General features: G+C 32.6%; 7 protein-coding genes and 1 long non-coding RNA gene across 8 annotated transcripts; 3 read left to right on the top strand and 5 right to left on the bottom strand.

The window, feature by feature from the left end:
- Nucleotides 1-53,815: 53,815 nt before the first annotated feature.
- Nucleotides 53,816-54,640, bottom strand: LOC126891325 (uncharacterized). Its single transcript, XM_050660502.1, has one exon. It carries the CDS (start codon nucleotides 54,638-54,640, stop codon nucleotides 53,816-53,818), a length of 825 nt encoding a protein of 274 aa, XP_050516459.1.
- Nucleotides 54,641-56,661: 2,021 nt separating this feature from the next.
- Nucleotides 56,662-57,261, bottom strand: LOC126891324 (uncharacterized). The gene has a single exon (XM_050660501.1). It carries the CDS (start codon nucleotides 57,259-57,261, stop codon nucleotides 56,662-56,664), a length of 600 nt encoding a protein of 199 aa, XP_050516458.1.
- A 30,701-nt stretch (nucleotides 57,262-87,962) lies between these two features.
- Nucleotides 87,963-91,199, top strand: LOC126891323 (uncharacterized). The gene is made up of 4 exons (XM_050660500.1): nucleotides 87,963-88,152; nucleotides 88,217-88,409; nucleotides 88,463-88,800; nucleotides 90,697-91,199. Exons 1-4 carry the CDS (start codon nucleotides 87,963-87,965, stop codon nucleotides 91,179-91,181), a joined length of 1,206 nt encoding a protein of 401 aa, XP_050516457.1. The 3' UTR covers nucleotides 91,182-91,199.
- An 11,477-nt stretch (nucleotides 91,200-102,676) lies between these two features.
- Nucleotides 102,677-103,930, bottom strand: LOC126891322 (uncharacterized). Its single transcript, XM_050660499.1, has one exon. It carries the CDS (start codon nucleotides 103,928-103,930, stop codon nucleotides 102,677-102,679), a length of 1,254 nt encoding a protein of 417 aa, XP_050516456.1.
- A 2,585-nt stretch (nucleotides 103,931-106,515) lies between these two features.
- LOC126892672 (uncharacterized) lies at nucleotides 106,516-120,453 on the top strand. The gene is made up of 2 exons (XM_050662310.1): nucleotides 106,516-106,748; nucleotides 118,562-120,453. Exon 2 carries the CDS (start codon nucleotides 118,827-118,829, stop codon nucleotides 119,820-119,822), a length of 996 nt encoding a protein of 331 aa, XP_050518267.1. The 5' UTR covers nucleotides 106,516-106,748; nucleotides 118,562-118,826; the 3' UTR covers nucleotides 119,823-120,453.
- Nucleotides 120,454-122,715: 2,262 nt separating this feature from the next.
- LOC126891321 (matrix metalloproteinase-18-like) lies at nucleotides 122,716-124,263 on the top strand. Its single transcript, XM_050660498.1, has one exon. It carries the CDS (start codon nucleotides 122,716-122,718, stop codon nucleotides 124,261-124,263), a length of 1,548 nt encoding a protein of 515 aa, XP_050516455.1.
- Nucleotides 124,264-125,301: 1,038 nt separating this feature from the next.
- Nucleotides 125,302-126,921, bottom strand: LOC126891320 (uncharacterized). The gene has a single exon (XM_050660497.1). It carries the CDS (start codon nucleotides 126,919-126,921, stop codon nucleotides 125,302-125,304), a length of 1,620 nt encoding a protein of 539 aa, XP_050516454.1.
- Nucleotides 126,922-128,395: 1,474 nt separating this feature from the next.
- Nucleotides 128,396-133,706, bottom strand: LOC126892680 (uncharacterized). The gene is made up of 3 exons (XR_007700965.1): nucleotides 132,626-133,706; nucleotides 132,371-132,503; nucleotides 128,396-132,057 (listed from the first exon to the last, which is right to left on the bottom strand). It is a non-coding gene; the product is annotated as an uncharacterized LOC126892680 (long non-coding RNA).
- Between the last annotated feature and the right edge of the window lie 10,473 nt (nucleotides 133,707-144,179).

Genomic DNA, 144,179 nt, shown 5'->3' with positions numbered 1-144,179 from the left:
ATGTTAAGTTATGTAAGGTGACTAATTGACTAAACCACTAATTGATTACGTGGCTAAGTTACTAAATGGGTATGTGACGGAATCTAAAATAAAGTTTATCAAATTTAATTACAGTATCTATTAGAATCTGTGTACCAGTACAGCAGTTCACTGAACTGGAACCAAAACAAAAATTAAACACTAGGTTAGGTATGTGTCATGTCATAATTTATGAAGTTACTTCAGTGTAGACATGACAGACTTGCGCGAAGCATGAACATGCGCAGAGTGCAGAAGACTGTATAATACTTGTGGAAATTTTTTATATAAAAAAACAAGGCAAAAAGCCTAATGGTAGCACATGAAATAAATTGAAATTTAAATTTAACAATAAAAACCTATGACCCTGACTGACTGTTCCTTTGCAAATGGGAATGAATATCATTATTATAATATGAATTATATATAAATTTATGTGGTAAATTAAGCTAACGAAATACTTAACTACAATGATGCATTGAATATTACAAGGAAGAAATGAGAGATATAATATAAATGCATTATGTACTTACTGAAACGAGCGGACACGCCGCGCTGCCGTCAAATATAATTCTTTTATATGAATACGTCTCCAGATATATTTAAGTTTGTTTGATTAGTTTTCCCACATGTATTCGGCTGATGTTCGATTTCTTTTTAGTTAGATTTCATTTTGTTTCAATTCCGTCACAAACAATGAGAATAAATTCTCCGACGTGCCGCTGCGAATTTACTGACCAGACTAAAGTCCTCCGCTTACGATTTTCGCGTAGCGCAAAGCAAGTCCGAGTAGCGACCTCTCTGTTGGTTGCACAGTCGCCATAGGCGGGCGAAGCCAAATTCTTGAAGGTCAACGGGTAACCGTTACAATAGAATATAAGAAGGGAAGTTCAATTTCCAATGCAGATTCCCTTTCCCGTTTACCTTGTAAGGATAGTACTAAAGTGTCCGGTGAAATATTTTCATTTAACATGTTAAGTGAAGTCCCTTTAGACTTTGAAGATGTAGCAAAAGCAGCCAAGCAGGATAATTTATTGTCCAAAGTAGTTGAGTTTCGGACGAGTTGAGACAAAGATTGTTCGGACTACAGGACAATATCACTAATAAGCCATACCCTCAAAATATTTCTAAAGGTGATTCATGGAAGATTATACAGAAAGCTAGAATATGATATGGATGATACCCAATTTGGGTTCCGCAAAGGACTTGGAACAAGAGAGGCATTGTTTGCGTTTAATGTCCTCTCTCAAAGATGCTTAGATATGAACCTGGATATTTACTCCTGTTTCATCGACTTCGAAAAAGCGTTCGACAGGGTCCGACATGAAAAACTAATAGAATTATTGAAAAACAGAGATATAGACAGACGAGATTTACGAATTATCATCAATCTGTATTGGAATCAAAAGGCCAATATAAAGATAGAAGAACAGGAGTCCGAGAATATTGATATAAAGAGAGGAGTAAGACAGGGTTGTGTTCTGTCGCCGCTACTGTTTAACCTGTACAGTGAAGCCATATTTCAGGCAGCGATAGCGGAGCTAAGTGATGGAATCTCTATAAACGGAACAATAGTAAATAACATAAGATTCGCTGATGACACCGTTATAATGGCAGACACCCTGGAATCACTACAAGAATTGCTAAATAGAATTAACGATTATTGCATTCGATACGGACTAAAAATAAACAAGAAAAAAACTAAATTTATGATTGTCTCAAAAACAGAACATGGAAATGAAAGGTTAATGATAGAGCAAATCCAAATAGAAAAAGTTAAGACATACAAATATCTGGGAACCTGGGTTGATGACAAAAATGACCAAAGCAAAGAAATTAAAGTCCGAATTGAAACTGCAAGGCAAGCATTTATAAAAATGAAGACACTGCTTACAAACAAAGACCTTCCGTTGCCTCTCAGATTGAGGGCTCTAAGATGCTACATATTTTCTATATTGCTATACGGAATGGAAGCTTGGACATTGAAGAGACAACACATAAGAAGAATAGAAGCGTTCGAAATGTGGTGTTACAGAAGAATATTGAAAATTCAGTGGGTTCAAAGGATTACCAATGTTGAAGTGCTACGACGTTTAAATAAGGAGTTAGAAATTATGAAAAGTATAAAAACTAGAAAACTGGAATATTTGGGTCACATTACCAGAGGAGAAAAATATGAGTTGCTGAGAATTATTATGCAAGGAAGGATCCAAGGAAGAAGAGGCATAGGAAGAAGACGCATCTCCTGGCTGAGGAACCATAGAGAATGGTTTAACTGTAGTTCATTACAACTATTCAGAGCAGCAGCCAACAAAGTGACCATAGCCATTATGATATCCAACCTCCGATAGGAGAGGGAACTTTAAGAAGAAGAAGTTGAGTTAACCCTATCTGGTTAGCCAAACTATGTACAGGGAGATGATTTAAAACCATATTTTAAACTAAGAAATAACTTTTCGGTTGAACGAGATTGTTTGGTTTTAGGTACTAAAGTAGTAATTCCATTCTCACTCAGGGTTAGAGTACTTAATTTGTTCCATGAACAACATACAGGCATAGTAAGACTAAAAATGTTAATGCGATTCTATTGCTGGTGGCCTGGAATGAATGAAAGTATTGAGAAGTTTGTTCAATCATGTACTACATGTTTGTCAGTCTACTCAAAATTTTCCTAATAGGTCAAATGGCATACCATGGGAATTAGCACCCCATAATTTCTATAGGGTAAATGTTGATTTTTTCCAAAAGCAAAATTTTACCTTCCTTATTTTATTGGATAATAAGTCTAAATGGATAGAAGTCAGGTTAATGGAAAATGGTTCAGTAGCTAGGGAGGTCATAATGGTACTAAGGGATGTTTTCGCCATTTTTGGATAACCAGTAGAGCTAGTTTCTGATAATGGGCCTCCATTCAATTCAGCAGTTTGTTTCCTTCTGTCAGAGTAATTGTATAAAACCAATTACATCCTCACCATATCATCCACAATCAAATAGACTAGCAGAGAGAGGGGTCCAAACAGTAAAGAAAGCATTAGAGCGCAATTTATTTTCATGTTCAGAAAATATAACATTAACTGTTCTGAAAATTAAGTCAACTAATTTCCTCTACCTACCGCAATACTCCTTCTACTACAACAGGCATTTCTCCAGCCCAGTGTATGTTTAAAATCAAACCTCGAGCCAGGTATGATTTAATGAGACTATCTGAAAATGGTAATTTTGTAAACTCTGATCAACCAGTTCGAAATATTAAATTGTATAATACAAATGACCAAGTATATGTCAAAAGTACTCGTACAAATGTATGGGACTTGGGAAATGTAGTTAAAGGTTTAAGTTATTGTACTTATCTTGTGAATGTTAATAATGTTATAAAATTTGTGCATGCTGACAGCATACGTCTAGCTAAAGAAAAACCTAGAAGTGAAATGAGTGAGAGTGCAGTGATTCAAAAAGCGCCTTTAAATGTTGATGAAAGCACATCTGCACCCCACCCGCCTACCTAATATTGATGTAAGTGATGGCATGGACTTTCAGGTGGAGGAAAATAATACTGCAATTCCAAATTCTAGTCATAATGACACTGTTACTAGTAGTTCACCTAGGCATAGTCAAACTGATACGACATCTAGAAGCCCTGTTTCCCCTCTTCTAGAATCTGAGCAGACACCTTTGCCAGTGGTTACCAGATATGGGAGAGCTGTGAAACCACGCAATAAGCTTTCTTTATAGAAGGGGAGAAATAACGGAACCCACCTCGCCAATCGTGACAGATGACAGATGTCGAGGATGAAAGGCGCACTTAGTTTTTAGGTAAAGAACCACGTATCTCTTGGATCTCTTGTGATGTAAAATAAAGTCAATTTCATCATAGTAAGCTATTTAATTCAATACATATCACCATGTAAACTAGCATTATCCCACATACCAATTTCATGTTCTTAGTAGATTCATAGAACATACTTTTCAGAAAAAGTATATGCTGAGAATATGCGTAATTACCATTACGAATGTGCAGAGCAGATGCTGAGTATTTACTACATTACAGTACTTAAACGTTCTATGTATATACTTAGAATGTACTACCGAACTTCTTTTCAGTATATACCAAGAATGTACTTTTTAGAACATTCCAAGAAAGTGCTATAAACCTTCTATTTATATACTTAGAACGTACTACCGCACATCTTTTTAGTTTATACCAGGAACGTACTTTTTAGAATATTCCAAGGGAGTGCTATAAACCTTCTATTTATATACTTAGATTATACTACTGTACATCTTTTTAGTATGTGGGAAGAATATACTTTTAAGATTATTCCAAGCAAATGCTATATTGCTCAGAAGTATGTTTTCAGCATCACCTAATCTCACCCTAGGTTCCACCAACTATCATATTTACATATTCAAATTGCATACGAGAATGTAATTAGTCCATTTTACAATATTACTTAAAAAGTAAGTAGGTACATATAAATTTTAGTTAGGTACTTATATAAATATTATATAGGTAAGTATATAATATCGTCGGCTTACTGCCAAAACCCACTAACTCCATTTTTAAAATTTTGAGAGATCTACTTTTTAAACTTTAATTTGAAATTGAAGATCGACTGAATTTAAAAAAATTATTTAAGAACTGAAAAATATGACAAAAATATTTTTCAGTTCTTAAATAATTTTTTTAAATTCAGTCGATCTTCAATTTCAAATTAAAGTTTAAAAAGTAGATCTCTCAAAATTTTAAAAATGGAGTTAGTGGGTTTTGGCAGTAAGCCGACGATATATACTTACTTAAATTATATTTAAGTATTATGTGCATATCAAAATAAACATGCTGAATTTATAAATGTAATGCCTAAATATAAAAATTATATAATATTTAGTGAAACTCAACTATAAAATTTATATATTTTGTACCTACCTACCATTTAAGTAATATTGAGTTACCAAAATGAATTTAATATTTTCAAGCACCACAAACAAAATAAAGATATTATGTATGTTCCTAGTCCTATAGTTCCTAGTATACTTTGTCGTTCGTCTTCCTCCTAACAGCATCAAGCATAGATTGGATACAAATACAAATAATGCCTGTGCCCTGTGTCTGTTTAATGTTTGTGTTTTCATTTTCATAAAACCTTTGTTAATTCCTACGCAGGTAGAATGAGAAGGGTCATTTCCGTTTGCATTATTTCGATCTTTTACGATCTGGTTATGGTGTATTCTTTCCAAACTTTAAATTCCATCTATGTAAAAATACTCATGGTAAAATCAAAATGAAAACGATTTTTTTTTCTTTAATACAAATTAATTTTTAAACTTTTTTATCATACCTACAAGTAAACCAATTTTGAGAAATGAATTCGTCTGGGATACCTATGTACAGCTGGTTCCAAAAAAAACTGATACGACTCTTATTTGTATTTTGTAGAAAATTGAGCAGTGTATCTTGAAGGATAAATACTTATTATTTACATACTGTCACTGTCACTGCCAAAACTTAAAATTTGTCAGATAACTTATTTTGTTCAACCTCAAAAAATGTTTCCACATGCTAGCAAAGAGCTAAAAGCAAGAATTGTAACGAAATTAGAAGATGGTTGGTCACTATCTGCTGTAGCGAACCATTTTAACGTAAGCAGAACAACAGTTTTTAATATTAATAAAAGATGGAGAGAACAAGAAACTCTCGAAAGAAAGCAAGTTTCTGGAAGACCAAAAATATCTACCGTTCATGAAGATCGTACGCTTTTTGAGAGATTAGAAGAGAATCATTTTAATATAATATTTGTGATGTTAATATTTATATTATTTTAATATATATGAATTAACATATGTACTCCGTTGTTTGTTGTTTGTTTGTTTATTTTATTATTTTTCTGTCATAATAAATATAATATACATAATGTCAGACCAATCAAATACACTGCTCAAAATAATCAAATCTTACTAAGAGTCGTATCAGTTTTTTTGCAACCAGCTGTACATACATAAATTTTATTAATTATTATAAAAATAATAAGTTGATAATCTATAAGGCTAACATTATTCTTCCTATACATACATATTTTTTTAAGAAACTTTAAAAGTGCATATTATGTACAAGTATGTGTTAAGCACATACTTTTAAAGTATATTCGATGAAGGTATATTCCAAGAATGTACTTTTACGAATATTCTGAGATACTACGTACACGAATGTGCTCAGTATATTCGGTACGAGAATATTCTTTAAAGTATATGCAAAGAACATGAAATTTAGAATGTTTTTTATGGTACATGCTACGCTTGTTTTTGCCAACTACGCTTGCCAACATCATTGTTATGTGGGATAAAGTTTAGAGATTAGGACAGTATGATTAACTCTATCGAATGCCTTCGAAAAGTCAGTATAAATAACATCAACCTGGTCATTCCCTTCAAGAGCATCCAACAAAAATTCTTATAAAACTAAAAGATTGGTAGTAGTAGAACGTCCTGGAATAAAACTATGTTGATCGGTCAGTAAAGTAGGATTCAATAATGGACCAAGTTTTGCAGCTACAACCCCTTCAAAAGATTTAGCAAAAACTAAAATTTTAGATATAGCTCGGTGGTTTTCAATTTTTTCTCTATTACCACCCTTATGGACTGGGGTAATATAACGTCTCTTCCATATCTCTGGAAAGACATCTGAGCCCAATGACAAACTAAATATTTTTTGTAAAATATAACTCAGAATAAATCTACAATTAAATATGAACAGAGGGGATATATTATCAGGTCCAGAACTTGCTTTTAGATCAATCTTAGATATAAATTCAAATACATCGAATACAGTAACATCACAAATTTCAACACAAAGACTATTATCACAGTTTATAGCTAGATAATCTGTATTACTAGTAACTTAGGTTGAATTAAAAAATTTATTAAACAAATTTGCTATATTTTGGGAATTATCAGAAGTTATATTCTCATATTTCATTGTGTTTGGCAATCAAAATATTTTCTTTTATTATTTACATAATTCCAAAAATCTTTTTTATCATACATAGCAGTTTGTAAATTATTTATGTGAATCTGATGACATGTTTTGTAACAATCCCTAAATTCTTGACGCAAATTAGAAAAAAGATCATAATCCTTCTTAGATCCTGTCATTTTGTATTTTGCATGAGCAATCTTCTTTTGAAATAATATATGTTTTAAATGAAGAGTTTACCATTTCGGAAATTTTGAGTTTTGCATCTAGTTTTTATTACAAATAGATTAATACAATAAACTCTCTCTTAACGGACACCTCTCTTCGCCGGACATCTCCTCTATACGGACGATTTTTAAAACAAAAATTATTCGGCCATATATGAACCTGTACCCTTTAACTCCCTTCGACGGACACTCTTAACAACGGACGCGGACAGTAAATGATGTGTAAATGCGGACAGCAAAACAAAATTAAAATTTTTTTCCAAATATTTTACAATATAAAACTTCAGTATAATAATACATTTATTATTTTAAATCAATACAGATATCCACAAAATGATATTTGATACTGCTCACGTTATCAACACTACATAAGTAAAAAAAATTAATGTTTTTGTTAGTCGGTGAACGAAATGCGACACCAGGAAATTGTTAATTGTGTTTTGACTGGAACAAGGATTTAAGAATGTCTGATTAAGCATATTATGCAATAGATGTCGTTGTATTTTTGTGAGTTTTCCTTAAAAAATATTTTTGGATTAAATTTTATAATAAATTTTGTGTCTCTTAGATTTTTTTAAGTTTGAAAGAAAAAGTCGATGTGGTTCATTATGGAGAGAAGCATAATAAGTTAAATGTTAGACAGTTAGCTGAACAATTTGAAATTGAAAAAACCTCAAGCCAGTGAAATTTTGAAACATAAAAGTGATTTAATCAATCAGTTTTCTGATAACGGTCATCCGGAAGAGAAAAGAAAATTTTTGAAAACCGATGGTTTTGCATTAGACCTATAAATAATAATTGTTTTCGATTGGTTTTGTGAAGTGCGGTCTAAAAATATTCCTCTTTCTGGTAAAATTATTCAAGAAAAGGCATTAGAAGTTGCAAGGGAACTAAGCGTTGAGTTTTGTTCCAACACAACGAAGAACCATCATGTAACGATCACGATACTATAAAATAATACGTTCCATGCATTCTGTGTCTGTATATAGTGCGTTCCATGGGTTATTTTGTTCACTGCGCAGGACGGTGATCGTTAAATGGACGGTTTTCGTTGTGTTAGAACAAAACCATTATTAACGCAGATGAAACGGGACTATTTTTTAGAGTTTAGAGCATTACCCAAGAACACTTATCCCCTGAAAGGAGAAAGGGGCATTGGAGGCAAGGCTTCTAAAGATAGGATCACAATTATATTTTGTACCAATATAATATTTTAGAGAGAAAATCGAAAACTTCAATATTAAATCTTTATAGACAATGCTGCGTGGTCATCCACAACTTGTGTTATGTAATATTAAACCTAGTATCCCTTTTTATATATACATACATACATTCATTTATAAAAATAAACATGTATACCATTTTTATTCAGTTGCAATGCGAAGCCAAAACTGTCTTAACTTTTACTTAGATCAGAGAGTGCAGCCAGCACTCTTATCGACGATTTCACCTCTTGTTAGAGGTTCATCAGAGACTGCATAGGCTGCTTTCTCTGGTCCAGGTAAAAATTTTCGACATATTAATCCCCCATTGCAACTGACGAGAAGGTAGTAGGTGCGTAGCGGCATCTGCTAAATAAAAGACCAAGTTTTTCAACCTAATAAAAATATTTGTAAATTAAATATTTTTAAAAGATTTTTAATTGAAAAACTTATTGGCCAATTTTCCTGGTGACACCTCCAAGGCTTCTACAATATGCAAGCCAAATGGATGCTGCAGTGAAGACAAAGGGAAGGAATTCTACACTATGCAATTCACAAACCCCGTCTGCAGAGTGGTAAAGTTCCAACGGAAAATGGACCTAGTTACTCTATAGGAGTAATACTAATATAAAATTAAAAATAAAAATGTATACCATTTTTATTCAGTTGCAATGCGAACCCAAAACTGTCTTAACTTTTACTTAGATCAGGGAGTGCAGCCAGCACCCTTATCGACTATTTTACCTCCTGTTAGAGGTTCATCAGAGACTTCATAGGCTGCTTTCTCTGGTCCAGGTAAAAAGTTTTTCAATTAAAAATCTTTTAAAAATATTTAATTTACAAATATTTTTATTAGGTTGAAAAACTCAGTCTTTTATTTAGCAGATGCCGCTACACACCTACTACCTTCTCGTCAGCTGCAATGGGGGATTATTATGTCGAAAATTTTTACCTGGACCAGAGAAAGCAGCCTATGCAGTCTCTGATGAACTTCTAACAAGAGGTGAAATCGTCGATAAGAGTGCTGGCTGCACTCTCTGATCTAAGTAAAAGTTAGACAGTTTTGGCTTCGCATTGCAACTGAATAAAATTGGTATACATTTTTATTTTTATTTTTATATTAGTATTACTCCTATAGAGTTACTAGGTCCATTTTCCGTTGGAACTTTACCACGCTGCAGACGGGGCTTGTGAATTGCATCGTGTAGAATTCCTTTCCTTTTGTCTTCACTGCAACATCCATTTGGCTTGCATATTGTAGAAGCCTTGGAGGTGTCACCAGGAAAATGGGCCAATAAGTTTTTCAATTAAAAATCTTTTAAAAATATTTAATTTACAAATATTTTTATTAGGTTGAAAAACTTAATATTTTATTTAGCAGATGCCGCTACGCACCTACTACCTTTTCGTCAGTTGCAATGGGGGATTATTATGTCGAAATTTTTTACCTGGACCAGAGAAAGCAGCCTATGCAGTCTCTGATGAACCTCTAACAAGAGGTGAAATCGTCAATAAGAGTGCTGGCTGCACTCTCTGGTCTAAGTAAAAGTTAAGACAGTTTTGGCTTCGCATTGCAACTGTATGAAAATGGTACACATTTTTATTTTTATATTAGTATTACTCCTACAGAGTAACTAGGTCCATTTTCCGTTGGAACTTTACCACGCTGCAGACGGGGGTTGTGAATTGCATTGTAGAATTCCTTCCCTTTTGTCTTCACTGCAGCATCCATTTGGCTTGCATATTGTAGAAGCCTTGGAGGTGTCACCAGGAAAATGGGCCAATAAGTTTTTCAATTAAAAATCTTTTAAAAATATGTAATTTACAAATATTTTTTATAGGTTGAAAAACTTAGTCTTTTACATTCATTTATTTTTAAAACATTCAAGTTAACATATTTTTTCTCTTCAACGGACACCTCCTTTAAACGGACACTTTATGAGGAACGACTACTGTCCGTTCGAGGCAGAGTTTACTGTACAGGAATCTAACACTTCATAAAATTTATCAACGCTATTATTTACATCTGTCTAATGTAGTGTTTAGTATTTAAGTTGAGATTAGTATTAAGTGTTATAAGTTAAGGGTAGGATAACCTTCTTTGTAACATTTAATTATTAAAAAAAGGGAGATGTGCTATTAGGCGTAAAAGGTATGCAACTAGTATAGCAGAGGGAGAACAGCTGTTCACTCGAGGTAGAGCTTATCGGCGAGAGCCACGAGACACGGGGAGGTTATGTTTCGTTAACTTAATAAACAAGTTATAAAAACATCCAGTGTATTATTTCAGACAATAATACCACAGAATGGATATATGGCTTGGTTTTATTAGGGTCAAGAAGGATCAACTTAGGTTTATCGGATGTATTGTGTCCAGGGCGTATATCGTCCCATTTAGTAAATACAAAATTATCCCTTATGTCGTATCCATTGACATATTAAGCGTAGACGCGGCATACTCACCACAAAAGCGTAACGCGAAAACAGTCGATCGGTGGTCTATCTACCTCTTTTAACCAAACGAGCCCGCGCATGTGACTGACAAAGATGACTAAACCACTCAATCCTATGTCGACGTTACATCCCGATGCATTGAGTGGCATATCCCTAGCCAAGTCTATCTTTTTACATGTCTCTGGTTGTATCTCCTCTTGTTACTCTTCGCCGATGTTACCAGTTTTTATTGAAGGTATGCGAAGGTAAATAACTACTTTTATTTTCTAACAAACAAAGGAAAAAAATAATAATAAGAAATCAAAAAAATCGGAGAATCACAAACTATTTATTTTTATTAACCAAAACTATAAAATTCATATTAATGTCAATTGAAAATATAAAAAAAACCCAAAAGAAAGAAGGAAAAAGCTTAAATAAAGTTTATGTTTGCCTCTAAGAATATTCTTTTCAGCGTACATCCATATTAAAATTCTTAAAACTCTGTAATATTATATTTAGGTACTATTTACAAGAAAAAAAACAAAACCAAGATATTTGTCAGACTGCTGTATGGTGTGGTGGCTTAGACAGGCAAAAACAACGTTCTTTTAAGAAAATAATTGGTTTGATCCTACCTTATGTCTTTTTTTGATGTTATACACGTGGACGATGTCGTACGGCATTTATATACTTGGATACTTCACAGTTATACAGGTTATATATGTATATATCGACCCTGGACAAGGGTGTTTCAAAAAAACTCACATCAAAATGAATTGGAGAGAAAGAAAAATTGTTGGCCTTAAAGATAGCGTGTGGCCAAAAAGAAAGGTCTTAAGGACCTAAATATCCAGAAATTTCATATCCTCGCTAAGCAAGACAATCTTCAACTTCATAACATTGAATATTTCTCAATTAGTTATCTGGATGACTTTTGATTAAACATCCTCCAGGAGTTTCATAGGACAACACTTGTCCTCATGAAGTGTAAATCAAAAGTGAACAAGATATGACACTAAGCACATAAAGACAAAGAGATGACACTTACTAGACAGGTAGCAATTTTATACCTAAAGCCTACTTTATGCGTGATTTTCCTATATGATTTCGGACTTAAAAATGGCTTGATAGCAGCTAATATTCAAGACAATATAGAAGCTTGATTGTTATAATTATTTAGGCCAGTACTTGTGACAATAAACCAAAATTTATGACAATCTGATTTATACGAATCGTTTCTAGTTGCTTAGCGACTTTTAACCCGTAACAACCCCACCCTTACTAGCAAAAAGTTTCAAAGAAACTTTTAAGTCGTAACAGTACAAAACAAGAAAACAAAAATAAAAAAAACAAAAATAAAATAAACAAAACCAAAAAAATAAAACAAAATCTTGTAAGGATAACATAAAACTTTACAATAAAATTTTCAACACATTGTAACTCTATACTTCCACATCAAGAGGTTTAGACTTAATATCTTTAACCTCATTGTCCTCAGTAACCGGTTTCAAATCTTTTGCATTCCAGGTTCCTGCATGAGAGCCATTTTCATCAACAAGTTCATAACTCCATGGGGAGACCACTTTATTAATACTAAATGGTCCTACAAACTTTTGGGCCAATTTTGCGCTGAAATATCTTGTAGCATCAGACTGAACGAAATTTCTTCTCCAAACCATGTCCCCCACTTTATATGTTTCTGTCCTTCTTCGCAGATTATATGGAACTTTACTTTTCTCATACGCTGACTTAAGTTTCTTCCGAATATCAGAAAACAGTTTATCCAGAGATTCCTTCCTTGTTCCGATATTATACTGACCATGTTCAGACTCATGTCTATTTTTATTGCCATTCACATTGATTTCCCTAACAAAATTAATAAGGTTCGGTGACACTCCAGTGACTTCATGAACCGAACATCGCAAGGCACATGTAATCTTCGGCAAAAGAAGATCCCAGTGTCTTTGATTTTGAGAGACATAGGCCGTCAACATAGTTTTTAATTACTCTATGAACTCTTTCCACGGGATTAGCTTGTGGATGGTATAGTGCTGTAAACTTTAATTCAATACCATAGTTTGAGACAAGTTGTTGGAATGTGTGGCCACGAAATTGTGCTCCATTATCTAACAAAATTCTCTCTGGTACACCATAGACTAGAAACACCTCATTTTCTAGTAACTTAACTATGTTGGCTGATGTCGCTGCTCTAATCGGGAAAGCTAAAATAAATATGGAAAAGCAATCTAACACGGTGAAAATATACGAAAATCCTGAAGTGGTCCTAGGTAAAGGTCCAACTAAGTCTATACTGATGAGAGTCCATGGATGACTGGCAGTCGGCTGCTGAGATAACAATTGACCTCTAGGACGTTGCTGTTCTGGTTTTATCCGTTGACATGTTGTACAGTTCTTTATATAGCGTCCTATATCTGATCGCATTTTTGGCCAATAATATTTTTGACTAAGTCTTCCAAATGTTTTTGAAACGCCAAGGTGTCCATAAGTTGGAGGATCATGATGATCTCTTATAAGGTTTAGTCTTTGTTCCCTTGGAACTACCGTTACCCACTCTGATGAAGCTAGTTCAGGGTATCGCGGTTTTATATTCTTCAAAAGTTTTCCTCCCTCTACCCTCCAAAGTGGATAGTTTCTAGGAAATTTGTTGACCTTGGAAATCATACCCAAGTACCATCGGTCTAAACTGACCTCTGTAGAAGTAGAACATCCAAAGCATTTACGCAAGGAACTGCACGAGATAGTGCGTCGGGCACTAGATGATCTTTTCCTTTCCGGTGTATGACTTCAAAGTCATATGCCTGCAAACGCAGAGCCCAACGAGCAATTCTGCCTATGGGGTCTTTAATGCAAAACAACCACTTTAACCTAAAATGGTCTGTAATAACTACAAATTTAGTAGCTTCTAAGTATGGCCTTAGTTTCTCTACAGCAAATAGAACGGCGAGACATTCTTTTTCTGTAGTAGAATACTTCCTCTCGGTTTTTGTCAGTGATCGACTCAAGTAAGCTATAACGTGTTCTTCATCGCCCTGTTTTTGAGAAAGAACAGCCCCCAATCCATAGTCACTTGCATCTGTCTCTACTATAAATGGTAAAGAAAAATCTGGACACGCCAAAATGGGTGCCGAAACCAAATATTCTTTAACCTTATTCAGGGCGTCCTCGCATGTCTTACTCCAAACGAATTGTACATTTTTTCGAGTAAGTTGAGTGAGCGGTGAGACAACAGTACTAAATGATGGAATAAATCTCCTATACCATGATGCCATACCTACAATCCGACGAACATCCTGAACAGTTCTCGGTCTCGGTATTCCCAGTATTGCTTCTACCTTTTCTGGATCGACAAGTAATCTAGATTTATTTACTACGTAGCCTAAATACTTCAATTCTGAACGACATATTAAACACTTCTCCCTATTAAGAGTAACACCAGCGTCTGTTAAACGCTGAAATACTGTCTCTAAAACTTTTAAATGCTGCTCAAACGTTGATGTACAAATAATTATATCATCAAGATACGTCTTTGAGAATGTACTTGTGGTTGTATCGTGCTATCATGTTGATTTTCTTCAAAAACCTGCCTTAAGAATGAAACTCTATTGCCTGAAGTTGGTGAACTATTAGTAGCTCCAAACAGTGCAGCTTCAATAGGATGCTCTTCAGCTAAGGATTCTGAATTTACCAAACCACATTCATGAGACCCGGAATGAACAATTTCAGGAAATAATGGAACTGAAGTATCCAAAAGTGAGATGTGCTCTACTTGATTATCTTTCCCAAAGCTCTCATAAATCCTTTTGTGCCAATCTAATAGCTGATTCCTTTGAGCTTCCTGTTTTTCGTTGCATTGAAGTCTGTTAAGTCTAAGTTTAACATGTGTTAGACGAGAACTAATTCTTTTAAATTCATTAGTTCTATTCTGTTCATTAAAATGTTCTATACCTTCTTCCAGATCGCTAAGTTTCCCTGAGCACAACGAAAACTCAAAAGATGGGTCTATTTTAACCACCTTAGGAGAATCTCTTTGTCCCTCTCTTTCTGCTTTAAGAGCTTCTCTCAACGTAGCCCTTTTCGTGTGTACATTTGCATCAATTGGTAAACTTCCTATTGATAACTCATAACTGAGTTCATCACTCAAAAGTCTATTAACCTCCATGTTAAGTAAACCGAAAAATAATAAAATAAAACTCTATCTCGGTTAGAGATAAAAAAATAAGACAAAATAAGAGATGAAGTATAAAGTAAAGACAAAAAAAATCTCAACAATATATTATAGTATCCTATTCTTAAATATTTTTGCGTAAAGTAGCAACACGCAACCCTCACCCAATGTTACAAAAACAAACAAAAAAAAAATAACTTCAACTACTACTTTAAGTTATACAAGCTAGTAGTAAGTCAATACACAACTATTGGGTTAAATCCGGACACCGATAAAATACTATGCAATATATATTTTATGATGTACAAAAATTTTGACTGTATATTGGAAATAAAGGAATAAAATTAACTATTTATTTGCAAGAAATCTAGAAAGTGTCCACAAAACACAAAAATCAAAAATATTATGTCTAATAATATTTATGTACAGCAGTGTATATCAAAATATCTGTGAAATATGTAATAATAATTAATATTATGCCACTATGCTATATCAAAAATCAAAAATTGTATGCCTAATAATAGTTATGTACAGCAGTGTATATCAAAATATCTGTTAAATATGTAATAATACTCAATGCTTTATAAAATAAAGAAATAATAACAAAAAATTTTACGTTGGAGCGCCAAATGTTACTCTTCGCCGATGTTACCAGTTTTTATTGAAGGTATGCGAAGGTAAATAACTACTTTTATTTTCTAACAAACACAGGAAAAAAATAATAATAAGAAATAAAAAAAATCGGAGAATCACAAACTATTTATTTTTATTAACCAAAACTATAAAAGACATATTAATCTCAATTGAGAATATAAAAAAACCCAAAACAAAGAAGGAAAACGCTTAAATAAAGTTTATGTTTGCCTTTAAGAATATTCTTTTCAGCGTACATCCATATTAAAATTCTTAAAACTCTGTAATATTATATTTAGGTACTATTTACAAGAAAAAAAAACAAAACCAAGATATTTGTCAGACTGCTGTATGGTGTGGTGGCTTAGACAGGCAAAAACAATGTTCTTTTAAGAAAATAATTGGTTTGATCCTACCTTATGTCTTTTTTTGATGTTATACACGTGGACGATGTCGTACGGCATTTATATACTTGGATACTTCACAGTTACACAGGTTATATATGTATATATCGACCCTGGACAAGGGTGTTTCAAAAAAACTCACATCAAAATGAATTGGAGAGAAAGAAAAATTGTTGGCCTTAAAGATAGCGTGTGGCCAAAAAGAAAGGTCTTAAGGACCTAAATATCCAGAAATTTCATATCCTCGCTAAGCAAGACAATCTTCAACTTCATAACATTGAATATTTCTCAATTAGTTATCTGGATGACTTTTGATTAAACATCCTCCAGGAGTTTCATAGGACAACACTTGTCCTCATGAAGTGTAAATCAAAAGTAAACAAGATATGACACTAAGCACATAAAGACAAAGAGATGACACTTACTAGACAGGTAGCAATTTTATACCTAAAGCCTACTTCATGCGTGATTTTCCTATATGATTTCGGACTTAAAAATGGCTTGATAGCAGCTAATATTCAAGACAATATAGAAGCTTGATTGTTATAATTATTTAGGCCAGTACTTGTGACAATAAACCAAAATTTATGACAATCTGATTTATACAAATCGTTTCTAGTTGCTTAGCGACTTTTAACCCGTAACACTCTCTCCCATATCACTGTATTAACTGTATCACAGCCACCTTTACTTTACATTAAGTAAACGTGGCTATGGCTGTATGTTAAATAAATTTTAGTAGAAAGCAAAATTAGGCTGTTAGGGGAGTGCATATAGATTTTCACTTCGGAAAAAATCAAACAAGATAGAACTTTTTGTAATTTAATTAAGAAATCTTTAATAAACAACATATCAAAAAGTTCTACTCGAGAAGTGGGTGCTTCATTTTTTATTAAACAAATGAACTACGAAATTAGATGTTTTTTTAAATAACTCCGAAAATAAAAATTTTAGAAAAAAACTGACTTGACCATTGAAAAATTCAGAAAATTTTACGAAAAAAACCTTATATAAAGAATTCTCTAAAATTAAATCTGTATCTTCTATATTTTTTATTTATACCGCTAAAGTCACCCTTCTCACAAACATTGGCACACTGTAAACTAACGTACGGCGAAGTGCACGGTTGAGTTATTTTAATGTAATTCTTTAACTAATAGATCAAATGGAATTTTACAAATTGAACATGAAAGAAGAATAATTAAGCTATCTTATGGTTATAATAGAAAGAAATAAAATGTATGGGCATAAGTACGGCGTGGGCGGAAACTGAGCCTTACATGAATTTTGTTTAAAAATGATTTAAAAATGTGTAACTAATAAAATTTTTCTTATAAAACTGTCAATATTACACAACTTACCTTTCAAGCATCTTACTAAATGATGTTTCATTCAAAAAAAATCTCAAAAATTTAATTCAAATGATATGACGTCTCAGAAAATGTAATTTTTGAAATCTTCGTAGTTTTATAGAATTACCACCACTTTAAGACGGTATTACCCAAGTTTGAACGATGTTTTTTTAAAGCTTAGGATGTAATCTTTAAAATGCACTAAATTATTTTACTTTAGAAATGAAATAAACTATTTCTATTTTATGAAAATTGAGAAAGATAACAAAAATGTAATACAAAAATCGAAAATTACCAGCTAAAAAAATGTTTATACAAAGTGATCAAAACTTTTTTCTGTAAAACTTACCTAAAATACATTTAATAATAAGCTTCAACAATAATAAATGTTCAGCAAAAAAACTCTTTTTTAGCTCTTATACAGTATGTCTGCGTAACTTGGAACCTATTGATAACTTTTTTATTATCAACTTTACGAAAAAAAGATATCCTTTATAAAATACTCTGCATCGTATATAATCTAAGATGCAATCATCAAATATCAAATTTAATTAATGTTATACGAGGTATGTCAAAAAATATGAATTTCACTCAAGAGTAAAGTACCTTTACATTTTACAATATCGAAAATTATTATTAAGAAAAGTTGTTTGGAATTAAAATCATTGGTTTAGTGTTCAATTACATCCTTCTAATTGAATTATTGTGAATAATAAAGGCACTTAACTCTTAAGAAAAAATTCATTTTTTTTATATACCTCGTATAAAATTAAAAAAGTTTGATATCTGATAGTTGTATTTTAGATTTTAGACCAGGGAGAGCATTTTATGAAGAATAACTTTTTTCGTAAAAGTGATAATAAAATAGTTATCATAATTGTAATAGATGATGAGTATCCGTAATTTGAGAAAAAATTGAATTTTTTTTTCGATTAGAATGATGTACTTGTATATTTAGACATAGTTTCTAATTTCAAACAACTTTTTATAATAGCATTTTCTTGATATTCTGGAATATACAGGTACTTTACTCTTTAACGAAATTATATTTTTGACATAACTCGTATAAAATTGATAACATTTGATATCTGATGGTTGAGTTTTAGATTTTTGACTATCCAGAGCATTTGATTAAGAATAACTTTTTTCGTAAAATTGATAATAAAAAAGTTTTCCATGTGGTTCCTAGCTACGAAGACACACTGTATAAGAGCTTCTGTATAAGAATTTTCAAATTGCAATGCCATATTCGGATTCAGCATAATAAAAAACAAAATAGAAACATATTTGATCAAAGTAAAATGATGAATTTAACGATATTTTTAAAATTATTTATACAAAACAATTTTTATTGTTTAAACAATTAATAAACAATTAGCGGGCAAATCTGCTAGTAAAACTTTTTACTTTAACATGTATATAAACTAACAAAAAAAGTTTTAGAAAAATATAAGCTTGTTTGAATTTTTCCGAAACAATGCATGTTTTCGTTCCTATTGCACTCCCCTATGTAGCAACCAGTGGCAACACTGTCGCGTACAGTGCCCGCGACGCAGGCGTACCACCCTACCACCGGAACCGAAACGGAAATAGAATCCATGACATGACCCGTCACTCGTCATCGTCATTCAGGGTTACCAGGTCTACTAATTTTTCAGTAGACCTACTAATTTGAACTCCAATTTACTGACCTACTGAAAACTGTATAAAACCTACTGATTTGAACTCCAATTTACCGATCTACTGAAAAATCTAAAAAAATTCAAAATCCAACGTCCAACAATGTGTTAATCTTCTTCCGTTTCACTTTACTCAAATTTCTATAAATAGTCGGTACCTATTATGGGATGTTTAGAATTTTCATGGTACTTAATAATGATGTCAAGTGGCTACCCTAAGAAAACAAGGGACTCTTGGGTTGAGAGGTAATTGCTTTGTTTTCAATAGACATATGTGTCATGTGTTTCCAATTTAGCAATATTGATACAACCAAACCACAGTATAAAGAGGTTCCACAGTAGAACCACTCTCTGAAAAATTGGAAGTAAGATCTTTCAACGCGCAGGGCGACTGCGCATATTTCCTGGTCGCCCGAGAACCATTCTTCCATTGCTAGTCGAGTAGGAACGTATGGGTTAACAGTGCCGTATTTTGCTTAAATTGAGTTAGTTTTGTGAATAATTGTTAATATTGTGAAGTTGAACATGAGCAAAATTCGAACTGGTATTAGTCGGTGCTCAGCGAAAATGTGCACGAACAATTCAAAAAATTGTAACTACAGTTTTTTCCGATTTCCCATGGAAGCTGATAGGTACGTATATAATTTTTAATTTGCTTATTTAACCACCTTAACAGAATAGCATCATTATTATTGAAAATAGTAAAATGTTACCTGTAGTTTTTAAATACTTAAGATACAATAATTATGATTACAAAGAGGAAATATTTTCTAAAGATTTTTTGATATATATTATATGTTTATATATATAAATTCGGGTTCAAAACGTCCTCCGACGCTGTCCGATGCCTTGTTGCCAATATCTTCTATCATTGCAATTTTCATCTTATAATCTTCGTACATTCATTGATTATCTTACTCCTTGTATATCCACGTCGCTCTTGGCCTTCTTATTTTCCTGTTTTCTGTAGGTATCCATTTCATAATTTTCTTTAGCAGTCTCTCCTCCGCCATTCTCTGAACATGTCCGTACCACGTTAATTGTTTCATCTCAATGCATCTATGACCGTTTCCTGTAAATTCGTTATTTGTTTTACTTTCTCATTCCTAACCCGGTCCAATCTCGATGTTCTACTTGCTCTTCTTAGGGCGTCCATCTCGGTAGCTTCTATTTTACTTTTTTGGTGTTCCTTTACTCTCCATGTTTCGGATCCCTATACCAATGTGCTCTTAATCATGGTGTTGTATATTCTCATTTTTCTTTGTTTCCCTATCTTGGTACTCCACAAAACTCCGTTCAATGATTTAATTATATCTCTAATTATCGTTCTTTCTTTATTGACTCTGCTCTTAATTTCTACATCGTCCGTATCTTCTTTGCTGAAATTAATTCCCAAATACTTATATTTACCACAACTAGTTATTTTCTGATTATATCGTCCAATATCATATCAGTTGAATCTTCACCTAGACATAAATATTGTGTTTTTTCTACATTCATCTGCATATTATATTATATATTTATGAAAGTTAATAATAGCCGGAAAATTTAGTGTTGTCTAAATAGTAAGTAAATTTATTTTATTTTCAGAGCACGAAATTGGGCAATGTTGTGCCAGAGAGAAGATTTGTTAAAGAAAACAAACTTAAATTTTTGAAAATACTATGTTTTCAAATAAAACTCGGAACAGGTTATGTAAAAACGCAGTACCACGTTTATTTCCTTCAATAGAACACAGTCCAAACCAACATTCAAATGTTGATCGAGGTGAGTTTATATGTTTGAAAGCTGAAATTTCCGTGTAAACCTAAGAATGTTCTGCTATTTATATTGTTGACGTATAAATTTGTTGCATTGTAGTATTGCAATAAATTATAGCTTGTTTACTATGTAAACAACTTTACTATTTGTTATTAAAAACATATCAAACTTATTTTGAAACTATTTTTTGTGTCATGTTATATTTTATTAGTTTTTGGTGTAATAAACCACAACTTATGAAATTCAATATTATCAACATCAAAATCGGAATTAATTGTGTGACCACATTATTCCTTCATTCAACTCATTTTTATTCCCCTCGAAATTAAAGGTAATTTTTGATCTGGAAATACCAAGCTGCCCCTTGCAATCTATCTGCTCTGTACAAAAATATTTAAGCGGAATTTTGACGTGGAAATACCACAGTATATTGAGGTAAATTCCATATATATACTGTGGAAATACCATATATTGTCGAAATAAAAAACGGTATGCAACTTTCTAAGGAATTATAATCCATTTTCTGCTATTCTCTTCGCTATTTCTATTGTTGGAATACAACTTTGTTGGATTTGCATTTGTTGAATATTTTTGATTTCAAAATAACAAAAGGCTTCCTTGTACTTTAAAAAAATAATTCAGCTTGGTAATAAAAAACTAAATGTTGTAGATTGTAGATATTTTATGTGCAATATGACACTTTCTTCACATACGGCAACCTATAAACTTCTGTTGTAGATGATGAAAACAGTTTTCATCCAGTAAATGAGGAAGATGAGGAACAACGAAAAGAATTAGCTACCGTACCGCTAGGTGGAGAGGACGACAGAGAACTTGTTCTACAAAAAAATCAACAAACTCAAACTTTGGAAAGTGTATCGACCTATAGCCCTAAAAAAAACAAGCTAAGAAAGACTATAAAGCAATTGCAAAACAAGAATTTTCGATTAAAAAAAAATTGCAAAAACTACAAGATTCTGGAAAACCCGATTATCTTAAAAACGTTACATTAGAAAATTATAAATCACTAACGGATAAATTTTGTTCTGCCAATATAAATTTGGCTAATTTTATTAATATTCAAATTGAACAAAATCTGAAAAAAGAACGGCCGGAGATATTCAAACGAATACAAAAACTTTTGTTTACAATTATATTTTAACGGTCCAAAACTGTATAGGAAAAAATTAGTTAAAGAATTTTGCTTGCCCAGTGTTACAACATTACACAAATTTATCACACATATATCTGTCAAACCTGGAATAGATGATTTTATTTTTGATATACTTAAAAAAATGAATAATGTTTCTGATCTCGATAAATTATGTATCCTTTGTTTTGAAGAAATGAGTATTAAGGCACATTTATTTTATAGTATTAAAAAAGATAGGATAATAGGCTTTGAAGACTTTGGTGATGAAAATACTAGTTTTAAACCAGCATTATCCGCAACAGTAATAATGATAAGAGGCGTAAAAACCAACTGGAAGCAACCAATAGCTTAACTACCTTGTTAATTCAACTTGCCCTGCGGAAAAGCTACAAAATATAATTTTACATATTATTACAAAATTACAAAATATTTCTTTAAAAGTGGTAGGAGTAGTATGTGATATGGGCTCTAATAATCTTAAACTTTCAAATTTGTTAAATATATCTACCGATAGACCATATTTTTATCATGAAAATAATAAAATTGTCTTTTCTTTTGATACACCTCATTTATTAAAAGCACTCCGCAACAACTTCCTAAGAAACAAATTTATTATTGATGATATTATCGCTTCTTGGGAATTCATTAAAAAATTTTACGAACATGATAAACAATATCCTATACGTGCAGCGCCAAAATTGACCGAATCACATATATCTCCTAACAATTTTGAAAAAATGAAAGTGAAATATGCTTCTTAGATATTTAGTAACACTGTTGCTGCCGGTCTGTATCTGTATATTAGATTTAATGTATTCGTCGAGGAAGCAACAACAACCGAAACATTTATTAGGAACATTAATAATTTATTTGATATGCTCAATTCTTCTTCATTAAGAGGAGCAACTGAGTACCAAAGACCGTATAGAGGAACCGATACTTAGCAAGAATTTCTTAATATGTGTTTCCGATTGTTTAATAATTTACAGGTAATTAATTTTAAAGGTGAAAATGTAACACCAAGAATAAAATATGTTAATGGTTGGAAAATAACCATTAATGGAGTGATTCATTTGTGGAATCTACTACAGTCACATGGAATGGATTATTTTTTAACAAGGCGGATGAATCAAGATTGTCTAGAAAACTTTTTTGGTTCAATCAGGCACCAAGGTGGAAATTGTGTTAACCCTACTCCGGTACAATTTACCGCAGCATTCAAAAGATATTTTTGTTTAGACATGATGAATTCCGGTACAGAAAATTGCGAAAGAGATGCTGGCGATATTTTGTTAAATTTAACCGATATATGTAACGACGAATCACTGCCCGAAACCCCTGCTTTGGTTCCTGAAAACACTTTGGATGACCAAGAATATCAAACATCAGATAAATTACAGAAAAACTTCACAAGATATATATGCGGTTATTTAATAAAAAAGTGTCTTAGGAAACATGTTTGTCAAATCTGTGAAGCATATGGGAGAGAGTACGATGAACTAGACGATTCATCTCTGTTTTGTTACGTTAAAGCCTACAGTGGTAATGAAACAAACGTATTTGGCAAGCTCTATATGCCGAGCCAAAATTTTGTGCAGTATGTTACAGATTTGGAAATTATTTTTCAAAAAAATTTTCAAAATTTTAGTCATCAACCGAAAATCTTACAAAACTACGTTAGCTTATTCGAAAAAATACCATATACGCATCCTTGCAGCAGTTTTCCAAAAGATTATCTCATTAGATTATATGCTAGAATAAGAATATATCACACATTAAAAACAATTAATTGAAATTTTAAAGTATCTAAGACAAAAGGACATAGGAAATTAATAATTTGGAAACATAATTAGCTTTAAAACTTGTTGTTTGTTTGGGTTTATATGACTGCGGACACTAAATTCATTCGCAAATTTTAATTTTTTTTACTTATTAGTCATGTTTCGTATACAATTTTATCCGTAAACTAATACTAACATTAATTTCTAATAAATAATCCTTTTTATATTTTTTTGATAATTTAGTTAGAAGTAATTCATAATTTAGTTTTATAATGTATTTTTTTGATAATTACTTCTATAATATTATACAATAAATTTTTCTGCCGCTCTATACTTAATTCAAGAGCTATTTTACTATATATTGTTCAAGTTTCTCATTATTTTAGGGAGAGAATAGGAATCACCCGGTACTCTCTCCAACTATCTGAAATATCTTCTGATATCCATATTTGAATAAAAAAATTTAATAGTGTTTTTTTTTGCTATTTTGATATAAATTTGCCAACATAATATAAGGTATATTCCTATTCCTGGCGAAGTATTTTTCGTATTCTTAAGACTTATTTCTAATTCATACAAACTAAACGACACTGAAAGTGGATAATATTGTGTAGTGGATAACACTGGACATAATTTTCTTAAAGACGCATCAACCCATTCTCCTTTGGTCACTGGATTTACTTGTGGTTTAAAAATGGATTTGACTAGACTATGTCCCGCAGACATCCTGACAATGCAGATGCTTTGTTGATCTGACTCCTCAAGTCCTTTACTGGGCCACAATCTAACTTCAAAAAATAATTTTATTAACGTTTCGACTTCCAATTCGGACGTCGTTGTCAAAATACAAAATATTAATTTATTTTTGTATTTTGACAACGGCGTCTGAATTGGAAGTCGAAACGTTAATAAAATTATTTTTTCAAGTTAAATTGTGGCTTATTTCCCAATTAGAATAGTTAATATTCGTTTAATTTATTAAAAAATTGTTAAACTTGTTAAAAATAAGAAAGATGAAGAGAAATTTTTTTTATTTAAATTTGTGGCTAAAAATCACCATAAATTATAAAAGGCTTCTGGAGACAATTAAAAAACTTTTTCCTTTCATTTACTGCGATTTTAAGATTTGGTTTTACTGTAAAACCATGTAAAACTTTTACCTAATATATAGAATAAATGGTTAACTTTTTAGCAGTTTGAATTTTAATTGATATACTCTTGCACATTACGCGATTGATTTGATGAAAAATAGGACTATTGCAAAATTTAATTAATTTTTTGCAGACTACAACTGAAACTAAACGAATAATGCAGAAACACACAAAAAATCGCCGATATAACCAAATTAACCTATGAAATGTCAATAGTGACAAAATTTCATAAATGTCAATATTGTGAAAATTTCATAACAGTGGAGTAAACTTGCCTGCCGTTGGACGAATTACAAACAAGCGTTACGACGCGGTAAATTTAAATTACTCCTCCTGGTTTAAAAACAGAGTATAGTAATGCCGTGAGAGCTTCGAGATTAACCTCCTTTTTATTTGACGTTTATATGACGTGTACAATATATTAAAAACCATTGAGATTTAAAACTTGCGCAATACCGTTGATACTTTAAATACCCTTGAAATATAAACATTGAATTGTAATATTGTTTTTCATTTATTATACCCTTTAGTTTTGTGATATTAACATTTAGTAAGAACATCTGGACAGTTAAATATGGGAAGCCGCATTTTTTATTTTAATAAATAATAGTAGTAGGCCCAGAAAGATTTAGTACGGCTCTGTAAGGTTAACCAAAGGAGCGTGCGGCCTCCGCCAGCATCCACCACTGGTGAATTACCGATTTCGTACTTTGCCGGTTTACTTCCAAAGATCAAAGCGCCGACCGACGAGTGGTTTTAATGTGAAACCTCTTTATACTGTGACCAAACCATCGGGTATTGTGACGCCTCGGATAAGATTTATGAGTATCTGATGAATAGGTAGGTACAGTTACGGTCAGTGGCTTTACAGGTGGTTTTTAGTGGTTTACAGGCTGGCTTAAGAGCCGATTTTTTAAAATTTTTACCTCGTTTAAAATGCACCTTACGCGTCAAAGTGACGTTGCCAGTGGTGTACCTAGTATAGGTTGATTAAAATTAAAAAATCAAAATAATAAAAATATATTTTACAAAATTTAACAAACTGGAAAATATAGAAAGAAGACTTTTAGAAATAAAATATATTGTGGTCTTAATATGATGTATTTTATTATTTTATTTTTCAACACTCGCGAAATTTTTGAAAAGCATTGACTTTTTGAGATTTTTTGACTTTCGACATTTATCAAATCCGTACGACACTGCAATTTTACAGTATTACAATATAAAAATTAAAGTGTAAACTATTCAGTGATCGTAACTACTTTATTTTTTGGTAAAAGAAATGGGTAGGTAATTTTTGTCTTTAGTAAATACTTAGTATTTCTTAGTATTGCTTATTACTAAGCAAAAAGTGTAAACATAAAATTTATGTATATTTAATATAAAGTTTATATGTACCTACCTAATGTTTATATACCTAATTAAAGTGCTTTTGAAAATGGCAAGTAGCCGAAACGGCAAGCAATAATAATGTGTTTTATTTATAACAGATCGACAAACCCAGGAATTGAAAAAGTTTTTATTTATAAATTCGTGGTCAGCTAATAACAAACAATATACAGTGAGCACGTAAAGGTTGGAATAAATTCATTTTATCGTAATGGGCGATTTTGAAAAAAATTCCCAAACAGGTCGATTTTCATTTTAAAATTATGATGTTTTGGCATATATATCATGCTACTGACGTCATCTATCTGGGCCTGATGACGTCATTGATAATTTTTTTAATGAGAATGGTGGTCGTATTCTATAGTTAATTTTTTAACCAAGAGGAGTAAACTAAAATGACAGATTCACACCCAAGAACGTTACTAGAAATGTCACTAAATTCCTCTTCTTTTTTCGTTGATCATTTCATCTTTCGATGATAATCCATATATATCATATTATACTAACACATCGCTAAAGTGTTCTAAAAACAACTGTTTTTATATAAAAGTAGACTAAAAATCTAAAAATTAAAGGAATAATGCAGGAAACACAAAAAATCGTCGATATACTTAATTAACCTATAAAATGACAGAAGTGCCAAAATTTCATAAATGTCATAAGTGTCAAAATTTAATAACAGTGGAGTAAACTTGCCTGCGGTTGGACCAATTAGAAACAAGCATTACGGGGTAAATTTGAATCACTCCTCTTGCTTAAAAAACAAACAATATCTTATTTGAAAAGTTATTCAATTATCTATTCAGTAATATAAACATCTTCTTCTTCCTTCTTGTATGTAGGCTTTAAAGCCTGTTTCTTCTTCAATATTAGCCTTATTTAAGGCTATTTAATTAAATTTAATTTTAATAAATTAAACCTTAATTAGGCTTATTTAAGTTATCGCACCATCTTTTTCTTGGCCTGCCAATACTTCTTCGTCCATTTGGTAACTTATCTCGTGCTATTCGTACTATCCTATCCTCTGCCATTCTACTAATGAATATAAACATTACTACAATTATTTATACAGGGTGTCCAAAAAAATAAATAAATTTATTGACACAATGAAGAATGTATGAAATTTAATTCAAAATACATTTTACTGCTCTGAGAAAAGAGAAAAAATGTTTATTTGATAAATAAACATTACTTTTCGCTTAAATTAAATGTTCAAACTTCTAAGAGGTAGGTGGGTGGAAGCTTTAACATTGAATTTAAGCGAAAAACAATATTTATTTAGCAAATAAATATTTTTTGATGTTTTCTGGCAACAGTAAAGTGATGTATTTTAAATTAAGTAAATTACATACCTACATTCTCCTTTTTGTGTCAATTAATTTAATTCAATAATTTTTTTGTACCCTTTATAAAAAATTATTTTAATGTTTGAAGCAATAAATGTTTATTACACTGAATAGAGAATTGAACAACCTTTCAAATAAGCGAGCATACGATCCTATTCTTATTTAAAAAAAATCATCGCTATATACGCCAAAAAAGCATAATCTAAAAATTAAAAATGACCCATTTCGGGAGTTTTCTCCAAAGTCACCCATTCACAAAAAAATTATTTTATTTTAACTTTTACGCGCTCACTATATAGGGTGAGGCAGATAATTGGCCTATTAGAAATATCTCGAGAACTAAAGGCAACAGAATCATGAAAATTGGAATGAAGGGGTTTTGAAGGGTGATCTATTAAATGAAAATATTTTCATCTCTTTGCAACTTTCGGTTATACCGGAAGTTGCTTATAACTTCGTTTTTTTAAATGGAACACCCTGTATATTTTTACATTTTTGGATTCTCTTCGATGTCTTCTTTCTTGAAATATGAGGTTTTGTAATATTATACAGGGTATTTTAAAAGATAATTACGTTTTTTTATTAATTTCGTAGCAACATTCACACCCTGTAGAATTGTAGTAGTTTGACATCTAAAACTGTACTTACGTTCAAATGATTTTTAATATACTCTACTATTGTTAAGAATCATTAGTATAGCTAAATTTTTAATTTTAGTATACAGGGTTGGTCGAAACTCGGAATGAGTATTTTCTGAGTTTTCTTAAATGGAACACCCTGTATTTTTGTATTGTAATGAATTGATATTTTATGGTACTTTTTTATTTCTTAAGCATTTCCTATACCTAACTGCTTTAATTTGTGAGTTATTGGTGATTCAAGCTAAACATTAATTGCAACAGAAAATACGTAAAATTTTATTAGGTTGGCCGTGAAAATACTCAATCCCAAATAATTGTTCAGAAATAAATACATATTAATCCAGACTGGTCCTTAAAATTACGAATAATGGTTTAGCTATCAAAATACCTTCGTAGTTAAGATTGTTGGTGCGATTAACAATTAAGCACAAATTAAAGCAGTTAGGTATAGGGAATCCTTAAGAAATAAAAAAGTACCATCAAATATCATTTCATTACAATACTAAAATACAGGGTGTTCCATTTAAGAAAACTCAGAAAATACTCATTCCGAGTTTCGACCAACCCTGTATACTAAAATTAAAAATTTAGCTATACTAATGATTCTTAACAATAGTAGAGTATATTAAAAATTATTTGAACGTAAGTAGAGTTTTAGATGTCAAACTACTACAATTCTACAGGGTGTTAATTTTGCTACGAAATTAATAAAAAAACTTAATTATCTTTTAAAATACCCTGTATAATATTACAAAATCTCATATTTTAAGAAAGAAGACATCGAAGAGAATCCAAAAATGTGAAAATATACAGGGTGTCCCATTTAAAATAACGAAGTTATAAGTAACTTCCGGTACAACCGGAAGTTGCAAAGAGATGAAAATATTTTCATTTAATAGATCATCCTTCAAAACCCTATTATTCCAATTTTCATGATTCTGTTGCCATGGCCCCCGTAAGGGTTACTGGCGCCTGTGTGCAAAAATTGATTTTGGCGCCCCTTAAGGCATTTTGGATCATGTTTTTCTATTTATTTTTTTGAAGGTAAGTAGCTGAAATAAAGTAAAAAACTGAACTTAACTCATATTTATAGTCCAATCACTCGAGGTAAAATACTGCAAAACTTCCGAATTTTAAAGAACCGCGGTTAACCGTTTGGATTGGTACACACATAGCTAACACGTCAAATAAAAAGTGGTATTGTGCCGATGTGTATTTTTGCCCTGAATGTGAGTTTCAACTCTTCTCGGGGGTGCAAAAACATACAATCAAAAAAGGAATTGGATAAAATGACTAATTTTAAGTAACTTTTCTTCTACGGAATTTTTTCAGTAAGTCAATACTTTTCGGGGTATTTGCAAGTAAATGTTTATTTTTCAACAAAAGGTTTTTGGACAGTTTCTCACAAATAACTCAAAACTGAAATTTTTTTATTGAAAAAAATATTATTAGCAAAATATAGCTTATAAAAAGTGAAAAGACAAATGGTGTATAATATGAAGTCTGTAGATTCAGTAGAAGTAGAGTTGTAGGTAATGAAGAGTAGGTTCTTATTCGTCAAATTCCAAATCGAATATTTTAATATAAAATAATGCTCAAAATAATGACGTCCTTTTTTTTTGGTAAAAAAACTTGGAAATCACCCCATAATTAACATCCCAAATGAAATGAATCGTTTCCACTTCACCACAATTTACTTCACTTATGTATTGTTATATGATCTGAAGTTTCATCGGTTCAAAGTGCTTATTTTTGAAAAGGCTATAGTTAAAAGGGCTTGAACAAGTCACTAATCACGAGTGTTTGTAAATTTTGAACAGCCATGGGTATATTATTATTTTTGTCTTAAAGGAAAACAAAATATCCAAAATATCCAGAAAAGAAAAAGCTACATTTTTTTACTGCTTAATATTTTTGGTATTACTAATCATATTTAAGTTATTAAAGAATAAAAATCAAGCAAAAACTAAATATCTAACCAACGAATCTCTAGATATAAATGAAAATATAACTCTGGTAAACAATAATACTTATAGAAAAAGTTGAGTCGTATTATACTTGGGACAAAAAATAGAACTGTCAAAGCTTAACCTAAAGGCTGATTTAAATAGAAGATGTACCTTAACATGGGCAGCATTTGGTCGATTACAAACAGTATTTATGTAAATCAAACTTGCCAAACATTTTAAAGGCAAAAAGGTTCGATCAGTACGTGTTGCCAGTTCTGACATACGGAACCGAAAGTTGGGCTTTTAACAACAGCATAGTCCAAAAACTTCAAAGTGACTCAGAGAGCTATGGAACGGAAAATGCTCAACATTAAGCTCAGTGATCGCAAGTCCAATGAAGAGATAAGAAGGCAATCAAAAGTAACAGATGTGATCCAGAAGGTTGCCATGTTAAAATGGAATTGGGCAGGACACACAGGAAGAATGGAAGACAACCGCTGAACAAAGCGAATTCTAGAGTAGCGACCAAGGGCAAGCAAATGAAGTAGAGGCGGACCTCAAACAAGATGGACTGATGACATCAAGCGAATGGCTGGTCACGAATGGATGCAAAAGACAACTAACAGAATTCAATGGACATACCTAAGGGAGGCTTACATCCGATGATGGATGGAATAGCTGTTAATAGGTTTGTTCCAACATGAACTTTTGGACGGTCCAGAAACCGTCACGAAACTACTTGTACCGTTTGTTGTGCGCATGTTCGTAATTGTATCGCCCAGTTATCGTTCCATGACGGTAATCATATATTTGTCATTTTTATTGGTGACAGCTTGTGTGCTTTTAGTCGATCAAAGGCTCAAAAACTTTAAAGAATTAAGTCCTAGTGCGCAAGTCAGTCCAACCAGCACATTATGCATTTGCCCGATTACTGAAATGATCATCACGAAACCGTCACCGAAAGATCACAATTCTTGTTGGAACAGTGGGAAGGACGATCCGATGACGATCATATTTTTGTTGGAACGGATTTTGTTTACTGCGCAGGAGCATTACCGTTTCGTGACGGTTCTCGGTCGTGTTGGAACAAACCTATTGATGACGATGAATCATTTTTAAGTTATTTTGAAAAAAATGGATTTTTGTCAAGATAAAAAATTTTATTTTAAAACTTTCAAAAATGAGAATTTTGAACGGATGAATCTTACAGATTATATAAATAATACATAAAGTAAATGGTAAAGCGGCAATGATTAATTTCATTTGGGATGCTAATTAGGGGTGATTTTTACGATTTTTTTTTTACCAAAAAAATAGGGGCAACTTTATTTTGAGCTAAACTTACTTATTTTTGATGCTAGAAACTTTTTTAAAAAACAAAAATAAAGTTTTTTTTTATTGTAGTGAGTTTTTCCCTAAAAGTGTTTCTTTTTTTGATGATTTCACGTTGAAATATTCGATTTTGAATTTGACAAATAAGAACCTACCTTCAGTAGCGTCTTCTTTCTGCTTCTACTGGGTATATACAGACTGGGTATATTCAGACTTCAGGCAACCGTGAGTAAATGGACTATTTTTGTAGACCAAAATATCAAAATGAAACAAACAGAATAAAATCATAACAAAATAAATTAAAACGCCTGACTTCTAACATATTCTCGCACATAGGAATCGTCAGTAACTGGATGACATACTAATAAAATTTCGTGTGTATTAAGTACATATACCTTCATCTTCTTTACGTGCCGTGTCGGTATTCAGACGTTGGCCATCATCGTATCGTTTACAAGTTCCTAACACCTTTCTCTATCGGCTTCTACGAGAAATAATTCTTGTACTGTGGTTCCACACCATTGTCTAATATGTATTTCGCAACCATTGAAAGTTTCTTTCGACCAATCCATCTCTTTCCCTCCACTTTTCCTTGTATTATAAGGCGAAGTAAATGGTATTAAGGTCCTCTGATTATATGGCCGAAGCATTCTGTTTTTCTGCTATTTTTCTTCGGTTTATAACTACTCCAATTTAATTTCTCAACTTTTAGTTTAAAATTAATTATTGTTTGTTTTTTTTAATTTTTGCAATTTTTGACCCCGTGTTTTGGCGCCCCTAAAGGATGGCGCCCGTGTGCATTGCACACTTTGCACATGTGGTAACGGGGGCCCTGTCTGTTGCCTTTAGTTCTCGAGATATTTCTAATAGGCCCTTTATTTGCCTCACCATGTATATTATATAAAAGAGCAAATAAATAAATAGTACCTATCTATGTACATTTCTATGAAGGCTTTAAAAATATGAGATTACTTGGTTACTTGGCCGCGTCCGTAATATAGAGGTGACCGTAGATACCAGTTCATAAATATAAGGGAATCTACATAATTTAATTAGTTTGGAGAATTTTAAACTGGCCGTTATTTAGAAACTGGCCGTTATTTAAGAACTGGCCGTTAGTAGAAGTGGCCGATTTTAACAGGTGGCCGTTAACACAGGTTTTACTGCATTATAAATGGCTTAAAAAATCTACTGATGGCTACTGATCTTTTTATAGCAAAACTACCGACGACATCAAAACTGACCTGGCAACGCTGTCGGCTGTCGTCATTGGTCATTGGTCATTGTGTCATTGTGCGCCTGCGAAGTCTGCGTCATTTTGTCTTCCGTCTTCCGTCATTCCTTATTCCTTAAATTCCTTCAATTCATCGAGGTTAAAACGATGAAAATAGAAAGAAATAAATACTAAATTATTACATTAAATTGTCGCTTTTGTCTTGGCATGGTGATCGGTGGGGTGTGTAGTGTATTACGAAGTGAAGACCATGTTTTGAAGGCATATTCCGCCGAAAAAATGGTTCTATTATCAAACTACATAATGAATATGGTGACAACACATTAATGTAAGTACCCTATTTAATCCATAACTACTCATTAATCTTGTTATTTTTTCGCTATATGTATTTTGTTTTAACTATACATTTCCATAATAGGTATAATAAATCAAATTCAGGCCGATTAAGCTTTCCATACGATACACAGTATCAAACATCTAAGCTGGCTTGTAGGAATAAATCAATGGCTCCTAGGGGCCATTTTTGTTTTAACTGTAAGACGGTTTCATTTATGGCCCGTGAAGGCTATATTATTTTTTGTTAAAATAACTTTAATGTAATTAAAGCGTTTTGGTAAAATTGTGAGTTATGGATTAAGCTGTCTCCACCAAAGCAACATATTTCAACTTTTGTGCTTTACAATGTTGAAGTAGGGCGAATTACTTAGTTTCACATTTTTGTAACAAAGTGTCTTCACCCAAGCAACTTTGTTGTATAGTCGGTTCGCTAAACTCAGACGCAACTGGCTAGATATTTTAGTCGATAATTTTTTTGTTTTTTGCCAATTTTGCAAAAATTTGCAAAATTACTAACTATTTAGTGATTATTAACTATTTAGTAATTATTTTTTGCCAATTTTACTAAAATTGGCAAAATTACAGACTAAAATATCTAGAAAGTTGCGTCTGAGTTTAGCGAACAGACTATACTTATGTTTTGTTGTATGTATTTGCGACTAGATGCATTATCATGTAACAGTTGTTTATTATGTGTAACCGAAAGGCATCTGCTTCAGATTTAATCCTCTCTCTGTAGAACTGTGCTTACAAATTTCTTATTTTTCGTTTTGCCTCTTCTATATTTTCACAGTGTATACTGCTACAAATCTTGATCAGACATCAGTTTAGCTTCTCTGTATTTATAATTTTTGTCAGTTGCAGTGTTCCCAAACGAAAAAAAAATAAAATCGGTAAAATGCTGTCAAAAATTCGTTAGATTGTGGAGCCAAATCGTTAAGGCTGTATGACACTATGCATTTTCTTGTATCATTTCTAATATCGTTTCTGATATCGTTTCTTGTATACATTTTCTTGTATCATTTCTTGTACGTACATTTGTGCCCTGTATGACACTATGCAAGTTCTTGTATCGAAAATTGTATGAAATTCGGCACGTGATTGGTCGATATTTTGTTTGTCACCCCGTGTCACGTTATGGTATTCTAGTACTGCATCTACAGCTGGTTTTAAGGATTTTATAAAATTTATAAACTTTAAATTAACATTTTAATGTTAACCAGAATTTTACATTGACTGTTTGAGGTTGATTATTTGTGTTTTTATTTTGTTTTGATATTTGTGCTAAAATATTTGCATTCGAATTATCTTCAATTTGATTCAAATTAGGAGCTATTGTATTTTGTAAAAAATTATGCACCATGAAACCTAAATTTATAGTTTGAACTTTACTAGGAGCTAAATATATGGTTATTTGGTTATTAGTAGAACAGTAGTCCATACCAAACGGTATATTAAGTATCAATATAAGATTTATAAATAATACCTACAAAAACACAAATAAATTCATCAATACATGATCCCATTTTCATTTCAGCCGCCATTATGAGTAAGTAATTATGACATTTTAGATGCTTTACCAGCAGGTTTTACGTTTTTGCTCTTTGCGCAGAAATTGGCGCAATTCTTGTACAAGAATCTGTGTCTGACTCAAATTCTTGTATCGTTTCTGATATCGTTTCTTGTATCTGTGTATGACACTATGCATTTTTTTGACATATCAGAAACGATATTAGAAATGATACAAGAAAATGTATAGTGTCATACAGCCTTTAGATTTGATTATTAGCTTTGTTCGCACAGTCCATGACTGGTTTTTGACTCATGCGCATGCGCTTCAGTCAGAAACCAATCATGGACTGTCTCCACGAACTTAAGTTGGCATTGCTGGCTTGTTGACAACTTGAGAAGTAACAGTAATGAAGTGGGAAAATACAAGATTACTCTGTTGCCAGATTTTCTTTTAGTGCATATTCGTTTTGTCATGTTCATTTCACGCTAGTAAAAATTGTTTGTGTCTTATTTCTTCTCAGATTTAGGAATAAGTAAAAATTTTTATCTGCATATAAAATTTGTTAGAATTTCAGTCCATTTTGTTAGATCGGTAGAAAAGGGGCGAAATCGTTAGATCTAACGAATTTTCGTTAGGTTTGGGAACACTGGTCAGTTGCATTCCAAAGACATATATGTTTCTAATTGTCTATTAAATTAATGCAGGCTTCTACAGTCTATTTAAATACCATTTTTATAACCAAATTCAGAATGGTAGGGGAGCAAAGTATGCTAAATGTGCAGTCACTCGAGCGCTTTGGGGACCTATTGGGTTGTGAAGAGTAGGTCCTAAAACCAAAAAAAGTTAAGTAAAGTTTTCCATTTTAGTGGGCGCTTGCTATTTTTTAATTTAATTTTCCATTTCCAACAATCGTTTTTTCCGATTATAACGCCATCTATCCATAATTCGAAAAAATGTTTCGAATAAAAGTTACTTATTTTTACGTAAGGAATCCAAATCTGCAATAAAAAATGAGGGCTCCTATTTAAGATTTTAAAGTAACCCCCCACCACACCTCCGTGGACGGTCGTGTTTGGTGCCATTCGATAGATTTTTCAAAAATATTGAATAAGTGTATTTTACAGTTTTTCGATCTGATGTTCATTTCGCGAAATATCGCGGGATTCGTATTAAAACTATTAAATTTACCCCCACCCCTCTCTGAGGGAAGTCGTGTTTGGTATCATTCGATAGATTTTAAAAAAATATTGAGCACATATTTTTTAGTTTTTCGATCTGTCATTCATTTCGCGAAATATTCGCTTTTTTCTTGTGAAACTTTGGGACTCGCTCATTTTCTTACACCCGGCTCAAATCGTCAGATTTTTGAAATATACACTCTTTTGAATGTACTTAATTTACCTTATCTTAATCTGACAATTTCGAGTTTTTTTAAGGATAGATTTTTTTTTCGGGCCCCCCTTAACGAACTCCCCTGTGTTAAGAGCCAATATATGGTAGAGGTACATTTGCAGGGTACCAGGTTTCTCCCCATATGATAATCTGACGCGCTCGAGTAACTGCAAAAATCCCCGCTTGGGCTCCCCTACCAGAAAACAAAACAAACAGTTCAAACCCTTCAACATCTAGCAACTACCACTGACTACAAGCGGTCCACACTGATGTTAACATTTGTTGCTGTAGCACAATGTTCAAGATTTCCTTTTATCTTACTGCCGAAGATGGAACCATATAACATAGCTTAAGATGCAAAAGATCACAATTCACAAATAAGTTTTTCCACAGGAGAACAAAAAACATTCTCTGCAGGCGAAAAACGCCAAACCTGTATAGAGAATTACTTATTCAATATCAAGGTATTAAATATACCTTGATATTAAATCAATAATTCTTCATTTAGGTCTAACGTCTTTTGCATGGAAAGTATGTTGTTTTACTCTTCAAAAGTCAAAGTCAAAAGTCAAAATTTTATTTACGCATATAGCATTTACAGAGTAAGTACAGTAGGAAAAATGAAAGAATACCCATGAATGAACATATAAAACACGCTGTATTTTCCTGTCACCGTGTCACACAAAAAATTGGCCAGCGCAAGTACATGTAATAATTATTGTTACATGTACTTGCACTGGACAATTTTCTTTGTGACACGGTGACAGGAAAATACAGCGTGTTTTATATGTTCGTTCATGGGTATTCTTTCATTTTTCCGACTGTAGGTATAAAACAACAATAATTATAAAAGTACAAAGGATAGTTATAAGTATAACCTATATAGTCTTACAAAGTTAAATCATTAGAATATACATACAAGTCAAAATATATTAAAAGATTACTATAACAATAACAAGATGTCGTTGTGACTAGATTTTTTTTTCAATAATTATAAAAACACTGAAACATATACAGTATGTCCCTGTAAGTTGTATCCATATGGAAAACTTTTTTATTATTAATTTTACGAAAAAAAGTTATTCTTTATAAAAAGCTCTGCATGGTCCAAAACCTAAGATTTAACCATCAAATATCAAATTTTTTGAATATTATACGAGGTATGTCAAAAAGTTTGAATTTCACTCAATAGTAAAGTAGCTTTATTTTTCACAATATTGAAAATTGCTATTATGAAAAGTTGTTTGGAATTAAAAACTGTATTCTAGTATACAATTACATCCTTCTAATTAAAATTTTTTTTTTGAAAAATATGGATAACTATCATTATTTTCATTTTAATTCAGATAACTCTTTTATTATTAATTTTACGAAAAAAAGTGATTCTTAATAAAAAGTTCTGCATGGTCTAAAACCTAAATTACAACCATCTTTTGTCAAATTTTATCAATTTTATACGAGGTATGTCAAAAAATATGAATCTCGCTCAAGAGTAAAATATGTTTATTTTTCACAATATCGAAACTTGTTATTATGAAAAGTTATTTAGAATTAAAAACTATGTTTCAATATGTAATTACATCCTTCTAATTGAAATATTCTGAACTATAAAGGTACTTTACTTTTGATCTAAATTTATCTTTTTTGACATACCTCGTATAAAATTGATAAAATTTAATATAAGATGGTTGTATTTTAAGTTTTAGACTATCCAGAACTTTTTATTAAGAATCACTTTTTTTCGTAAAATTAATAATAAAAGAGTTATCAGAATTGAAATAACTGAAAAAATAATGATAGTTATCCATAATTTCTCAAAAAAAATTTTTTTCAATTAGAAGGATGTAATTGCATATTAGAATATAGTTTTTAATTCCAAACAACTTTTCATAATAGCAATTTCCAATATTACGAAAAATAAAGCTACTTTACTCTTGAGTGAAATTCAAACTTTTTGACATACCTCGTATAATATTCAAAAAATGTGATATTTTATGATTAAATCTTAGGTTTTGGACCATGCAGAGCTTTTTATAAAGAATAACTTTTTTTCGTAAAATGATTAATAAAAAAGTTTTCCATATGGATACAACTTACAGGGACATACTGTATATAACAAAAAGTTTGGAGGTAACAAATTTGAAATCAGATTACATATTTAATAAATAAGACACATTTTACCATAATAATTTTAACTTTAATTTGATAGAAACTTTTTTATTTTACCACTAAATTTATTAAAACCATCATTAAATAAATCCAAATCACACTTTTGTAACATTTCATTTGTTAATTTGCTCATTCGACAAATAGGTGAGTTAATGCCATAATTGGTTCTATGAAACTCAATGTTAAGTAGTTGGTTATTTCTGGAATTAATAGATGGAACACGCAGGCCAACAGCTGCCAGGAGATCTGGGTCATCAATAATATTATTTATGATTTTATATATTGTACAAATATTTAAATAGTTCCTTCTGGTTTCCAAAGGGGTTAAATTCAAAAGCCTCATGATGTCATTAACATCTATCTCTTCATAAGGTATCTTTAGTTTGTGACCTATTCGTCTCAAAAACTTTCTCTGAACTCGTTCAAGTTTTTCTTTGTGCACAGTGTAATATGGATGCCATATAGGTGCTGAATATTCTAGAATTGATCGCACTAAGGAACAGTAAACTTCCTTTAAAACAAATATATTGCCAAAACATTTTAATGTTCTAAAAACAAACCCTAACAACCTCATTGCTTTATTTGTAATCAGATCAATATGGTTTGAGAAATTTAATTCACTATCAAAAATCCATTCTTCTCCACTCTTCTGCACAAAAACCCATTTGTGGGTTACAAGCTTTTGCATCTTAAGCCACAATAACATACTGCATCTGTGACATAAACATACTGCAACACAGTGTAACATACTGCAGTGCTTAGCAAAAACGTAATACAGTAGAACCCCGGTTAACCGAAATAGAGGGGGGAGAGCCTTTTTGGATAACCAATTTTTCGGTTTAGCCGTCATATGCTAAAAATAGCCTAATAACACAGCGTATAGGAAAAATGAATTTACACACAATGTGTATATATACTGTAGTATGTACAGTACAGTAATATAGTATTTTATTACAACTATACAAAATATTTAAAATACAATAATGGATTGGTAAATACATACATAGTAGGCTACTAGAGTATGTAATGTATAAACTGAACAACTTAAGTTACTATAGCATTGTAATTGTACATTAATTAACGACGTTCTACACCTTCGGCAAAGAATTAGGGATTTGCATGAAATTTTAGTATGTTATAGTTTACTTTAAAAAACTAAGACTTGATTTTTTAAAAATTGTTTTACCGTGCCGTTTAATTACTATTAAGGGTAAAGTTAAGTTTTAACATGGGCTCTTATGGGAATTTTTAAAAAGTTAATAACTTGACCCAAATTTACGATTTTTAATTATTTGTGCTTACATTAAAGGTTTTTTTGTAAGGAATAACATAATAGTAGTGTTCGCGCAGTACAAATCGAGTATACCCAGAGTAAGTTCGGGATTAGTTTCCAATGCGCAGGCGTCAACGTAAACTTATCCTGGACATGCTCAGGATTTTTCGCTCCGCGAACAATTTTCGGATTCGCAATGTAATGACGGGTTGCATATATTAAGGTTAGAGAAGGAAGCCTTTTGTTGTCTCTTTCTTATTTCCAAATAAATGTCAAAAAATGCAAATGCAACAAATTTGTATGTCAACAAAGAGAAAGAGAAAAGAGAATAAAAGCAACAGGCAAAGGATTAACTTTCTATTCAATAATTCAATGCCTTTCTTAGAAGGTAGAAATTTGATTAGAGTCTTTCTTTATTATTTCCACAATATAATGTGGTTATTTCCACTCGAAAATCCAGCTTACATTTTTGTAGAGAGTAAAAGATTGTTGATATTTAGATATAAAAATTACCTTTAACTTCCTGGGGGTTGAACATTATCTGAAGGAAGGAATAATTTAGTAAAACAATCATTTCCAATTTTGATATCTATGTATTGAATTTTATGGGTTGTGGCATTGTGTTGTAGTTTATTACACCACAAAAATAATGAAATATAACAAGACACAAGAAATAGTTTCAGAATAAGTTTGATGTATTGTTTATGTTTCATTATATTCAATAAGAGACTAATTTAACTCATAAATTAAACTGAAAAATAAACCACAAGAATATGTAGGTACTTATAAGCTCATTTAGATAGAAGAAGTTAAGTAAAAACAGAGTACAATTTATTGTAATACATACTACCGTAATAGATAATTATGAATATCGAATGAAAATAATACTAGAAAAGGTACCTACTTATTTATAAACATACGAAATGGAAAACATTGACAAAAACAACTAAAAAAGCTTTAATATAAAAAATATTAAAATTTGTTTGAAGAATATTTAAATGACACAACACTTTACATAATTTCAAAACTTTAAAAACCACAATCTACATCTACAAGTTGTTTAACAAAACAATATTTTAGGTTAAGAATTGGAAGGAGTAAGAACAGAATGTCAAGAAATTCTTCCCAAATATTTTGTGCGCCTGTGCGAACTTAAAATCCGAAACAAAATCCTCGAACGTCGAGAGCATATCCCGGACATGTTCAGGATCTTTTTTCTGTACTGCGCGAACACCGAATTAAAAATCCGGAGGGTGTTCAGAGGGAAAGATTTGGACTCCGCGAACGCCCAATTTTGTAATGCGCAGGCGTTCTCCCTCTGGGTATACCCAGGACGTACTGCGCGATCAAAGCTATTAAAAATGGGGATTGTTTACTGTACCATTTATTTTTAATTTATATATTATAATTAATTCCGTAATTTATTATAATTTATTTTTATAAAATATTCAATACTGAAACATATGATTTGAGTATTCTGCTATAAATGCATTGTTACCAACTTTCGCTTGCATATAAGTTTCCCCCCTTTCCTCTGAAAGGCATACCCTGCAACGAAGGTGTAGAACGTCGTTAATACAGAAGTCAGTAATTTTTGTTTGTTTTTTCGTAAGTCCTTCACATCGTTTTTCGAGCGGCGATGTTCCGCCATCTTTTAATTAGAAGGATGTCAGTAGGAGTATTACAAACACTTTTAAATATTTACGTTCCGGTTGACCCGGGTTCCGGTTAACCTGATTTCGGTTGACCGGGGTTCTACTGTATCTGCAAAAATCTGAAAAAATGAAATTTTTACTTCTTTCTAACCCAAATGTGCATATCTATATTATTTGCTTACTAAAAATGATGTAAGTTAAGCCAAAACACATTAAACACACCGCATCTTATGCCGTATCCTGTGTAAATGTATACGAATTCTTAAACTAAAATCGATTTTACTCGAATGTGATGTCTCTGCAGATACGGCGTTTTGCTAAGCACAGCAGCATAGTACAACAGCCAACTTTTATATTGTTGTTGCAGTATGTTGCTTTAGTAGAGACAAAGTCTTAGGCCACTATTGCTCTGATAGTCTCATATTTAAATTCATAAAATAATTATCTTCTATGATTAAATCTGCAACAATAATTTATGCACACTCTTTTTATACTGAGTTAATTTTGGTCAGTCTTTATTAACCCATCAACAGCTGAGACAATAAACAAAGAGAAATTTGATAATTGATAAAACCAATTGTTTTTCTTATGAGAGGAAAAACAGATGAATGTGTACACACTGTGAAATACACACCTTTGGCCGAATACAGGTACAATTTTTAATAAAGGAACATAATATATTGTACGTTAAATCTAAATTAAGTTTTAAGATGAAAATTTTTGAAACGTTCGGGGTGTAGATGCACTATATACTATTTACGTTAATAAATAGTATTACTTTTGTACATCTGATATTTTTTTCTTACGCTATTATCATCACATTTTATAATGTGGCCAATATTATCTAATCTAGTTTTATCTGGTAAAGCAAATTTTCTGTATTTACTGTACTATCCACTGTCCATGCACCGAGTTTGACACTGACGTAGCAGTTTTACTATTCTCTGCATGTCCACTATATTTTAGTAAGTTACGAACCAATCTTGAATGAAAATTCAGTTGGGAAATTTTGGAATTATTCGCAACTTTAAAAATTATCCATCTATTTTGGCTCATGCTTTCTCTAATATGCACTTCTTAATTCTCATCCTTCAACCAATGTATATTCACTTTAGGCAAAGTGTGATAACCAGATAATGTTCATATTCCAATAATTTTATTTAAATCCGTCATTCATTTTAAAATCCTGATGGTTATTCTTCAATGCAACAATATTTGTAAAATATCGAATGCTCTCAACTACTTCTCTATCAAAAAAGAATGAAAAAACTTCATTAATAGGTGTCTGGCCTGCATGATTGGTTTTTATATTTCCTAAATATCGATCAGACTGATGTTAAATTTCTGCCGAGTACGAAGCAGTACCTGGTTTTACCCAACTTTGGACAAATTTGGATTTATTATTTTTGCCTGGTTCTTTCTGTGAACGTTTTGATCTGTAGTTCAGAGGCATTCATAATAAGATCAGTTAAAATTTCCATTCATTTCCGTAAAATATTTCTTTGTGTTTAACAATCGTTATTCCCATTTTGGAAATATGTGTTAAGAATATAGCAGAGAAGCATACCTTCTAACGCGTAACTAAACCTCACATAATTCAGTACACGGAGGCTTATGACAAGCAAATGATTTTCAAGGCATGACAAGAGTTTGTGAAAAATTCAGATACTAACAGTGGTTCATAGTTTAAGAAATAGTTAATTAACATTATGTGCCACTATACACCTCCTGGAATATAAATTTCTGTTTGTGTTGTTGAGTTACCCTGTATGCTATTAATTATTAATCATACTGTTTTAGTTTTGTTATCAGATTGATTTATGTTTTGTTTAAATAACTAATGACAAATGATATCAACTTGTCTCTTTGTAAATATAGCTCCATTTTCTTGGCCCCTTTTAATCTCCTGAGAATCAGGAGTCAGTAATTTGGATTCAGGAATTGGGATTTTAAAAATAAAGAAAAAAAGAAATTGTTTTTTTAAATTCTTTATTTTTTCAATTTCAACTCAATAAGCAAAAATTTGTAAAGGGCCTAGCAGGGTAAGATGATGAAAAATGCCATCGAATTCCATATAGGTCACTGTTTAGCACATACAGAGAAACTCACTTTCTGTAATTTTTAGTCCCCTAGGTGGTCATGTTCATGTTACCCACCTAGGGGACTTTCCACCTTTTTTATTTTTTCATTCTCCAGTTTTGCAGTAACCATCCTGTGCTCTGTAGCCAGTTCTGGTTCCTTTTCAGTTAAGACGTTATGTATTTTATCTTCTAGGTTTCTCGTATAAACTATGTAATCTATCAAACTATTCGCTCTTCTCTCTTCCGCCACGAACATATATTTGTCTTCCATGTTTTGGTTTGTAAATGTGTTTCCTATTAGTAGGTCATTTGCTTGGCAGAAATCTAGCATTTTGACACCATTCCTGTTCAAACATTCCTCTCCGTATTTTCCAATGCATCCTAATCCTTTGTTGACATCCTTGCCCACTCTTGAATTCCAATCTCCTAAAATTATGATTTTCTCTCTCAATTCTCTTAATTTGTCTAGTGCTCTTTGGAGTTCACTGTAGAATTCTGTCATCGTTTCTTCATCTCTGCCTTCAGTTGGTCCATATAATTGTATGAATCCTATTTTGTTTTTTAGGTCAATTTGGATTGCTATAATTCTAGACGATGATATTTCATACTGTGTGTGTTTCTTGGTTCTAGTCTCTTATTTACTAACTCCTTCCTTTGCTCTTTGTCCCTGCGGTACTCCTGAATAATAAAGACTATATTCCTCATTTAGATTTATGTGCCCACCTCCTACCTTTTTTGTTTCGCTTATTCCCATTATTTGGATACCCAATTTTTCCATTTCTTCAGTTATTTCTATTTCCTTTCCATTTAGAGAGGTCACATTCCATGTTGCTATTCCTATTTGTTCTGATTCATCATTTACAAAATTAGTATTTGAATTTTCATTATTGTTATTACTACTACTACTACTATTTGTACTACCTATACTACCAATATTTCCACCACCCATCCTATATCTATTATTATGTTTATTTGAAAAAACATATATAACTTGCATTTTGCATATTTTACCCTGAATTTTTTCAGATTTTTAAAATTGGTGAAACATACTTTTAAAAATAAAAACTGCATTTTTTAACTTTTTTTTTTTTCGCTTTTTAATACACTTTTATACAGGTCGTTTCAAAAAAGGTAACACCATCACTAGGATATGTAAAAAACTGAAAAATAATTGGAGTTTGCTTAATAAAAAATTTTTGTACCTAATGCCATAAATTTTCAAGATGTGTGTTGAAAAAAACAAAATTTTACACATTTTTTCCGATTTTGCCGAAACTACTGGCAACATTGTAATACAATTTGGCGAGTTGAGATAGTTATTGTGCATTTTTTGACATACAATTAACCCTCCGTTAGTCGCTATCAGTGTCATACACCGAAGACAGAATTATTCATTCGGGATTTACAAAATAACTGTTTTTTTCTATTGCCACTTTATGTACCTCTTCCTATCAACTAACCGCGTGTTAGTGTACATTCTTACCTACTTGGGTACAGTTGTGCGAGTTTTATAGCTATTTTCGTTGCAAGACTCCGTAGCGACTAACAGTGTGGTTATTACTTTATTGGCATAACTTGCAGTTCAGGCAAAGATTTAGCATCTTATTATTGCATTTTATCGGTAAGTTTTGGTCAAGTCTTATTTATAGATTTCCCTTGAAGACGAACAAAAACGTTGGAATGGAATTATGGGAAATGGTTCCTAGCGACGATGAAAATTATTTTGACAATGAGGGAAGTGAAAATGAAAGCGGTTTTTCACTTTATATCTGTTGTTTTTCAATAAAACATTTAAAAAATATTTTTCAGTCATTCCTATACACAGTATAAAATATTTGTAAGAATTTTATAACAATAACTATTTTTTTTTAAATTGTCGGTCTCTGACACTGTAGCGACTCTTGATGCTCCGTTTATCCTAGCGACTAACGGAGGGTTAAGAATTTTATATTAATCATGGGCGCGCATACGGGTAATGGTCTGAACTTTTTAAAGAAAAAAGATAGCGATGGCTTATTGTGAAAACCTCGTATCTCATTTTTTTTCAAAAATGACATTTTGGAGGTTTTAGCTTGAAAACCTTGTATCTCACCATTTACAACTGTTAGAAAAAATCCAAATACACTAGACTATTTTCTACAGCCGAACAAAGAAACAACTTATATCAATTGCTCTCTTGATTTAGTTTGAATACCACGTATATTTATAACCAAGAATTTGATACTTAATTTGGAGTGTTTGTTTAAGATATTCGACTTGCAGAAATGTTTTTTGTGAACAACAAAAGGTATGCTTTTTCTCACGAGGATCTTTCAGTGCATCACAGTTTTTTGATTTCTTTCTAACGCATTAAATTGTATGTGACAGAAAAAAACGCACGTCGGTGATTACATTTCGTCGGTGACATTTATAACATTTATTCTAGTTGAAAAAAAAATTATTTACTATGTATATAGTATATAATATATGTACGAATATAATCTGTACAATTTATAAGACTATACAAATCAAAGAAAATACCATTTTATAAATGCAATAAACACAATTGATTTGTTCAAATTGCAAATAAAGTGTGACAACTGTCAGATTTAACTAAAATGTCATGTTAGAATAAATGTCATAAATGTGTATTATCACGGACTTACCTTTTTTTCTATCATTTGTGACGCATTGAAAAATGCTCATGAAAAGAAGCATAGTCCGGCATATAGAAAAATTTTATGAACCTTAAATCAAAAGATTTGTATTGTATCGACCTAGTATTTGGAGGTGTGCAATAAGCTATGAAAAATGAAAACCTCATAAATAATAATAAACACAACCTCATTTGAGATGAAAAACACATATATCAAGATATACTGCATAAAAAGGCTCTATATACTGCAAGGATATTTACGTGTTTTTCATAGTAAATATTATTTGTATTTCCAATTTAATAGCAACATTTAACACTTTTAGCTCTGTGCCAATATCAGATATTTGTCTTAATGTGCTTGAATTAAAAATATGTAACATAATTTTTGTTTTTAGGTTATATTATGCAGAAGATCAGTTTTTTTGCCTCTCCTGTAAAATTGTAATTTAATGAGATACGAGGTTTTCACACAAGCCATCGATAGTATGCCACTGAGATATTTCAAATTAACAATCATTTTTGAATTCCTCGTTGAATTTGTGACAAAAAATGTATCTTCACGTTTTTCATAGGAGTCTCCATTTTTATGCAAAAAATAAAAAATCTTAACCCTTACAAAGTATTCCAACTTTTATGTAAGTTTCTATACATCTACAACATAATAAAATTATACTCGTACATCCATATAAAAATTTAATTCGAATACTTTGGAAGAGTTAAGATAATACACTAAGCATTAAAATTAACGCACCACCTTAAAAATGGGACATTTTTGATGTCTCGTATTTCCTCAACCTGTTGTCCGATTTGAGTGATTTTTTTAGTATACATATAGCTTTGTTCTTCAAGAATATCGATGTAATAATATTCTTGCTAAGGAGGTAAGTGTCATTGTATACCAGCTGTAACAATGATAGTTTGTTTTTTACTCCAAGTTTGGAACACCCTGTGGAATATTCTAGCATATATAAAATATTTAAATTAAAACTCAACTGAAGCCTTGGGCTTTCTTAACATTTTGCTTTTTAATTCATTTGCTTATGTTCGATAATAAAAAAGTTAGGTACTTTAACAACTAGCAATGTTATTCATCAATACAGGGTGTTTCTATATAAGTGCGACAAACTTTAAGAGGTAATTCTGCATGAAAAATAATGACAGTTTGCATTATAAACATATGTCCACAAAGGCTTTATTTTCAAGATACGGGATTTTAAATTTTTTTTACAAATTGACAATTTATTTATTGCTCTAAAACTGGTTGAGATATGCAAATGAAATTTGGTAGGATTTAAGAGGTAGTTATTGCGCATTTTTTAACATACAATTAAGAATTTTATATTCACCTTTGGCGTGAATACGGGTATGACCGTACGCACGTCAATGGTGACTATAAAATTCTTAATTTAATGCGCAATAACTACCTCTTAAAACCTACCGAATTTCATTTGCATATTTCAACCGGTTTTAAAGCAATACATAAATCATTAGTTTGTAAGAAAAAATTCAACATTCTGTATCTCGGAAACGAAGCATTTGTGCACATTATGTTTATAAAACAAACGGTAATTATTTTTTCATGCAGAATTAGCCCTTAAAGTTTGTCGCACTTATTTAGAAACACCCTGTATTGATTAATAACATGGCTAGTTGGTAAAGTACCTAACTTTTTTATTATCCCACATAAGCGAATTAATCAAAAAGCAAAATGTTAAAAAGGCCTAAGGCTACAGTTGAGTTTTAATTTCAATATTTTATATACGCTAGAATATTCCACAGGGTGTTCCACACTTTGAGGAAAAAACACACTATCATTGTTACACCCGGTACACAATGACACTTACCTCTTTAGCAATAATATTATTACATCAATATTCTTGAATAAAGCTATAATAGATTATAAAAGTCACTAAAATCGGACAACAGGTTTAGGAAATACGAGACATCAAAAATGTCCCATTTTTAAGATGGTGCGTTAATTTTGATGCTTAGTGTATGTATTATTTTTTGCAACATAACGGCGTGTTGTATGAAAAAAGGAAAGATAGATTTTTTGTCAGAAAATTGGACGAGGAATTCGAAAATAATTGTTAATTTGAAATAGGTCAGTGGCATACTGTCTTTTCTTCTTTAAAAAATTCAGACCATTACCCGTATGCGCGCCAATGATGAATATAAAATTCTTAATTGTATGTCAAAAAATACACCAAAACTACCTCTTAAAACCCGCCAAATTTTGTTTTCTTTAACGCCCTGTATCTTTAAGATGGATGGCATTACAAACATTTTTTATGAAGCAAACAATTATTTTTCATTTTTTTACCTATCCTAGTGAAGGTGTTACCTTTTTGAAACACCCTGTATAAAATTGCATCAAAAAGCGAAAAAAGCATAAAAATGCGGTTTTTTATTTTTAAAAGAACGTTTTACCATTTTAAAATGTATATGAAAAACTACAGAATGAAATATTATGCAAAAATACATGTTATATATTTTTTTTCGTGAGAACGAATGTCTTAGTTATTTTTTTATACTCATTTAAAATTGTAAAATGGTTCTCAAATTTAAATTTTCCGCCAAAAATTAAAAAAAAAATTAATTTACCCGGACAGAACTTTTTGAAACCTACCACTTTTTTATTTAAAGTTTTTCGCTAGCTCTCGATGCGGCGTAGATAAAAAATAAAAACAGAAAAAGCCTAATTAGGCTCTAGGTGGGTCACGTGACCACCTAGGATGCTAAAAATTTCAGAAAGTGAGTTTCTCTATATGTACTAAATCGTGACATATGAAATTCGAATCGAGTTGTGGGCATTTTTCAACATCTTACCCGGCTAGGCCCTTTGATTTGAACACACTGTCTGCCATAATGTTTAAACATGGGTCTTTTTTCTTTTTGAGAACGATTTTTGGAGTAGAAATCAAAACGCCAAAACAGTAGTCAATTAAAAATGTAATTAATTTTCATTACACCAATAATGGTGGCTAAATCACATATAAACATAATACTTAACTTACATTTTTTGTTTCGTTTTTTTAAATAATTTTTTTTTCTTTTTCATGTGTACCAATTTTTAATTTCTCTTCGAAGTTGTAATTATTGTACGCTCCCCGTAGTAGTACTACTGACTTCTATTAATGGCACTACCCTATGGTCTTTACCACTTTAAAATCCGCCTAACCTAAAGAACAGCACAGAGAATGTGGACGAGAATTTCCGGGAACTTTTTGGGGCTAGGTTAGGCTACCTTTGTTTGCGCCTTCGGTAATGGTTGTCCCGAGCTGCATCTCGGGATAGCCAATTGTATCTTTTAGGATCCTGACTACAAATTCTGAAAAAACTAAAAGTGCGAATTTTGTCATGAAATTTGGTACGTGGAGTTAGAATAATATTTGGAACAACTTTTCCATTCCAAATAACTTTTTCCGATATCTCTAACGTAAAGCAAAATATCGAAAATTCGCCCTGTAGATTCGCAGTAGATAGCATTTAAAATTTAAATTTAAGTTGACTATGAGTATCTTAAAAAATGTGAACCATCACACTTGCTTGACTGCAAAATTGTATCTGTATTTATTTTGATAGCCGCAATATAGGGGTGTCTTCATATTAAATGCGACACACTGTGTTGTGTGTATATAGGTATACGAGTATATAATATGTAGAGTATAGTAGAGTATAGAGTATATATAAAGGTATATGTGTCGCCTACCCGCATACTGAGGTCACGAGCCGCCACTGTTGGGTGTTTTGATTTGAAGCTGAGGGATAATCCAAAATCGTTTTGGAAGTTTATTAACGATAAAAGATCAAATTACAGTCTTCCGAGTTCTCTGTCTTATGGAAACAGGACTGCCTCTGATGGGCAAGGGAGTTTTTTCAGACTGTGTATGTTAATAATCAGGATTCAACTTTTTCATTTGACCCAGTTGTGGAACATGTTGCTAGCAGGGATATTAACTGTTGCGAGATCATAATTAACGATATCTTTGATGCTATACTATACTATAAGTAGGCTCCCAAAGAAGCTTTCAAAAGGACCCGATGGAATACCAGATTACTTGCTGAAATAATGTGTTTGCACAATAGTCTTACCTCTATATATACTTGTTAATATAATAAATCTTTACAAACATCTGTATTTCCCGGCGCTTGAAAGGTGAGTTATGCTGTCCCTGTTTTTAAAAATGGTCAAAAAAATCAAGTAGAAAACTATCGTAGTGTTTGTATACTATACAATCTTCAATACCGAAACTGTTTGATTCCCTAGTCAGCAAGTAGTTGAGTTGGCTATGCAAAGGTTTAATATCCGATCAACAACATGGTTTTTGCCAAAATAAATCAACTTTAACAAATCTACTCTATTATCAAACTGACATTTTGCAAAAAATGTAACAGTTTAAGCAGATAGATTCCATTTACACAGACTTCTCGAAAGCATTTGATTGGGTGGATCATCGGATCCTTTTGCAAAAGTTGTAAAAGTTCGGGTTCCATCATCAGATTGTCTTGTGGTTTCAAAGTTCACTAATTGGCTGGGTTCAGTATGTTAAAATTGGTGGCGACCTGTCTGAAACTATATTCGCTACTTCTGGTGTTCCTCAAGAGGGACACTGTTCTCCTTTACTGCTCAATGTTTTAGTTAATGATATCGTTAATTGTTTTAAACATAGTCACTGTTTAATGTTTGCAGATGATTTAAAACTTTGGAGGATTGTTGAGGGCCCAGACGATCAGTTGCTTTTACAGAATGATTTAGACCAATTACACAGTTGGTGTCGGGTTAATAAGCCGGATCTCAATGTTAAAAAATGTTGTTTTATTAGTTTTACCCGTAAAATAATCAAATACCAGTCTTCATATGATAATCAACCACTTAAATATGTTACTACTGTCAAATACTTAGGAATCATATTTGATGAGATATTAACTTTTATAAATCATATTAATTCAATACAGTAGAACGTCAATAATCCGGATTAATGTGGACCGGACTTACCTCAAAAAAGGCCAGTCTACACATTAAAGTACAACAAACGTTTTAAAATTTTATGTTTTCTCTTGTACAGTAAAGTGTCTAGAGGTGAAATGAATCAAAACATTTTTTTATGTTTATTGTAATTAATTTATAATAGCAGCATGTGTATAGTAAAACATCAGACACTATTTGGGCTTTTAAAAAAATATGTAAAATATTTTTGAACTGCGGTAGAGGTTCGTTTTTCGCAGTTAAGTTTTTAATTTATTTTAAAAGAATCAGATATTTTTGCTGGATACAAATCCGAATTATTGACGGTCCGGATTTTTGACGTCCGGATTATCGACGTTCTACTGTAGCTGTAAAGAGTAGTAAAATGCTTGGTTTTGTGCTAAGAAATTGCCAATACTTTTCAGTTCATACTGTCAGGGTTGTTTATTGTTCTTTGGTCAGATCAATTTTGGAATACTGTTTAATAATTTGGTCTCCTTATTTTCAAAATCACATGATTTATTTGGAAAGAGTTCAACATAGATTCTTAAGAGTGTGTGCTTTTAAATGTGGACTTACTATAGCTAATCATAATTACATGGAGATTGAGCAACACATTTCATTAACTCCACTAAGCATCCGTAGAGATAGATTTTCACTATTATTCTTATTTAAATTGGTTAATGGTCTGTTAGTGGGGTGGCGATTACGCGAATGCTGGTTTATTACGCAATCAAATTTAAAATGGACTGTAGGGAAATAATAACAAACAAATCTTACCTTATTTTAACTGGTAGGTCGAGAAGTCTTCAGTTATTAGTAAGGTGAAGGAAGGAGGGAGAAAGGGTTAATTTATTTTTTACTATAACTGAAACCGGCGTTTCTTGGCGACACTGGATAACTATGCGAAACGACTTAACGATTGAATTTGTTCTTACTTACTGAGGCTACTACCAGTTACTACTAACGAAAGGTAATTAAAGAGAAAACAAAAAATTTAGTACAATATCTGGGCAAGAAGATAGGCCAGGTACTTCGAATGAAATAAATTTAATGAGGCCAAAACATCCTGCCCCCCGAGTTTATTTTTAAAATAAAAGAAAAATAACGAAAAATCAACGAAAACTAATTTAATTTTAATATGCTAAGTCTGCACATGAACCCATCGCCCTAAACTAAAATTTTAACTACCAAATAAAATAAAAAAAAATTCCTCTCTAGTTTATTGACTGGGTAGAGGACACAGTTTAACGACTGGGCGCATGTAACTACCGTACTTGGTTCGCACTTTTACGATTCGAACAATCCCATCTTTTCCAGGATACAGAGTCTCTATGACTGCCAGAGGCCACTGTAAAGGTGGGATAGTTTCATTTTTTTTAGTATAACTACCATTCCCTCTTTGGGAGGATTCGAGTTAGTGTTCCATTTTAAACGAGACTGCGTAGAAGACAAATATTCTGAATGCCATCTTTTCCAATAATGTTGAACAATGCAATCTAGTAATTTATATCTTTTCAAAGTACTCATATTTTTATCAAGATCAATATCCATTGAGGGTAATGACACTAAAGGTTCTGCACATAAAAAATGCGATGGAGTCAGCGCGACTGGATTTTCAGGGTCGTTACTTTGAACATAAAGAGGACGCGAATTCAAAAGACACTCGATTTGTGTCAGAACAGTTAAAAATTCTTCGTAAGTAAGGATCTGATTCCCCACAACTCTACTTAAATGAAGTTTTACACTTTTTATATTGCTTTCCCAAATACCACCGAAGTGACTGCCATAAGGTACGTTCATTTTCCAAGAAATTTTGGTATTATTAAGTTCCTGTTGGAATGCCTCTTTATCAGTTCTTTGAAGTAGTTAATTGATATATTTCATCGAGGACTCTTTTGGCACCCAAAAAATTTGTGCCATTATCAATATAAAACCTTACAATTTCCACGACGAGATAAAAATCTTTTGAAAGCGGCTAAGAAACAATCTGTAGAGAGCGAGGAGGCTAATTCAAGATGTATGGCTTTCGTACTTAGACAAACAAACAAACATACGTAAGCCTTTTGAGTTTTTACGCCACGATATTTTCCTATAGTAATGGAAAACGCACCAGTATAATCTACACCAGTGTGTAAAACGGCTTTTGCCCGATTGACTCTTACGGCGGGTAAGTCAGCCATTATAGGATAGGTAGGTTTAGGATTAAGACGAAAACAACGATTACATCTCCAAATTCTATTTCTGATGGCCTGACGACTAGATAGTATCCAATAATTTGTTCTCAGAAGATTTTGCAACAAATACGCTCCAGCATGTAAATGCAATTTATGGAAATAATCTATTAACAAAATGGTTAAAGGATCGGCTTTGGGCAACAAAATCGGATGTTTTTGTTAAAACTACATTGGGAGTTGGACAAACGTCCACCTACTCTAATTATTCCATTTTCAATAAATGGATTGAAACGACGTATGGAAGATTTTACAACTAGATTTTCAGAAAGGGCTTTATATTCTTCAGAAAAATGTTTTTGCTGGACAGCTCGCATTAATTCAATTTCTGCAATTTTTAAATCAAATAGAGATATCCGTTTATTTAAAGGCAATTTTCTAAGAAATCTCAATACGTATACTGTGGAATTTAAAAGTTTCGACCAACTGGAAAAATATTCAATAAGAGTATACAGCTAAGAAATTACACGAGTGACATTACCAAAGAAGGTTTGTGATCTATATTCAGAATCAAAATCATAATTTCCTGTCCGTTGACGGACTGAATAGGCCAATATTCTGGCTTCAACAGTAACCAATTTGGACCAGTAAACCATGTGGGATGGTTGACTAACGAAGAAGGAAACAAACCTCGAGAGGCGCAATCAACAACATTTTCCTTTCCAGGAACAAAAAAACCAATACTGTGACGGAACCATCTTATGAATTGTAACAACTCTATTTTGAACAAATAATTTGAGATTTTTCTCTGAGGACTTTATCCAGTTTTAAGACAATCATGGAATCACTTAAGGCAAAAATTTTATCAATATTATGTCTAGGAGAATAAGTTTCAATAGCATGTGAATGAAGCTTTGAGAGAAGAAGCGCTCCACAAAGCTCTAATCGAGGAAGAGTTATTTTAGACATTGGAGATACTTTAGATTGAGAGTACAGTAAAGTAACTTTAACTTGACCTGTACAATTAACAACCCTGGAATAAACAATGGCTGCATATCCAGCAGCACTTGCATCTGAAAATCCTACAAAAGACAACGACGAATTAGGTGTAACTGCTATATGGCGTGGAATTTGTATTTTGTATAGGACATGAAATTCATTTTGAAGCTTTTCCCATGCTATTTCGATTTCTTTTGGTACGGTACTATCCCAATCTACCTTTAGAGTCCAAAGTTTTTTTATCCAAATTTTAAGCAAGAGGGTTATAGGAGATAGGAATCCCAAGGGATCAAACATACGAGCAACAAGTGAGAGCATGTTTCTTTTTGTACAACGGGTCGATGAGGGTATTTCTAACCCAAAACTAAAATTGTCACATTTTTCTTTCCATTGCAATCCTAACACTTTGGAGACTGACTTATCAAATTGTTTGGTTTTGACCATTTGAAGGGGTTCGGGGATTGTCGATAGTAGATCTTTCGAGTTCGACATCCATTTGGTTAATTTAAAACCACCTTTTTGAAACAAATTAACTAACTGAGTGTGTGTAACTATAGCTTCAGAAACATTTGGAAAACTGCTAATAAAATCGTCTACATACATATCTCTTAAAATTGGGATGATAGCATCAGGAAAATTTTTAGATTCGTCATTACATAATTGTTTTATTACCCTGAGACTAAGATATGGTGAGGATTTTACTCCAAAAGTTAAAGTATTTAATTGGAAAATAGAAATAGGATCATTGGTATCAAATCTCCACAAAACTCTTTGAAACGAACAATGAGATTCAACCACTTTAACCTGCCTATACATTTGTTTCAAATCAGCAACAATTGCGATTGGAAAAATACGAAAATTCAGCAATATTGTGGTAGGATTATTTTGTAATTTTGGACCTTTATAAAGAATTTCATTTAATGACGGTCCTTTACTAGTTTTCATAGAGGCATCAAAGACTATTCTACAAGGAGTGGAAGGGCTATCTGGTTTAAAAACACAATGATGGGGAATATAATACGACAACGAATCAATGGTTTGAATGGGAACTAAACTCATGTGCTTTTGGTCTAAATAGTCTTGAAAGATATCACAGTAAAGCTTTCTAAGTTCTGGGTTTGGTGCGAGGCGATTTTCTAAGGACAATAATCTATTTTTAGCAAGAACAAAAGAATCACCCAGTACATTAGGATCATTTTGGAACGGCAACGAAACTGTGTATCTACCATCTGCATCTCTACATACATTTTCTAAAAATAAATTTTCACAAATTTCATCTTTTGATGAACTATTAGTAACAGTGGGCAAATCCTCTAATTCATACATTCTTTCGACCAAGGAATCTAAATTCAACAAAGGGTTACAGACGAAAGACAAATATGTGTGGATTTTTTCAAAATTTGGTGCAGCTGAGCCCATGACTACATAACCTAAACTAGTCTCAATAGCTGATAGAGAATCTTCGCATGACACTCTATTACAACCAATGATATTTGAAAAGACAGATAAGCCTAAAATACCATCTATCTTGCCAGGAAAAAAGAAATTCGGGTCAGCTAATTTCAAGTGTTCTATACTGTTAATACAGTCTTTGTCAACTGGTTGATCTGGCAACTTATTAGAGATTGTGTCTATAAGCAACACTTCTATAGGATATTGTATTTTTTTTATCAAAATGGGAAAAGATAACAATGTTGGTTTTACCTACTATCGGGGTGGTTGATCCTCCTATACCAGAGACTGTCAAATTTAATTTCGAATAACTTAGGCCTAATTTTCGGGAACAATCAAAAGTAAGAAAATTAGCAGAAGGACCACTATCTAACAAAAATCTAACCTTGTGAGCACTACCCCATTTATCAACAACTTTAACCATTATTGTCCCAAACAGACTAACAGAACTCGATTCTGATTCATTTGGGATATTTTTAGAATGGCGGACATGTAAACTAGAAGGATTATCAGAAGAACCAGAGGTAGGCTCAGTACTAGTGGAGGGAAATGGAACATTTTCATTAGGCCGAGTAGTATTTGGCTTATGCAACTTGGAATGGTACCTAGCTTTGCACACAACACAAGAAAATTTTGACGGACAATTGGATACTCGATGCTTTGACGAAAAACAATTTAAACATAAATTATTTTCCTTCACTAATTTAAATCTGGATTCAAATGGTAGCCCTAAAAAGTGGTTACAGTCTTTGATTAAATGTGGGCCTTTTTTACAAACAACACAATCTATAGAGGAATACTTATTCTGTTCTTGCAAATAAAACGATTTGTTCGGTTTTTGAAACGAAGAATTATTTTTGGAATTCCTTGATCTATCATTTTTAATAAGAGCTTTACTACGTTGGCGTAAAAATTTCAATAACTCATCATAAGCGGGTAAATCATTATTATTTCTTATTAAATCAAATGAATCTATGGTATCTTGTGGTAATTTTAACATAGCTAAATAAGTTAAAATATGATCATCTAAATTATCGAGATTTAATCGTTTTAGTGCAGAAACATTAGTATCAAATTTTTCCAAAAATATTTCCAAATAGGATGCATTATTAGATTGCAAACCGCGAAAATTAACAATTCGATCCATATAGAGATTAAACAAATAATTTTTATCATCTTTCAACAAGCATATTCCAAATAATATCATAATTATTAGGAATGGGTTCTATTGAGCTACAGCTTTTCAAGGCTTTCCCGGAAATACAACTCAACAAATACTGCAGCTTATCGGACTTGGGATATTCTATTTTGTTATGAACAAATTCTTTGAAATTTTCATAGAAAACAGGCCACAGAGATATATCTTCACCATCAAACTTAACTAATTCAAATTTAGGCATTTTAATATTATAATTATTAGTAATATTGGGATTATTACTCAAAACAACAGGTTTATTTATTAATAATGAAGCTAAATATTCAATATTGGAGTAGAGAACATAAAATGCATCTAAATGCGTATGGTAAGCAACGCCAGCATCTGGCTCCATCTCTTGTTTTAATATAACGATATCTTGAACAATTTCCTCATATTCTGATAGAGTTTTTTCGAAAGTACTATATCTAACTGCAAAGTTACGCATTTTTGAGGCATTTTCTGGATCTTTTTCTAAGGCCGACCCGGCATCGTAACATAATTGAGCCCTACGAAAGATAGTTTCACGTTTAGAGCATAATCGCTCCAATTTTAGTTCGTTTTGACTTTTAGGCATGTTTAATAATAAATATTGAAATTCTTTCAAAAAATTATCAATGATGAAGAAATAAAATGGAACAAAAACCAAAATATGTCAAGAATAGTAGTTAGGTGTATATATTTTTTCAACAATTACTAAAATTTTATTAAACTAAATCCAAACAAATTATTTTTAGGTTTGCAAAATATCCAAATCAAATACACGGTTCCCGGGAAGGGGGGTTATCGTGGGAGGTCTTGTCACTGGGAATTTTCCGGCGTCAACTTATTTCTTAATGATTCTTTAGCCAAAATTCACTGAGAGCGAAATCGCAGCACGTTCTTTTTTTAACTAAACGCGAAATGAATTTTTTCTGCACAAAGCTCTACTATTCCGTAAGCATTTTACATCGTTTGAAATTCATATTGTATTACCAATATTTTTTTTCTTTCAAAATCTCTCAGAAGTAGTTTTGGTGACATTAATACATTAGCCTGAATTTTTTCAGATTTTTCTGACTACTCTAAGACCACTTTTTGAGGCTTTGAAAATGATTTTTTCACTTTTTTAACAGTTTTAAACGCTTTTAAAGATAGTGCTCTTTGTCCGGGTGTGAATATATAAATATACTTTATTCAATTTAATGATATTATTAGTATATTTATATAAAGACAAAATACAAGCTTAAATTATGCGCCAATTTAAAAAATTAACTATAAGAGAGGTATGTATTTTTGCATTACAGATGTTACAGGTAGAAATTCAATAACCATGCCGAATTCGACAAAAAATTAATGCCGTACAAAGGTATAATGGAACGCATATTTAAAATGGCATTATGTCATAATAATATTATTATTTAAAAAAAATGTTTTCTTTTTCAGTACAAAAAATGTTGTAACACTTTGCCAATTTATTATACATCTAATATCTCTAATATTTGTTAATATTTTGCGGTCAACATATATCTGCATATTTATTTATATAATAAATAAATAATATAATATAATTATGTATGTTATCGAATTTCTACCTGTAACATCTATAGTGCAAAAATACGTATCTCACTTATATACTCTCGGACAAAAATATTGCATATGCATGTGGAATGAAATTTTTTGTGCTGCTATCCTTAGCCCTCCTGTATCATAGGAATAGGATTTATTTTCCGAATGCCATTTTTTAAAGTATCACATAAATACTATAATCGGATTTAAATCTGATCTGATCTCTATATACTGGCCAATATAATTTTTAAATTGAATCTCTTCAAGATAAGTATTCACTATGCTAACGACAAGAAGTGCATTAGCACCAATATGTCATATCCAATATGGCAAAACATGATCTTCTACAATGTACATATCAGTTGGCATTCGCCTAATCACCTTCACGTGTTCGGTATGTCCTTTCAAAGCAATACCGCTCCATAGAACTATGTCGCCAGCACCAAAACTAACGTTCTGTATGAAGTTACAACTGACATACTGTTCGCCAACTCTTCTGTAGACGAAGTCTTGTAAATCTTGCTTCCATATGGTGAACGGTATGCCAGATGTAACCACATACAGAGGGTTAATTTTGGTGGTGGCGGCATAGTGCTATGGAGTGGTATTTCTTGGTAAGGAGATACTGAACTTGTGGAGGTGATTGGGTGAATGACAGCTGATATGTACATTAAAACATTTTAGAAGATCATGTTTTGCCATTTACCAGCCATATTCTATAACAAATTTGTGTACCATGACGCAGGTCTTAATGTCGGTAGAATAGTGAATACTTACCTTGATGAGATTCAATTTAAAAATTATATTGGCCACCATATAGCCCACATTAAATTTAAATCCGATTATACCATTTATATGAAACATTAAAACATCGGATTCTGAAAAGAAATCCTATTTCTATGACACTGAGGGCAGCACAATTTTTTTTATTTCACACGTTAATTTCAAAATATGCAAAATTTTTGTCAGTGAGTGTATATTAGTTTATTTTTCAAATTGGCGCCTAATTTAAGCTTGTATTTTGTGTTTATATATATACTAATAATATCATTAAATTTAATCAAGTATATTTATATACTTACACCCTGAAAAAGAGCACTATCTCAAAAGCGTTTAAAAGAGTCAAAAAAGTGAAAAAATCATTTTCAAAGCCTCAAAAAGTGGTCTTAGAGCAGTCAGAAAAATCTGAAAAAAATTCAAGCTAATGTATTAATGTCCCCAAAACTACTTCTGATAGATTGGGAAAGAAAAAAAATATTGGAAATACAATATGAATTTCAAACGATGTAAAATACTTACGGAATAGTAGAGCTTTGTGCAGAAAAAATGCATTTCGCGCTTAGTTAAAAAAAGAACGTGCTGCGATTTCGCTCTCAGTGAATTTTGACTAAAGAATCATTAAGAAATAAGTTGACGCCGGAAAATTTCCAGTGACAAGACCTCCCACGATAACCCCCCTTCCCGGGAACCGTGAATATATTTACTTAATCAAAATCGATTTCACTAAGCGATGGGTTCAGAAGCAAAAACACGAATTCAATGTTCTAACTATAGTCGACCGAAGAACAAGGTTTTTCTATACACGACAAAAAAGGATACCTACACGACGATTTAATTAGATTTTAACACGACAAAATATAATATACCGATTGCAATTATAATCTTAAATAAATTAATCCAATGCGAAAAATACGATAGATCTTGAACCGGCAAAACAACAACGAAATTGATTCAATAGGATCCGGCTCGAAGGACCAAAAACTTATGGGGTGGCGATTACGCGAATGCTGGTTTATTACGCAATCAAATTTAAAATGGACTGTAGGGAAATAATAACAAACAAATCTTACCTTATTTTAACTGGTAGGTCGAGAAGTCTTCAGTTATTAGTAAGGTGAAGGAAGGAGGGAGAAAGGGTTAATTTATTTTTACTATAACTGAAACCGGCGTTTTTTGGCGACACTGGATAACTATGCGAAACGACTTAACGATTGAATTTGTTCTTACTTACTGAGGCTACTACTAGTTACTACTAACGAAAGGTAATTAAACAGAAAACAAAAAATTTAGTACAATATATGGGCAAGAAAATAGGCCAGGTACTTCGAATGAAATAAATTTAATGTGGCCAAAACAGTTAGATTGTCCTAATATCTTAGAATATGTTACTTTCCACATACCACGTCGTGATCTAAGGCAACAACCAACTTTTCGAATTCCCTTTCATAGAACAACTTGTGGTGTGAATAATCCTCTTGACAGATGCATGTCTTTGGCCAATAATCTGCAGATTGACTTATTTAAATACTTTGAACCAACTAAAGAGGTACATACCTATCTTGTATTACATAGTATTAAGTTTGTTTAAAATGTTTTTGTTTTAATAGTTTAAAATGTTTTTGTTTTAATAGTTTAAAATTACTATTTTTTTAATAGTCTATGTACTAGTTATCTCAATGATCTGGCTAGGTTCATTAAGTCTGATACCATTATAATTACTTTTTTTTAACTTGGATATACCTAGTTATAAGATCTAACCTGTTTTAAAATTTAACTTATGTTTTTGTACTGTTAATGGGGGTATCCCGTATATAAATAAATATGTAAATAAAAAAATAAATAAAATCGCATATTCAAGGTTTAAATTTTTCATTTTTTATCATCTTCAGTCTTTTTTGCTTAATATTTATTTCTACAGTTGCTCAGACAATTATATGATCACTTGCGACCGAAAATTGATTTTCGACTTACATCTTTAACATCTGTTTTTTGTTCGTGATGGTAGTTATACAGTGAGGACGTTTGAGTTGGAATAAATTCATTATCTTGAGAATGGGTGAATTTGGAGAGAAATCCTGAGGCAGTGCGATTTTTATTTTTAAATTATGACTTTTTGGCATATATATATATATATATATATATATATATATATATATATATATATATATATATATATATCATACTAGTGACGTCATCCATCTGGGCGTGATGACGAAATCGATGATTTTTTTAAATGAGAGTATGGGTTGTCTGATAGCTCATTTGAAAGGGTATTTAAGTCTCTATTCAGTATTCAGTATTAACGTTAACATAATTATTTATACAGGGTGTACAAAAAAAAAATTTTTTATTAAATTAATTTACACAAAAAGAAGAATACAAGCAATTTATTTAACCCTTAAACGCCCAACCTTTTTTAGGTTCCATGTACGTCCAAGGGTGGGTAAAAAATGTCCACCTCTAAAATACCTAATATATTTATTGAGAGTTGTTGGACATAGATTAAACTTAAGAATCTTATGCTTAATAAACACAGCATCTTCTAAAACATTCATATAAACAATTTACAAACCTTACAACAAAATTACAATGTATATCAAAATTAAAATACCAGTAAAAGCCAGTAATTCAGATTTGTCGATTTTCTCCACATTCTTCCTTTCAGCCTCCTCATTGACGGATAATTATGTGGATTATGTAATTATTCGTCGATAATTATATGGATTATGTTACTACCAACGAGAAATTATATAGAAACCTTTAGTATCAAGTTTTACCAAGGGTGTACTTTTTATGCCCACCCATATTTAACTCAAGATATTACTTTTATTTTCAAAAATATCTGTAAAACCAAATTAACATTCGATAAAGGGCTGTTTTTTAACAATAAATTATTTTTAAAATTTTTTTGAACACGTAATAAATATGTTACAAGGGAATACGCATTATAGTGCGGCAGATTCGTGCAAATATTATAAGAATTGCACATTTAATGATACAAGCGTATAATTTGGTTCACATATACTGCACATATAAAGGTTCAAATTTAGATATGAGGCCATCTCAGTTTTTGCCTTTTACAAAAATGGCGGTCATTCAAAATGGGCGACTATACATATATGACTAATATCACGATATCTTTTGAATGAAAAGTTCGATTTCAACCAAATTTGGTACGTAGGTTCGCTTTGTGATTTACAAGATCGATGTCGTGAACTGGAAGAATCGGTTTACCAGAAGTTGTGTTTTTCCTGGTTTTTTATGTAAAACTATTTTATATTATGTAAATAATTTATTTTCAATTTTTTCACCCTGTAATATATTAATTTTTCAAAATGGTAATACGACTATTGAAAAGAGCGCAAGAATATGTTTTAGGAAATATTTTGAACTTTTTAGTAATGTTAATTATAATTACCATTTAATAAATGCATAACGTATCTTCACATGTACCTATGTGTGGCAGATTCGTGCAAATATTATAAGAATTATTGTAAATTTAATAGTAGAGTCATATAATTTGGAACATATACTACACATACAAAAGTTCAAATTTAGATATGAGGGTATCTGAGATTTTGCCTTTTACAAAACTGGCAAGCATTCAAAATGGCGGCTATACATATGTGAATAATAGCACGATAACTTTTGAACGAAAAGTCCGAATTTAGCAAAATTTGGTATCAAGTTTCTTTTTTTGATGAATAAGATCGAGTCTTGAACCGGAAGAATCGGTTTACCAGTAGTTGTGTTTTTACTGTTTTTTATGTAAAAATATGTTGTTGTTTTTTCAATTCTTTCACCCTGTATATATCAATTTTTCAAAAAGGTAATACCGCCAATGAAAATAGTGTAAAAATATTTTTTAGAAACGATTTTGAACTTTTTAGTTATGTTAATTACCATTTAATAAATGCATAACGTATCTTCACATGTACCTATGTGCGGTAGATTCATTTTGAATGCCCGCCATTTTTGTAAAAGTCAAAATCTGAGATGGCCTCATATCTAAGTTTGAATCTTTGAATGTTTAGTGTGTGTGGTCCAAATTATATGCTTTTACCATTAAATGTACAATAATTCTTATATTATTTGCACGAATGCGCCGCACATAGGTTCATAGGTACATGTTAAGATACGTTATGCATTTATTAATCGGTAATTAACATAACTAAAGAGTTCAAAATATTTCCTAAAAAATATTTTACGCTCTTTTCAACGTCGGTATTAACTTTTTGAAAAATTAATATATACGGGGTGAAATAATTGTTAAAAACAACATGTTTTTACATAAAAGTCAGGAAAAACACAACTTCTGGTAAATCGATTCTTCCATTTCAAAACCTTGGTCGTACAGATCAAAAAAATAATCTATATACCAAATTTGGTTGAAATCGGACTTTTCGTTCAAAAGTTATCGTGCTATTAGTCACATATGTATAGTCGCCATTTTGCATGCCCTCCATTTTTGTAAAAGGTAAAATCTGAGATGGCCTTATATCTAAATTTGAACCTAGATGTGTGTAGTATATGTGGTCCAAATTATATGCTTCTACCATTAAATGCACAATAATTCTTATAATGTTTGCACGAATTTGCCACACATAGGTAAATGTGAAGATACGTTATGCATTTATTAAATGGTAATTAACATAACTAAAAAGTTCGAAATATTTTCTACAAAATATTTTTAAGCTCTTTTCAATTGCGGTATTACATTTTTGAAAAATTAATATATACAGAGGGAAAAAATTGAAAAAAAAACATATTTTTACATAAACAACCAGTAAAAACATAACTTCTGGTAAACCGATTCTTCCGGTTCTTCAGGTTCTGGTAAGTCTTCACATACATCTTGTAAATAAAAAAACCTATATACCAAATTTGGTTGAGATCGGACTTTTCGTTCAAAAGTTATGGTACTATTAAACACATAAGTATAGCCGCCATTTTGAACGCCCGCCATTTTTGTAAAAGGCAAAATCTGAGATGGCCTCATATCTAAATTTGAACCTTTATATGTGTAGTATATGTGGTCCAAATTATATGCTTGTATCATTAAATGTGCAATTGTTTCACATATCGGCCTCACTATTAGGTGGACATTTTTTACCTATCCTTGGGCGTTTAAGGGTTAATTCAAAATACATTTTACTGCTGTCAGAAAAACAGGCAATAATGTTTAAATCACAAATAAACATTGTTGTTCGCTTAACTTCAATGTTCAAACTGCTAAGAGACAGGTGGGCGGCAGTTTTAACATTGAATTTAAGCGAAAAACAGTGTTTATTTGTCAAATAAACATTTCTATTTGTTTTTTGACAGAACTCAAATGTATTTTGAAATAAATGAATTACATACATTCTTATTTTTGTCTCAATTAATTTTAATAACCTTCATTCAATTCATTAACATCGTTGTTTCTCCTGATTCTCCATGTGCAGTCTTTCTCTTGCAGCAGGTCATATAATTTTAGCAGTATTTTGCTCTAGAATGTTCTGAGTAGGGCTTCATCACTTTTCGTCATTACCCAGGTTTAACAACCATAGGTTACTACAAGTTATATAAATTGTTTTCCAATAGGAAATTTAAGACTATTTCGCCTCTTATGTTTCTACCAGGTGTGCCAAAATTTACAAGAGCATTTCAGCTGGATTGGTCTTTACTTCTCATCTTCTTCTGTTGGCATCATAACCCTGGATGGGTCTTTGTCTGGCTATGACCTTCCATTCAGATCTCTTTTGTGCCCTTCTTCTCCATTGTCTAATGTTCATGGTTTTCTGGTTGTGTTCTATGTCATCCAACCATGTCGTTCTGAACCTTCATTTTTTTCGCCTTCGTTTTTTATGTCGAATAATTTTGATGTTATCAATCTTTTATTAGCATAGTATGTACGATTCCCGCTGGAAATACGGGTATCCACGTGTTCAATTGTATAGTTGTCTGTTGTGATATCATTTTCATTGTCACCTGTTTTTTGATAGTCATGTACTTCGTTTATTTTAATCCCTCTTTTTCATGAATCAGGATCAATTTCTTTAAATGCTTTCATTAGTAGTGGCTTGTTCCTACTAATGATAGCTACATCGTCTGCTGCAGTAATTTGTTCTGTTTTAGTGTTCATATGACAGGTTACATTGGAGATAGGTTGATAGTGTTTCTATGTCTCACTCCGATATTGATGTCAAACAGGGGGTCAGTTCTCCATCTACTCTGACTGCGGCTTTTGAACACTGCGACGTCATTTTTATGAGGCTGATATGTTTCTTAGGTATACCCAGATTATGAAGGTCTTCCAGCATTATGTCCCTTTTCACACTATCAAAAGCTTGTTTAAAGTCTATATGAGTACCCACATAATATTATATAGTTTATAGTTCTATGTCATATTCCTAAGCTTTTTCTTATATTATTCTTAGTATGAATATATTATCTGTAGTGGCTCTATTTAGTCTGATTCCATTTTGGTAAACACCAATTATATTTTCGGACTATTCTAACAATCGATTGTAGATTATACCAGAAAGAATTTTTTATATTACATTTAGCAATGTAATTGGCCTATAATTCTGGCATTCTCTTCTCCTTTTTTATATATTGGCTGTATAAGGTCAACTGTCTGTTCCTAATAATCTAGGTATACCTAGATTATGAAGGTTTTCCAGCATTACGTCTCTTTTCACACTATCAAAAGCTTATTTAAAGTCTATATGAGTACCCACATAATATTATATAGTTTATAGTTCTATGTCGTATTCCTAAGCTTTTTCTTATATTATTCTTAGTATGAATATATTATCTGTAGTGGCTCTATTTAGTCTGATTCCATTTTGATAAACACCAATTATATTTTCGGACTATTCTAACAATCGATAGTAGATTATACCAGAAAGAATTTTGTATATTACATTTAGCAATGTAATTGGCCTATAATTCTGGCATTCTCTTTTATCTCCTTTTTTATATATTGGCTGTATAAGGTCAACTGTCCGTTCCTAATAATCTAGGTATACCTAGATTATGAAGGTCTTCCAGCATTATGTCTCTTTTCACACTATCAAAAGCTTGTTTAAAGTCTAAGTACCCACATAATATTATATAGTTTATAGTTCTATGTCGTATTCCTAAACTTTTTCTTATATCGTTCTTAGTATGAATATATTATCTATAGTGGCTCTATTGAGTCTGATTCCATTTTGATAAAGACCAATTATATTTTCGAACTATTCTAACAATCAATTGTAGATTATACCAGAAAGAATTTTGTATATTACATTTAGCAATGTAATTGGCCTATAATTCTGGCCTTCTCTTTTATCTCCTTTTTATATATTGGTTGTATAAGGTAAACTGTCCGTTCCTTTGGCATTTGTTCCTAGGTCCATATTAATGTTATTAGTTAATGAATTCTTCCCCAGAGTTCAGATCCTCCATGTTTCAGTAATTCTGCTGAAATTCTGCCAGTTCCTGGCGCGTTGTTGATTTTTTGTTTATATTATTTGAACCACTTCATAACTCGGATTTTCAATGTGCTGCTCTGCGGTATAATATATTGTCTAGTTTTGATCATTTGCGTTGTCTGTATTTAGATTTTCTTCGAAGCATTCTTTCCATTTCATTATAATAATTTTTTGCTTCTCTGTTAGTGGTTCTCCGTCCTTGTCTTTGCATATTGTCAATTTTGGTCTAAATGATTTCTATTGAATTTCTAGTGAGCGGCCGTAGCGTAACGGCATAATCGCTGGCCTCATACGCCAGTGCACGTGGGTTCGAGCCCTGCCAAAGACAAACAATTTTTCATTTCTAAAAATGATACGCGTCGTCTCACCGTGCCTTGAGCACGTTAAGCCGTCGGTCCACCTGGGCTAGTGTACATCGACACTAGTTACTTGAAACAGGGTTAAAGATGTAAATGGCGCCGGAACAATCCGAAAGGATCTCCCCGGCAAAAATTCCATAAGATATTATTGAATTTCTAATGAATTTCTAAATGCTTTGTGTGCTTTCTTTTATAGAATTTGCTTCTTATCTGTTGTTATGCTCTAGGATTCCTTTTACTTGTTTTTTTCAAAGCCTCTCTTTTTTTTCTTCTACAGATTCTAGTCGCTTGTATTCTCTTTTCGTTGTAAATCTCCCTGGTTTAGCCTAGCTTGCCTTTTTCTCCTCTATTGCTTTATGCATACCCATTTCGGGCTTTACTCCTATTTTGGCATTAAAATCACCACATTGTAAAATGTTCGTCTTCTGTAACAGCTGTGTACAAGTGGTCATAAAACTGTTTGTTCTATTTCTTCGTCGGCGTGATCCAATGTTTATGCAGACTTTTGCCAACATAACTTTTATGGATACTACTTTTACGGATGGATATATTCTCAGCTAATTTTTTATTAATAAAGAACCCTATACCTCCATTTCCATCGTTCTCTCTATGATAAGAAATGTGACGGAATTTTAAAGTGATTAGGCTTTCTCTTTTCCTTCTAATCTCTGCGACTCACAACTATGTATGGCTTGTTCAGTTTAGTTTCCATTTCAATAAAAATTGTTTTTAAATATGTCAGATTTTTGTCCTTCCCGGAATTCACGGAACTACTGATGCTTTGTCAGTGTGAGATTCTAAATTTTTAATTCTACTCGCCTGGGGTAACAGACCTGGATCCCGCGTACGAAAAAAAGTTAATTAATAGCAAGCTGAAAATTTGTTAATAGCTTAACAGTGTCTAGTCGGACAAACTTTGATGTATGGGAACACTGGAACAGGGGAAGTTTTAATTGTGGAACAGGTTAAAAATTTGGAACGTCAGACTACGAAACCGTTCCATGTATTATGTCAGACAGAACTTCCAATTGATTTGTTACCATTTTATTAAACTCTCATGCAAAAAACAGACTGGTGTTTATCACCAACTGGGCATTTTAATGAGTGAAACACGAAGAACTTGTCAAATGACAGGAATCAGATTGGTTAGCAATAAGAATCTCAAATCAACAATCTCAGATAAACAAATTAATTTTGGATGTTCTGTCCGACAAAATACATGGGACGTTTTTGTAATCTGATGTTCCAAACTTTTAAACTGTTCCACAATTAACACTTCCTCTCTTCCAGTGTTCCGTTAGACCAAAGTTTGTCTGACTAGACACCGTTAAGCTATTAACAAATTTTCAGCTTGCTATTAATCAACTTTTTTTTGGTAAGCGGGATCCTGCCTATAAATCCGTTTTCGTTTTCAAATGGGACATAATAAATCCCATTAATTCAATTAATGGGTTTATTATATCAAGACTATGTAAGTCAATTCACATTAAGGAGAATAAATATCCTTAATTTTTTATTCTACTGATGTCAAGGATCTACCCTTAACATCAAACTCATAAAGTTTCTTTCGGACCTTTATAAGACTCCTGCTTTATATTGGCTTGAGATTGGCAATGATCTTGGAAATGACTCATGCTTCTCTTGTAGCGGTTGGCAAACTTAAAGGGTTATTAAAATTACGAAACGTCTTAAAAACACCAAGGAATATCTTCAGATAAATCAACATTTTGTTAGATCATGTTTATAGTAATCTTTATTATTTTTAATTATTTTGAAACATACAGATGCTGATTTACTCATAATTCTGTTTTTTCAGGTTATGAGCAGAAGCCGTGCTATGACAGTGTCAGGATACATATAAATGGATTGTTGGTTAGTAAGGAGTGCAGGCCTAATGTAGTTTGGTTTTCTGCTTGCCACAAAAGATTTTCTGCCGAAGATGCAATTTTCAGTTTAGTCTTTTTTATGGATTCATAGCAATAACATGCTGGTGTATCGGATTGATACTGATGAATATACAATATAAGACACCATTACAGGATTAAAATTAAAAAGCAGAAACAGCCTCATGTGTGTAGAAAAAAGAGACAGTGGCGAATAATATTCAAAATCTTGATCCAATGTATAAATGTACATTTAATTATAATAAATATTACTTATTGTGTTGTTTTTTATATCCAGTTCCAGGTTTATCAAGTTTTGTTGAAAAGGTTCAAGGAGTAGAGATGTTACAAGTTTATTTTTAAAATCATTCCATCAGTATCGGCTTTGAAAAATAGATCAACATCAAGGATTTTCAACACCAAGGACGACTTCCTCTGCATATATATTTATTTATAATAATCATTACGTTAGTGTTGACTTCAAATTTGAAAAGTCAATTTATGATTATTGTAAAACGAGAAGCAGACATTTTTTTTTCAACAAAAATATCTCACACAATTCTGAAGTGATTTGCCTTCGTCATCAGTCTATACAATGGATATTTCATGTTTATTCAATGAGATGTATGTAAAGAGTGGCTTATTATTATGATCTCTGCGAAAAACTTTCTGGTGCATTTGTTCCAGTTTTTTAACACATTGCTTCTTGCCCCTGTTTATGCGACCGAGAAAAAGTTAATTTATGATTATTATAAAACGAGAAATTTGAATAATATGAATAAGACAAGACTACAAGCAAATAAAAAGCACGTTGTCATGTACATCAGAGATGCCAAGGACGAAAGTTATTTAATATGTCAGACAGTGTCAAGGATTGGTTATAATTCGACAGTAAAGTTTCTATAGGGTTGCTCATTGGTTTTTTTTTTCTGTGAAATACTCATCTGATGGATTATTATCGCAACTATTTCTACTTAACATGCGTCACTCACTTCAAAATTGTCAATTTATGATTATTATATACCGAAAAATTTGAATAGTATGAGTAAGAAGAGTCTACAAGCAAAAAATAAAGCATTGTGTCATGTACATTAGAGATTCAAAGGACGAAAGTTATCTAAGTGTCAAGGATTGGGTATAATTTAACAGAATAGTTTCTACAGTGCTGCTCATTCTGGAATTAAAAGTGAAGGGTTTTAAGTGGCTTAGTAGAAAGTACTTAAATAACCTCATAAAAAATTGGTAAAAAAAATTAAAACAAGATTTTTTATTAACCCGGGAGTAGTCGCGCTCACTTCTGTAATGTGAATAGTCGCGTGTTAGATTCTATCTCAAAATACGAATTACAACAAATTTTTATTTTATAGTATTTTTCTTTACTTGTTATGTTAGAAATATTAAAACAATTATTAAAACTAATTGGCTCTCCCTAAAGCCATAAATTCCACAAAAAGAAGAAGAAAAAAAATCCTACGCATTACTACACCCTTCCTCGAGGCACTTACGAAATTTATTCAAAATTGCAAAATTTTTCATCAAGTTATCGCGAAAAAGGATAAAATGTGAGATTCTATCTAACGGCGCGACTACTCGCGGGTTAAGTAAAATATGACAGTATAAAAATTATTTGCAATGTTGAGATTTTAATTTATACTATCTCTTCATCCTCTAAATCACTAACAGATGATGGTTCGGCTGCATTGTCCATTACTAAGGTTGAAGTTGGTAGACTCACACCAACAGTCAAGAGCAGGAGGTACAATATTTTTTTACAAAGTTTCACAAAGTCGTTTTTATTGGTTCAAAAATTTGTACAATTTAGGAATGGTTAGAATTTTTGAAACGTCCTCTTTAACGTTTCTCTTACTAAGGGTTCGTTTAAAATTGACATGTATACTTTTATACTCGATACTCATCTGCAAAATTATATTTATATTGAATAACGTTGGACAACTGTTTTTGATACCAAAAACATTTCACGTTTAACCAATTAACAATATTTCCTTCAAAGTGTTTGTTTTTATTTATTATCATCATCTAGCCAGTTTGTTCAAATCCAAAGATTCCTTATATTCACTTTCTCTTGTTTTGTAAGTAGATTTATCACCTTTTCTGTTTTTTTGTCATTCTAAAGATATTCTCGTATTCATGTACACTAAACATATCTATTTTTTGTTTGGCGGTTTCCATGTAGGAATGCCCACTATCCATAAACTTCTGTTCAATGACATCAAGGGTTGGATGGCATTGAACTGGCTATTTGAATATTTCGATTTTGGCCTCTAAACGTATAAGAGAAGATAGTTAAATGCATCACATTTTTTCTATTCTGTTAATGATTGTATATAAAGTGACAAACAGGTGCCAATTTCACAGCTACCTCTTTTTCCATTTACTTCTGCCCAAAAATGACAAAATGCGTCATTGGGTGGAGCAGCTTCATAAATTATAAAATTGTATAAGTTTAGTTTCCGTAAATAATAAAGCTATCTAATTTCATACGTTATAATTTGTAACATTTTTCATGTCACAGGAAATGGATATAAAACCATTGTCATCAGTTGCTCTCTGTTTGTCGGCTTCTTTTTCTTTCACTTATGCATATTTTCTTTCTAAATCCATCTGATACTTTTGTTCCAGCTTTGTCCTTTCCTCTGGAGCGGCCTATTCATATTCGCTGCAAGTCATACATTGATTTTTCTTTGGTTTGAAAAATGAAAAATCGTATTTCTTACAGAAGATTCGTCTGTAATAGTACATCGCCCTTTTTGGAAGATGATTACAAAAGTCTTAAAAATGGTCTTAACTGCTTCGTTTGAATGAGTCTACCACTTTCTGAAAATTTTCAGAGTGCAGGTTGGACACGTTTTCGCGTCATTAAGTACAGTTACGTCTTTGAAGATTTGTTTATTTTGGCAGAGAAAGTTAGTCTATTTCATTTTTTGTCACCCCATTTGGGGAGACCCATGTCCATTTTCGGTTTGACTTCTGATCAAAAAAACTTTAACTTTGCTTTATTTATAAAAATTATTATCATCATATAAGATACCAATTAATCTGGTACAGACTGAGACAGTCTCACTGTGTACCCAATGTGGTGTCTCACTGTAAATCTATGAAGTGACTTTGGTTAAAATTTTGCGAGGTTAGAGCCAGCAGCAATAATATTTCGAATTAAAATTATCGTATTAAAATACCTGCTGTTAATTATTACTTCAATTATATATGAGGCCATGAGAGCCAGAGTGGCCTAACTGATTTTAACATTACTTTACATAATCAAAGAAACTGATCAGAGCTAACAATGTCCGATTGTTTTAGTAGTTTATGTTGACCAAGAATCATTATTGGTCAACATACAATTACTAAAACAATCGGACACTGATACCTTCTGATCATTTTCTTTGATTGTGTAAAGTAGGGTAAAGGCGGGTAATAGCGGACGCTTAAAGTATTTTACTTATAAAAATATCAATTATTACTTCATGATATTTAAAACATGTGCAAATTAAATAATAAAGACTATTTATTCATTCTTTATTTAAAAAACAGCATAAACAACGATAAAACTAATGTAATAAATATTTAACAACAATACAGTTGTGTCCGGTTTTAGCCATGCTTGTCGGGTAATGGCGTCAGAGGGCCGCTATTAGCCATATCCCAATTTTATTGCCAAAAGTCACACACAAATATTTACAAATATTTTTTTTGTGCATCAGTACATGCTTTAGGAGCCCGAAGTGCACATAATGTACATCTCATCCATACCTCGTTGTTTTTTCCAAATTCTCCTCAGACTAAGCAAATATCTTCATTAATATCTTTGTCTTCTTCACTGTCCCAAAAAATTTTTTCCTGATCAGTTTCGTCCGCATAGTTCACTTTACCTTTGTTTCTCAGACTTTTCTTGCTTCTCGGATTGTTTTTCTTCCACAATTCTTCTTTTCTCAATAATTCGTTTTGAAGAGTCAACTTTTTTAGACATTTTCTTCTATTTATGCTTTAAATGGTGTTGAAGTAAAAATTTTAGAGTGTTGTTTTTTGCTGTTTCGAGTCTTCTATTTTTTTCCGATGTACAAGGCAATGCTAATTATTCTGCAAAAGTGGTTCCTACAGCATCGTTTTCTGTCTTATTTACTTCAGCTGACGCTTTGTTCTCATTGTTAGTTGAAGTCGAAGGAATGGGAGATTTCTCAGTTGTTGAACGACATTTGACTTCAGTTGATGATTTTTCAGAAGTTGTTTCATTCTCCTTTTGAACAAGTGTAATATTTAAATTATTTTCGGTCTCTTCACTTGGTCTGCTAACATTCAGAGTCGCTGCAGGTAAGAAAGGGGGTCAGTCCGCAATTACCCGCTTGTCCGCCATTAACCAAAATCATGTGCCCGGTATTAGCCGAAATGCGTGTTCAAAAATATTAGGTTATAACGGCGATCTCATAAGGATTTAATGAAAATAATTATGTTCAAATGCTCACTAAAGAATCACATTCAAATACCTGCACTGGAGAGGCAAATATTGCAATACTTAAAAATATTTACCTACCTTTAAAAAACACAGTTTGTTGTAATGCACACTCAAGAAATCATTTTTCGTTTGAGAAATTTACAAGCGTAGCACTACTCAATTCAAAAGTTGTCAGACGACTGACCTGTGTATTGCTACACTTAGCGCGGCAAAGTAAATATTAGAGAGTTAGTCTGGCCAAAATATAATGTGTCCGGATTTAGCCGCGTGTCTGCCATTACCCGACTTTACCCTAATGTCAAAATCAGTTAGGCCACTCATGGCCTCATATATATTGTCGGTTTATAACAGCGGCGGCTCGTGGTCTAAAAAAGTGGTGAAGATGAGGAAAGCCTGCCGGAGCCGAAAATAGTTTCGGTACCTTCGCCCAAATCTCATTAAAAAATCGTTAAAAAAAGATTAGAGATTAGGGCTCTAATAACTTAAAAAGGAGAACACTTATACTAGAGCCGATTCGTTCTACTTGCCTGCGGTATTTTAGTTATGAACCTTGACATTTCATTGAAGGTTTTTTGACGATTAAAATACCACGCCTGCCAAAACAAGTTGGTTAGTTTCGATTTAGCCGTCCAATCAGGAGCGAGTATTAGATAGATTAATAAAAAAATCAGTATTAGATAGATTGATAGTACTGAATTAGGTACTTAGTTTTTATAAATTAAGTCGATACTTCGGGGAGGCAAATCTATCAATAATATCGTAGAAAGGATGCTTCTGCATCAGTTTATTCAATAATTTTTTAAAAAGTTGCGATAACCGTTAACACATTCACTGCCTACTACTATAGTAAAGTCGCAATAGCGGTGCCGGTTAGAATATAATCGAAAAAATGTTGTTTAACTACTATAAAAACACTTTATTATTATACTTTATTAAAAAAATGTAAGTTTTCGTTATATAAGAAAAATCACCTATAGGTGTAGACGGTTCCTCTAATGAAAATTTCATTGCCAGTGCCAATTACACCTATAGGTGATTTTGAATTTATACGAACATGTATTATTCTTTATGAAAAATAAAAAAAACATTCAACGCAAATTCCTGGTGAACCATCACAGGCATTACACATGTACATAGTTGCTGTTCTCTTCTTTTGAGTTCTACAAACTTTACACTCTTTTCGTGCTACTCTTTTCATCTTCTTCAATGTTTGATCAGATGCTTTATATTCTTCCTCGGTAATTTTATCAATTTTTTGTAATTCGTGTAGGTTTGCAATAGCCTTGGGGTCAACTTTTGGTGGTAAGAGTGATTCTAAAAAGGCTAATCTAAAATCCTACATGTTCTTCTTTGTTTATCCTGAGTACTTGATGAACAGAATTGCCGAATTTATTACACTCATTTGTAATATATGGACAAATATTTTTTTATACCAGCGCAATGTTTTTCATATACATGGATAGTATGACTGCATTTGATCATGCTGGTCAATGCCTGACATGTATTTATTATAATTAATAATTGCGAGTGGTTTCAATGTTACCTGGTCTCTTTTATTTCGAGATTCAGCCATTTCGTTTCCGTATTCACTCGTTATATACATCACATCGCGTTTGGATCTCCATTTACCAATGTGCACGCCATTACGAAATAAGGACTTTTCTCCTGGTTTTAGTTTTGCTTGCTGAATGACTCGTGGATTACTTTTTCTTTTTTTATTTAAGGTCCCAGTGCAGTAAGTATCTTTTTGTAAAAGGTCTGAAGCTAACTCATAGCTATTATAATAACGATCCATATAAACCGAATGTCCCCGGTGTAGCCTTTCTTGTAACAAATATTTCACTACTTTTGAGGTATGCCCAGTTCCGCCCAATGCATCCTTTGACCCACTATAAATTGTAAATTTTTGGACTAATACGTTGGGTTCTGTCAGCATGTAAAGTTTCACCCCATATTTATGTTTCTTATTCTTAATCTACTGGCGGAAAATTAAACGTCCTCGCCATAACACCATGGACTCATCAAGAGAAAGTTCCTTTCCAGGGTTGTAAATAGCCTGCATTTTATTATTGAAGTGGTTCATGATGGGGCGTACTCTTGCTAAACGATATTCGTTATTTTCTCCAACAGGTGAGAAGTGCAAACATCTCAATATCAGTAAAAATCTATTTTTGGACATGTACTCGCCAAAACAACTTCTGTAGAATCAATGTGTCTTCCAGTAGTCGGTTAATCTAGAATATTGAACTGTCCCTGTAAGCAGCAGCAAGCCAATAAATGTCCTCAATTCATCAACTGTCAGATGTTTCCAGTATGTAATACGGGATTGTTCACGTGTCTGTTCTCCAAAAAAAGATTGACGGCATACTCGTTAGTTTGCTCTACAATTAAATTCATTATTTCTAGATCAAAAAATAAATTAAAAAATTCAACAGGATGTTTTCCAATCATATTTGGAACAAATGATTGAGTTCCCGCAAACTTAGTTTTCTTTAGAGCTCCTTCATCACTCCATGTCGTGTTTTGATCATTGGACGTATTTGTTGCTGTAATTGCGTTCTGTATGTCATCAATTCCATGCTCGTCATTAGTATCACTCGCACTGTCTGTTGTATGTCCTTCATAACTGTGTACAGAAAATTTATCATCACTTTCATCGTCTTCTGACTCTAAAATATGTCGCATCTTTTCTACCGTTAGTGGATGAGTCATCTCCCTATTTGTTAATTTCCTTTTAATGCCAGAAGGTTCCGGTTGACTTTCCATTTTAAAATGACCACTATTTAACAATAAAACACAACAAACTTGTCAAAAATAACAGAATAATCGTTTACCTGACGTTTATCTAATGAAATATAACCAAATATCTATAAACACTGCCAAAATTACGTCACCTGCATTCAATCATTCAAAGTCGAAATTCCATGACTTGCTGCAAGCAACCAACATTACACATCAAATATAGGTTTCAGTCAACATGCCTTATAGCTATTAAAATGTTTACTTAAAGTGCCAGTCGCACAAGAGTGAGATTGAATTGAATGTATATTAATCACTAGAGTTCGGATTTAAAAGCATAAAAAAGCGCTTAAAAAGCATAACAATTTTACGAAAAAAAGCATTTTATTATACAAAAAAAGCATAAAAATAGACATAAATTTTAACAAACCATTTTTTTTAAGAAAATATATATATAATTATCTCTAGGCTTAGCTTAAGAACTAGTAAAGACCTATTTTAAATTTAATAATAAAATAGAATAAACAAAAATAGATAACTGAAACAAAAGTGCTTTAATTTAATTTTTATCGACACGTTTTAGATGAAGGAAAATATATCATTTTTGTTTAAAGCATGAAATAACTAATTACTCATTTAAATGTTCCATCGTAAAGTTTCGGCACCTATCACTCAAAACATTTTTGTATATCTAAAAGCTTTTTTCAACGTCCACATTGGTTATCGGTGCATACTTATACTTTGCCACTACTGCCGAATCCATGTTTATATCTTCAACGTGTTCTCAATGTAAAACTGAAAATATTTTCTTCATCTTTTAAAATCCTTAGTTTTTTGTTAATACTATCTTACCCATTTTTCCAGGGATACCTTCCATCTTTTTTTCAAAACTGTTTATTTTTTGGATCGACTCAACTAATGACATTTGCTGTTTCTCCCAATATTTTATTGTTTCACTCACAGAACAAAAGTTGCTATTTTATCGATTTGCTAGCAGTCTCTTCAAGTTCCAATACGAAGTTTTTAAAATTTTCGAAATATTCGGCGTAATATAAAGGTGCATCTAACAATTTAACCCACCGAGTTAACACTGGTTCCGGTGGTAATGGAATGTTAGGGAATCTGTCTAAAAAGTTACACCCTTAAAGGAGCTTTATTGAAATTTTTTTCCATTTTTTATCAACTCATTAATAAGTGGAAATTGCAGCCGTATAGTCTCAGCAACGCGATTCAGGCCGTGTGCTAGACACGTACAGTGATTTAGATTTGGAAAAAACATTTTAAGATTTGATGCCGTTTTGATCATATTGATATTTGACGCGTCGAAAAGCATTAATACTATTTTGTTAGTAGGCACAGCCTCGGGAAGAAAAAAATTTGCTAAAGCGTCATTTACCAATCTTGGAACTGTATTGTTATTTATTGCTTCTAGTTCTTTTGAGCACACTAAATAACCCTTCGTCAAGATTTCTTCGTGAAGTACGCCTATGAAGTAATTAGCGAAGTATCTTCCACAAATATATGTAGCCTCGTCCACAGCAAACCAAATGTAATTGTTTCCCACCAGTGTTTTTACTTTTTTTCTGGTTTTATTTTAAATGCAATTAACATATTTTTTCGCAGAGTATTTTCATCCGGCACATGTCTTCAATGTCTTTTCCAAAAATGATTTAAAACTTTCATTTTGCAATTTATTTAAAGGGAGATCAGAGTTCAAAATTGCACTACATAGATCAAAATTAAATTTCTTTTGTTCGCAAATGCAAAAAATGATAATAGTATATAAAAAGCACCAAATAAGCACAATAATTCAAAAAAAGCATAATAATTTAAAAAAAGCATAAAAAGGGCTGTCAAAATGACTTATTTTTGCATATTTCGTTCATATTTAAAAAGAAAATAGTCCTGCTTGTATTATTTACCATAAGCATTATGCTTAGAAATCCGGACTCTATTAATCACCTATAGGTGTAGCCGGCGCCTCTATTGACACCACGGAATACACCTATAGGTGTAATCTGCAATGAATGTGTTAAACTAGATAGTCTATCTTGTGAAATGGTGTTTCTTGTAAAAGTTTTTAACCTTCTCAAGCACGAAGAACTTCTTTCTACGGATACGCTTGTTGATGGAATTGTCAGAATTAAACAAAACGTATTATAAGCTTCTGCAACAATGTCTTTAATTCGTTGTAATTTTATAACCAATTCTTGCAAATTAACATTTCTGTAATTTTCGTCGGCATACATAGCCCAGTAAATACCGATACATTACTCCCATTACCGATACAGCCCAATTACACGGTAGGCGATACCGTGTAATTTTCAGGTGCAACTCCGAATTTCATGAAAGTTTGAATTTACTTTCTACTTACCCTCCACTTCAAAGTTGAAATTGTGCCATTGGTTGCTTTTACTTGGGGGGTGACAGTCACCCCTTCTCGGGGGTGAAAAACAACGTTCAACATAAAACTGAAAATGGATAAATTGACTGATTTTAAGCAACTTTTGTTCTATGGAGTTTTTATATAAGTCAATAGTTTTCGAGTTATTTGCGATTGAAAATGTTTATTTTTCGACAAAAAAACTACGTTTTCAGACGGTTTTTCGCAAATAACTCAAAAAGTAAATATTTGATCGAAAAAAATATCCTTAGCAAAAGTGTAGCTTATACAAAACCGAAAAAAAAATGGTGTATCAGTAAAGTCTATCAATCGAGCAAAAACAAAGTTGTAGCTCATGAAAAATACGTTCTTATTCGTCTAATTCCAAATCGAATATTTCAAGGTGAAATCACCGAAAAAATAAGCACTTTTTTGGAAAAAGCCATTCAAACCTTTTTAGTGTTTATAAAAAGCTTTATTTTAATTGTTTATAAAAGTTTCTAGCATTAAAAATAAGCGGGCGACACTCAAAATAAAGTTGGCCCTCTTTGTTTTGGTAAAAAAATCATTAAAATCTCCCCGTGTTTAGCTCCCCAAATGAAATTAATCGCTACCGCCTTACAAACAATTTACTTACTTATCTATTTTTTATATGATCTGTCAGTCTCACCGGTTTAAAGTGCTTATTTTTGAAAGAGTTATAGTTGAAAAATATTGATCGAGTCACTAATCACGAGTGTATGCAAATTTTGAACAGCCATATCTTAACCAATTTTTTTCTTACGGAAAAACAAAATGAAACTAGCATATTCATAATAGCAAAATCTACATTTTTTTACTCTTTAAGGTTTTTCTTATCACTAATACTTTTTAAGTTATTTTGAAAAAAGGAAATTTTTTTTTACTATAAAACCAAATTTTTTCAAGAATATGCACTTCAAACCAATTAAACTTACAGAGCATATAAACAATACACATAGAGTTAAAATAAATGATAAAACGGTAACGATTAATTTTATTTAGGGTGCTAAATAGAGGGAGGTTTTCACGTTTTTTTTTCAGTGTAACTCGTTTATTTTTGATATTAGAAACTTTTGTAAAAAACAAGTATAAACCTTTTATTAGATACTTTAAAAATGTTAATAAGCTTTTCCCGAAAAGTGCTTAATTTTTCGGTGATTTCGCGTTGAATTATTCGATTTGGAATTAGACGAATAAGAACGTAGATTTGATGAGCTACAACTTTGCTTTTACTCAATGTATAGACTTTACTGATACATCATTTTTTTCGTTTTGTTATAAGCTACACTTTTGCTAAGAATATTTTTTTCGATAAAATATTTACTTTGAGTTATTTGCGAAAAACGGTCTGAAAACGTAGTTTTTTATCGAAAAATCACATTTTCAATCGCGAATAACTCGAAAACTGTTGACTTCGTAAAAAACTTCATAGAACGAAAGTTGCTTATAATCTGCATATTTATCCATTTCCGGGCTTATTTTAAACACGCGTTTTCCACCCCCCGAGAAGGGGTGACTGCCACCCCCCAAGTAAAAACAACCAACGGCACAAATTCAACTTTGAAGTGGAGAGTAAGTAGAACCTGAATCCAAATTTTCATGCAATTCGGAGTTGCCCCTGAAAATTACACTCCAAAACGGTCATTTATTGGGCTAACAGGAGGCACAGTTCACTTTTAAGTCTTTGATGTTTGGTAAATTTTGTGCCATAAAACTCAAAAACATTTTGAAAGGCGTCGGAAGGAAAGGTCGCACTGTATGACACAAACTTTGTTGTATCTGCTAAACTGACGAATTTTAATTTATCGCAATCCTGAAAACGAACATCGATTTCCATTAAAATATGATCATATATTTCAAAAAATAATGTTCTGTATTGGGTAGTGATTACATTCTTGCTCATTCCATCATCACACTTAACCTTTTGGAAGTATTAATGGTTGTTGTTGCGCTTCCTTTATAGCCCGATCAATGAATGCAAAACTTTTCGAAAGCCTCCAAAAAAATAAAGGATGAAAATTTGGGAATAGGTAGTTGAAATTGTCTATTATTATATAAGAAAAAGTTTACAATTCTAAATCCCCTCCATTTTAGAAAAATTGGGCAATACGGAGTGAAAAAACATATGTTCAAAATAAGGAATTGGATAAAGTGACTAATTCTAAGCAACTTTTGTTCTATAGAGTTTTTTCACTAAGTCAATACTTTTCGAGTTATTTGCGAGCGAATATGTTGATTTTTAACAAAAATAAAACACGTTTTTGGACGGTTTTTCGCAGATAACTCAAAAAGTATTTTAGCGAAAAAAATATTCTTAGCAAAAATATAGCTTATAAAAACATGAAAAAAATGGTGTATGCATGAAGACTCCAGACTCAGTAGAAGCAGAGTTGTAGCTAATGAAAAGTAGGTTCTTATTCGCCAAATTCTAAATCGAATATTTCAACGTGAAAACACCAAGAAACGGAGCACTTTTCGGGGAAAACTCATTACAACTTTTTTAAAGTGTTAAAAAAAGGTGTATTCTTGTTTTAAAAAAAAAATTCTAACATTAAAAGTAAGTGAGTTACGCTCAAAATATTGTTGGTCCCTTTTATTTTTTGATCAAAAAATCGCGAAAATCGTCTTCTAATTAGCCTTCCAAATAAAATTAACTGTTACCGCTTTACAAGTTACTTTACTTACGTATTATTTATGTGATCTATGTTTCATTGGTTCAAAGTGCTCATTTTTGAAAAACATTGGATTTAAAATAAAACATTTTTTTTTTAATTTTGAAAAAAAAATTCCAATTTTTTTCAAGTTAACTTAAACATTGTTAGTAATACCAAAAATTTCAAAGAGTACCTAATAAAGTGTACGTTTTGATTTTCTGAATTTTGGATTTTTTGTTTTTTTCTTAGACAAAAATTGGTTGTGCTACGGCTGTTCAAAATGTGCCTGTCCTCGTCGTTGATTAGTTACTCGTTGAAGCCATTTTAACTACAGCCTTTTCAAAAATAAGCACTTTAAACCGATGAAACTTACAGATCATATAGATAATACATAAAATCAAAGTAAATTGTGAAGCGATATCGATTAAATTTATTTGGGGTGTTAATTAGGGGGTGATTTTCGTGATTCTTTTTACCAAAAAATAAGAGGGACCAAAAATATTTTGAGCGTAACTCACTTACTTTTAATGTTAGAACTTTTTTGAAAAACAAAAATAAACCGTTTTTCAAACACTTTAAAATAGCTGTAATGCATTTTCCTCGAAAAGTCCTTTGTTTTTTGGTTATGTCACATTGAAATATTCGATTTGGAATTTGACGAAGAAGAACCTACTTTTCATTAGCTACAACTCTGCTTCTACTGGGTCTACAGAGTTCATGCATACACCATTTTTTTTTCAATTTTTTATTAGCTATATTTTTGCTAAGAATATTTTTTTTGATAAAATACTTACTTTTTGAGATACTTGCAAAAAACCGTCTTAAAACATGTTTTTTCTTGTTACAAATGAACATATTCACTCGCAAATAACTCGAAAAGTATTGACTTAACGAGAAAATTCTATAGAACAAAAGTTGTTTAGAATTAGTCATTTTATCCAATTCCGGACTTATTTTGAATGCATATTTTTCACCCCCGAGAAGGGGGTGTCTTCTCTATTTTTGTAAAATGGAGATGTAGAATTGTAAACTTTTTCTTATATAATAACAGACAATTTCAACTACTTATTTCCAAATTTTCATCCTTTATTTTTTTGGGTCAAATTGTTCTTCGATCGGGTTATTATCAAAAATGGAATTAAATGTTCTTAATTTCTTTTCTCACTTATTAATTGACGAGTTCTTTTTAACTGGTTTAAACAAAAATTAATATCCTGGGACTTTTTTTGAAGAACATCGTATAAAATATCTGTTAAATGAAAATTGTCCCTAAAAACTGTTGCTAAAAATGTAAATTAAAAATCATAGATTTCGATCTGTTAATATTCAAAAAATCTATTCTCTATTCCACACATAATGTTTATTTGAAAAAAGTAGGCATGGCCAACAATATAATTTTTCTAAAACTATGCTACTACAGAGCCAATTGAATTCTGTAAACCAAGAAGACTTAAAAATAATGTTATATGACTTGCCCGTTTTTTTACTTCTTTTTTTAATCCAATGTTAAAAATATTGGTTGGTCGGCCATGTAAGAGAACATCCCTTTTATCTTCATTTTTCCAATGCCAAACCAACGGCGGATCCAGCAACCTTGCAAAGGGGGGGGGGCAATGAAATAAAATTTTTCTCGTCACTACGTAGGATTCTTTTTCGGGATAGGCTGTTATTCGGGAGGTTTTATTAAAAGATCAAATAGATTTAAATAACTGCTTTGTTAAATATATTTAATTAAAATGGACATACATTCAAAGGCTATAAAATGTAAATTACCTTAACATTTAATAATTTTCTAAAAGATAAACTTATAGTTTGGTAAAGTTTATCAGTAGTACCATAAAAACCAACTATATTCGTTATTTAATGACACATATTAGACTAACTGTCGCTAACAGCGACACATAAATAAGTTGTGGCAATATAAGTGATAAAGTCGATTCGCTAATCTGAGACACAACTGTCTAGTGACGTTGGTAATTTATTTTTTGGGAAATTAGGTTGCTAGATGTGACTGGAAATTACTACACAACCAAACATACCTGTTCATAGCCAATATGATTAATAGTAAACAGACACAAATAACATAAACTTTGCGTCAATCAATAGATATTTATTTACACCATTATAATGTACTGATAACAAATGAGAAAATTATTTATTGTAGAAAATAAATATATTTTGAAGAAATAAATTTCACAAAATTTTATGAGTTTACTCCCACGATTTCCAATAATTGTTCGAGCAGTTAATGCTGTGAAGTAGGAATTTTTGTGTTGTATGTTTCCTATTCCGAATGTGTCAAAATGAATCTTGGCTGAGCGAATTCAGTATGTACTTGCACTCTACCTTTTCCTTCTTCTTCTTCTTCTTTTTATATAGACATTACTCTGTCTGTTTTTCAATGTGCCTCCAGTAAGTTGTCATTCCATATTTTTCGTGGTCTTCCCACTGATCGTCTTCCTATTGGGGAACCGTCTCTCGCCGTCCTTACTACTTTAATTGTTGTCATTCGGCTTATGTGGTCGTTCCAATCTACTCTTCTGCTTTTCACCCAGTTATTAATGTTGTCCACCTTGCATCTCCTTCGTATGTCTGCACTCCTAGCTCTATCCTACATCGTCTTACCATCGATTTTTCGCAATGTTTTCATCTCTGCTGTTTCTAGCATTATTTTTGTCCTTTCTGTATCAGGTCGTGTTTCTGCCGCGTATGTCATTATTGGTCTGATGACTGTTTTGTAAATTCTGGCTTTCACTTCTTTTCCGATGTTTTTATTTCTCCATATTGTTTCATTCAGGCAACCTGCTGCTCTGTTTGATTTATTCACCTGATCTTCCACTTCTGTTTCGAGCTTTCCGTAGCTGCATAGTGTGATGCCTAGATATTTAAACTCCATGACTTGTTCTATTATTTGACCGTCCAGCTCTAATTTACACCTTATTAGATCTGCTGTTATAACCATGCATTTAGTCTTTTTTGGGGAAATTAACATGTTAAATTTTCTAGCGGTTATATTAAATTCGTGCAGCATACGTTGTAAATCATCTTCACTTTGAGAGATTAGTATTGCGTCGTCTGCATAGCAGATTATTTTAAGTTGTTTTTCTCCCATTTGGTATCCTTTTTTTGTTCTTACTTTTTTTATTATTTCGTCCATGATCAGGTTGAACAACAGAGGACTCGGGGAATCTCCCTGTCTTATCCCATTGCCAGCTTCAATTGGGTCAGTTAGTTCATCATCTACTTTTACTTTTATTGTGTTGTTCTGGTAGATATTTTCAATCGTTTTAATTATTCCTAGAGGTACTTCTCTTGCGTACAATAAATGGATAACGTCCTTTAATTTGACCCTGTCGAATGCCTTCTTAAGGTCCACGAAACATAATATGCCGGTTTGTTGTATTCTAACGATTTTTAACATAAGTATGCCACTCTACCTTTTCCCTTGCACGAAATTATTCACGGATTACTTTTTATACTAGGTCTCGTTGTAACTCACAGAACATAATATCGCAAAGTTAAGCCGCTTTTCCATAGAAATCATAATAAGTTAAACAAGGATAAACAATATAGAATGGGAATGTCTTTACGAAGCTTATGAATTTTGAGGTTTATAATTTTCAATGACCGTGACAGTTTATTAGTTTATGTGCATTTATTGTTTGGTTTTATAAATAATAAAGTTTTATTTATCAATAAAGTTTAGTTGGTTTTATGTTTATAAAAAATAAATATAATATTTCAGATAAATAAAGAAAAAGTTGCAATACTAACTTTTGGTCCTCAAACAAAGACGAGTATTAGTAATATCGTAGTGTTGATAACTCAATTTGTGAAAAATTTGCACTTGTATCACTGTTTCCTCAAAGGTACAATAAAAAATATTAATAATTTATTTATGTAATTTACTCGATAGTTTTGTGTTTCTCAACCTTAGGTAATATTAAATCTTCTTAACAATATTTTAAGATCAAACGTACTTACCTGAAGTGATGTTAGATCTTGATTATATGAGGCCCCATCGAAATAAATAAATAATTTTGTAGTACCTCCGCCTATGCCTCTGTCCACAATATTTTAAAGCTCCGGCCTCTCTTCTCACACATATCCCGTCGATCCCAGAATCAGTCTATTTGAAAGTTGTTGTTGCAACATATGGGTATTTTTCCAAATGGACATCCTAAGTCTTGACGTCACAAATGTCACAAAATTGGGGGAGGAGCATATATTGGCTCCAAACAATTTTATTTATAACGTAAATTGTCATAAGGAATTTTTCATTTATTGTTTGTGTGCTTTATTTGGCAACATAAGACTTTTCACTTAGGTATTTAGTTCAAGAACGGTGTCAATTAAGAGATTTTTATTGGTTTTTGCCCAGGTGAGTTAATTTAACCCATTACCGCCCAGAATTTTTTTTTCCGTTTTTTTCCAGAAGTTTAGCTGTTTTAGTATTATTTTATGTATAATCAGATCACATCAGGTTAGTTTTACCAGATATATCTGATAAGGTGGGAGATAATGAGTGCTACCATATGGTATCACTGGGCGGTTGGACTACATTAATTTATTAATAAGATGCAAATTCATAATAAATAGATAGGGTGAGAATACGCATAGAAATAAGTGAAATCAATTATTAAATGATGTATTTTATTGTTAAATTTGACATACAATTAGTATTACTTGGTATGATAATTAGCAAAACAGGCGACACATTGTTCTGCCAAAGGATTTGCAATTGGACCCTGCACAACGACGTCTATTACATGGAGCAACATAGTGATGCAAACCATCAAAACGTAATTCAGGCAACATCAATCTAGGATAGGAAGATCTGGCTGGACCTGGACTCTTTGGGGCTACTCCATATTTTGACAAATATACTTGGACTATTTCTCTCCTAAACTCTAAGTTCGAAGTTTTAGGATTTATTTTTCTATACAAAAACCAGGCATTATTTACTGCTGTATCTATAATCCAAGTAAAAATAGACCAATACCATTTCTTGCTTCGTATATTTATTCTATAGTTTGAAATATTCTCATCCATGAGATCAGTTCCCCCCATATTACGATTGTATTCAGACACACAATTTGGACGATCTACCATAATATGTTTCTTTTCGACCTGAGAGTATCTTTTTACTGGTGCAACTGGATATACCCCCGCACTTGTAGAAGCTATCGAAACAACTGAGTTGTCTAGCCAACGCACGAGAAGTATGCCTGTGTTTCTTTCCAAGACATGTTCAAAGGTACCTCGTTTCATCTTAGAAAATTTTTTTTTGTCACTCAACGGACAAGATTTTGGAACTCGATTTTCACGTATGGTTCCTATTGCACCAACACCAGTATATCTAAGGTAACTGAATAGGTTCATTCCTGTAAATAAGTTATCGACATGTACTATATATGGAAGCTGATTACTCATTTCTCCTAGCATAGACACCAGAGGCGAGGCACATTTCCCAAAAAGGATTTCGTATTTCTCATTTCCTCGTGGATTTTTCCTTGATACAGATCAAAGTCAATCAAATATCCATCAGAAGAATTCAGACACCACATTTTGTATCCGAATCTTATTGGCTTACCACGGATGAATTGCTTGCATCCATGACGACCATAATATCTGATCATTGATTCGTCAAAATCGAGATGCTGTGATGGTACAAAATTCTTTGAAAACTTGTTTTGCATTTTATCCATAAGCGGGCGTAGTTTCCATACTTTATCTGATGCATCGATTTGTGTGTTGTCGGCAAAGTGAATAAATCGTTATATTTGTAAAAAACGGTTTCGTCGCATAGCATTAGAAACGAGTACATTTTTTGCATCATCTTTCACGTCCCAGTACATTCGTTTAGATGGCAACATGTTATAACCACTTAGTATCAATATTCCTAGAAAACATTTTATCTCGGATGCAGTAATATTGGGCTCAGGTTGATTACAGAAGAGAGCATATTTCTGAGTTTCCTTTGTTATGTATTCTATGATGTCTGCATCAACGAACAATTCAAACATGTCTACACACGACATTCCTTGAAACTGATTGTACTCTGGATCAGGGAATTTACAAGATGCAGGTTCCAGATCCCCTTCAATCCATGAATAGTCATTTTTTTTGCAGCCAAGATGATTGTTGATCCATTCATCCTGATAATCTGTTGGAGGCTGAGCTTTGCTTGGTTGACCATGACTTGATGTATCTGGGAAAGTATCGGCGTCTACAGGATCCGGCTCACTTACGATCCGAGTATTATTTATGAGTTTTACTTCTGCTGGTGCGCGTAGTTGACGTCCTGTAAGATTGTGTGTCATGCCTCCCTCATCTTCGTCTGCAGAATCTTCGTCCGTATCCACACTAGGCTCGGAAGGCTCAATAAAAATCTCATCTACCTGTTCTGATAAATTACTGTCTCCCCAAACCATATCCAGAGCTTGAGATAGCGAAAAGCCTTTCCTGAAAGGAATGAAAAAACATTGCAGTGGAAACGCCCAGTGATACCATATGGTATCAAACATCAATCTGATAGACCTGTATATCCCCAAATTTATTCAGATATCTGATTTATACAATTAATACATATTTACACTTTTACTAAGCGAATACTAAAGTGAATATAGAAAATATGATCCCTAAAAATGTATATTCTTACTTACTCGAAGCGTATGTCCATTTTTACCACAGTTTACGAATGCGAACCAATAAAACACGTGACCACAAGCGTTAGACGTATAAACTGTTCGTCGCAATGGCTTGACTACAACTAGATGATCCACCTGCCGCACTCCCGCCGGTAATAACGTTTATCCCTTCCTAGATGTAACCGCTAGACGCCATTTTTGAAAGTCACTATTGTGATACCATTTGGTATCACTGGACGTTAATGGGTTAATGCAATGATTAGAACGTAAACATTTTTGAGGTTATGTTTTATTTGTTTATTTTCAGATCTTTTGTTTTTGAAAAGAAACATGGCTTTGAAGCATGTAATAAAGCTGTCTACAATCAGTGGTTTTATTAATGATAATAAAATAATAAAAAGAGGTGAAAATGCCTTGGAATCTGGTCACGTGAAGAAAATGGAATACGACCGTGATTTCAAAATTATTAGGGGCGAAGTTTTGGCCAGTATGAAAAACAAAAGCTACAAGGTATCTATAGGTATGATAACATATAGTTTAGTTAACATAATAGGGAATTATATTTTGGTATAATTTTATTGCAGAGTTGGACAACAATGGTGACATTTCATCAGCCACTTGTGCTTGTCCGAGAGGCATTAAATGCCATCACATCGTGGCATTGGCACTTTTCGGACGTTATAATATATCTGTGACAGATAAAGCTTGTTCTTGGAATGCGCCACCAAAACCAAAGGTTGGGCCATTACCTCAATCTGCTGAGGAGCTTAATCCAAAGCCATTTATATCTGCCATGGAAGAAGAGCTACCAGAAGAAGCTGCTAACACAGCGAAGGAAAGGCTAAACTGCTTTGGGCATACTGTTGGATACACTTGGTTTGTGAAAAAAGGGGCAATATATTCTCGAACAAATATTTCCCTGCAATCCAGGACATTATTTCGTCTGATTATTTTCTGGAGGCCACAGATAAAATATCAACATTAAAAGAAAGGTGTGCCATTGATGACCAGTTAATAAAGGACATCGCTGCCTCCACTACTGGTCAGGTGTCCAATGAAAATTGGTACATAGCCAGAAAATTTAGATTGACCAGTAGCAACTTTGGTGCTGTTATTTCAGCTGGCTTAAAAAACAAATTTCCATCGAGTTTGTTTAAGACACTTTTAGGTGAGTCATAAATTTATAAAAACTGTGCTATTCCTCTGAAGTTCTTTTAATTAACTATTCTAAATGGGAAATAAGCCACAATTTAACTAAAAAATTATTTTATTAATGTTTTGACGTCCACATTGGATGTCATTATCAAAATACAAAATATTAATAAATTAAACAAAAATGTTGTTGCTTAGTAAAAAATTCTTCTAATAATTTAATCTGACTCATTTATATCAGCAATACAGACATGATACATTATAAAGTATATTCAATCTAATTTACTTACCGTTGCATGTCATCCGCGCTATAGCTCGAGACGTCACATGATACCAACACGAAATATTTAGGCGGTAGGTGTGTTCTTTTTTAGAATCATTTTGTCGAGTACACTGGCGTTACAGCCACTAGGCATATAAGATTTCTATTAATGTTAACTTAAAGAAATACACAATAATATGTTTCATTTAATTTGTATAAATGGATTATAAAGCGTTTTTATGAAGCACATTTGTTCGGAATAAACTGTAACTATAATCGAACGAAGGTGATATTTTGGCATAAATTGGTAACATTTACTTGACAGTTGCGGTGATGACACTTCATATTTGTTTATATTCTTTACTATAAGTATTTGTTTCATTATATTTACTGTTTTTATTATATACTTTAACGTAAGATTATAACTTAATTCCTGTTTTCTATTTCTAAAGTTTTTATTTATTTACATTGAATATTAATTTATTTTGCTGTATAATCCTCTCCCGCAAAAATTGTGTGATGTATTTGATTTAAAATGAATTCAAGAATTTTTTGTAATTGGGCAACAATGTCAACTTAGATCTCTAACGTAAATAATGACGTGCAACGGTAAGTAAATTAGATGGACTGTAGAAGACTTTAACATGATATTGCCAATATTTATAAGTTGCGTTCCTGGGACGACTACTGAAAGATAGTTCATTCTATTACATGAAATCAACCCCAAACCAAGAATATCCATCACAAAAAAATCATAGCATGTCTTTAAAAAGACAACCACATGCAACGGTGACAGTAAAATTCTCGTGTTAGATATTCTATAGTATATTTTACTGTCACTGTTGCACGTGGTTGTCTTTTTAAAGACAGATCACATGCTATGATTTTTTTGTGACGGATATTCTTGGGTTGGGGTTGATTTCATGTAATCGAGTGAACTATCTTTCAGTAAAGTCGTCCCAGGAATGCAACTCATAAATATTGGCAATATAATTTTAAAGTCTTCTACTATAAAATGTATAATATATTTCTAAATTGCTGACATAAATGAGTCAGATTAAATTAAATTATTAGAAGAATTTTTTACTAAGCAACATTTTTGTTTAATTTATTAATATTTTGTATTTTGACAACGACATCCGATGTGGATGTCGAAACTTGAATAAAATCATTTTTTTAGTTAAATTGTGGCTTATTTCAACATTAAGTTCTTTTTTTTTTCAAGTCAAAGCTTTCAACTTATTAAAATATTCGAAAATATTTAAGATAATATCAAATTGAAAAGTTATCAACTTGAACTTATCAAAACTTAAGTTTTCAATTTGATATTATTTTAAATATTTTATTAAGTTGAAAGCTTTGACTTATATGTAGCAGATGCAGCTAGGCACCTACTACCATCATGTTAGTTGCAATGCGGTAGACTGGGTAATTTAAACTTGGATCCGAGGTAAGCAACCTATGCATTCTTTGGTGAGCCTCTAATAAGAGGCGAAATCGTCGATGAGAGTGCTGGTTGAGCTGTCTCAACTACCTAAGTAAAAATTAAGACAGTTTTGGCTTCGCATTGCAACTGAATAAAAACATTTTTATTTTCTTTTTTTTTTACTTTCGTTTATTTTGACAAGCAAATATTTATTATGTTTTAAGGTGAATACAATTTGGATGGCATTAAAGCTATCCAGTGGGGCAGAACTCACGAAAAAGATGCTGTAGACTGTTTGAAACAGGACTACCAATTAAATATCCGCCCCACTGGAATATGGCTTTCAAGGTCGGGACTTCTAGGAGCTAGTCCTGATGGATTAATAGATGAAGAAGAAGCCACACTAGAGATAAAATGTCCATATTCCTTTAGAAACGATCAGTTGTCGGAAAAATTAAGAAACAATAATAAATATATTATATTTTATGATGATGTCGGGAATTTAAGGGTAAACAAAAATCACCATTATTACCACCAAATCCAAGGTGCTTTACACATTTTAAACAGAAAAAAATGCTACCTCTGTATATTTACGTTGAAAGATAACATTGTAACAGTCATAGAGTATGACGAATCATGGAAAGAAAATCTGCAGCTTTTGGAAAATTTCTATTTTCAACATTATTTTCCAATGTTATTAGATAATTAATAAATACTTTTCAACCCAGTTTTCTTATTATTCCATTTATTAAAATACATCAATAAAGGTAGGTACATACAAAGAAATACATTAAAAACCATGAGCCGTAGCTATGCTGGTTTTGTGGTAACATATTAAACATAATTATATTATTAACTGATTACATAACAAAGATAAAATTTAGACTATTTTACACTGTACGCTAAATTTTTTTACATAATCATTAAAGAATTGTATTAAATTAAAGCTACAGTCAGAAAAATGAAAAAATACCCATGAACGAACATATAAAACACGCTGTATTTTCCTGTCACCGTGTCACAAAGAAAATTGTCCAGTGCAACTACATGTACAGTAGGAAAAATGAAAGAATACCCATGAACGAACATATAAAACACGCTGTATTTTCCTGTCACCGTGTCATACAAAAAATTGGCCAGCTCAAGTACATGTAATAATTATTATTACATGTATTTGCGCTGGGCAATTTTCTTTGTGACACGGTGACAGGAAAATACAGCGTGTTTTATATGTTCGTTCATGGGTATTCTTTCATTTTTCCGACTGTAATAATAATTATTACATGTACTTGCGCTGGCCAATTTTTTGTGTGACACGGTGACAGGAAAATACAGCGTGTTTTATATGTTCGTTCATGGGTATTCTTTCATTTTTCCGGCTGTATCTATTTTTATAGTAGTTAGGAAGAAGTAACTCTTTTAATTCAGTTTTAAATTATTCTTGCCTACAGTCTCTGATATTTGTGGGTAACTTATTATACCAAATCAGACCACTTGAGTACCTACATACTTCTTTGTGCACCAGTAGTTCGCATTCGTACCATTCGAAAACTATTACCTCCCTACCTGGTGGTACTGTCATGCACATCTTCTACAGTAGAAAAAATGAAAGAATACCCATGAACTAACATATAAATCACGCTGTATTTTCCTGTCACCGTGTCACAAAGAAAATTGTCCAGTGCAAGTACATGTAACAATAATTTATTACACGTACTTGCGCTGGCCAATTTTTTGTGTGACACGGTGACAGGAAAATACAGCGTGTTTTATATGTTCGTTCATGGGTATTCTTTCATTTTTCCGACTGTATATGTCTTAAAGTAATATTTGTAAGTGTTTGAGAAAGCTTAATTTTATAAATGAATATACAAACTTGCAAAATGTATGTGCATATTAAGAATTCCTCTCTGATAGTACAGGTCCTCAGTTGGATAAAGTCTTGATAGTTGAAATACATATTTAACAGCCTTGTTCTGTAACACCATGACAGGGTGAAGCTGCTTTTGATTTATATTTCCCCAAACGATAGTTAGATATGATAAGTGTGAATTTATTAAAGAGTGGTACCTAGCCCTTTTTACGCTGTGGGATACTTATAAATTCTGAAATTCTTTCAAGCATGCCCAGTCCTGGAGCTATTTTTTGAGTACTACTGTCGGTTTACAGCGTTCTCTGACTCCTAACCGCCATTCTTCTCTGTTTAACAATAGACCTGGAGGGATTTCTCTTTCCTCGATTTTTAATTCCCTTCCACTAGCTTCTTCTCGGCCTTCCTCTTTTTCTTCTTCCTTGTGCTGTCCATGCCAAAATCTCTTTAGGGATCCTGTCATTCTCTGTACATGGCCGTACCATACTAGCTGTTTTGTTCTTATGTCATCAATTATTGTATGTGTGACTTACATCATTTCTCGTATTCTCTCATTTTGGTATCCGCTCTCTTCTTGATTTGCCTGCTGCTCTTCTCCAGAAGTCCATTTCTGTTACTAGTAACATTTTCTCCGTTCTTTGTTTCAGTGGCTAAACTTCACTGCCATATTATGTGATTCCACTTTTAAGTATGGTATTGTATATAAGCTGTGTTAAACAAACATTAAGGATTATCCATGTATTTTTGGTAACATTTTTTTAATGAATTTCCCAAAGTTTAACTGTCTCTGTGTGCTTCTACTACTACTATAACTACACTTGTAACAAAAATAAGAAAACTTCTGTTGGAGTGAAAGTAAAAAGAAAGATATACTCCAACAGAAGTAAGGAAAAAAAAAAGACTAGTAACTAAATAGTTGGGGCTATTATGAAAATAAAAATGAAGGGGCTTCAGCGTTGAAGCCGAAGTAAGAAAAATACTACTAAAGTGCAGTAGTACTGAAGAAAGGAAAGTGGAAGGATGTAGAAGTAAAGAGAAGGGGATATTGAAAGGGATAGAAGTGAAGAGACAGAGGCAAACTGAATAAAGTTGGCTAGTAAGAGGTACAAGAGAACAACTTGACACTCAAGGATGGATACGGCTCGTTTGCATGCCTGTCGAAGAACAGTAGCTCTATGTAGATAGTAATGATAACTAAAAGGTGAACTAATAAAATAAGAATAATGTACTGAAGAGGAATGAAGATGAATAATTTCTAAAGACGAACAAGATAAATAAATCTAACAAATCATGGGCGCCATGAAAATGATCTTCGATCATTCTCCCAGGTATCTTATACTGCTGTCAAATATTAAATATATCAAACCTGTAATAATGAACATAAAGGAATAATAAAATTCATGATATACAAAATAAATAAACATTTATTAAAATTAACTACCAGATTTTTAACAAACTCTGAGTTAGATAAATTAAATATAATGTGACTCTAAAATGACATATGTTATATTTTAAAGATGATATTATACAATACAACAACACTAATGTTATCTTTTACAAAATTAGATACCTCTTGCTTACATATAGGGTACACTCACATGAGTCCTCTACCAAATGGTTATAGTACGCTTGCTACGTACAACTAAATGAAACCGACAAAGATCAAAATAATACAAATAAATAGGCCCAAGCCTCACTAAGGGAAAATACAATAATGAAGTAAGTCAGTTAAGTATACCATGAATGAATAGAAATGAAGTTGAGATAAATACCGACGATGACCTAAATTAACCGAACAAATGGAATAAAGCGAATAACAATAAAATATTTGGGAAACAAGCAAGTAATATTACAAAATAAATTTACCCGAATTACATAAACCAATGTCAAAGCAATAATAAAGTATTAAAAACCTAATTTTCTCTAGGCTTATTACCTTGTGTACACAAGTAACTAACCATAAGTTTGGGAACCTAATACAATAGTATACAAATATGTCATATTAAAAAAAAACCAGAGGTAAACTAAATCTGGAAAAAAAATTAATTAACATAGTGCATTAAACCGAGAGTCTGAAATGTAAAAAAAAAACCAATAGTTACTAAAACACATCACTAAATGTTCCCAAACCAATACCTTCATCCAAAGACTTCAAGGTAAAGTCCGATGCTGCAATCCAAAATGAACACCTGGGTGGTACGAAACGGTACCTCCTATATGTCCAGGTGTAGAATGAAAATCAGGAGCAGGAACGCCCCAAGTGTTTCCCAAATGACATACTCCCACTGGTGACTTTACTGTGGCTGTGGTGGTTTCCCTAGGTGGCCAAAGAAGGGGCTACGACTTCATCTTATGGTTTCTCCCAAATGGCTAAAAAAACATTCCCAGTTTTATCTCCCATATAAACATGAGCAAAAAGTAAAGGGAAGAAAGAAATAAATGAGGAAACTTTTTAGAAGCAATAGTATAGAAAAACCGACCATTAAAAATGGAACAAAAACCAATCTCAAGTAACCTTGAACTATTTTTGAGTGTGAAGACATACACAACTGACATTGAATTTGAAATGGGAATATAAAATATGATTTATCTTAGAGAATATCTGTAAAACTATATTGAATTTATAAAATATTGGATGTTCAATAAATTTAAAACTTACAGAGAAATGATAATCATTGCCAATATTAATTGAGAATTGCATATGTTTGGTTATGTCTAACCAAAATCTATTAATATATAATTTTACTTGAATATGGATATTAAATAATCGAAATAATCTATATAACTTCACCTAATGGCTTCACTAAGGAAATTTAACAATGAAACTAATATTCCAATAAAAAACTAACAAAAAAATTATTATAAAAAGATTTTATTACCGGTGATTTCTATTCTGATTCCAAGAGGGGTTGTTTTACCCCCATGTCTCCCTACTGCATAAAACCATTTGTGGTAACTTTTCACCTCAATTAACACTGCTTGATGTTATAAAATACGTTGGATGAAATCATCCGCCATTTTATGGTACCTATTCGACACAGCCAACAGTCAAGTAAAGAACGAGAGGCGTTTCTCCGCCAAGGTAAACGTCAAATTCTCTCAGAACACGAAATAATTCTCGATAGGTGGCGTATATAGTACGTTCCATCACCGAGGTGTGACGTCATAGAGGTGTGACGTATAGTAGTCCTATACGAGAAATTAGAGAATTTAAATGAGAGACCGAGGGAAAATAATTATAAAAATAATTAAAGCTAATTTCGTAACGTGACCGTTACACACTTGTCATATTAAGTGAGAGCTTATGGTACTGAGCCATTCATCTAAATCTGTGAAATCTTTTTCTACAGCATATTTTAGCTGTTTGGGATCTTTTTCAGCTTACAAGAGTCCTGTATCATCAACATATAGAAATAGCATAGATTTTAAAGGTAGATCATTTCGGCCATCAATTTGATGTCGGGAACCAAACTATATCTTCTGAGAACATGGTTTTTGTTGCCTTAAGGTTTTATGCAACAGACTGATTTTTGCAAGTTGTGGGTCATTTTGTAGCAATTGTAGAAAATGAAACTGTCTTATAATAGAGGAGCAAGAGAAGTAGACAATAATACAACAAAATTTTTCTAATGTATAATTAAACGTACATAATTTATTAATAAATCTAAAATTAATTATGTTCTTACAATACTTTTATACATTGTATATCACTTTAATATACAAACTAATTTACATTATGAATTATTTAAATGCCCTAACTAGTTCCCTAAAATATGACAAATATTAAAATTTTTGGGTGATTTTGATATCATGGCTATAAACAGTTATCTACGGGAAGAGAATGAATTATTGGATTAGTATCTCGTGGTTACGACATAGAAGACAAATACCAACATTCGAAATGTACAATCGGGCCTTCATTGTTTAAATAAATGTCTCTAATTGTTTTAATGTGATATCAGACTTTTTACAGTCTTCACACATGAGTAGGTAGATCCTTGAATAAATATATTATGGCTACAATTTATTTATCTGAGTTAAAATACATTAATAATTTCATGCATGGGCAAAGATGGAGTGTAAATAAAGAAATTAAATTGCGGAAATACAAGAGTCCAATATGTAGTGCATAATATAGTTAAGTGCAATAAAATGCACCACAAAATTAAAAACATTTTTGAATATCGTTTGGTAACAAAGGGTTTACTTCAAGGATCGGTTTTATCACCATTACTTTTCAATATATACACCTATGATTTACACGATATTTCACCTAATGCAAATATGATTCAATACGCTGACGATTTCGTCTTTTACACACATGCAAGAAGTTATGATAAAAGTTTACAAAGTTTGAATACAGCAGTTACACCTTTCATCCAGAATATAAGTAATCTAGGTTTTGATTTATCTCCGCACAAATCAAAAGTAGTCATTTTTACCCGACACAATATTCCAAATTGTACGACCATACAGCTGAATGATATTAATTTTTCTTTAGTTAACCAAATAAAATATCTCGGAATCACTCTAGATAAAAAATTAACATTTAAAGCACACATTGAAGAAATTTTACAAAAATGTAGTAAGGGATTAAACTTCTTGAAATGTATTATGAGGACATGGTGGGGGGCGGATCCCCAAACAACCTTGACTTTTTATAAATCATATATAAGGTCCATTATAGATTATGGCAGCTTCCTATATGGCAGTGCTATTAATAACTTACTAAAAAAATTAGATACTTTACAAAACAAAGCTTTGCGACTCTGCATTGGTGCAATGAAATCAACTCCAATTGAACCGTTAAGAGTAGAAACTGTGGAACCTCCGTTAGAGCTGAGAAGGCAATTATTGGCAGAAAAAATGATAATCAAGCGCAAAGTCAAAAATTCATCACTTACTCAAAAGATTTCTACCCTAAATATTCAGGACCGTACAGTATCATACTGGACTAATAGAAACTCACCTCCTTTATGTGAAGGATTTAGAAACACAATAGACTTCACCCCTACAACAGTTAAAGTCAGCTTCGATGTTTTATTGTTGAACATTCAGGTAATTATACCTGGATATTCTGAATTAAGATATCTTAATAATGAAATAATCAATCAGATATTAAACAAATATCAAATGTATACTGCTATTTACAATAAAAAGATGCATCAAAAGATTCTTATGGTACAGGTGCGGCGTTTATTGTCTCACTGCAAGTACAACGCAGATTTAAATTAAGTAGAAAAACATGCATTTTTACAGCAGAAGCGTCTGCTATTTTGAAAGCTATAGAATTTATAATGGAAAATAACATTTCATACTCCATAATTTTTTCTGATTCACTTTCGGTGTTAAATAGTTTACAAATCAACTCCGCATATAGTCATCCTTACATAGCCAAAATAAAAACTTTGCTCTCTCAAATGCAAAAAACTAGAAAACTTATTTTTGTGTGGGTAAAAGCACACTCAGGTATCACATTCAATGAACAAGTTGATAAAGCAGCTAAAGAAAGCATACAGTTGGAGAAGATGTTACACCCTTATTAACATTAGATGAGAGAATAAATATTGCTAAGGATAATTAAAAAATGGTCTAAACAATACAAACATTTCATTTTGACAAAAGGCACAAGATATACATTGCTAGAACCCGATATTCGAAAAAATTACTGGTTTAAAAATTACGACTATTCGGGAAGTTCCATAACAACCATATCTCGGATGAAGTTTGGACTTGCTTGTTATCCTGCACATTTATACAAAATAAAAATAATTGATAACAATTTTTGTGATATTTGCAATGAAACGGCAGACTTAGATCATATATTTTTTAATTGTAAGAAGTACACACATCAGTCGGACATTCTTACAAAAAATTTAAGAAGTTTAAACGTTTACGGTCCCTATAATGTTATGTATCTTTTGGCTCAGAGTGATAAACGTATTTTTGATTTTATTTTGTTTTTTCTATTTGACTGTAAAATTAAGTTATAGAAGACTAGATTAGGCTTGTAACCTTAAATGTCTTTCCTTTTGATTTCCTACATGCCTGCCTTACCGTGTGGTGTGGGTATGTAGGTAATCAATAATTAATAAAAAATGATAAGAAAAACCCTTGGATGAGAAAAGTGTAACCCCTGTCCTTATCCCAAAATGTTTATTAAGATTAATATATCTATTCTTAAAAAGGTCGGTCAGACTTAGATAACCTTAACTTAGATTACTATTTAGATAATTTAGATACGATATATTATGTTTATTTATGTTTTGTTTATATATTATGTATAATTGTTTTGTTTGTATTATGTACTACTTACTCTGTTTCTGGCCGCATGGTCTTATCCTAAAGCCAATAAAAAAAATTAAAAACAGACACTGTATATACTTTCAATAATACTCCTCAACTTCTTTAATTAGGGGATATTGGAAGTTTGTGAGGGCTGCACACAGTTGAAAAATTATTGAAATCTGTGATACATAATGGGATGGAATTTGCTGCAGAATGTTAAAGCACTTTATCCTCCTGATGGCCCTTTCGACATGAATCCTAGCTTTTGCAATTTTCTGGGTTTCATATACTTGAGATTCTGTGAACTGTGGTGTTGATAAAAATGGTGGGATATTTAAAGACACTCCAGCAGGAAGCAAGTCTTTAATCAGAAAACCCTTATCTGCCACTATCAGATCTCCAGGTACCATCTGATCTAAAACTTTACTCACCTCAACAATTTGTTTATCAAATGTAGACCCTGGATAAGCTGAACTAACAAAGGTGACTACACCATTTGGTGCAACACCCACCAGTATCTTCCATGTGTTACGATGTTTATAAGGGCTGTATGTCAATCTCTGTTTTTCCATGCTTGTTGGAACTGCACAATAAATTTCAGTGCAATCCAAAATTATCCTGCAAATTTTTAAAATATACAAAAGCGCTAGGGAGGCAAGCCTGATTCCGTTCTCTACACATTCCATTCCAATAATTTTCACATTCCATCCAGCATAATATCTTAATTTAACGCTGTCCATTAAATCAAACAGAATCATGTACAACTCATTGTTGGAAATACCTGTGTATAGTAATACATGAGCATCATCTTTTTTTACTAGCTCATAACTGAATCTTGTAGACTGCTTTTCAAGTTTTTCAGTTAATTCAGCCACCTGTTGCCTTAAAAAATAATCTTCAGCTTCCAGAGAAGCAGCTGATGGATTTAGAAGAGAAGCATGAAGAAAAGCATTTTGCTTTTCAAGTTTTTCAGTCAAATCAGCCACCTGTTGCCTTAAAAAATAAATTTAACCTTCTAGAGAAGCATATGATGGACTTGCAAGAGAAGCATTCTGCTTTATTTGACTCACTTCTTGGTCTTGTTTTGAGGATCCTGGCAGAGGTTCGGTTGAAGGTCCTTACAGAGGTTCGGTTGGAGGTCTTGGCAGAAGTTCGGTTGAAGGTCCTGGTAGAGATTCTGTTAGAGGATTATCCCCAAAATTAACTACCTTTTTCACAGTTCTCTTCCTAAAAAAAAACATTTTAAAATACAGATGGATCAAAAACGGAGCTAAATACAGGTTCGGCATTTTTTGTTTCAAGCAGAAATCATATTGAAAAGTACCGAACCTCAAATTATTGTTCCATTTTTACTGCCAAGTCCTTTGCCACTGAAAAGGCATTAAAATGGTCAAGCATGCACTAATGTGGCAATAATTTCAGACTCTAAGTTTATATTACAAGCTATTAGCAATCAGTAGATAAGTAATGCCGAAATGGCGACACATAGGGAAATCAATGTGTTAGAGAGAGAGCGTTTTATCAATGTGTGGGAGAGAGACAGATGATGTGACACGCCCCGACGCTCCGTGGAAGGAATCTACTAACTTATAGTTCAACTTTTATCCGCTAGACGTCACTAGTAGTCACTAATCAGCCGCCATTGTTCCATAATATTTTTGCCGCATGTCCGACGTGTCGTCGAAGGAATCTACTGACATAGTTCAACTTTTATCCGCTAGACGTCACTAGTAGTCCTAGTCACCCGCCATTGTTCCATAATATTTTTATAAATTATGTAGCTACCAAAAATCTTCTTTTCCGCAACTGTCAAATCTTGTCGCAGTTGCCACTGTCAAATCTTCTTTTTCACAGTGTGTCAAATCTTCTTCTTTTTGCAAATATACCTTTCGTTTATAATGTTATTTACCATTGTGTTTCAGATATCGTTCGCCATTTTTTATCCAAAGTAATTTACACACACATGAAGAGTATAGTTAGAAGTAGTAGAAGTTATTAAAGGTGTATTATGGGCGATATATTAAAAAATTAAAAATATTTCTGCTGAGAATATGATCCTCTACAAGTACCTACTAGATATAAAAATTATTTGCAATTTACAGAGAAACGATGCATTTATTTATTACTAAAAATTTTATTCAAATATACCTCAACGCATGCAAAATAGGATTGTCCGAGGGAGTCCCCATTAGTATCTACAAGACAAACGATGAATTTATTTATTACTAAAAATTATATTCAAAATACCTCAACGCATGCAGAATGGGTATTTTCCAAGGTTGAATATATAATTTATATACAAATGAAAATTACTGTTATTAACACATTATTTTCGCGACTTCTATTTTTATCTATAATTATTAACATCGACTGCATTTCACATTATTTTCGCGAATTACATTTTTATCTATAATTTTTAACATCTTCACATGCAATTGGAATTTCCGCCGCCGCATACTGTACTAAGTATTTGCTATGACATAATAATTATTCATGAACCAACACGATTTTCAAGAATAAACTGGATAATGTGTAATTATAGATGCATGTCCGAGGTCGAATATATTGTATATGATAATTACTGCAACTAACAAATTATTTCGATATTTCCATTTTTATCTCTACGAATGTATTTTACATGCAATTGGAATTTCCGGACGCTGTTTTGCTGTACTAAGCTAACCAACATGATTTTCAAGAATAAAGTTGACGTTTTTAGAATATTATATTTTATCATTAAGTACAGGTTAGGACTAAGGCAAATTTAAAAAACATAAATAAAATTAATATATATTCATTCTTTACGTTAAACGTGCTTCATTTCATCAATGCCTTCCATACAGTGCAGATTAGAAGAGTTGTGCAAACAAATACAGAAATTAAAAGCGGATATACAGTGGTACGAAGATAGAATCACACTTGAAAAACGATTTGCCGAGTTTCATTTGTCTACAAGAAAACTACCAAAAACACAATACCCATTAAAAAGAATTCAACCAACCAGATGTCTCAACTAACGACATCGTTTATCATTCTCACAGCTATTGCTAACAATGTTCTTTATACAAACGTTCCAAACAATGTTAAGAACATAGCGATATGTTTTAACGATGTAAAAACTGATTGTAATCGAACTGAATGGACTCTAATGGATCATGAAGTGGGGAATTATGGTCAGCTTCCAGTATTTTTCAAAACGATACCAAAGTCGGGAGGAGCATTCTACAAGATCAAGTTAATATCCCCAAATAACACTGAAAGTGATTCAAAATGGAGCAAAACTAATAATGATGATGACATCGTCCAATATGGTTCATCGATTATACTGTTAACAATAATATTAGTAATAAATGTATTTCTAGCGGCTAATATCATTATAAAATTTTTTGTAAGTCGGAAATGCGAATCATCTTGCATTAAAATAAATATGTAAAAAAGGAAGACAGTGTTTTTTTTAAATAAAACTAAAACAATACTTTTAATCTTTTATTCAAAAAACCTAATTTACATAGGTAATATTTTTTCACAAAACCATTGGCGGAGGTGATCTACATTTCTCTCGGTGCAGGAAAATAGTCCAGTTGTGTGACAAGGATTGGCATTCTGAATAAAGTTTCCAGTATCAAGGGGTGTATCATCAAATTTACAAACATCAATAATGGTGGGAAAAACTCCAAAAATGTGGCATTTCTTTTGTAAAAATTCCACTTTTTGTTCTCCGCGAACGTAGATGTAATCAGCTGCATACAACAACTTAGATTCTAGTATTTCATTTATTTTTGAATATTCAACATCCCCATTGGAACACCGAAGACCGTGCAGGTGTCTCTCCAAGTAAGATACAGTCTTCTTATCTTTATTACTCAATGTAGCAAACGGTTGTGGAGACGTAAATATGTAATGGCATCGTTTATGACCAATTTCAATGGTGAGCTCTTTGGGTACAAACCACCCATCTATGGTGAATCCTTGTATGTCAACTAATGCGATCCTCATGATGTTGCGATCAATACTGAAAGACATAGTTGTAGATTGTCCTATTTAAATTATATTTTTGAAACTTCAGTTAGTGGAAAGTATTCGAGTAGGCTGTCGTGAACAATTAAACAGTAAGCTCGAGTACCTGCTGGAAAACCTTCATCTGCTTCAATTTCCAACTTAACATCAACAGTTCCCGATCTAAATGATGTATGCTGGAACTGCTTGGAACAGTCAAAAACAAACAAAGCATATCTTTTAAATGCAGAGTAATCTAAGATGGGATGTTTTGTTAACGAACGAGCATAACTGGAAAAGAATTCAGTATAATTGTAGTGAGCTATAGCGTAATCATTTTTTGCGAAATCCAATTGCATTCTCTCGTTAGGCCAATAGTCACCATTAATAACCACTCGTACGCTGGACATTCTAATGTGATCAAATAACGTTGGATCAGCGTGAATATCATTTCGTTTAGAAGTTTGAAAAGCTACAATAACGTAGCGTGGACGTTCAACAGCTGAAGTTGTCTTTACACTCCATATCTCTCGTCGAGATCCTGCCGTAAGTGAAGGTAGTTCATTGAGCTCCCATTTACGGAAAGGTATGGTTATCGGTGTATTATTCTTAATCGGAGTCATTAATTCGATTTTCACATCATCATTGGGAAAGACATGTTTGACTTTGAGTTCCATGCTGGCGATGGTTAATGATACTGTTGTTACTGTCGTGGAACCAGTAGGTTCTTGGACAACAATGCAATCTCTATCATTACGCGCTCGAACAAAGCGAAACACTTGGCGACCATAGGTTAATTTAGTGTAATCGTTGAAAATGTTGAAAATATGTTTGATTGGAATCAGTAAACTAAAGGTGTCCCCTGTTAAATGTGGATAATTCGGATAGTTCCACCCTGCAGTACTGAGAAATCTGGAATCTTCAGGTGTATAACACAACAAACTGCGAATAGTGCTGACTACACCTGGATCTCGAACTATTTCCATGTCATGTGAACTTTGGATGTAGGTACAAGTATCAAACAAGAAGGATCCAGCATTCGGTGCAAGAGAAACAGTTCCATTACCAGCTTTCTTGATACTTCCTTTAATTTCTAAAAGTGTGTCGTGTATCGCAAAAAATGCATCTGATTGATTTATGATAAACTCGACAACGTCACTATTATTAAATGACTTGATGTAAGGTGTATATGTACGAAATTCTTCTTTTCTAATAGTATCGTCGAACCGGGGTTTTTGGTAAAGATCGAAAATATGTGGTTCCTGCTGATGAACCTGACGTCGAATATAGTGACGTTTTGGCATTTTTCAGCCGTAATCCAATGGAAACAAGAAAAACTTTATTGTCAGCAGACACGTCACGTCCCATGCAGGATCCGTGTGAGACTAATGGATATGGATGTGTAGAGTTGTGTTTTATATCTAAACCCATCTATCGTTCCTTAAAATCCAAATGCAGAGTACTTTTCTCTCCTCTAAAGTTGACTGGTCTTAATTCTTGATCGACTACACTAACGGTAATTTTGGTAATTTCACGTATGCTGCTGCTTACTGGTATGTATATAGGGTTATGAGGACGTTCATCAATAGCAAACCCTGGATCAACACTAAGTGGAAAATGTAGAATAGTGTGCGCAGGTCTGTCCTCGTAGAAGGCTCCTTCGGTAATGTTGCATTCAAAAAGTAGACTAGATACTTTTATAATGTTTACAGGTTGATCAGAAGAATGCAGTTTACCTGGCGTCAATATTCTATTTGAGGAGAAACCCAATAATTTACCAAGACTATCATCTTTCTCGAAAGTAACGGTATGCTCTTGGCAGAAAATTTCACATTTAAGCGTATTGTTGTTCGGTCTTAAAGTGAACTCCTGAACTGAATTGTATTTAGTGTGTAATTCACTTCGAATGTACGCTTCGATATCGGTAATTTCATAACATCCGGATGGAATTTCGATATGACGCAACTTTTTACGATCATTTTGCTCATAGAAATAAAATTTTTCACCATCGATGTTTGGAATTGAATTAAATGTATGAAATCCCAACACTGCTACATAATACTGCTGAAGTGGATCAAGTACAAGAGGCACTTGAGGAGTAAACGAAAATTCGTTTGTAGTACTTGTCAAGGTTAACAATCGAGACATGACTGATACTTCATATAGGGTGTAGTAAGTTAAATATCAATATATTATGTTAAAAATTTCTTTATTTTTCTTATTATACTGTTACATGGTTTTGTCTTATTTACATTTTGCTCATAGATACCGCTCTCATAGACACCACACAATACACATGTAGATTTCATATTGCCGCAAACATCACCCCATTCATGTTTATTATGATCTTTCTTGCAAGGTAAATGATCTCCTAGTGCGAGACGAATATCTTGTGGTAGTTTATACCAAACATCGCTCGTTATATTTTCCATAAAAATGCATGTGGCACGCCTCAAGATGTCGTTAGATGGTTCCATTGTAGAGAAACTTTAAGCATAAATGTCCACAGTTAATTTGGTTATAAGTTTGGTATGCGTCGTTATTATAGAAAATTCGTCCACCACTCAAATATGATACTAGTTCCCGCGGTGGCTTCAAGCAACCATATGAATCAAAGTATTCTATGTTGTTATTTATCTTTCGGTAAGCTACCCGATGTGTACCAGGGTTCTTGGAAATATCAAGATTAATAATAGCACATTCGTGTTTACGGGGGACTTGAGGTAAATTGTCCCGCATAAAAACTCCACGAAAATATGAAATTTTTAATTGTTTAGCAAATTTATTCAAGTCCACATTGGTTAAAGGTCTATTAGGTAGCTTCAGCGGGAGTTTTTTGGCTTCTTCAAGTATAATCCAAAGCCACCTTTAGCGTTTTTTCGTAGGTATAAACCTTTGCCTAGATGTTCCATTGCTTTATTATGACGTTTATCTTCTTCTAGTTTCTTTTGAGCATTCTTTGAGTCGATTACTGTCTTGGCAATGGCACTCGCACCTCCCGCTAAAGAGCCGAGAGCTGATAAGCCTGCAAAGATAGGGATTAAAGGTAAAATACCACCTGATTTTGGTTCAAATGGAATAATTCTTGGAACCCGCACATTTTTTTCCCACCTACGTTTTTAACGGCCGTTCTAGCTGCTGCAAGTGCAAGTAGGGCTGATTTACGCAGATTTGGTGCTGGAGGAGTACGTTTCAATCTTCTGATAATTGGTTGCAGCACGTGTCGCTTAAATGAACTAACGCCTTTACCACGTTTCACACCCATACCTAGTTTTCGTTTGGCTTTCATCGCTGTAGTAGTTAACCAGGCAGTGGTTTTTTCGCCCAGAGATGCGTCTTTTGCTTTAACTCGTTCCCACGCTTTATTTTCCAACACCCAATCTGCTTTATGTCGATCTTTTAAGGAATTACTTTGAGAGTATGCTATATCGTGATCTCTCGCAGCCCGATCTAATGGATTTATCCCAGGATCTCCTCGTGCTAGACGTTTCTGTAATTTAGTTCCAGGTCCTAGATATTGGTAGCCAGGAGCGTGCAATTCAAATGGTAGACTATTGATTAGAGAATTTAAAACTCCTTCACCTTGAACAACTAACATTGAAATGAATCGTTTCACACACAATTGCTTTTTATATAACCAAGTGCATAAAATTCATCTCGATCACAAGATGAAGGTTGTTCAACAAGACAAGACACTAGCAGTGGAAAACTTAGATTTTGTCGATAACGTGACAAGAACCAGTAAACATGGTACATTGCTACCACATTCTTTTCGTGCTATCATATGCGGCCCAAGTGGGTGCGGAAAGACTAATGCTATGTTGGCATTATTGTTTGACCCGAATGGCGCTAAATTTCAAAATGTTTACGTTTATTCAAAGTCGTTGTTTCAGCCCAAGTATCAATTTTTGAAGGAAGTGTTGGCATCTGTGAAGGAGGTGGGCTATTTCCCATTTAAAGATAATGATGCCGTAATAAGTCCTGGTAAAGCCAAACCAAATTCTGTATTCATATTTGATGATGTATCAACGGATCCGCAACAAACAATACGTGAATATTACTGTATGGGGAGACATAAAAATATCGATTGTGCATACCTATGTCAATCCTACAGTCGAGCAGGTGTAACAAAATGAAGAAAACTTCTGTTGGAGTGAAAGTAAAAAGAAAGATATAGGTACTCCAACAGAAGTAAGGAAAAAAAAGAAAGAAAAGAACTGGTATAAAAATGAAGAGAATGTGTATGTGGGGTGTGTGTAAAGAAAAGGATGAAGTGGCTTCTACGTTGAGAAGCCGCAATAGGAAAAATAAAAAATACTACTTTGCAGTAGTACTGAAGAAAGGGGAATTAGAAGGGATAATAAGTAGACGTGGGAAGAGACAGAGGCAAACTGAATAGAGTTGGCTAGCTATAGATGCAAGAGAGCAACTTGACACTCAAGGATGGATACGGCTCGTTTGCATGCCTGTCGAAGAACAGTAGCTCTATGTAGATAGTAATAATGACTAAAATATGAAATAATAAAATAAGAATAATGTACTGAAGAGGAATGAAGATGAATAATTTCTAAAGACGAACAAGATAAATAAATCTAACAAATCATGGGCGCCATGAAAATGATCTTCGATCATTCTCCCAGGTATCTTATACTGCTGTCAGATATTAAATATATCAAACCTGTAATAATGAACATAAAGGAATAATAAAAATAAATGATATACAAAATAAATAAACATATTTATTAAAAATAACTACCAGATTTTTAACAATCTCTGAGTTAAGCAAGTTCATATTATGCTGTGACTCTAAAATGACATAAGTTATACAAGAAGATATATATATTTTAAAGATAACAACAATAATGTTATCTGTTACAAACTTAAATATAAGTACCTCTTACTAACATATAGGGTACAAAATTACATAAGTCTTCTACCAAATGGTTATAGTACGCCTGCTACGTACAACTAAAGGAAACCGACGAAGATGAAAATAATACAAATAAATAGGCCCAAGCCTCACTAAGAGAAAATACAATACTGAATAAAGCAAAATTAAATATACAAATGAATAAACGTTATAGAAGTGAAGTTAAGAAAAATACCGACAAAATGACCTAAATTAACCGAGCAAATGCAATGAAATAAAGTAACGACGAAGTAACCGAACAAACGAAATAAAGCGAATAAATACAATATTTGGGAAACAAGCAAGTAATGTTACAAAATAAATTTACCCGAATTACATAAACCAATATCAAAGCAATAATAAAGTATTAAAAACCTAATTTTCTCTAGGCTTATTCCTGTGCACAAGAAGTTACCGTAGATACAAAGTTTGGGAACCAAATAATCTAATATACAAATACATATGTCAAAAAAAACAGAGGTAACCTAAATCTGGAAAAAAAACATAGTGTATTTAACAGATAGTCTGAAATATAAAAAAAACCAATAGTTACTAAAACTCCTCACTAAATGTTCCCAAACGAGGTTGCGGTTGCATCCTAGAAAATGAGCATCACTATGATGCACCTCCATGCCCCCCCGTAGGCCCAGGTGGCAGGACGAAAAGGAGCTGGAATGTCCCCCAAAAAGCTTGTTCCCAAAACATACTCCCAGTTTGACTTGGCGGTAGCTGCAATAAGGTCAAGGTGGCTTCCCTAGGTAGTCAAGGTGGGTACGACATCACATGAGGGTTAGTTTTCTTCCAAACGGCTAAAAACATATACTTCGTTTGATTTCTCATATAAACCGGTAAACAAAAGTAAAGAGAAGAAGAAATAATCGAGGAAAACTTTTTAGAAGCAATAACATAAAAAAACAACCATTAAAAATGGAACAAAAACTAATCTCAGGTAACCTTGAACTATTTTGAGTTTGAAAACATGAACAAATAATGGCATTGCATTTGAAATAGGAATATAAAATATGACTTATCTGAAATAACATGAGATTAAGATAGTAATAGCCATCTACATACATTTTATATACCTTAATGAAATGGTATTGAACCAGACAAAGATAGTTACATGACAATTTATAGATATATTGGACATGAAAATTTATAGATATATTGGATGTTCAATCGGTTTAAAACGTACAGAGAAATGGTAATTATTTCCAATATTAATTTGAGGACTTCAAAAATGTTTGGTTATGTAAAACCAAAAACCCCATTAATATAAAGATCGATATAAAGATAATATAAAGATCGAAATAATCTACATCCTTCACCTAAGGGACTGGCTAAGAACATTTAACAATGAACCAACTATTTCATATATTCAAGGTTAACTAAAAAACATTAGTAGAAAAAACGATTTACCGGTTAATTTTTTATTCCTCTTCCACTGATGGTACTCCCATCCTTACTCCAGGAAACCCGTACTCCAGGAAACAAGTGGTGGTAACTTTTTACTATACTTCCAAACTTAGTTGAAATAAAAATTAATTTCGAAGAAATTAACCGCCATTTACGGTACTAACCACCAACACCAACCTGTCAACCTCGCAGCCACCGGCCAAGTGCCTCTCATTCCTCCCACAGTCAGCGAGGAAAACGTCAAACTCTCACGGAACACGAATTAAACGACAAGGAACGGTTCAACAACTATGTTCCGTACAGTGTGACGTCACATGAGAAGTCCTTTACGATAAATTAAAGAATTTAAATGGGAGGTCAAGAGAAAATAATTATTTTTTTAAAAATAATTACAGCGCTAAAAATGATAATATAACGGGTGGACCGTTACAATCCCCTCCTACTCGGAAAAAAAAAATTTTTTAACCAAAAAAAATTTTTTTTTTTTAAACTTCAAAATATTAACAACTAAATTTACAATAGTCTAACAATCCACGTTGATTCGCAAGATTACTTCTAAATATAAACTAATGGTCAAGGAAAAATAAATCAATACATGACTCAAACTCGTACTAAAATGTTACTATGTTACTCTCTGCTACCAAATATTAACATATATTGCTCAAAAGTCAAAACAAAACTAAATATTGTACTTAAGTTCATAATAATAACTGAGTGTCGAATTGGGCACTAAAACCAAAATTGAACTATCCATGGACATCAGATTTATAAAGGGTATATCCAAGAACGGAACAACCAGGAAAAGGTGTGAGCCAATTCGAACCATATCAAAAGTAAATGTACCAAAGTGAATAAAAAAAATCAGTAACTAAAATAGGTAAAGAATTGAACACTTTATCCAAAACTGAACTAACAATGGACACCAGATTCATAATAGTATATCCAGAGAAGAACAATCAGGAAGATCTATGGAACAATTCTCACTAATGTCAAATAATACCAATAATAAACATACCAAAGGAATCCAAAACTCAATAACCAAAATAAATGTGGAATCGGACACTTAATCCAAAGTCGAACTATCAGTGGACACCAGATTCATAAAAGGCATATCCAAAGAAGAACGACCAGGCAAATTTATGGACCAATTCACACCAATACTAAACCACATAACAGATCAGGTCTACGTACACCCACATCCGGTAATACGAACCTATCCAACTAAATACACAAAATAAATGAAGAATCGGACACTTATCCAGAATCGGACTATCAATGGACACCAGATTTATATAGGAGTATATCCAAAGAAGAACGATCAGGCAAATTTATGGACCAATTCTTACTAATACTAAATAAACTAAATTATTGGATCCAATGGTAACTAATACTGAACAAAATAAATAAATTAGGTCTACATACACCCTCATCCGGTAATATGAACCTATCTGAACTAAGTAATCCAAAATAAGTCAGAAAAAAAATTACTAACAGACTAAGTAACAGAGATGTAACCAAACTAAGTCAAAGGTAAGATAAATACCTAAAGTGTATTGACTAAAGTATTCTAGAAAATACATAACTTAATTCATGCTGGTATTCGCGAACTATAGCATGTTGCTACAACAGATGTATGAGAATAACCAGACTCAGATAAGGTACTAATAATGTAAGAATAAGTAAGAAAGAAAAAGAATAAATGATGAACTCATAAGTTTTATGACACTATGATAAGTGATAGGAAAAAAAAATAGGATAAGTGATAAGAAAAAAAATTGACGAGAACGAGCAACAAGTTTAAATTAAAACTGCAGATTTATGCGCTCTCACATACGTGGAATTATTCAGGAAATATTCCAGAATCTGAATAGCAAAACTAATGCTTAAGGAAAGAAGTGGGAATATACTCAAATGAACAACTCATCTGTCTAAACACTCCAAATACTGACTTAACGAACCTACTATGTATAGGGATGGCCTAAGCATTGATTTATAAACAAGTGCGCAAGATATTTATCCATGTTTACTCATCAACTCAAAGTACAAACATACTATGAAGCAAAAGGCCTAATATGAACTAAATACTTCCCTATTAAATTGTAAAAAAACTGAAATAAGTAAACTGATTACAGAAAAATGTTTAGGAAATGTAATGATGAAAAGACATCTGCCTACTCTGCCATGAGGACATAGATTACGAAACCGGACAGCAGTGATCAGTTGCTGAATTTCGAACCCACGTATTCACCAACTTTGAGCATCAACAGACTAAGTAGTTTCTAAGAAGAAATATGAAAGACTCAAGAATTCATACATACTTACATCAAAATTCCAAACTAATTCCAGAATCATACTGTGTAGGATAGAAGGATATAAATTATTATAAAGTGTTTAAGATATTGGAGACAAATAATGTTAATAGAGTAACCCAATAACAAATTAAAAACCACATCTTTCCAATATGGCAAATTCAATAATAAGATATAAAAATAATAAAGAATTAGTAAGTAATCAAATAGGTATTCAAAAATAATATAGCACATAACCTGAGATATGCAGTGTATAACATATAGTTCCATAATAATATCCATATTAAACAAGAGTACTTGTATGAGCTTACCTATCCAAATATATAAATATATAATAAGTTAACAACCCTACTAACTTAGGGGTTAGGTGTGCAAAAACTGAACAAAAATACAAGTGAAGTTATTATCAATTGTGTAATCCTACTGACAGGATCAGCAATTAATAATATTGACTCATAATAATAATTAAAATGCACCATACCTAATAATAAAAAAAATAAACTCATACATAAAGTACTACATAATAATTAAATTAATAAGTAATAAATAAATGTCATCAAAACTAAGCCAAAGATGAAATCAAGCAATTTATGTGGGTACCTGCATTATCATATGATAAAAAAACAATATTGGACTAAAAGTTATAACCATACTAAAGATTGAGCTAAGCTAAAGACAAACAGAAGAAGAGATTAGCTTGAACAACACTGTTAAGGTAATCTTCTTCTGAAGATTGTTCTATAACTTAATAGAAAAGTAGTATCAATGTTTCCTAACTAATAAAGAATTTATATTTGAATCTCAACCTAAAGTATCTGATTCATATAAGCATTATATTATGGTACCCACACTGATATAATATTATTACCAAAATTTAACAAAACTGGAATATGAGATGGATAGTGGAACTACTTAACTATACAATTTATCATTGTAATGTTTAACACTACCAATTAAAGAAAAATAATTTGGATGACCATCTGTAATCATCCGAACCATGCGAATTCAACGTATCATGTATAGAAGCTAATGTTCTGGACTGATATTGCTTTGTGGTGTGTGCCTGTCTTACCAAACAATCCAAATATCAAAAATAACAAATATAAAATATAATCTAAAGTTTGTAAGACAATATACATATGGAGAAAATATTAGCGACACACCAACAAATCAAAATGCCAGCAAAATATATAAATAATCAAATCAATAAAGTAAATAAAATACCTAAATACTGAAAATAATTTCTAGTTAGGTGTAAAATTTAACCACACTAGAAAAAAAAATATATGCATATAGTCAATAATTAATTGTACGTGCAAACATACTACCATTGGCAGAAGGACTAAAAATCCATAATAAAAGAACATATGTCAGATATGTATACTCAGTCTAAATACACAAATAAGTTTCCAATAAAAATACAAAATTCAAACTAAAATATGAGCTGTACCACTATAACTGAAAATGAGGTATCAAAAATAAACTAACCAAAACCAAAAGAAGCAGTATAAGTCTACCTGTTTATTATTAATAAAAATTAAAGACAAAAATAAATCAGAAATAACATATATACAAAGATATCAAAAAGTTAATAAAACAGAAAATTCCAATAAAAGAAAATTGAACTAAAAGAACTACTGTCTTAGAACCATAAAACGGTTGGCACCACGCATTGGGCAGTAGGGTGGAGTGAAAATAAAACAAAATTTTTTTTTTTCTCAAATTTTTTCGCCTGTATGCGGAAAAGTGGTCTCACGTGTAGTGTAAGTAGCTTGCAAAAAATGAATTTGATGGGATAATTTTTTCCGGTGCCCCAAGCCACCTAAAAATTAAGATAACGTGAAAATAAAACAAAAATTTTTTTTTCTCAAATTTTTTCGCCTGTATGTGGAAAAGTGGTCTCACGTGTAGTGTAAGTAGCTTGCAAAAAATGAATTTGATGCGATAATTTTTTCCGGTGCCCCGAGCCACCTAAAAATTAAAATAAAGTGATTTTTTTTGCAGCTCTTCGCTTGTTTTCCGTGAAAACAACCCAGAACTCACCACGAGGAGGTGGCTGCAATTCGAGTTCCACCCACCCACCCACCTTTAAAACGTTTATGATTTAATGCTTGAGATTAGCTAAAAACTCAACTTTTGTGTTAAATTTAGGTAATGCTTGTCGGGAAACTATTTGGGACCTTATGAAGCCATCTCTTGCTTCAGGCCCACATACTTTTAAGGATGCCTCTGTTACCAACTTAACGCAGCGTTCTATAGCTTGGGAGTGACAGGGAAAACGTAGTATCTCCATTTCTTCAGGAACATCTTTAATCATCTGTTTTAGATCTTCTGTTGAAATTTTTTTTGTCATTGGAGGTTCGCTTATCACTAATTGTTGCCAGTCAATCATTTCAATGTAGTCATTTGCGTTAAAGTTAATTTCTGGGACTTTAAATTTTCTTATTTCATGGGAGTTTCTGGATTTTAAGATTCGCCGCAAACCTAACTCTCTGATATGCTGCCGTTCATCACAAAGCATTGCTATCAACACATTTTCAGGATGTGCAAAATAACCATTAATTTGTATTATCCTGTCCACTATTTTTTGCAGTTCAGGTGACAAATACCTCGTCCTTTTTACTAAATTAAATAAATGTACTGGTCCATCAAAACAAAATGGTCTTGCTTTAATCTCGAACCACAGTGGGGCATATACGTTTTGTATATAGCATACCAAAGATTTTAGGTTTTCCGAAGGAGGATCTGTTGCTACGTAAAGACGAAGAATTCTGCTTGCAGTTGTTAGCCATCTAGCATGTGAAATTTTTCCCGGTTGTCTTCTTGCTAAGTCACTCGAGATTTTACCGTTAGATACTGAATTACTAATTTCAAATAAATATTTCTGATCCGTGCTAAGCTTCTCGATTTCCTTTGCATCATATTTGGGTAAAACTGATCGAATTTGCTCAAATTTAACTACAGGAAGATGCTCGCAGTTTTGTAGTCCTTTTCCAATTTGTCCTGAAAACTCACGTGGTCCGGTAGTTTCTCCATCCAAGTGCTTTATTAGATGGCGCAGAGGTAGTTCATTGGTATGTAATATGCAAATAAACCATTGCATTGATCGACCAATTGCAAGTTCTACTTTACGGATAACACCATTGTGAATACCTGTATTGACAGCAGTTCCGTCGCATCCAACAGCTACCAAATTATCAAGGTCTACATTTTTATTTAGAAAGTCCAACATTGTCTTGCTGATTTCTTCTGCACTACCCGACGATACACTAATATGTCCTATATATTTTGACTTGGGCTCAGAGACTAAGACAATATGTTCTTCAGATATGGTAGTTTTGTAGTATTTATTATCCTTCATTTCATTTTGTAGAGTTCTATCTTTTCTACCATCAAAATAGATTCCATGAAGAAATTTAAAAATTTTTGTATCATCAATTTTAATCTGGTTGCGCCTTTTTTTTCTCTCCCGCCTAATTTTACTCCGATCTATGATTTTGTCATGACTTTCTACCGAGATGAAACTTAGATCTTGCAACACCGAGTTTGTTATTATGGATGCTACTCTATCAGATACTCCTGTACGATCGCATGCTTGAGCTAAGTTTGGCAAACTAATTCGCATTTGTTTTGTTTTTTTTGTATTCGGTAAATCGTCTTTTGTTCCGGTTTTTGTATTTTTCTCGTAGACACTTGTGGCACTTTCATCTGAAGACTCACTTATAATTTGTTCTACTGGAAGATGTGTTTCGGATCTTGATGAAGAAGATGTAGCTATTGGAGATTGTGTTTCCACAATTTTCCGGTAAATAGAGCGTTCTAGTTTTTTGGTAATTACTTTATCCACCGAACCAATTACCATTTTTCTATCATGCCTCTGATCTTTAATGAAGTCATGCTCTCGAGCCGGTATTTTATTTTTGCATTTGCATAATAAATAGTCAGAACATTTGCATGATGCAATATCAAACAATTTCTTTTCCAATAAATCTCTAAAATCTTTAACCTTTCTTTGCATATTGGCTGAGTTTCTACTTTTCATAGGTTTTTTAATATTTCTGTATTTTTGATGTAATTCCTTTAATTTAGATTTAATTTGTTGATCGGATATTATCGGAATGGATGCTTTAACCCACAGCAATTTTAATTCAACAAGAAGAATTTCATTAATGTCACTAACAGTTGGTTCAGCATTATTTGCTGCAGCTTCTTTCATAAACTGGCGAATACACAAAAAGTTTCTGATAACATCAGCACAGGTCGGTAACATATTGTCTTTAAACTTCCTTGGTGCTCCAAAAACACAACAAGCGACGTCTGTTCGTGTTTTAGGCATGTTTTCTTTTTTTACGGATCTCACGGACACAGTTTAACAACACAGAATAAAACAACGGTTCACTGTATTGCATCTAAATTGATACTAATACAAGAAACGCAGTTTGCTCTCGAATCGAACTACTACCAAAATTAACCAAGTAAGTATTAACGAAGGCGGGCGCATCGGCGCATTACTTTAGTGGGAGGCCAATAGCCTCAAATTTCGAAGTAGTGGGGGCACCGCTAAACGAAGTCCGATCGATTTGAAATTTTGCAGGGTATTACAACAAATATGCAGACCACTTTTCCGCATACAGGCATTTTAAATTTTAAAAGTTGATTTTTTCGCTCCACCCTATTGGGCAGCCAGTGTAACAAAAATAAGAAAACTTCTGTTGGAGTGAAAGTAAAAAGAAAGATATACTCCAACAGAAGTAAGGAAAAAACAGAAGAAAAGAAAAGACTAAGGTAACTAGTTGGGGCCTCTTATGAAAATAAAAATGAAGGGGCTTCAGCGGTTGAGCCGAAGTAGGAAAAATAAAAAATACTACTTTGCAGTAGTACTGAAGAAAGGGGAATTAGAAGGGATAATAAGTAGACGTGGGAAGAGACAGAGGCAAACTGAATAGAGTTGGCTAGCTATAGATGCAAGAGAGCAACTTGACACTCAAGGATGGATACGGCTCGTTTGCATGCCTGTCGAAGAACAGTAGCTCTATGTAGATAGTAATAATGACTAAAATATGAAATAATAAAATAAGAATAATGTACTGAAGAGGAATGAAGATGAATAATTTCTAAAGACGAACAAGATAAATAAATCTAACAAATCATGGGCGCCATGAAAATGATCTTCGATCATTCTCCCAGGTATCTTATACTGCTGTCAAATATTAAATATATCAAACCTGTAATAATGAACATAAAGGAATAATAAAATTCATGATATACAAAATAAATAAACATTTATTAAAATTAACTACCAGATTTTTAACAAACTCTGAGTTAGATAAATTAAATATAATGTGACTCTAAAATGACATAAGTTATACAAGAAGATATATATATTTTAAAGATAACAACAATAATGTTATCTGTTACAAACTTAAATATAAGTACCTCTTACTAACATATAGGGTACAAAATTACATAAGTCTTCTACCAAATGGTTATAGTACGCCTGCTACGTACAACTAAAGGAAACCGACGAAGATGAAAATAATACAAATAAATAGGCCCAAGCCTCACTAAGAGAAAATACAATACTGAATAAAGCAAAATTAAATATACAAATGAATAAACGTTATAGAAGTGAAGTTAAGAAAAATACCGACAAAATGACCTAAATTAACCGAGCAAATGCAATGAAATAAAGTAACGACGAAGTAACCGAACAAACGAAATAAAGCGAATAAATACAATATTTGGGAAACAAGCAAGTAATGTTACAAAATAAATTTACCCGAATTACATAAACCAATATCAAAGCAATAATAAAGTATTAAAAACCTAATTTTCTCTAGGCTTATTCCTGTGCACAAGAAGTTACCGTAGATACAAAGTTTGGGAACCAAATAATCTAATATACAAATACATATGTCAAAAAAAACAGAGGTAACCTAAATCTGGAAAAAAAACATAGTGTATTTAACAGATAGTCTGAAATATAAAAAAAACCAATAGTTACTAAAACTCCTCACTAAATGTTCCCAAACGAGGTTGCGGTTGCATCCTAGAAAATGAGCATCACTATGATGCACCTCCATGCCCCCCCGTAGGCCCAGGTGGCAGGACGAAAAGGAGCTGGAATGTCCCCCAAAAAGCTTGTTCCCAAAACATACTCCCAGTTTGACTTGGCGGTAGCTGCAATAAGGTCAAGGTGGCTTCCCTAGGTAGTCAAGGTGGGTACGACATCACATGAGGGTTAGTTTTCTTCCAAACGGCTAAAAACATATACTTCGTTTGATTTCTCATATAAACCGGTAAACAAAAGTAAAGAGAAGAAGAAATAATCGAGGAAAACTTTTTAGAAGCAATAACATAAAAAAACAACCATTAAAAATGGAACAAAAACTAATCTCAGGTAACCTTGAACTATTTTGAGTTTGAAAACATGAACAAATAATGGCATTGCATTTGAAATAGGAATATAAAATATGACTTATCTGAAATAACATGAGATTAAGATAGTAATAGCCATCTACATACATTTTATATACCTTAATGAAATGGTATTGAACCAGACAAAGATAGTTACATGACAATTTATAGATATATTGGACATGAAAATTTATAGATATATTGGATGTTCAATCGGTTTAAAACGTACAGAGAAATGGTAATTATTTCCAATATTAATTTGAGGACTTCAAAAATGTTTGGTTATGTAAAACCAAAAACCCCATTAATATAAAGATCGATATAAAGATAATATAAAGATCGAAATAATCTACATCCTTCACCTAAGGGACTGGCTAAGAACATTTAACAATGAACCAACTATTTCATATATTCAAGGTTAACTAAAAAACATTAGTAGAAAAAACGATTTACCGGTTAATTTTTTATTCCTCTTCCACTGATGGTACTCCCATCCTTACTCCAGGAAACCCGTACTCCAGGAAACAAGTGGTGGTAACTTTTTACTATACTTCCAAACTTAGTTGAAATAAAAATTAATTTCGAAGAAATTAACCGCCATTTACGGTACTAACCACCAACACCAACCTGTCAACCTCGCAGCCACCGGCCAAGTGCCTCTCATTCCTCCCACAGTCAGCGAGGAAAACGTCAAACTCTCACGGAACACGAATTAAACGACAAGGAACGGTTCAACAACTATGTTCCGTACAGTGTGACGTCACATGAGAAGTCCTTTACGATAAATTAAAGAATTTAAATGGGAGGTCAAGAGAAAATAATTATTTTTTTAAAAATAATTACAGCGCTAAAAATGATAATATAACGGGTGGACCGTTACACAGGCAAACAACTCCTACGTGATAATGCTAACCTTATTGTATTGTTTAAACAGGATGAGCTCAATTTAAAACACGTCTTTGACGATCACGTCTCTCCTGACATGACATTTGAGCAATTTAAACAATTTTGTTCTGAATGTTGGAAGGACAAGTATGGTACATTTGTTATTGTTAAGGATTTTGATATTTCTAACGGACGCTATCGTAAAGGTTTCGACAAGTTTATAAAAGTTTAGACGTGACTGAGACACGTGCATTATATAAAAACATGTTGGACAAACAAGTGCTTCTACGCAAGCGCAAAGTTGCGGAATTAGCTAGAGCTATTCGCAAAAAGTATTTAGCTTTAAAACTAGGTAAATCGGAGGAGGATGAAACTTTGAAAAAAATGTTTAAACCCATAACCGGTGTTCTAAAAACATCGCAATACAATGCTAACGTTAAAACGGAGTCCATTAAAAAAGAAGAACCAATGGAAAAAGAAGAAGAAATTAAAAAAGAAGATATCAGCACCATAAAAAATACATCATTTATCAGTGATGAAGAGGTATTTGAAAACAGCGATAAATCCGATGAAGAATACGAAGATAGCATAGAAACAAACCAATCGCAAGATAAGGTATCCGAACAAGAATTTCAAGATTACCTAGAAAAATACCATCATCTAATTCATCCTTATGTGAAAGACCATTGGCAGTATTCAGATAAAATAGATAGAGTATACGGTCCTACTCATGATCCCGTAACTTCCAAATGGAAACTTGGAAAAACTGTTATTGATTTCACCCATAATGGTTGGATTGTGGCGAAAGGAGACTATGTTGTTGGAACTCGCGGGCTATATGAATTAATATTTTACAAAGAACCTAATTATTACACTGAGGACGATGTGAAACGATATATTACATTGCTGGAATTAACCAATGCTCATAAAAAACTGAATGGTACACTAAAGGGAACCAAAACCTATAAGTGGAATGAAATTATTAAACCTAATCTTAATAAATCACTTCTTAAACCTGACCTGAATAAATCATTTCGTCGTAATACAGTATCTGGTAGGGAGGAGGTTGGCTCAGGAATACCGACACATTGGGAAGACAGCGATGATCATGTGCAATATGTGTATTGGGATGACCCAAACGAACTTTGTGAGCGCCTCAAATTGTTGATGGCTGAGCAAAAAGCAGGAAACACCGCATCCCTCAATAACGAAATTGTTGCCATTATCAACGAATTACGTGAAGCAGATATTATATATTAACGTTAGATCAGATTATTGTAGCATCATTTCCAATATGAATGTTGACAAGTTTGGTCGCCATCATTATCGTTCTAATGAACAAGCTGTTAAAAAGCTACGTGAAGGCTTAAAACAATCTATTTTGGATGTACAAAACCAAATACATGCAGTAAAGAAGGATATGCAACGGAATCCTCCTGTAGCTGATACAGATCTTTCCAACAAGAAATACGTAGATGGTCGCATTGTTCATGTCAAGTCTTTTGTAAGAAAAGAGTTTAATTTGTTACGCAAAGAATATAATGCAAAACATGTTCAACTTCAACAAAAAATCTCAGACACCATAAGTAAAGTAGAAAGTGATTCTAATAAAAAAAATAATTTGTTGTTTGATGAGAACAAAGTGAATGTTGCAAAAATATCCGATTTGTCGAAACAAGTACACGAGTTTAGAAATGACCTAGATTTATTTAAACGTGAAATGAATAAGAACGTTACAGATGCTGCTCACCAAAGCGCACAAAATATGTTGAAATCGTTGGAAATGGAAAAAAAGATTAAAACAACGGATCTTAATTCACATGATTTAGAAAATCGTCTTAAGGTAGTAGAAGAATACGTCGAAAATAATAAAATTGTCTAAAGAGCCAATTGATGGACGAGTTGCATAAAACCTATTGTACAAAGAATATTGCGTTAGAACGTAAACAGTTTAGGTAGAGTGAAGATGTCTGATGCAAAAAAGGTGAAAGGCAGAAAACATAATAAATTACTAAGCGAGTTACAGGTAAATCTACAAACCATAAATGATAATAGGATTCATGATCTTGAGCAATGGCAGAAAAGCATTCGATATGAATCAGATATGAGATCTTTACTAGATAGTAGAGTATCAGAGCTGTCAAAGACTTTGTACGAGTTGGATGAACGTTTATCTTCAGCAGTAAAAGAAAGCCAAGATACACTTGCTATATTTAACACATATTTACACCCTTTACTCCAAAGAGTTAAAGCTTTAGAAAGTAGAAATGGCGTCGTCCATGGAAAAGGTTCAACTAGTTAACGAGCTACACAAACCTGCTCGAAAAAATTATCCAAGACGACGTACAATAGTCAAAGGCTTAGACGATTTATGGCAGATGGACTTGGCTGAAATGCGACCTCATTCTCATAACAATAGAAATTTTAAATTAATTTTAGTTGTTATTGATTGTTTTTCGAAATATCTGTGGACTCGTCCATTAAAGACAAAGACGGGTGAGGAGCTGACTCGAGCATTTTCGGATATCCTCGCACACAGTAAACGAACACCCAAAAATCTGCAGTCGGATCAGGGAACTGAATTTTACAATAACAAGTTTCAAAATTTAATGAAAAAACATAAAATAAATCACTACTCTGTTTTCACTACCATGAAAGCAGCCATGGCTGAACGCGTCATTAGAACGTTGAAATCCAAACTTTACAAGTATTTCAGCTTACACGGTACTTACAAGTGGATTGACATATTGCCCACAGTTACGGCTGAATACAACAATACAAAGCATTCAAAAACGGGGTACAAACCATCACAAGTGAACAAAACCAATGAAAAGGAGATTTTAAAAAACAAATTTACGCATTTAAAAATCGCAGGTCCCCGAAAATTTAAAGTCGGCGATATTGTACGCATCAGCAAAACCAAAATGTTATTCGACAAGGGATACGTTCCAAGTTGGACAACAGAATTATTCAAAGTTACCAAAATCAATATTACCAACCCTGCAACGTACATGCTCGAAGACATGCAAGGTGCACCGATCAAAGGAGCCTTTTACGATGAAGAGTTACAGAAAACAGCCAATCCTGATATTTACTTAGTTGAAAAAGTTTTACGTCGTAAAGATAAAAAAATGTACGTCAAATGGCTTGGCCTTGATGCAAAACATAATAGTTGGATTGATAATGACGCTGTCATCTAAAAGGTGGGGGAACAAAAGTATGCAACAGTGAGGAGAAACACGTTTTTCGATCTCAGTTTGTTGCAGTCAGTGCGCTAGTAAAAATGTATTCTCAAGATACTGGATACTCAAGCGGCAGCGAGTATGATGTCACCCTTTCGCATTCATCCGAAACATCAACCGTATGTGAAGACTACGATCAAGATCTTGAAGATCTTCTAGAAAAGTACGAAGAAGCAGCCAAGAACGAGACCCATTACCTGCTGTACACTCAATTTGTAAATGGATCATACCAACTTGGATGTGGTCTAAGTCCAGCTAGAACATACACTCCTGCTGTAATTATGTGGAAATCACCATGGCAGAAAATATCTTTCAGTACCTATGAATGGGAACAATTAATTACCCAACTCAACGAGAATAGTTTTTTATATGAGAACGTGAACTTTCCTGATCCTGTTGAAATTCAGTGCGGTGACTATTGCAGAATTCGACAAATAATCTACGACAACATGAAATTCCTTGAAATAACCAAGCACGACATTAACTTTTGTCTCTCAGAACTGCAAGTGAACACCCTTTTGGAAGCAAATAGTGAACTTTTAACACCATATCTGACAATGCTAGAGACTGTTGAGTTTCAAATTTTTTATTATAACACGCTTAATATTGTTCGCGATAGCTTTAGTAATGAAAATTATACGTTTTCAGGCGCCATTCAAAAATTGTATGCATTTACACTGGAAGGATATACTTTACAACATATAGCGTTAGGGCAACTTATATTTTTCTGTAAACATAGGATATAAATTTAATAAAGCTTGTAAAAATATATCTGTTTTTTATTTTATGAAACTAAAGAAATTAAAAGAGGAGTATTTTTGCTGCACACACCGCAATCATATAAGACCCAGGCTGGTGGGGTTTACTTATATCACAGTGATGTTTTCTTATGTGACTCAGTATCATTCGAGATGCATATCAATAAAGTTGTTCTGCTCATCGCAACTAGCATAAGTTTTTGCCTAGGTGGAAATTTTACTGAGACAAATGCAGTGTCATGGCTAGAACAATATGGTTACATCACCACAAGTGAAACTGCCAACACTGATATTACTGAAACACTAGAACAGTTTCAAGAAAGATATAATTTACCGGTGGATGGGAAATTAAATAAAGAAACGATGGAGTTAATGCAGAAACCACGATGTACCCAAGGAGACAATGCTTACGCTGTAAAATCAGCATGGAAAAAATTTGATATAAAATGGTATTTTCCTCAAGCAATCCCTGAAGCCTTGACAGTCACTAAAAGAGTATTTGAAATATGGGAAGAAGCATCAAAATTTAAGTTTACTTATCTGAGGATCCCAAATCCACAGCCGGATATAACTATAACAGTAGTTCCAAAACAGCACTATTTTCGATACAATTGTCAGGGTAACGACGAATGTCCTTTTAAATTTACAAATGGTGTATTAGCACATTCTTATTTTCCACCTACATCTGGGTGCATAGAAATTCATATGAATAGCAATCTAACGTGGGATTTCAGTTTGAATTCTACAGTAGAAGGTCGAACAAATTTCTTTGCAGTCCTTCTCCATGAAGTTGGTCACGCTTTAGGTTTAGCACACAGTAGCGATAAGAAGGCTGTAATGTATCCCTTTTATGAAACCTTTCCTTCCCACATAACTGATGATGATAAAAGGGGCTTAGAAAAGTTATATGGACCTAAAAGTAAATCCGCATCTATTCCAACTCGACCTGGTGTTACTAGGAGTAGTGTACCAACTTTAAAGACAACCACAACAGAAAGATCTTGGAGTACGACAACCACAGCAGCTAGGACTAATAAATCAAAGCAAAATATAATAACGAATGTATGTGAATTGGAATATCCAGATTTAATATTTTTAGCATACGCTCCATCATTTCCAACATACCGAATGTATATAGTAAGTAAGGATCTGGTATGGAAATACGACTTAAATAATGAAAAGATCCCTACCAATGCTGAACAATTTATAAGATATTTTCCAAGGGGAATTACGAACGTGACACATGTTTTTCAAAGCACCAATGGAGATTTGATTGGTGTAAGCAGAAATCGTATATATGCAGCAGCATTTCCTAGCTTAAGAATTCATACAGATAACATGGTACCTGAAGTAAATAACGCAAGAAGTATTAACGGTTTATTTCAAACAAATTCAGGAAAAAAATTTGTTTGTTTTGATGGTTCATTTATTGAATTTAATGATAAAGACATTATCTCTAGAGGACGCATAAGTGATGTTTTTCCAGGAATACCTAATGATATTACATCAGCATTTAATTACATTGATGGACATATATATTTCTTAAAGCAAAACATTTATTACAAGTTTAATGAATTTACAAGAAGTGTTGTTGAAAAAGGTACTTTTAACTGGAATATGTTAGGTTTCCCTTGTCCTGATAATGGATTAATAAAACAACTGAAATCCTTATTATCCAAAGTAAATTTATTCTTTGAATGATTAATGTCTAAATGAAGATTTTTATTGGAAAAATGTAAATGAAAATAAAGAATATTTTATAATAAAGTCTTTTTATTTACAGATATTTTTAATATACATTTACAGAACTATTACAGAATTTATATTTAATATATACAGATATAAACTAGGATAAGGATGAACAATTTTTAAATATTTTTTAATTTGTTTGTCGAAAAAAGTTAATTATTTTCAAAAGAGTCAATACCACTATCTATATCGGAATCATCAAATCGGGTATGTGTTGGCATTTCATGCAAGTCACGAGTACACGACGCATCGTCTTTTAATTCAAATAATACTCTTTTAAAGCAGCTATGACACCAATACTTTTTTTCTTGGTATACATCCTCAATTATATCATGAGCATCGTACATCTCGTGAGAATGATCATAGCTAACAAATATATATTTGTTTAAAGTTTTGTGTGTATATTTAAATTTAGAAAAACATATTTTGCATACGTTAAGACGATATTGCTGTAGCCAATATCCACTTGACCATAGACAATAACTAGAATAGTCTTCGAAAACATAATCCCAATCTGATCTCCCTAATATAGTGTTAATTAAATGTTGGTCTATTTCTTTGGAACATGTAATAAATTGAATTCCTTTATATGAAGGTTCAAGATCCTTTTCGGCTTTTTTTAACATAGCACGCCATTTAAATGAAGGAAATTTTTTGACAATCATCTTGGTTAACTTCCATGGTAGGGGGGATTGCTCCATGAAATCTGCTGCCGATATAATTGTATTGCAAATTTTTCTAACAGCTAATGTTGTTAACGTTGGAGGGTTCATCTATAACAAAACAACCCTATTCTAAAATCATGTAGTGACCCCACGGGAGTGTATCAAAACTGTTTGGAATTAAATAGCGTTTATCATCATGCGGACTTAAACCAATTTTACTTTGTTCGACAGAATAGACGTTATGTGCATACGATCTAATACAGCGTTGTGTAGCTGTTTTTTCTTTAAAATTTTTCAAACATTCAACATAATCCTCAAATTTTATTTAATTTTTAACAACATTATATTTAACTCCTTTAGATTTTTTAACGATCTTCCCACCCTGCACCTTGTAACTATACATTTTACTTCGAAGCCCCACAAAATGTGTCATAATTTTACCGTTGTTTTCATCTTTCATTAGACCCGGCACCTTTTTGTTTTTTTGCGGTATTTTATATATGTTATTTTTAGAATAATCTGAAGTATCAAATTTACTAGAGTCAGCTTTAATTACCTCCTCATATACATCCTCGCACTGCAACTCGTAGACAAAACTATCGGTGTCCATGTACATAAGCTTACACCTATCTGCTCCCATTTTTGGTAACATATAGGTGTAATGAAAATCATACATGACTGTCTTAGAGAGGTCTAGAATCGCCTGCCCTACATATAGAGGTTTATTAAACGTTATTTCAAGCTTTTTTAATTCGATAACCACCAGATTTTCCTCTAAAATTGTACAACTATGGAATCTAAAACTCGAAATTAAATTTGCGGCGCCATAGCGACCACCCCAAGATTTCGCGATTTTACAAATACGGTGTTTTTTTAAGTTCTCCATAGTTTTTCCGAACACAGCGTTGTTCATTAATTTATACAAATTTTTTTCGAAATCTGTCTGAGCTGCAGCCCTATTTCGAGTATTTAGCTCGATGTAGGGCTTCAACCAGGCTGCCTGTTTAAATTGTAAAATTTTATGAATTTTCGTTAACTTTAGTCCATTAGCTAGCATTTGTTTTAAATTTTTATAGTGAACAGTATATTCTTTTTTATCGTGAAGTGTTGTCATTAATTTCGGTAATTTTACCCCGCCTCTGGGTGGTACGCTGCGTTCGGCTGCAAACGGAAAATCTTTATGTTTATCATGCAATTCTTGTGGGTATGATAGATCAACTTGTAAGATATACCCTACGTCAGAGTTATCGGCTATTGATGTCACATCAAACGATGTTACATCATCCAACCATTTAAATCCTCCGTAGGGTAAGAGCTGCTCCATTGCAAAACCATACAAATTGTTAACATCCAGGTACATAAGGTATTTGGACGGTTTTTTAGGATCGTAATCAGACATATATTTATTGTTAGCTTCAGAAAATCGGTTGCTACATACGGATATTCCACCTCTTATGGCGTTCTCGTAAAACAGCACCATGTCTGGATCCTTTAGTAGTTCTAACCTACATCCTGTATACTTGAGCATACAGTCCCACGTATATCCGGGCATTGTATAGTACCACGCAGGATCCAGGCCATAGGTGGAAAAACATTTTTTGCGTAATTGTTCGAAAACGTCCGCAAGAAGCAGAATATCTGTTTTTAAATACAAATCGGAATATTCCCCTATATTTTGAATGTTAAATTGATGCCAAACAGATTGCGCATGAGCGTACTTCTCATCACTTACATTCTCATCATTTAATTTATTATAAAAATTTTCAATTGGAGGTAAAGAAGTTTCATCTAGTTTCGACAAACTATCTATGTAATCATAGCAAAAAACTCCTTTACGCGTTAACAAATTAAACTTCTCATTTTCTAAACCTTGAAATTCCCTCCTTAAAATTTTCTTTTCTGAATCGGCTAAAATTGAAGCTAGTTCATCAAGAGAAGCCCCCATAAATCGAAAAGAGTATAAATCGTAATTTAATGTTATTTTTATCTGGATGCAGCGTAAAGGAGATGTATTTATCTTTGTTAATGGGAAGTACACTCAAGTAACCTTTTTTGCATAAATTTGAAATCATAAAATGACCGTCATATCCGGACAAATTATGAAAAACGATGGGAACTACAAACAATTTTCTAAAGTTAAGATTGCATGCTTGGTGTGCGAATCCCCTAAATGCCCCATTGAAATGGTCGTGGTCTTTAACAATAATGTCTTTGTCTGAAAAATGTTTACTACAAATGTGACAAGATGTCGCTGTACTTGCATTTGGTTTTTCAATCATAGGCACTATTGTTTTTAGTTTCGAAGCAACACAATTAGAAACGTCAACCATACGATCTGCAAACCAATCCATACAATCTGCACCTCGATAACTATCAAAATAAGAAAGACTATCATCATAACAACATTTTACATAGTAGCCTGCGCTGTACGGAACATGTTTTTGATATTTTAAAGTTTTAGTTAAATTTACGTTGCTCTGGTTATAATTTTCTAATTGACACTCAAAATCTGCATAAACGACAAAAGGAGTAGTTTGCTGGTATGTAAAGTTTTTAAATGCGACGTGGCTTTCTTTTGGAATGTTAATCTTATGTTTATTAAATTTAGAACACACTTTTTCATGCTCAACAAATTTATTTTGCTGATGAAAATAATTCATACATCTATCGCAAATAAATTTTTTGTGGCCGTTCTTATTTGTTTGCCTACTAACAAGATACGACAAATTTTTAATCCAGCAATAGTGGTATTTAATCTCTTCGTTACAATCATTTTCTTCAGTTGGTGGAGCATCATACTCATTTAAGCGAGGATAATAATGACTTTGAATTAAAAGTAAATTAACGTGTGTGTCCCGTTTATTTTCCGTCAATCTGGCTGGTACTACTGTGTAAAACGATGTTTTCTCTGTTTTAATTAATTCTAGAGCGTAAACATTGACTGAAATGTTATTTAATTTTTCAAATTTTGAAATTTGCGATAATGGCATAGGACTATCTAAATTCTCTGTTTGTAAAACTTCCGTAAAATATGGATATGAGGAGGTTCTTTCTGGTTTACTTTTATGTCTAGGAGCCCGAAGAGCGCTTACGATAGCCCAGTAAAAGCAGTTCTGATCTGTATTTTTTACATTAATACAAGCTTTCTTTTTTAAAATTGGTTCTGGGAGTCTAATGTAAGATGAACCGTTCCCAAGTTGAAATTTATTGATATTAACAGCCAAAGAAATAATTTTATTTAATGCAAATCCCGAATCTTTTTCGGCAAATTCCGATAATTCGTTTAAAAGTTTATCTACTACATTTTCCTTGAACCATTCGTATATTTGAGTTGATAAATCAATAATATAATTTTTAGTATTAAAATATTTAATCTCTACAATTTCATTATCTCCTGATTTTCTAATAAACTCCCCACAAAATGCTGTATTTACTTTAAGTGCAGAGTGAGTTTTTAAAATTTTACCGATTTTATTTTTAAAAACAACTACGCAATCTCCTAAAAATTGATTCAAATCCTTATGTCGTAAATTAGCTATAATTCCGGTTTTGATTCTACTTTGAAAACTTGATTGTACATTTTCCCATTTAACCCTCTGCCCCAACTTTAGGTGAAGACCTGCCCCGATATGTCTATTTAAAATTAGCTTTCTGAAATGTTTAAAATGGCCCATATTTGTTTCTATTTTTCTACAAGTCCCTACAGATAATTTATTCTGTTTTCTACTACGAATTATCCTTTTACATAATCTAATTTGTTTTTGTAATCTATTTAACCACACTTCCGCATCACTGATTGTAAAATTATCAAATAAAATTTTTCGTAACTTTCTAATTGCTAGTACAACACCGTCCGTTTGTTTAATGATATTATCAATATTATTCGAAGACATTTTATTAAAAAAATTTTTTACGACAAACAAATATAAAAAATACTAAAAATCGCTCACCCTTTTAATTTTCTAATGTTCTATTATTTCGAACGAGGCGGCTGGTTGTGCTTTCTTTGTAGTGACGTGTCCTTTAAAGACCAGGCTGTATTTCCCCTCTTCAAAATATTTGAGGTATGGTCTGTATACTTCCGTGACCCGTGGCGGCAGGAATGTTACCTCCTCCTTTTCCAATTCTAGCAGGATTGAATTGCCGAATTGGGAGTTCACTTCTTTGGCCGCCAGTATTTTGTGTGGCACACCAATGGGTAGGCTGCTAAGCTTTCTGATTTGGCCTCTCTCTGCAATAACAGTAGCCTTATTTAATTTTGATAGGTCCATCTATAATAAATAAAAACGTATTTGAAGCGTAAATCCAATAGCAACAAAACATTTTTAATTTAAGAACATTTTATATTGACCTCCATTTAGCGAACTGTATATATTTAGAAAATTAAATTAAAACTATTAGGAATAACAGTAAGTGGAAAAATCACAATATGTGTATATATTTTTACGAATAAAAACGAATTCTACGAAAATAGAAAATAAATAATATATGACTGGTACTTCAATTTTTATTGATTTGCATACACAACTGTATATTAAATTCCAACCAACACTATTGGTATAAGGTAATAGCAAAAACGAAAAATCAAAAAAAAAATATTACAATAGAGAATATATCATTTTTATCGAAATAGTGTGTATACTTCATGAAAATAGAGAAATAATATGTATACTGTACGAATAAAGAAATAAGAAGAAAATCGAGAAAATTGAGTGTACTTATACAATAGAGAATAGATATAGCGAGTCAAACTGAAATTTCTATCTAAGTAGGTACACTAAAATAGCATTTTTATCGAAATAGTGTGTATACTGCATGAAAATAGAGAAATGATATGAATACTGTACGAATAAAACAAAGAAGACGAAAATCGAGAAAATTATGTGTACTCATACAAAGAATGCAAAAAAAAAAAAAAATAAAAAAAGTGTGTATACTTCATGAAAATAGAGAAATAATATGTATACTGTACGAATAAAATAAATAAGACGAAAATCGAGAAAATTATGTGTACTTATACAAAGAATGCAAAAACAAAAACAATTTATGAGCAAGTTAAAAAAATATATTACAATAGAGAATAGATATAGCGAGTCAAACGGAAATTTCTATCTATCTAAGTAGGTACACTAAAATAGTGTGTATACTGCATGAAAATAGAGAAATAATATGAATACTGTACGAATAAAACAAAGAAGACGAAAATCGAGAAAATTATGTGTACTCATACAAAGAATGCAAAAAACAAAAAAAAAACAATTTATGCACAAGTTAAAAAACAAAATCATAAAGAGAAAAACTTACCTCGGTGTATTAGAGTCACTACACAAACGTTACTGCTAAGCACAATGAGTGCAATACCCATGTGCATCCTATTTTATATTGTAGCTTCATTGACGTCACATGTATCTATAATTACACATTCTCCAGTTTATTCTTGAAAGTCATGTTGGTTCTTGAATAATTATGTCATGCTACATACTTAGTACAGTAACAATGTGGTAACGGAAATTCCAATTGCATGTGAAATGCAGTCGATGTTAATAATTATAGATAAAAATAGAAGTCGCGAAAATAATGTGTTAATAACAGTAATTTTCATTTGTATATAAATTATATATTCAACCTTGGAAAATACCCATTCTGCATGCGTTGAGGTATTTTGAATATAATTTTTAGTAATAAATAAATTCATCGTTTGTCTTATAGATACTAATGGGGACTCCCTCGGACAATCCTATTTTGCATGCGTTGAGGTATATTTGAATAAAATTTTTAGTAATAAATAAATGCATCGTTTCTCTGTAAATTGCAAATAATTTTTATATCTAGTAGGTACTTGTAGAGGATCATATTCTCAGCAGAAATATTTTTAATTTTTTAATATATCGCCCATAATACACCTTTAATAACTTCTACTACTTCTAACTATACTCTTCATGTGTGTGTAAATTACTTTGGATAAAAAATGGCGAACGATATCTGAAACACAATGGTAAATAACATTATAAACGAAAGGTATATTTGCAAAAAGAAGAAGATTTGACACACTGTGAAAAAGAAGATTTGACAGTGGCAACTGCGACAAGATTTGACAGTTGCGGAAAAGAAGATTTTTGGTAGCTACATAATTTATAAAAATATTATGGAACAATGGCGGGTGACTAGGACTACTAGTGACGTCTAGCGGATAAAAGTTGAACTATAAGTCAGTAGATTCCTTCGACGACACGTCGGACATGCGGCAAAAATATTATGGAACAATGGCGGCTGATTAGTGACTACTAGTGACGTCTAGCGGATAAAAGTTGAACTATAAGTTAGTAGATTCCTTCCACGGAGCGTCGGGGCGTGTCACATCATCTGTCTCTCTCCCACACATTGATAAAACGCTCTCTCTCTAACACATTGATTTCCCTATGTGTCGCCATTTCGGCATTACTTATCTACTGCAATCACCCACTTATTTTGAACATATAAAAAATTATCAGAAATGTAAAAATGTTGGTATATTTTAAAGAAATAGACATCATGAAAACATTTAAAATAATTAAGAATTTACGTTTAGAGCCGGCGTAGCGAAGTGGTAGTGTGCTTGGCTCGCATGCCAGTGGTCCGGAGTTCAGATCCTACTGCCGGCAAGAACAACTAGACATTTTTAAAATGTTTATAGGCCCCAGGTCGACTCAGCCTGAATAAAATGAGTACCTTGGGTAAAACCAGGGGTAATAATAGGTGGTTGAAGCGTAACACTAGCCCTGTTACCTTCCTTGTATACCGTAGGCCCTAGATATAGCAGACTACCCTGCTATACTCCCAAAGCCGCAGCGGTATAAAACGGGAGACTATTATTATAAGAATTTACGATTTATGGCAAATAGATTTTGTCTGATGCCATGATCTAGCACACACAACTAATGGAGATTATAGCAACAAGAAACATACCTTTTCTCTGGATATTGTATGTTAAACTTCTTGTGAATATTGAAATTAAACAAGATTGGACCATTCTTTTTTTTCTTTATCTACAAAGTGGCAATCACACACTTTTGAAGATTCACCTGGGTCTCTGTCTTTTCGCCTGTAAATAAATAAATTTAAAACATAAATTTTTTAAATTAAATTATATAATTCTGTACCTTGGAGGTAAACTACACTATGTCATTTCGAGCAACTGTGTTTAGCGTGTATTTGCAACAAAGTTTAGGGCACTTAGAATGTTAATAAAAATCTGATGACCAATATGGTCAATATGACCATATTTTAATAATATATAACCAATTTGTATAATCCAACTAAAAAAATAAGTGGATTAAAGGAACTTAAAAAAAAAACAACATGTCGACATAGTGTAGTTTACCACCGAGGTCCAGAAATGTCTTACAGAGTTTTACCTTATAAGATAAATCCATCTAGTTCTTTCAGTCTTTTTCTTTGGGAATCGAAAAAATTTACAAGCATTTTTTGAACTGTAATGCTTGCAGTCGGGAACAAAGCACATTCCCATTCTGAAGCAATCTTGGAAGGCTAAAAATTAATTTAATTAAACTCGATAACTCATAACTATTAGAGTTCATTAACAGAAAATAACAAATAAAGCATAACCTCAAAAAGTTTTCAAGTAGAATTACTGCAATAAACTAACTCACCTGAGCAGAAATGAATAAAAATATCTTAGTTAACACGTTTCTTTAACGAAAGACCTAAGTGAAAAGTCTTATTTTGCGAAATAAAGCACACAAACAATAAATGAAATATTCCTTATGGCCATTTACGTTACAAATAAAATTGTTTGCAGCCAATATAAGCTCCTCCCAATTTTGTGACATTTGTGACGTTAGACTTAGGCTGTCCATTGTTAGGGTAGGTAGGGCACGTCATGATAATCGCGTTTAGGCTTTTTCGCCTCTTCACGGAACGGGGCTAGAAGAATTTTTGGAATTGGGTACGTCGTAGAAAATATTCTAGGAGGACAAGCTCCTTCTTTTTCCCTGTTGTTGGTTGATTTGGTCGCTGTTGCTTTTTTGCTTTCTGGAAGATACCAAGCCTGAAACGAAAACCCAAGCCCGGTGTGAACAAACGGCTCTTTTCAGAGTTTTTGGCTTTTTGTTTTTTTGGTTAAACGCGTGGAGGTTAGCTGTGGCTAGATCCTCTCCTAGGTATAGGTATCATTGTGCAATGAAGGTAGGAAACCACAGAAAACTACCTTCTCCCTATCCTGTGTTGTGTGACTCGACTCTGAAGGAGTGTACGTGAACGCTCATTTCTTCTTGGTATGTATGTACTTATTTGGTGATGTTGTGTGTTAGTAAAATGTAGGTTTTATTTTTATTTAGCTATACAGGGTGCGCCAAACCTCTGGTCTTCTTTGATTACGGCTAAACTATGAGATATACCAAAAAATGTTTATAACAAAACTAATGTGCATCAAAGAGATCTATAATTTAAAATTATTTTCAATTATACAGGGTGAGTCAGAACGACGGTATGAACCAAAGTTGTATTTTTTTTAAATGGAACACCCTGTATATTAAATCATTGTTGAATATATTATTTAAAAATATGAAAAATTTCTATAAGGTCTTATAGGCCTAAAGTTAATAATTTTCGAAATATTTACATTTTTATTGAGAAAAATGGTTATTTATAGGGTTGTGGATTATGTTTCCAAGGAAATAAAAATTTAGGTGATAGGTCAAAGTTTTTAAAATATAGTTTTATTTTTAAATAATTTAATATTTTTTACTTTTAGCCATAAAATATACAGTGTGATCACTATTTGCAAATACAAAATTTTCTCATTTTTTTAAATGCGACACCCTGTATATTAGTTTTGCGTTTTGTACTAAATATTACAACCTTTCTTTTGGTATAAGGTTGTATGTACCTAGCATGTTTCGTTTTGTAGATATTTTAAAAAAACTATAGATTTTACGTTTTTGCGGATTTTTTATTTAAAAATTTTTTTGCAAAAAAAATAATTATAATCTGGTTTTAGAAACATACACTAAAATATAAAATATGAAAATAAAAACGTAATTAAAGATTAAAATAAATCGTATGCTAGTACAATTCAATTGAATTTAATAACTTTAAATTATTTTACAAAAAATATTTTACCATATTAATGAATACATAAATTAGTTACTAAATTAAATAAACAACTAAATTTTAAATCAATCGTAGTAATTCTTCTACCGCAACTTTCCTGTACCAAATTAATTGTTAGTTATATTGTATTTACGAGTAAGATCAGTTAATAACTTTTTAATTTACCTACGTCTTGAGAACGTATAAAGTATGCTTTGAAACAAATGAACGTCATGGAAGTATATTAAGAAGTAAATAGTATCTATGTACCTACTCGTGTCACAATAGCTGGTAATAATTTCTAATGGTTTCGCCCAAAACAAATGTCATATCCAAAAAAATTTCGGTTAAAAAATTAAAATTTAAAATATAAAAAATTGTTACAAAAATTTCAACTACAAAAGTATTACCAGTTTTTGTGACACCAGTAAATACTATTTATATTAATAAATAATTTGGCTGATACATTTAACATTCATTTGTTTCAAAGCATACTTTATAATAATTTTTATATTCTCAAGATGTATGTAAGTAAAAAAAGGTAAATTAAAAGTTTAACTAAATACAATTTAACTAACAATTAATTTGGTACAGGAAAGTTGCTGTAGTAGAAAAATTACTACGGTTGATTTAAAATTTGGTTGTTTATTTAATTTAGTAACTAATTTATGCATTCATTAATATGGTAAAATATTTTTTGTAAAATAATTTAAAGTCATTAAATTCAATTGAATTGTACCAGCATACGATATATTTTAATCTTTAATTACGTTTTTATTTTCATATTTTATATTTTAGTGTATGTTTCTAAAACCAGATTATTATTATTTTTTTTGCAAAAAAATTTTTAAATAAAAAATCCGCAAAAACGTAAATCTATAGTTTTTTTAAAATATCTACAAAACGAAACATGTTAGGTACATACAACCTTATACCAAAAGAAAGGTTGTAATATTTACTACAAAACGCAAAACTAATATACAGGGTGTCGCATTTAAAAAAAATGAGAAAATTTTGTATTTGCAAATAGTGATCACACTGTATATTTTATGGCTAAAAGTAAAAAATATTAAATTGTTTAAAAATAAAACTATATTTTAAAAACTTTGACCTATCACCTAAATTTTTATTTCTTTGGAAACATAATCCACAACCCTATAAATATTACCATTTTTCTCAATAAAAATGTAAATATTTCGAAAATTATTAACTTTAGGCCTATAAGACCTTATACAAATTTTTCATATTTTTAAATAATATATTCAAAAATGATTTAATATACAGGGTGTTCCATTTAAAAAAATACAACTTTGGTTCATACCGTCGTTCTGACTCACCCTGTATAATTGAAAATAATTTTAAATTATAGATCTCTTTGATACACATTAGTTTTGTTATAAACATTTTTTTTATATCTCATAGTTTAGCCGTAATCAAAGAAGACCAGAGGTTTGGCGCACCCTGTATGTGTTATGTGTTAAAGAGCGTTCTAGGAGTGAATATTGTGGTATATGTATGCATGTGTGTGTTCTATGTGTAAATGAATATTTTTTTTTGTGTTTTTGTAAGATTTTTAATTTTTTTTGTATTTTATTCATTTTTATGATTTTTTTTTGTATTTTTATTTTTTATAATGGTAGTAGGTGCGATGTGTTGAGTGTAGTTTAGTTATGTAATGGTGTGAATGATTGGGTTATTGTGTTGTTGTTTTGAAGCGTTTTACATGTCTGCTCATATGGGGGCAGGGAAAGAACTAACTACATAGATACTGGGGGGGGGGGTCGAAATGGGGCTAGTAGAAGGAACGGACACATAAAGCCTCTTTGCGAGACGGCAGCTCATTGGTTGTGCGGTGGCTAGGTCGCAGATTCGTTAGGGGGGTGGGGGGTGTTAAGAAGACTAAACTACCATAATCAAATACAAAAGGGTACTTACTCAGACTAGAGGATCTTTCTACTATTTAAAAAAAAAGGACTCCGTTCGAAATAAATCCTCTGGTTCACATATCGGTACTTACTGGACATTTGGGCTACACTTACGGGTACCAATTGGGGGGACATTCCTCATAGATTCCTTTGTTGGGTCAAATTGGGCTATATCTATTCTCATTATCATTGGCTTCAATGCCATATTCCTTTCCTTCTTTTACTCTAAAACTCATTTCAGTTGCATTAGAATCTAGTTAATAAATTTTCAAAAGGGTTAGAAAAACAAAAAAAGATACATTTTACTACATTTATTCAAACCTTCAAAAACTTTGTTTTTACTATAAAAAATACTTTCATTATGAAGCTATTACAAACATGACTACTAATTTACAAAACTCTGACTTTATTATTACAAAGGTTTTAACCTGGTTTAGACTTAAAATACTCTCAAATATGAATTATTATTTCACATGATTTTACATTACAAAAGAACTTGTTGGACAGTGTATGTCAACATAAAATTTTGACGCAGCTGTCAAATGTCAAAGTCACTGTCATTTATCATTATGAAAGCAAAAGCAAACTATTATTATATTTTTAAACTCTTTACCAACAAACTTTATATCCACTTGGAATTTATTTAAAAACAAAATATCTCATACCTTCTCATTTTAACAAAATCCCATCGTCACACTTCAAACACTACACGGGGGGAAAGGGGTTCATTTTGACATAGGGGGAAAGGGGTTCATTTTGGCATAGGGGGAAAGGGGTTCATTTCGACACAGGGCTTCATTTTCAATGGAACAGGAAACAAGACATCGGTGTCCTTTTGACACGAGGCGTGGCGGGGCATTCAAAACGGGACAGGAAAGACATTTCTTCGGCGAATCAGGACCAGAACATCATAAAACAGGAACAAAGACTTCTACACAATGCCGGCTTATAGAACTGCGTCATACAACTCATACGGAGTACCCGATTTTCACCATACAAATCCATTATCATGGGGTAAAAATCCTCCTAGAGCACTCACTACAGGTTACTAGATCTTCATAGCTTCACAAAACGACAATACTATACTTATTACCGGCAACGGACAACGGGCAACGCTCTGTTGGGTGAGTACCGGCAGCGGAGCAGATCCTACCCCTTCAAATCTTCAAACCGGACTAAACTGCGCTTTGCTCTGAAGACACAGATCGAGAACAGTACCACGCAATTACAGCGTGACTTTGATCCTTAGAGGTGCTTACTTGACGAAAACTTAGTTACTTCAGATGGACTAAACCATTTTTTTCAAGGGGAGTTGGGGTACTTTTCAACGTTACGCAATATTCTGCAATGCTCTGAAACTTTCAAACAGGGACGGCTTTAAAATATTTATGATATACAACTCACAAAATAAATTGGAAAATAGACATTCTTTTTGGGAATTAGGATGTAAAATTAATGAATGCTATTAACAAAACATTATAGCGGGAAATCCAACTGCTATAATAGCCTCCTCGGAAGAGAGAAAACTGGATTACCTATTCAGTTTTCGATAACAAAAAAAATCTAACATTGACATCTAGGGTGTGACAGGACAACAATTCAAAATATTTAGATAATAGCTAGTGGGGATTAAACAAAAACATCGTTAGGGATTGGGCTAGCGTGCCATAAATCGCCAGACTCTTTAAAGTCAAGTAGACTAAAATGTTTCTTGACTCTACTAAGAACTGTAGGTGACAAGAGTTTCTGTGCATTGGGAAAGAAACTAAACTTGTGCCCTGTGTGGACCTCGCTGACATCCACAGCAGTAACACAAGTGACATACCAGGGCAGACACAGCCTTGTCACCTCGTTGCCTAACCGCGAGCGGTTCTCAAAAACTAAAAAAGTTGATGATTGGCAGATAAACATCTGCCCAAACTCTGCTAACACCTAGCGAGTTTCACGGGACATTTCGGCAACGGTTCTGCAAAAGGAGGATTTAGACAATCCAGTCTAAATACCTCAGTGAGACAAAATCTCACAATTAACTTATCTCAACAACTCATTCAAACAATACAGGGCTAGACAAAGGGGTGTATGACAACAACAAGGACTAAAATCAAGACAAGATTAACAAGGGGGGTACGTGTGACAACAACAAAAGACCAAAAAGACTGGTATACTGGGTTCAAACGGGATATCGAACTTTTTAAACAAGACTAAGGGAAATGAACGCAACACTTGACATCGGGAACACTACATCATTACGTTTTCAATCAACAGTCCAATCTAGGACATAAGTACCTTTCATTGAAAGTTCACAAAACAACTCTCTCATTTTCAAATCACAAGCTGGGGGAAGACTTCATTTTTTCAAAACAGGGGTAGACTTCTCTTTTTTTAAACAGGGCTGGACTTTACTTTTCCAAAACAGGGGTAGACCTTACTTTTCAAAACTGGGGGTATTTCATTTCTCAAGACTGGGGATGGACTTTATTTTTCAAAACAGGGATGAAAGCAACACACAAGGGGAAGACCAAAGGGACATTGGAAAGTATGACAGTTCCGACGAACAACCGCTTCCATCTATTGACCGAAAGCAAGCTTCACCTGTACTCAACGCGACCAGATCCTAACCTCACCAGCCTTGTCACAGCTTCTGCTCTTGGCCTACATTCAATCAACAAACAAAAGAGAGGTCAACTAACTATTCGCCAAAAAAAAATCATACTCCATCACGGACACGGGCTAACAGACAACACGGGACAACGGGCTCTAAAATTTCCAGACAAAACAGGGATAGACAAACAAACAGGTAACATTATCAAAGACTTCTAGACATACACAGGGGCTTACAACACAAACAATATTGAAACTTGGTTCCTATATGAGCTTACACGGGATAAGACAGTTCTTGCTCCGACTACTAATGAAAGTGTTCCCAGACAACTGAACAACACTTCCTTCATCACGAGTATTACACTTGTGATATGTCAGATACAAAAAGACATACTTCATTCACGGGGGGAACTTCTACTTCACTTCACGGGGGGGGGGGGGGAGAGACTTTAACTACTTTTTCACTTCACGGGCTCTTTTCGATTAACCTCTGGCATCCTTTTGACACCTACACAGATAGATCAGTCAAAAAACAAGGGACAACACAGACAAGGGGGGGGGCTTCTTCACGGGCTAACCTCTACACTTCATCAAAACAGTTACTTCCAAACAGTGTCGACAGAGAACGCCATCTTCGAACAGCGACAGCTTTTCTCCTGGCTGCTTAAAAAAAACAAGGGGTGACTTCTCCAACTAACCTGTGGCGTAGCATACACCAACAGAGATAGGCTTCGCTGGAAAAACAAGGGACTAACTCACACAGACTATACGGGACTAAGCTCATACACGGACCATACCAACTACATCACACATCTACTCAAACGCACAAATCAATAAATCACAAAAAACGGTTATTCTGTAAAAAACTGTTGATCTATAGGAATACAGTGGAACCCCGATAACCCGGAAGTCCGGCTAACCCGAACCGATTTTCATCAGACAAAAATTTAACAAATAAACAATTTAACAATTTTATCAAATAAAAATGTATGTAGGCCAAATAATATTTGAGAGATAATGTGTATTTGTGTAATTTGAACACATAAGTACAATAGTAAAAATGATTCATGCACACGGCGGCAGCCAGAGCGACCGTCTCAGCTTATCGGAAAGAACAGGCACCTGTCTGTATTCCTTTTTCTTTATTTATGTCAAACTGTCTTAGCATTGTTTAAAAAAGACGTGACTATTTAAAAATTCTTTTTTAAAACAATGGTCTTGTCTGTTCTTAAATAACAACATTGTTCCTTGTGACCGTATTGTGTGTAGTACAGCCTATTAATCACTTCCGTTCTGTAATGTAATCGTGCTTCAGATTGTGTTTGCTTTGTCTACGTAATGGTAACAAAACGTAAAAATGTTGTGACATTGGAAAAGAAACTAGAAACATTAGGTAGGATTGATAAAGGCGAATCTTTAAAATAAATTTATTGCAGCATCATAATGATATTATGCTACCATAGGTCTGGATCCCGCGTATGAAAAAAAAGTTGATTAATAGCAAGCTAAAAATTTATTAATAGCTTAAGGGTGTCTAGTCGGATAAACTTTGATATATGAGAACACTGGAACAGGGGCAGTTTTAATTGTGGAACAGGTCAAAAATTTGGAACGGTCAGAACACGAAAATGGCACATTTGTTTTGTCCGACAGAACAGACATAAACTCTCCGAACAGAGATTAAACTCTCATGCAAAAATCAGACTGCTATTTATCACCTGTCATAATTCCTGTCATTTGACATATTCTACATGTTCCACTCATTAAAACGCCAATTTGGTGATAAATAGCAGTCTGATTTTTGCATGAGAGTTTAATCTCTGTTCGGAGAGTTTAAGTCTGTTCTGTCGGACAAAATACATGTGCCGTTTTCGTGGTCTGACCGTTCCAAATTTTTACCCTGTTCCACAGTTAAAACTTCCCCTGTTCCAGTGTTCCCATATATTAATGTTTGTCCGACTAGACACCCTTAAGCTAATAACAAATTTTCAGCTTGCTATTTATCAATTTTTTTTTGTACGCAGGATCCAGACCTACCATATTATGGTGTCGGTACATCTCTACAGTATGACTTTTTTATGAGTTTTTTACAAAGAAATGAACAAAACTCTACACTCTATACAACTATACGTAATTTAGATGTGTACTGTGCATATGTGTTTCATGTTTTTGTAATTATAATGGAGGTTATTTATTAATTTTTACTATATTCTCCGGCTAACCCGGATTTTCGATAACCCGGATCGGCCGCGGTCCCGATTAATCCGAGTTATCGAGGTTCCACTGTACATGCAAAAAATACAACATACTGTTTACTCTATAAGTGGATTCAATATTCAAAAAATTTAACGTTACTTTTACTAAAATTTTCAAAAAAAATTTTACGTTACTTTTTATTCAACTGTTTGTCTATATATTTTATCAATATTTTCAAAAAAATTAAATCAATGCTTTCATCATGGGTACAATATCAATACAATGCAGTTAGTACGCTACAATTCTGTTCTACGATACATACAATACCAGTATACATATGGTGTTACATATGGGGTTACAAGTTAAATACACTATGATGTATGAAATGGTACATGCCTATACAATCAACAGCATGACCAAATCAACACCACAATAAAATGTGTACATACTTACACCTCTTTGGAAAAATTATTAACTTTCGGCAACAAAAACTACAAAAAAGGGCTCTTGTGGGAACTGATAGACTGAAACAGTTTCGGGGGCACTACAAGACATGAAACAGTTTCTGGGGACAAGACAAGAGGAATCTGGGCTAAACTACATGGGAAGACTGGTGCGATAGTTACTCAGGGTCAAACTTCAGGGTGAACGTTACAAGTATTACAAGTGTAACACTAAGTGGAGGTGGCTAAAGACATTGGGGACTAGTAGATAGGCTAACTACTAGTGGAACAGGTATACAAGCTAAACTTGTAACAGTGGAAATACACAAAACATGACAAGAGTCGAGCTTCCATGTTGTCGGAAACACTTGCAGCACAAACTGAGATCGGGCCGCCCAAGAGTACGGGCTGCCCCACCAGTTGCAGTACAAATGCAGCCGAAAGGAGGCTAAAAAGGACATGGTAGTAGGCACATACTAATGGAGTCAGGGGGGTCAAAAAAAAGTACAGGCCCCACGTTCTACGGCGACATTTGAAGCGTTTTACATGTCTGCTCTTATGGGGGCAGGGAAAGAACTAATTACATAGATACTGGGGGGTCGAAATGGGGCTAGTAGAAGGAACAGACACATAAAGCCTCTGCGAGACGGCAGCTCATTGGTTGTGCGGTGACTAGGTCGCAGATTCGTTAGGGGGGTGAGGTGTGTTAAGAAGACTAAACTACCATAATCAAATACAAAAGGGTACTTACTCAGACTAGAGGATCTTTCTACTATTTAAAAAAAAGGACGCCGTTCGAAATAAATCCTCTGGTTCACATATGGGTACTTACTGGACATTTGGGCTACACTTACGGGTACCAATTGGGGGGACATTCCTCATAGATTCCTCTGTTGGGTCAAATTGGGCTATATCTATTCTCATTATCATTGGCTTAGCTTACTTGACGAAAACTTAGTTACTTCAGATGGACTAAACTATTTTTTCAAGGGGAGTTTGGGTACTTTTCAACGTTACGCAATATTTTGCAATGCTCTGAAACTTTCAAACAGGGACGGCTTTAAAATATTTATATGATATACAACTCACAAAATAAATTGGAAAATAGACATTCTTTTTGGGAATTAGGATGTAAAATTAATGAATGCTATTAACAAAACATTATAGCGGGAAATCCAACTGCTATAGTTTGCTGTAGTGATTACTGCATGTCCATAGATTTGATTTGTTGTTGTGTTGATATATTGTGATGTTTCATTTCTTTTATCTGGGAATATGGGTACTAGTGTATAGTATAGTTGATCCAAAAAAGGCATAACCCAGACATCCAAAGTGAAAGTTATCCTTCAACACCAAATTGTTCTATATGGCCCACACAATGTCCAGAAAAAAGTCACACCATTTTGAGCGTCGGGTTTGGGGGGAGAGGGGGGAGAAATCGGTAAATTCGTAGTTTTTTAAGTTTTTCGCCAATATTTCTAAAACTATGCGGTTTAGCATGAACATCCCTCTACAAAATTGTTCTACATTAAATTTGAAATAAAAAAGGCCCTATGCATAATCTTTCTAAAATGAATGGTTCCAAAGTTACGGAGGTAGTATAACTGGAAGTATAACTGGTCCAAAAAAGGGCCTAACCAAAACATCCAAAGTAACAGTTTTCCTCCAACAGCAAAATGTTCTATATGGTCCACATATTGTTCAGTAAAAAGTTACACCATTTTGAGCGTCCGGTTTGGGAGGGAGATGGGAGAGAAGCCGGTAAATTAGTAGTTTTTTTACGTTTTTCGTCAATATTTCTAAAACTATGCTTTAGCCTAAACAATGTTATATACAAAATTGTTCTACATGAAATTTAAAACAAAATATGTTCTATACATAGTTATTATAAAATCAACGGTTCCAGAGTTACAGAGGGTGAAAAGTCGAAGTTTTCGATACATTTTATATTTTTTGGGCAATATTTATGATATAACTAGACCAAAAACCCAGACATCCAAAGTGAAAGTTATCCTCCAACACCAAATTGTTCTATATGGTCCACATAATGTTCAGAAAAAAGTCACACCATTTTGAGCGACGGGTTTGGGGGGGGGGGGGAGAGGGGAGAGAAATCGGTAAATATAAAAAGTATCGAAAACCTCCAATTTTCACCCTCCGTAACTCTGGAACCGTTGATTTTATAACAATTATGTATAGAACCTTTTTTGTTTTAAATTTTACATAGAATATTTTTCTATAGAACATTCCTTATAGACCAGGGCTCATCTGTAAAAATATTAGCACATTTGGACGTTGAGAGGTGACTAAATTTTTTTGCAGAAATTGCTTGAAAATAAATCAAATAATAATATTTGAGTTATCCTCCCTCTCAAAAAGGTCCGGAACATTGTTTAAATAATCAAAATGTCAAAAAATTAAGGAAAAATTCGATTTTTTCTTCGTTTTTTGATTATAACTTATAAAGTATTCATTTCCGAGAAAAGTTGTACTAACATAAAAGTTGCGTAATTAAATTTCCTACAATGTAGAATTGGTTAAGAATTTAAAAAATAGTCACCCTTGTTGCAAAATAGCAATAATTGCGAAAAAAACATACAAAAACAAGTATTCGCATTTTACGTTTTTCAACCATTTGTGCTATACTTAGGACCTTCATATTTCACCCAGAAAAACTTTTTAATACAGTTAAATAATACTGTAAATTTCTTTAAGATCGGTTTAATAGATTTTGCAAAATAAATTTTGAAATCCAGCTTTCGCAAAAAAATTCATTTTTTCAAAATGTTACAGGACTGAAAATAAAGCAGATAACAAGTTGAAATTTTTTTGCGTATAGAAGTGTACTGTACCTTTCATTTGCAATTTTCCAAAATTAAAATCGATTAACTACCACGGCGTCAGGAATTTTTTTAAATAAACATTCATTATTGGTGCTACGCGCAGGA

The sequence above is a fragment of the Diabrotica virgifera genome, chromosome 9, assembly GCF_917563875.1.
Source record: "Diabrotica virgifera virgifera chromosome 9, PGI_DIABVI_V3a".
Taxonomy (NCBI): Eukaryota; Metazoa; Arthropoda; class Insecta; order Coleoptera; family Chrysomelidae; genus Diabrotica; species Diabrotica virgifera.
Note: the sequence above shows the minus strand (reverse complement) of the source record. Positions and strands in the feature narration are given on the sequence as shown.

Coding starts and splice junctions, on each gene's coding strand:
- LOC126891325 (XM_050660502.1), bottom strand. CDS start 54,640: ATGTATGTAGACGATTTTATTAGCAGTTTTCCAAATGTTTCTGAAGCT.
- LOC126891324 (XM_050660501.1), bottom strand. CDS start 57,261: ATGCCTAAAAGTCAAAACGAACTAAAATTGGAGCGATTATGCTCTAAA.
- LOC126891323 (XM_050660500.1), top strand. CDS start 87,963: ATGGCTTTGAAGCATGTAATAAAGCTGTCTACAATCAGTGGTTTTATT. Junction 88,410..88,462: donor GCTGAGGAGCTTAATCCAAA/GCCATTTATATC, acceptor CTGCTAACACAG/CGAAGGAAAGGCTAAACTGC. Junction 88,801..90,696: donor TTTGTTTAAGACACTTTTAG/GTGAGTCATAAA, acceptor TTATGTTTTAAG/GTGAATACAATTTGGATGGC.
- LOC126891322 (XM_050660499.1), bottom strand. CDS start 103,930: ATGCCAAAACGTCACTATATTCGACGTCAGGTTCATCAGCAGGAACCA.
- LOC126892672 (XM_050662310.1), top strand. CDS start 118,827: ATGTTGGACAAACAAGTGCTTCTACGCAAGCGCAAAGTTGCGGAATTA.
- LOC126891321 (XM_050660498.1), top strand. CDS start 122,716: ATGCATATCAATAAAGTTGTTCTGCTCATCGCAACTAGCATAAGTTTT.
- LOC126891320 (XM_050660497.1), bottom strand. CDS start 126,921: ATGGGGGCTTCTCTTGATGAACTAGCTTCAATTTTAGCCGATTCAGAA.